This window comes from Astyanax mexicanus, chromosome 1 (assembly GCF_023375975.1).
Source record: "Astyanax mexicanus isolate ESR-SI-001 chromosome 1, AstMex3_surface, whole genome shotgun sequence".
Classification (NCBI taxonomy): domain Eukaryota; kingdom Metazoa; phylum Chordata; class Actinopteri; order Characiformes; family Acestrorhamphidae; genus Astyanax; species Astyanax mexicanus.
In genome coordinates, this window is record NC_064408.1 from 120,058,281 (window position 1) to 120,175,797 (window position 117,517).

Sequence of the window (117,517 nt, forward strand, 5' to 3'; positions counted from 1 at the left end):
CTCCCAAATTCCTAAAAAAAAATATACAATTTGCAGAAAATGAGAAATGGCTGAAATAAGGAAAAAAGATGCAGAGCTTTCAGACCTCAAATAATGCAAAGAAAAAGTTTTCATGCATCTTGGCATCATGTTCTCCTCCACCAGTCTTACACACTGCTTTTGGATAACTTTATGCATGGTGCAAAAATTCAAGGGGAACATGCAGATTTTTCTTCATAGTTTGGATAGCTTTAGTATTAATCTACAATGCATTGATTTATTTTTTTTTATAATCTGGCTTGCAGTGAGACAAAGTTTCCAGCAGGAAGGGAACTCTTTAGGCAGCCATTTTTATTTTTGCCGCTTCCTAATGGGGTTTCAGTTTTTTTTTTTTTTTCTATAGTGTGAATCGATGCTTGCCCCGTGTTCCTGGCCTCAGGCTGCCTGAGGGATTTAGCAGTGATTATGAGGAACCAGGAGAACATAGCGGTATTGATTATGATCCGCTCGGCTCGGACACTCAGAGCAGCTTCAGTGAGGTTGTATCCCCCAGCCTCTTCCTGCTCGTTATTAGTGTAGAGCTAATTATATCATCGCTACACCTGTAAACCGCTAATTTAATAATGTCATTTACTTCTGCGCTTCAACTGATTTCTGCTATGCTGCGTAAACCTCCTCTGGGACGTCTGTAATCAGGGATAAATGGAGGATGACTTTATTTGGCCTGTTTTTTTGACCCGGCCTGACCCGCAGCGCTTCATCTGATGGGCTGTTCATTTCTCTTCACACTGTGTGAATGTAAACACTGGAACATGTGTTTCTGGTCAGGAAGTCCTGTGGTAAAAAAACACTCCTGCAGCAGGGATATATGCATCACTGATAAGACCAGCCAGCCACGGCCAGGGAACATTTACGAGTTGAGAGATTTTGACAGCATGTTATTTGAAGCCTAAGGCCCAATTCCATTTCATCCCTTGGCTCTACCAATTACCCCTACCCCTTATTTTCGAGTGTAACTCTTCCCCTTAGAACAGAGTTACAAGAAGAATTACTGAAATCCTTCCCCTAAGAATTGGGACAACCCTTCAAGCACCGGATACGTCCTCAGGAGCGCTAAAGTTCAGCAACCTAACTGCTGCTGGTTAACTAGTTAACTTTAGAGTTTATTGTATGTCTTCAGAAAGTGGGGAGATGGTGCAGAAATGAATTATTACTGTCCATTTCTTAATTCCTCTGTGTAGGGGAGCTGAAATTAGCTTTGATTAGCTTTTATTTTATTTTATTTTATCTTATTTTTCCATTCCACCTTAAATGCTGCAGCCCCTGCCATCTGTTACACCATTTAAGGTGGAACAGAAAAGTTAGTTAGCTAGTAGAGTTGCCACCTTTTAGAATTTTAAAAAAGGGTCAAAAAATAATTTCTTAGAATTTTTTGTACAGATAGGTATAGTTGTTAAGAGGCAACATATATATATATATATACAGTACAAGCCAAAAGTTTGGACACACCTTTTCTTTTTCAGTGCGTTTTCTTCATTTTCATGACTATTTATATTGTAGATTCTCACTGAAGGCATCAAAACTATGAATGAACACATAAGGAGTTTTATGTACTAAACTAAAAATGAAACCATTTCAGGTGACCACTTCTTGAAGCTCATTGAGAGAATGATGCCAAGAGTGTGTAAAGCAGTAATCAGAGCAAAGGGGGGCTATTTTGAAGAAACTAGAATATAAAACATGTTTTTAGTTATTTCACCTTTTTTGTTAAGCACATAAAACTCCACATGTGTTCATTCATGATGCTGTTTGTTCACTAGTGTTCTCTAACAAACCACTGAGGTCTTCACAGAACAGCTGTTTATATATTTATACTAAGGCTAAATTACACACAGACATCTGAAGGCAATTGATTGTACAGTATTTGATTTAGGGTTTTTTCAGCGTACAGGGGGCTGAATACTTTTCAGATTGGTATTTGATTAAGATTTTGAAAACCATGTTTTTATTTTAGTTCCACTTCACAATTATATGCTTATGTATACTTTGTGTTGGTTTATCACGTAAAATCTCAATAAAACACATTTAAGTATTGAACACAATTAAGGAATACTTTCATTCATGAATACTTTTGGAAACCACTGTAGATCAACACCACGCAGAAACACCATCGTCTTCTCTTAGCGAAAGCTCAAAAATCCAGCCAAAACTCTAATTTGATGAATCTGACCACAGATCAGTTTTCTATTTTGCTTCAGTCCATTTTAAATGAACTTTGGCTCAGAGATGACGGCAGCATTTTTCAATGGGGTTGATAGTATATGGCTTCTTCCTGGTACGATCCATCTTTAATCTGCATTTGTGGATTACTATGGAAGCCCATTCCCGCCAAAAAAATGAAAATAATCCAGCAACTTTTTTTTATTATTATTAAGTAAACGCTTTCTCAATATTTTGACATACTAAGTCATTATTTTGAGATAGTAAGTCATTATTTTGAGATGCTATCTCAATATTTTGAGAAACTAAGACATTATTTTGACATACTAAGTCATTATTTTGAGATACTATCTCAATATCTAGAGATACTAAGTCATTATTTTGAGATACTATCTCAATATTTAGAGATACTAAGTCATTATTTTGAGATGCCATCTCAATATTTTGAGAAACTAAGTCTTTATTTTAACATACTATCTCAATATATTGAGATACTAAGTCATTATTATGAGATACTAAGTCATTATTTTGAGATACTATCTCAAAACTGCTTTAAAATAAAGACTTAGTATGTATAAATATTGAAATAGTGATTTATTTAATAACAAAAAAAATGTGCTGGATTATTTTTTATTTTTTTTAGGTGGGCTTAGAATGGGCTTCCATAGATTACAGCATGATTACTGCCTGTTTTTTAACGCAGTTCCCAAGCATCCACCAGAACACTGACTGTAGGCCTTTTACAGGACTTACTCACAGACATTTCTCCAGATTCTCTGAAACTTTTAATGATATTATTGTCTGATATTGTCTGGTATTTTCATTAATGGATATTTTTTTTAGATTTTCTCAAATTGGTGAAGCTCTGTTCATCTTTTCTTTTAAGAGTCTCCACTTCTCTAAAATGGGTTTAATGGGTTAACTTTTATACCCAGTCATGTGAGTTTGTTTCCCGTTTCCAACTTTTTTAAATGAAATGATTTTTTTAGAATCGAATGTGTTTTGTGTGCTGGTGCACTGTAAACCCAGAAGTTTTTTGAACTCAAAAAAAAAAAAAAAAAGTCTGTTTTACATTTTAAAAAATGATATTTCTAAACAATACCCAGCTAATTTGAGTTAGTTGAACATTTGTGGGCACATATACTGTACTATTGAAACTGAGACCTTTGAGTTGAACCAACTTATAATAACTGAGTTTAGTCTGTTGTCATTGGCAGCTTTCTTTTCCATTGGCTTCTGTCACAATCTATTTGCATACCCAGTTTCTGACACTCACCATCAGTGTGTAGTGATTCACCCCGGGATACCTTATGTAAACTTGCAGAACATATATTTACTATCTTTTCTATGAGTATTTAAAAAAAATGTTGAATGATATAAAAAAAAAAGAAGTTTAAATATAAATCTACAATTTTATTCACTTGACCTTCAAAGTAGAATTAATATGCAAAGCAATTAATATAAATAATTAAAAAATAATATACTATCATATATTTTGTGTTCTGATTAAAATGGCAGAAATTATGCATTAATTATGTAATTCTTACTAAAAACAATGTAGTAAACAGTACTTGAGTAAATAAAATATTTAATAATTAATTAATTAATTTTAAATATATATGTATATGTATTTGTTAAGTTCACTGTACTTTTTTGACTAAGAGTTAAGTCAACTTATTGGGTTTTACACTGTGTGAATAAAATATGGGTCTTAGATTAGATTTTTGCAATGATTAAATCCAGTTAATCTTCTGTTTAAAATAACAGCATATTAAACGCACTGCTGCTGATGTAGTCTAACATGTTTTACTAACATTACACTCTAAAGACAGCAAATCTCAGACTGAGGCGTTCGCTGCACATGCGGTTACGGAGTTAAATTAGGTTCAATGAGTTCACATGAAATTCAGCCAAAGTATCTGGAAATTTGCCAAAGAAAATAAAGTGAGGAGCGAGCTGCCAGTGGATCACATGGTTCTGTTTAAGAATTAGATATTACAACAATATTTCACGTTTAGATGCATTCAAAATTCTGCCTTATCTTTTAAATGGGATTTGTTATTTATTTGTCTTGTATCCCCTGATTTATAAAAAAAAAATATTTATGTAGTGTGACAGCACCCCTGGGGATAGGGGCGTGGCCACCATGACCCAATAGTCCTAAAACACAGAGAGACATAGACACAGGGAGTGAATGAACACAACACACAGCTTTCTTTGGCAAAACAGCCTCCACCAACACCCAAAACAAACTTAAATCATATCAGACAGCCCAGTGGGCCTCTAGTCACTTAATACTTAAAGTTCTTGAGTCTTGAGTTTTTGCCTCAGCCTTTTTCTCAACCTCAGCATCTCTCTAGAGTGAAGGCTGAGGCAGGGTCTTTATGCGGGTCCCAGTTGGCTGCCTAATCAGTCCAATGCATGCCAGCTGGGACAGACCCACGGTTCCCCCACCTCTGCAGGTAACAGTAGGTTTACCATTTTTATAGCTTTCTTTATCCCACAAAATTAAAAAAATACTAAAACGTATTTAATAGTGAAGTGTATTAAAGTGTCTGTAGGAATATGTAAATGACCTTTGTTCTTTAAAAACCAAGCTCTACTGGTTGATTGGGTGGGGCTAAAGTACTGTACTGTTGTAGGCTGATTGGGTGGAGCTACACATTTGTAGAACGGATGGGTGGAGCTAAACTTCTCTAGGATGAATAGGTGGTGCTAAAGCACTGGAAACTGGAGAACACTGCTACAGGAAGAGTCACGTCTAGCTGACCCACATGGCAACAGCTTTAGCCTTTAGCTCTTTAGCTTAACATCAGACTCTGGCTGCATCCAAAAACTTTTGCTACTCCTCTTTTCCTACTTCTCCTCTCCTACCCCGGAAGAAGGTGGAGGAATCGAGGAGAGGAGAGGAGGAGGAGGAATGGAGGGAAGGAGCTGTAATTGGGGAAATGGGACAGCTGATCCCTTTTAGATAGGATGTTGACTACCGATGATCTGAGCCAATCACAACGCTCACTTTCAGCACATGCCGGATACTGCGCAGCCAATCACAGCTTCTGGATAGAGCTCTGCATACAGAAATAAAAACGGGAAATCAAAAAACACAATTCCACATTCTAGAGATCATAACTTTAACAAGCATATTAAGCTTTTCAGTGCAGCCTGATTAGCCATTGATGAAGGCTGCTGTCACGTCTGGTGCTGTTAGCTCCTCTGTCCCTTCCACACCAAGCTCTAACGGAGGTTCTCAGGTTAACAACTACACTACCCAGAATGCACCACCCGCTGACATCACGCACACACCTGATCACGTGACACCTCACCTGCTTCCTCCAGGAAGTCCCGAATACTGATTACTGGCACTATAAAGGTGCACGCCAAACAGACTACCACGCCGCGTATTGTAGGTTATCCTCGTACAAAGCGTTACCGTACTTATCTCTTGTCTCAGTTTACTTTGTGTATGACCTTGCTTTTTGTTTCTCGACGCCGATTCTTGCCTCTGCCTTTGATATTGGATTGTTTTGTGTATGACCTGGACTGTGCTTTCACCACCGCCTCTTGGATTATCTCTGATACTGGATTGCTTGTGTATGAACTCTGGACTGTCTCTCGTTTATGGTATGGTTTTGTCTTCATTGCTCTGTCTACTGGTGATCACCCTTGTTTCTGTATCGACCCTGATTACATCTGTTTATTCCTATAATAAACATCTATTGTTTTTATCAGTATCAGTATCTGCGCTTGTCTGCTATTCTGTTCTGACCATGACAGAATACGCGGCCAAACTAAATCAGATAGCGGATACTGAGGCTATTAAATCTGGTCTAGCCAACCAAGGGAGGCTACTCGGTCAGCACCAGCAAACGCTCGCTGGTGTGACCCAAGCTGTTTCTGAGCTAGCCCGCCAGCAAACCACGCAGCAGCAACAACTAGCTGAGCTGCTAGCTCACCTCAGAGGCGTAACTGAGCCTAGCCCTAGCCCATTAGCTGCCCCCAGTATGCCCAACGCTAACTCTTCTGTGCCTGGATTTTCTGTCTCTAAACCGGAGTTGTTTGATGGGGATCCGGAAAAATGCAGCGGTTACAACCGATAAAGCTAAGATCGGTTTCATTATCTCCCGGCTTTCTGGTAAGGCACTCGAGTGGGCTACAGCTATTTGGGAAGACCTTTCTGGGGCTAGTTATACTGACTTTTTGGCTACTTTCCGCTCTGTTTTTGATCATTCGCGGTATGGACAGTCTAATGGAGAACTTTTGCTGGCTCTTAAGCAAGGTCAGAAGCCGGTGGCTTCCTACGCTTTGGAGTTTCGCACTCTCGCAGCTGGTAGTGGGTGGAATAACGCTGCCTTGATCAACGTGTTTAGATGCGGACTTAATCCAGATGTACAGAGGGAATTAGCCTGCAGAGATGATTCTCTGACCCTGGATCAGCTCATTTCACTGTCGATCCGGTTGGATCAACTCCTCTCGCGCCGACCCAAGACCAGTCCTCGCACTCAAAACACTCCTGTGTCTCTGCCCCGCGCTCTGCCTCGCGCTCCCACACCAGAGAAAGCTGCGCCGCCTGCCCCAGAGCCCATGGACATCCAGAAAACCCGGCTAACTCCAGAGGAGTGACAGCGTCGAATCCGGCTTCGCCTATGCCTTTATTGTGGGGAGGCCGGGCATTTCAAGGCTGAGTGTGGTCTCCTGACCCGACCCGTGAATGCTCCAGCCCTGGGACAGCGCGTGGAGAGCACTAACGTGGTACGTAAGTAAGACACAATCCTTCGTTCTAAATGTTTTTCGCTACCTGTGAATATTGTTTTGCCTGATGGTTTGCTCTCTGTCTCAGCGCTTGTAGATTCCGGGTCGGAAGGGAACTTCATCAGTCTGGACCTGGTTAAGGAGCATAAAGTGCCCACCCGTGAACTTCTACGCCCCCTGTCCATCCATGCTGTTGACGGGAAGACGGTTCGCTCCAAACCGGTCACGCTACAGACATTCCCCATCACCCTGCAAGCCAGCGCTCTTCATTTCGAGGAACTGCCACTTTTCGTGCTTCCCTGCACGGAACATCCAGTTATCCTGGGGATGCCATGGCTGAAAACTCACGATCCCACTGTCTCCTGGCGCGATGGGGATATCACGGTTTGGTCTGCTCACTGTCATGAACACTGTTTAGCTTTAGATAGTTTAGTTATTCATTCTACTTCGGTTGAAAGTCCTGAGGTTTCTGATCCCATTGATATACCCGCTGAATACTCTGATTTTTTAGAGGTGTTTAGCAAAGAGAATGCTACTAAATTGCCTCCGCATCGTTCTTATGACTGTGCCATTGACTTAGTGGAGGGTGCCACCCTACCCAAAGCTGGAGTCTACCCCCTTACGTTAGATGAGGAGAAAGCTATGAATGATTACGTTACCGAAGCATTGGCTCAAGGTTTCATTCGGCCGTCAAAGTCCCCTGTCGGTTCTGGATTCTTTTTTGTGAAGAAAAAGGACGGGGGACTGAGACCTTGTATAGATTATAGAGGGTTAAATGCTATAACAAAGAAATTTGCCTACCCATTGCCTCTCATCCCTAGTGCACTCGAACAATTATGCACAGCCTCTTACTTCACCAAACTCGATCTCCGCAGTGCATATAATCTGATCCGCATTAGGGAGGGGGACGAGTGGAAAACAGCGTTTACCACTACTAATGGCCACTATGAGTACCAGGTTATGAGCTATGGTCTCGCTAACGCCCCCGCCGTTTTTCAGTCATTTATGAATGACGTATTCAGGGACATGATTGGGAAATACGTAACTCTTTTCATAGACGACATTTTGATCTATTCCCCCGATCTCGAATCACACGTTAAGCACGTTCGCTCAGTTCTCCAAAAATTGTTGGAGAACAACCTTTATGCTAAAGCCGAGAAATGCGAGTTCCACCTTCAGAGAGTCGCATTTCTCGGCTATGTTATCAGCTCCCAGGGAGTTCTTATGGATGACTCGAAGGTAGACGCCGTTACTAGTTGGCCTGTTCCTCAATCTATCAAAGACGTCCAGCGTTTTTTAGGGTTCGCAAATTTTTACAGGCGTTTCATACGCAACTTCAGCACCATAGCTGCCCCCCTTACAGCACTGACTAAAAATGCTACCAAGATTCTTAAGTGGTCCCCTGAAGCTGACACAGCTTTCCAAGAGTTAAAAGCCGCTTTTGTATCTGCCCCCATCCTCAAACATCCTAATCCTGACCTACCCTTTGTTGTTGAAGTTGATGCTTCTAATACTGGTATCGGAGCAGTCCTCTCCCAACGTAGCGGTTCACCGCCCAAATTACATCCCGTAGCTTTCTTCTCTAAGAAAATGTCACCAGCGGAGCGTAATTATGGGATAGGGGATAGAGAACTGCTGGCTGTAAAACTAGCGCTAGAGGAGTGGCGTCATTGGCTGGAAGGTGCTGCACATCCATTCACCGTTCTTACAGATCACAAGAACTTAGAGTATCTTCGTACTGCTAAACGTTTGAACCCCCGTCAAGCTCGTTGGTCACTGTTTTTCTCCCGATTCAATTTTTCGATCTCGTTTCGTCCAGGCAACCGAAATACTAAGGCTGATGCCTTATCCCGTGTTTTTAGTTCTTCAGACGACACATGTCACGCTTCCGAACCCGAACACATTCTGCCACCCACTGTTAAAGTAGCAGCTATTAGATGGGAACTTGATGACCTCATTCAGCAGAGTCAAGCTAACACACAACCTCCGGAGGGTTGCCCTCCTCACAAGATTTACGTACCTGAGCAGTTTCGCGATCAGCTCATTGGCTGGGCACATGCTGCCCTTACTTCCGGTCATCCAGGTGTTACACGCACGCTACAACTAATCTCAGCTCGGTATTGGTGGGAAACCATGCGAGCTGACGTTCAAACTTTTGTAGTTTCATGTTCAATTTGCGCACAATGCAAAACACCCAAAACCCTTCCAGCCGGTAAGCTATGTCCTCTGCCAGTTCCTGAACGACCATGGTCACATATTGCTGTAGACTTTGTTACAGATTTACCTGAATCTGAAGGCTATACTACTATCCTTACGATTGTAGACAGATTTTCTAGGGGAGTTAAGTTTATCCCTTTTCCTGCTCTTCCTACTGCTCTTCAGACCGCCCAAGCTATATATACACACATTTTCAGACATTATGGGGTCCCAGAGGACATTTTGTCAGATAGAGGTCCTCAATTTACTTCTCGGGTATGGAAATCGTTTTTTGAACATTTGGGTGTACACGTGAGTCTCACTTCTGGGTTTCACCCCACTAGTAATGGTCAATGTGAGAGAGTAAATCAAGAGTTGGGAAAGTTTCTAAGATTGTACTGTTTCAAGCATGCTTCTGAGTGGGCACAGTATTTGATTTGGGCTGAAATAGCTCAGAATTCCCTGATTAACTCCACGTCTGGTCTCACTCCTTTCCAGTGCATTCTGGGTTACCAGCCTCCGTTAGCTCCGTGGACAGCGTCGTCCACTGAGATCCCTGCTGTCGATGACTGGATGAAGCGGAGCGAGCAGGTGTGGGAGGAGACGCATCAGCAAATCTCGGAGGTTTTACGGAAATATAAGGAGCAGTCCGACAGACACCGTGGTACCACCCCCCAATACCAACCCGGAGACAGGGTGTGGTTGTCGACCCGGGACTTGAGGTTTGAGGGGGCCTGTAGGAAACTGTTGCCTAAGTATATTGGCCCATTTAAGGTGTTGTCTCAGGTTAACGAGGTGACTTATAAGATTGAGTTGCCTGCTCAGTACAGGGTGCATAACTCGTTCCATGTTTCTCTGCTCAAGCCTCTTGTCCCAGGTCCGCTTGCTGAGGGTGTTCCAGATGACGTGCCGCCCGCGGCAGTGGAGGGGGAGGATTCGTCTACCTATGCGGTTCGAGAGGTGTTGGATTCTCGCAGGCGTGGCGGTGTGCTCCAGTACCTCATAGACTGGGAGGGTTACGGCCCTGAGGAGCGTTGCTGGGTTGCCGCCGGTGACGTGCTGGATCCTGCTCTACTGGCCAAGTTTCATGCCCGTCACCCTAGTAAGCCTGCTCCTAGACCCCGTGGGCGTCCCAAGCGCTCACTCTCTTCTTCGGCTCCGGTACGTAGGGGTTCCCAGTCTTGCAACCCCCGCCTGCCCGTCACCTCCGAGGCTACGCCTGGTCCTCCCGCCGGTACTCCCTGCCCGTCGGGTGGACGTCGTCGTGGTCGTCCCCGTTCCGGCTCCGTTCCGACTCCCTTGGGGGGAGGTACTGTCACGTCTGGTGCTGTTAGCTCCTCTGTCCCTTCCACACCAAGCTCTAACGGAGGTTCTCAGGTTAACAACTACACTACCCAGAATGCACCACCCGCTGACATCACGCACACACCTGATCACGTGACACCTCACCTGCTTCCTCCAGGAAGTCCCGAATACTGATTACTGGCACTATAAAGGTGCACGCCAAACAGACTACCAAGCCGCGTATTGTAGGTTATCCTCGTACAAAGCGTTACTTTGTGTATGACCTTGCTTTTTGTTTCTCGACGCCGATTCTTGCCTCTGCCTTTGATATTGGATTGTTTTGTGTATGACCTGGACTGTGCTTTCACCACCGCCTCTTGGATTATCTCTGATACTGGATTGCTTGTGTATGAACTCTGGACTGTCTCTCGTTTATGGTATGGTTTTGTCTTCATTGCTCTGTCTACTGGTGATCACCCTTGTTTCTGTATCGACCCTGATTACATCTGTTTATTCCTATAATAAACATCTATTGTTTTTATCAGTATCAGTATCTGCGCTTGTCTGCTATTCTGTTCTGACCATGACAGCTGCATATGTAAATATTAAATTGTTTTATTGGGTAAAATATGATTTCATTGAAAGTAATAAAACAAATAACAAATATTAATAAATAATAAATAAATATTATATTTTGCATAAATATTGAAGTGAAAAACTATTAGTTTAAACAGCATCAATGGAATATTACTATCACACAGCTAAATATTCAGATATTCCAATAAAATCATGGTCGCATTTCCCCGGCCAGTGAAGCTGGCAGTCCTGTCTGACCTCAGCCTAATATAATTTATACATATATACATATGTACAACAACATGTTACATATAGGATCATTAATATAGTTTTATTGAACATACAGCTTATCTAAACTAAACATTATTTTACTGCTTTACTGGCTTGTTAATTAGATGAGGAACCTAGTTAATTAATACATTTATGACGTATATTTGTGCGCTGCCTTCTCCATTTCCGCGTGCTCTGTGGGCGTGGATGCAGTGATGTCATACGAAAATCCTTAAAGGTCTTCCGTAGGAGTACACTCTAAAAAACAGAGGTACGATATGAGTACTTTTCTGTACTCAAAGGTACATTCTTTATAATTGTACCCTCAATGGTACAATACTGGTCTTTAGAGGGTCAGATTTGTTCCTTTTGAAGTACAAAGTCATTTCTAACAGCAATAAATACAAATTTGTTCAATTTAACCAGCCAAAAGGTACATTCTGTATTCTGTATCACTGTTCTAATAAACAATATATACTTTATTTGCACATTTTTTTATTTGAAAGCCAGACTATTTTAGATCATCAAGTTCTTGACACATATTTAGTTGATGATAATGTTTATAATCTTTATAATCTTTACTGGCACAAACATATGGGTACAAAAAAGGACTTTCACTGAAAGGTACTTTATTGTACCTCAATATAAGGTACAGCCCCAGCGACAAGCTTTGTACTCTTTTAGGTACAAATCTGTACTTTTCTTAGTGTGTAGGATGCTCTTATGTATCCTCAGTTGGAAGCCTCTTCGAGGAGGATTTTAAGCTTCTTCTTTCGTCTCCTACGTTTTTCGGACAGGCGGCAAGATGGCACCATGAAATCAGTTTCTGGGTCACGGAGGAGAGGAGGAGGATCAGTAGGAAAAAGGAGACACTTTTGGGGTTTCTGGACGCAGCTTAAGTCTCAGTTTCAGCAGTAAAAAGAAGAATTAGAGGTCTGACAGGGGAGCGAAATGGTTGGAGCTAAACTGCTGTAGACAGTAAAGATCAGTAGATGGGTCTGGTGTGTAAACGGGCTGAAAAGTGAGGTCAGCGGAGATTACGCAACACAGTTGGCACAGGTCCTTTGTACACTACTATAAAGAGAGGGCACAGAGAGTTCACTGTGTGTATTAGTAACAGATTTTCACAATTTAAGATGCTTGATGAAGAAAGCAGAGGTTTAGTTAATAGTATCTGGGTGGTTTTACACATTTTCTAAATTCTCTTTCTGGATTAGAACTGAAAAAGGCTGTTTTTGTTATAGTGGTTTTAAAACTTCTGTCATAATTGGCTGTTCCATGTAGTAGATCATTGAAAAGAACCACGTGCTGTTAACTTGCAGTTTCTGAGGGCGGTAACTCTGATGATCTTATCCTGTACAACAGAGTAAACTCTTGCTCTTCCTTTCCTGGGGCGGCCCTGATGAGTGCCAGTTTCATCCTAATGTTTTTGATGGTCTATTCTGCGGCGACTGCACTTGAAGAAGTTCTTGAAATATTTCGTATTGATTGATTTTCATTTTTTTTTGTAGTTTCTTTCTTTAATTAGTTAAGTAGTTGTTGCTTCTCATAACCTGGATTAGAACATTACTCAAATATTCACTATTCACTGTATATCTGTAACTCTACCTCTTCACTACTTTACAACTGATGCTCTCAAACACTTTATTAAGAGACAAGAAATTCAAGTAATTAACTCTTGATGAGTTCAGCACAGCTGTTAACTGAAAGCCTGGAATCCAGGTGACTCCACCTCATAAAGCTGACTGAGAAAATCCAGCAGAGATGTGAAAAACTGTCTAATCTGAGCAAGAGGTGTGATGGGTGGTGCTGCACCACTGGCCACCAGCAGGGGAGCTGGACAACAGAGGGGATAAATAAGTGAAGTTGGGTCCAGAAACTCCAATTCCCAGAATTCCCAGCGGTGAACAGTGGCAACCAGCCACCGCCGGTCAAACCACTCATTCTCATTGCACCTTTAAAGAGGGGTGACTGGTTACAGCGGGTGTAAAAAAAAGAAGAAGAAAAGATCTCAAAATAAGCAAAGTGATCTGAAAAGTAAGCCATAAAAAAAATATATTAAAAAAATCAAAAGAAAGCAAAAAGTAAAGGACTGTGCGCTGTGCTTAGTCCGTTTTGAGTTTGATTGTGTTTTAGTTTGGTTTATTTGAAGCTGAAAGCTGTCTTTCATGTTCTACATGTCATTTTGTGGCATTTCCATTTTTGTTCTGTTTTTCGCCTTTTTTGTGCACCTCTTCAGGTCTTTGTTTTCCCACCATTTTCCAATGCACACCGTTTCTGATTCAAACTATAAAAATATACTATAAAAATATATTTATAAATAACTTAAATAATCAAATAAACACATGATTATAAATATACCAGAATATATATATATATATATATATATATATATATATATATATATATATATATATATATATATATATATATATATATATATAATTGAAGATAAATAAGATAAATAAATAAATGCAAAAACAAAACCATTTTGCTGTGCACTTGGACCCAACACCACCCTTTCCCGTAACAAGAGGTGCTACTTTTTGAAGAATGTAAAATATTAAACATATTCTGGTTTGTTTAACACTTTTTGGTTTATTAAATAATTCCATATGTTTTTCTTCATAGTTTGGATGTGTTTGTTATTAATCTACAATACAGAACATTTTAAAATAATGAAAAAAAAATCCCACTGAATTTAAGATTTGTCCATGCTTTGGTACAGCTGTTGATATGAGCCTAAATAGTTATGCAACCCCAGACAGTGCCTGTTAAAAAAAGCACCGTCGCTTCTCTAGAGTTTATTCTGAGTTCAGTCTCTGTCAGGTAGATGGGAAACACACTCTTTGTACTTTTTAATGAGGGAGTTCCAGGAGCTGTGATAATAAAACCCAGCCTGATATCAACAGCACTTCCTCTTCTTGGGTTTAATGCACTTCTAAATCATTCGCCATACCTCACGGCTAGCCTTGCTATCAATGTTTTATTTGTGAAAGTGCTTTAAAAAAGTTAAAATAAAAATAATCCTGATTTTTATATATTTTATACACATTTTATATACACAAAACTTGATATTTAAAACAATAATGAGTGCTTAACAAGAAAAGTGTACAGGAATAGTACAGTACAGTCCACATTCACAGACACTATTGCGTTATAATATCAGTATAAAGTGCCTTTCTGTGTCGCAGCCTGTTCAAACACTGTGTAACAATACAGTTTCTACATGCACTCTGAATGAACATATTGTTACAAATATGGAGGAATGTTAACCTTCACTTACAGTCATTTTTGGTACATTTTATACAGTTTTATTCGATGTGGGGGGTGTTTTTTTTTGCCATTTCTGCAGTCCCGCCTGGTTCATTTAAATGTTTTTAAAATGAAAATGTTTTAAAATAATTTCAATGATTTATTTAGCTATTTTCAGAAATACATTTAGATCAGGGGTGTCCAAACTACGGCCCGCGGGTCATTTGCGGCCCGTTTCCTTTTTTGGAGCGGCCCGCGAGGTATTTTAGAAATAGAATGAAAGTTGGCCCGCTGTTACGCAGGTTTTTATAATGTGAGATTCAAAGTTTGAACGCTAGCTGTCAGAAACGGGCCAAAGAGTCTAAAAGCGGCAAGAGTGAAGTTAAAGCGCAGAAAAACAGAACAAAGAGTCTAAAAGCGGCGAGAGTGGAGTTAAAGCGCAGAAAAACGGGCAGAAGAGTCTAAAAGCAGAGAGAGTGCACAGTTGTAGCACAGAAAAACAGGCCAAAGAGTCTAAAAGTGCCGAGAGTGTTCAGTTGTAGCACAGAAAAACGGGGCAAAGAGTCTAAAAGTTGCCGTAATTAAGGAGTGTAATATTAAGAGACATCATGAAATAAAACATCAATTTGAAAAATCTTAGTTTACACAACACTGTCAAAGATAAAGATAGTAAGTCAAGTAAAACGGTGTGTAAATGAAATAATCAGGAAAATGTATTATTTAAAGTGGTATATTTCATTATATGTTTATTACAGAGTCTGTGGCCTGTGACTTCAAATATATTTCTCCTTCTGGCCCCCAACAAAAAAAGATTGGACACCCCTGATTTAGATGTTTAGATGTTTGTAGAACGGGTTTATTTAATGTTTTAAAGCATTCCATTAATGTTGCTGCAACACATTTTTAGCTTTGCAAATGTTACTTTTAAGGCTGGAAAAATATGATTTCTGTGTAGTCTGAAGTCTTACAAATATTACAAACAATTGAAATAAGTAAAATCAAAACAGCATTAACAGAATTAAAAATCTGTACTTTTTTTTATAAAAGTTATGGGACGACAAAAGTCTGCCAATTTTTTGGATGTTCTTAGAACAGGTTTATTTAATGTTTTTAAATGTTCTGGTAATGTTTCTTATTATAGGTATAATTAAACAGTCAAATAACTTAAAAATCTGTAATTTTTAAACAGTTAAGGGACACCAAAAGTTGAAAGTTCTTGGAAAGTTCAATCTGCCAGCCTTTTTAAACGTTCTTAGAATGTTCTTTCTTTTAAACTTTTGGGAATGTTACTTTTAAGGTTTTTACATAACATCAGAAAATTATTAAGCTGGGGAAATATGATTTCTGTGTAGTCTGAAGTCTTATAAATATTATAAACAGTCGAAAGAATTAAAAATCTGTTTGTTTTTCAAGTTATGGACCAACAAAAATCTGCCATTTTCTTTTCGAATGTTCTTACAATGAGTTTATTTAAGCATTAAGCGTGTTTAGGCATTCAAATTATTAGCTTTGGGAATGTTACTTTTAACATTTAACCTGTTTTTCCATAACATTAGGCTGGAACAATATGGTTTCTGTGTAGTATGAATATTATAAACAGTTGAAACAATTAAAATCAGTCATTTTTTTAAAGTTATGAGACACTAAAAGGCGCAGTATTCTGATAATACCAGTACTCTTAAACAGCTCCGAGTCACAGACAGTATTTCTAAATCTAAAACCAATAACAGTACAAGTTCCTTGTTTAATGTCGCTGTAACAAATTTTTAGCGTTGGGAATATTACTTTTAAGGTTTTTCCATAACTTTATGCTGGGAAAATATGATTTCTGTGTAGTCCAAAGTCTTACAAATATTAAAAACAATTGAAATAATTAAAATCAAAACAGCATTAACAGAAATGTTCTTTTTTATAAAAGTTATGGGACAATAAAAGTCTGCCATTTTTTTGGATGTTCTTAGAACAGGTTTATTTAACGTTTTTAAGCTTTCTGTTAATGTCGTTGATACTTATTATAGAAATAATTTACAGTCAAAACTGTTAATAGAACAGTGTTCTTAGAACGGGTTTATTTAAGCGTTCTGGTAATGTTCCTTTTAAGGTTTTCTGTGTAGTCTGAATCTTATAAATATTTTTAACAGTTGAAATTTTTAAAATCAAAAGAGTTGAAATAATAAAAAATCTGTTTTTTTTTTTACTTTTAAAGGTTTTTAGTAAATGATTAAGCTGGGAAAATATGATTTTTGTGTAGTCTGAAGTCTTAAAAATATTATAAACAGTTTAAATACCGTATTTTTCGGACTATAAGGCGCACCGTATTATAAGACGCACTATCAAAGAACGCCTATTTTCTGGTATTTTTCCATACATAGGGCGCATCGCATTATAAGGCGCGTTAAGTGACACTAGAAAGGGTGCCTATATCAAAGTGAACAGGGGTGGCGCCATGTTTCCCTTCCCCCACGGGATACAAATCTAGCTCTTTCAAAGTCAAACGAGTGCTGGAGATTAATCTACACAGATTCCTCTCCTGAAAACTGTTTATTTGGGTGAGTAACGTGCTTCAGTTTATTTACAGTAAGCTTAGATTTCCAGATTTCCACTAAGGCTTGCTGCACCAGCGTTAGCATAGCTATCCGCTAGCACGCTAGCTAGTCACCTAAACTAGTAAAGTTAACCCAAACTTAAACGACAGCGTTACACTGAGTAATCCTGCGTGTTCTGGTAAGACAGTGAGATATTAGCTAGCGATTCGTCCCCCGTAGCTTGTTTTAACACGGTAAACAAGCAGATTACAGGCTGATAAAACTCACCTCTGAGAGAGTTAGCGCTTAGCATCTAGCTAATGCTAGCCAGGCAAACTAGCACAGACTTACAGGCCGATAACTCAGCTCTGAACGGTGAACGCTTAGCGATTAGCATCTAACTCTAATAATACTGCTCCAGCAGTATTAAAAGTGCTAAATTTAGAAAATACTGATCTCTGAACAGTGAAAAAGCTAGCTAGCTTAGCGGTTAGCATCTAGCTAATGCTATTGCTGCTCCAGCCACGGAGCTGCACGGCTCTGCACGGAGTGTGTGTTTACTTTAGATAATTTAGATAATACTGATCTCTGAACAGTGAATTAGCTAGCTAATGCTATTGCTGCTCCAGCCTCGGAGCTGCACGGCTCTGGACTCTGTATAGCACTGAAACTCTGTATAACGCTGCACGGAGTGTGTGTTTACTGCTCCTTACAACCTGACGAGTAAAATTTAGATAATACTGATCTCAGTGAATAAGCTAGCTAGCTTAGCGGTTAGCATCTAGCTAATGCTATTGCTGCTCAGCCTCGGAGCTGCACGGCTCTGGACTCTGTATAGCACTGAAACTCTCTATAACGCTGCACGGAGTGTGTGTTTACTGCTCCTTACAACCTGACGAGTAAAATCCATACAAAAGGCGCACCGTATTATAAGACGCACTGTCAATTTTTGTGAAAATTAAAAGGTTTTAAGTGCGCCTTATAGTCCGAAAAATACGGTAATTAAAATCGAAACAGATGAAAGAACTAAAATCGCCCATTTTCTTTTTGGATGTTCTTAGAACAGGTTTATTTAACATTTTAAACGTTCTGGTAATGTTCTTGCAACTAATTTTTAGTTTTGGGAATGTTACTTTTAAGGTTTTTCCATAACATTAGCTGGGAAAATATGACTTACAAATTTTATAAATATTTTATAAATAACCAGTATTTATTTATTTTTTTTAGTTAAGGAACACTAAAAGGCACAGTATTCTGATAATACCGGTACTCTTAAACAGCTCCGAGTCACAGACAGTATTTCTAAATCTAAAACCACCTGAGAGAAAACCAACAACAGTGCAAGTGTTCCTTCTTTAAAAGCTTCAAACAGTGGCTAACCATCAGCTTCCTTCCCTTCTTCACAGCACGTGAGCGGAGGACTTTAGCCGAAATGCTACAGTACAGTAAGGCTACAGTGTGCTGTTGTGGTTGTTTATCGCTTGTGTAAGATCAGCTGAAGACGCTAACCCTCCCCCGCTGGAGGCTGGAGTTCATGTGCTGTTAGCTGTTAGCAGAGCTAGCGTTTGAGGTCACAGTGCTGCAGAGAGAGAAGACTCTCTCTCTCAGGGGAATCACACGTCCTCCTCCCTTCCGACGTCGCAGAGATACGCGGGTTCAGCTCTGTTTGCTGGATCTTCTGAAGACACGAGTCGGCGCCAGTCGTTTGTGCCGCTGCGTCTCCTGGGAACAGAAGGAAGAGTCGGAGTTTAAAGGAAATTTCCAGCATTTTTAACCTAAAATCTGCCACAGCGCACAGGTGTTTCCCCACAGACCGCAGGCTTTGAGTTTCCTGCGTTAGATCCCGGGTTCTTTGGGAGGTTCTGCAGGAAATAAAGGCAGTCTGTAGATTTACGACAGCGAGACAGCAGAGCTCCCGCCCTGCGAAAACTCATTTCAGGGATTTCATCATTTCAACACCTCACACTTCACACCGCCTCGCATGTTAGGGAGGTTAAGAACCAGGGATGTGTGTGTGTGTGTGGATATAAACTCATCATTATCAAAAAAAAAAAAAAAAAGTCTCTGGCAGAAATAGTTGCATTAAGAAAGAATTGCAGGATTGCAGTGCTATTCGTGAAGAAGAGTTAAAAAAATAATTTAAAAGTAACAATAAATCATTAAAAATAGAGACTAAAAGTTATATTTATTGAGCTACACCTACAAAAGGCGTGTATAATGCCTATATAAGTGTGAAAAGAGTTTTCTAGACAACAATATTATACACTGAAATATGGTGCCATATCACCCACCCTAATTATCACATCAGGGTTTTACTTTTTTGCTGTTTTTAGCAAAAGAAACATTCACACTGTTCTCATTTCCCATTATATATCTACTAGAGACTATAGAGATTATATCTGTCCAGTTATCCTGGATATATGGAGATATTATGAGAGCATTATTATTAGCATCATGTCATTCTGGATCATTGACTTCTGTTACAAATCTGATAAAATTCTTTTTTTATATATCTCAGTTAGCCATATCATTTCATATTGCATACAATAATAAAATTCTAAATCATTTTTCTAATTCAGTTTTTTTGTCATATCGCCAAAAGTATCGTTATCGTGAAAATACTATGAAATATCGTGATATTACTTTAGAGCCATATCGCCCACCCCTAGTTGTAATGTTACATGTGTCAGTGTTTTAATTTTTAGTTTTGGGAATGTTACTTTTAACGCTTCCATAATGTTAGAAATAGGGGTGTGCCATATCATATCGCACGCGATATATCGCCAACATTTTTGAATATCGTGAACGATATTAAATCTTGAAATATGATCCCTGTACGTTTTATTCTGTGTACATTTTACTCCTGAACATCACTGGATCCTCTGAATCACGAGATCACTTAAGGGTCGTAATGAGAAAAATGCTAACTTTAAGCTAATGCTACAGCGGAGTGAACTGACCTCCCGGCGCAGCTCCAGAGATTAGCAGGGGACTGTTTTCGGCGCAACACCAGAGAACTCCGGCCGTAAATTAGGAGCATTTTACACACAGCTGATCCAAATAATGAACTAACTGCCCTCACTGAGGAGAGCTGAGAGTCTCACAGCATAAAATCACTAAAACAGGTCAGTGACACTCCAGAACCATCTGTAACACGTTTTAACATTTACCCTCTTTATTATGCAGTGAAATAAATGGGTGTTTCTGGTTGGTTGTCGCCTTAGTGAGGGCAGGAAGTTAGTTGATTAGTTGATTATTTGGGTCAGGTGTTGTAACTAGTATAAACTAATGACCGTAATTAAATACTAAACCTGCAGAGAAGAGCTGCTAAACTGAGAGCCATTTTCTCGAATTATCTGCTTTTTAAAGCTCTAACACAGACTACACTGCTCAACATCACACTGCTCAACATTACTGAAAGAGTTTTCACCTGTTTAAATGCTTTAATGATCCTCTGTGAAAAAGCACAATAATCCATAACGCTTTCTAATGGGAGTTCACTGGTGTTGTGCAGAATCCAGTCCGGGGTCATTTCCAGCCGCTGTGCTGTGACGTCAGTTAAGCATTAGCTTAAAATTAGCATTTTTCTGATTACTCCCCTTAAACGATCTCGAAATTCAGAGGATCCAGTGATATTTAGGAGGTAAATGTACACAGAATAAAACGTACAGGGTTCTGAACATATTTATTTACCACAGAATGTGACAGAGGCCAGTTTTTGAAAAGTCCATTCAAATCCCGTATTGACTTGAACCGCTTAGACACGGAACCCCAAAGGAGCCCCAAATATGGGCAAAAACAACATGGCGCAGACTACAAAATGATGACACGACTGCAGTGGTCTATTGTGCAGTAGTGTATTCTTGAACAAAAAGAAAAAAAATCAGTGTTTTGTCATATCGCCAAGAGTATCGTTATCGCAAATATACCATGAAATATCGTGATATTATTTTGGGGCCATATCGCCCACCCCTAGTTAAAAGGAACAATAAATCATTAAAAATTGGAGACTAAAAGTCATATTTGTTGAGCTACACATATAGAAGTCGTGTATAATGCAAGTGTTGAACCAAGTTTTTGGTTAGTTCAGTTTGGAACGCTCAATCTGTCAAGTTTTCTGGACGTTTTTCAAAAGTATTATTTATTTATTTTAACTAATTTATTTTTAATTTATAGTTTTGGGAATGTTACTTTTACAGTGGTAGTGCTTGTTGAGCTGGGAACGTTCAAAATACTTTGTGAAAAATATAATATGTTTCACACAAGAAATTTAATTTGATTTAGACAAAGAACAAAGAAGTTTTGATCATTCGTGTTTTTGAAATAAAGGTTCAATATTTGAACAAAACAATAGTTTTTAACATCTGGAAGGATGTAACACTCTGGAACACACCAGCTTTCTCCTGACCATCTGACACATCTGAGAATAACAGGCTTTGTTTAGGAGACCGTCTCCTTGTTTACAGGGATTTTTGGGTGTTCACTGTTATAAGGTGGTGCTCCGTATCATGTGGATCTTCTTGGCTTTTGTCTTGAGGGTGTGTGCTACTATACCTCCAGTACAGGAAGCCCAGAACTCCAGCCAGCAGCAGCAGAAGCAGGAGACACACAACGGCTACAGCTGTACCTCCATTACTCTTCTCACAGGGCTCTGGAACACACAATCAAACACTTGAGTATTGGGTAAACCATTCAATTAAAGACAAACTGTTCTTCTGTTGAGTTTCTGGTATCAGTTAGCATGTTATATTGGGCTACAGTCAAGAATACTGTATTTTTGGCACTATAAGGTGCATTTAAAATCCTTTAATTTCCCCAAAAATCATCAGAGCTCCTTATAATCTGGTGCTCCTTATGTATGAATTCTATCAGTCAGGTATTAAGGAGCAGTAAAGTCACTCTGCTGAAGTACAGAGTTATACAGGAGTTTAAGTTTAGTTCTCCAGCACTAAGACTGGAGCATTATTAGCATTAGCTGCTAACCGCGCTAAGCGCTAGCTCTTTCACCGCTCAGAGGTGAGTATTATCGGCCTGTAGCCTGCTGCTAACCCCAGCTAGCACTGCTGAAGCAGAAGGCCTGTCACAATAATTACATTATCGACTTATCGTTCAATTAATCGACACAACCTCAATTATTTTAATACTCGTTTAATATCGTCCATTGTACAGTGCACAAATGCACAAATACTGTGACTGTGGGCGTGGCCACCGTGACCCGGTAGTGCGGAAACACAGAGAGACACAGTCACAGGGAGTGAATCAACTCAAAAAGTACCTTTATTAGAAAAATGCCCTCCATCAACACCATAAAACAAACTTAAAGAAACAGTAACGGCCTTGGTAGAGGCTTTAGTAGCTTAACTTTAGTGTCTTAGGTTCGTGTTGCCTCGGCCTTTCTCTTAACATCAACCTATCGCATGAGTGAAGGCTGAGGTAGGGACTTTATGCCGGTCCAACGTGGGCCAGCTGGGACAGACCGGCGCTGCACCTTCCCCCCAGACTGGGGACCCACGGTTTTCCTGCCTTTGCACTTCACAATGTGTGTTATATATAAATATATACATATATATTTTCCTGTGAACAGAAATGGAACGTTTACTGTCTTTAAAAGAATGTAATACCTTTGTTATGATTTTATGTTTTTATTATATTAATGCCATTTAATGGTCTTAAAATGCCAGCAATATCATTTGTCGCAATAATTTCTGGGACAACAAATCGCTTGCAATTTTTTTATCATGACAGGTCCATGCCATAGAGGAGCATTAGCATTAGCTGTAATAGTGCTACACACTAGCTCTTTTGTGGTTCAGAGGACTGTATTATTGGCCTGTAGCCTGCTGCTAATCCCGGCTAGCACTGCTGGAGCAACATTAGCATTATCTGCTAACTCTGCTAGGTGCTAGCTCTTTCAATGTTAAGAGCCTGCCTGTAGTATGCTGCTAACCCAATCTTGCACTGCTGGAGCAGCATTAGCATTAACCGCTAATAGTGCTACATGCTAGCTCTTTCACTGTTCAGAGGTGAGTATACCAGCCTGTAGAATGCTACTAACCCCATCTAGCACTGCTGGGGCAGCATTAGCATTATCTTATAACTGTGTTAAGCACTAGCTCTTTCACTGTTCATAGGCGAGCATATCTGTAGTCTGTGTGTTTACCAAGTTAAAACACGACTGTTGGGTGGCATTAACCGCTAACCATGACTAGCACTAGCAGTTAGCTGCTAATGCTAATGATGTTGCACCCAGCCTTAGTGAAAGTCTGTAAATCTAAGCTGACTGTAAATATGGGGAAGCAGTTAACTCACCCAAATAAACAGTTTTCAGGAGAGAAATCTGTGTAGATTAACATCCAGCACTCGTTTAACTCTAATAGAAAATGTTTTTTTTTTAAAGAATTACAGTTTTGTTTATCTAGCCAAGCTTAGCTTTACAGGTCTCGCCTCTCAGAGGTGAGAGCTGCTGAATTAGAAGGAAAACATGGCAACACCCCTGTTCCTTACTAGTGTCGCATAATGTGCCTTATAATCCAGTGCTCCTTATAGTGCAAAAAATACAGTACACATAAGATATGAGTTATATATACTAAGATTTATATATATATATATATATATATATATATATATATATATATATATATATATATATATATATATAAATAAAGTGCTGTACCTGCAGTGTAGGTGGCGGAGCTGTGGCCCAGCTTGTTGGACACCACACAGGTGAAGTGTCCACAGAGTGGGATAGAGAGATGAAGAGTACTCCCACTGTCCAGCACTTTACCCACAGCCTGGGTCACGGCGGCCTGTTCATGGAACCAGCTGAACGTGGGATCGGTTCCCCACGCCTCGCGGCAGTGCAGCACGGCGTGAGACACGTTCACCATCACCGACACGTGATGAACAGCCTCTGAGACAGACAAGATCAATCAAGTGACAATGGGAACAATGGGAGTCAATAGGAACTCAAAAAGAACTCATTTAACCCTTCCTGAGACCATTGTACTGTACGTATTACTGGATTTAAAGCACTAAAGCAGTGATTTAAGCTCAGAAAAGACCATCTAATTTAGTTTTTCAGGCTTTGCCCACAAAATGACCAATATTTTACGTACTTTAATGAAATTATTAAATATTAGCAGTGTTTAAGTATCGATAAGGCATTAGTTTCTGTTATTAATGATGTAGGTATAACTAGGACCCTGTTTACACCAGTTCACTTTATTTTTCTGATTGGAATTTAACCATGTTTTTACATTTGGTTAAAAAATGTATCGCTGGATAGTCAGAATGTTATCAGATCGCTCTGTTGACCAGAATATGCAAAATTATTGGTGTTTCAGTTGTTGAATGTGATGCGTTCACACTGCTATAACATGTGGCTCAAATATTTCTCAGACCATCTCCCAAACACCTTGTCACTTCATGAATCCTAAAACAAAATTCCAATTCTAAATAAACGTTTCCTTCTCTGACACTCTTAACGGTGGTGTGACTGTCTAACTGCCTGCTTATTACCAGACTTAGGAGCTCAAATCGCATTATTGCAAAACCCCTTCATGATCAGGAGAATATGTCTGAGAATACATGTTAGGAAATCTAAATTAAGTTAACTTAAATCCAGTGTTTTTTTTTTTTTTTTACAGTAAATATACAGTATCGCTGGAAAATGTTTCTCCAGAATCTTGACAGTGACAATAATAGACAATTTCTTAAAATGCATCACGTCATTTATAATCTTTTAGCTGCATTTTTAAAGAAATTAACTGTAAAATACATTTACTGTAAATTCACTTTTAGAAATCGCTGTTGATATGCAGATAAATTACTGTCAAATAGACAGTTTTTTGTAGAGATGGATCACAGGCTCGTGCTACCAGAAAAAAATACAGCTTTGGAAAAAAATAAGATACCACTTAAAAATGATGAGTTTCTTTGATTTTACCAAATTGAAAATCTCTGGATTATAATCAAGAGGAAGATGGATGATCACAAGCCATCAAACCAAACTGAACTGCTTGAATTTTTGCACCAGGCGTGTAAAGCATAAAGTTATCCAAAAGCAGTGTGTAAGACTGGTGGAGGAGAACATGATGCCAAGATGCATGAAAACTGTGATTAAAAACCACCAGGGTTATTCCACCAAATATTGATTTCTGAACTCTTAAAACTTTATGAATATGAACTTGTTTTCTTTGCATTATTTGAGGTCTGAAAACTCTTTTTTTTTTTGTTTTTTCAGCCATTTCTCATTTTCTGCAAATAAATGCTCTAAACTACAATATTTTTATTTTGAATTTGGGATAAATGTTGTCTGTAGTAAAGAATAAAACACCAATGTTCATTTTACTCAAACATAAACCTATAAATAGCAAAATCAGAGAAACTGATTCAGAAACTGAAGTAGTCTCTTGGTTTTTCCAGAGCTTTACATAGTCTGGATCACTTCACTATTCATTCAATAATTAAGTGTATATAAAATAAGGTTTTGAAAAGCACTGAGAGGGGTCTGATTTTCTCGTACCGTACTCGTGGACGGTGCAGGTTGCTGATTTCTGGTTCCCCCGTCTGTCGGAGGCGGTTACGGTGTACTCCCCGCTGTCTGTTCTCTGGTAGTTGCTCAGCTTCATCACGGCTCCGCCTTTTTCTACAGCCACCCGACCACCAGAGCTCTTAGTGGGATATTCAGCCACTACAGTCTTCCCAGAATTCCTCTTGGCCTGATGCTCCCATATCACTTTAGTGATGGAGTCGTCTGGAGAGTCCAGGTCTATCTGGACCTGCAGGATCAGGATCTGGCCGCTGACCACGTAGACGGGCTGCTGGTTCAGGAAACGAACGGAAAGAGAGGAACTCTGCAGAACTGCGAGAAACAGCAGGAGAACAAACACAGTTCATCATTAACACTGCAGCTAAAAGCAGCTAAAAGTTTTCAGTATGTAAAAATTACATTAACACTTTTCATTAAATGTTGACTAACTAACATGAATCAATGCATTAGTTACCATTAATAAGACATGACGTAATACAATATTAACAAAGCTTAGGTAATGTGAGTCAAACACGGAACAACAGCATTAATTAATGTTTAATTAATGTGTACATGGACTAACATTAGAAGTAAAGCATATTGTTAAGATAAACAATAAATCATCACTTCGTTAATAATGTTAACTAATGTTAATTAAACAAGTAAAAACTGCATTAGTTAATCTTCTTGTCATTTGCTTATATGCTGCAGCTCTGCATACATTAATTGTTAAATATTTAATAATTAAATATTAGTTCTAAATATATTTGGCTGTGATAACACTTACGCAGTGGTAGCCAGTTACTTGATTTATTTACTGGTGTCAGTTAACTAATATAATATTATATACTTTATATTTTGACGTCTGTTGGCAATACATCTCTACATGGATTAGAATTATTTCACTTTCACTTTGTATATGTGCTTAGTAATGTTTACCAGATGTTAATAATGCTTAAAAAGGCATTATTGGTTAATCGTGGTTTATATTTATATATATATATATGATGAAATGAAGCATAAGCACCATCCAGACTAACTTAATTTACTTAATAAATATATAGCGATTACAGAACGCATAACTGAAGCACACAAGCAAATGACAAGAAGATGAACTAATGCAGTTGTTACTTGTTTACCTAACATTAGTAAAGTATATGATAATAAAGTATATGATTTATTGTACATCTTAACAAATGATTCACTTGTAATGTGAAAGTAACATTAATTAATTAATTAACATTACCTAAGCATTGTTTATGTTTTACCTATTATTTCTTATTCATAGTAACTAATGCATTAATTCAGGTTAGTCAACACTTAATGTAAAGTGTTACCAAATTAGCAACTGCATGTTACAGTTGACAGTCTTAGAACTTTTAATCTGTCGAGATTTTATTTAACGATTTTAACCATTCTGGGGGCGACATCCCTTGTGTCAATGTTTAATTTTAAGTTTAAAAATGCTATTTTTAAAGTTTTCATAAGGCTTGTAATCATCTAACTGGTAACGTTGACCTCTGAGTGGTCCAGAAGCCTAAATACTGCCACTATGGTCAGGAGACTGGCGGTTCAAATCCTGTTGTTTATTTAGCTTGCCATCAGCTGCTGGAGCCCTGAGAGAGCAGAATTTGTCTAGTTCTCTCTGGGTGGGTACAGTAGATGGCGCTCTTTCCTCTCATCACTTCAAAGGGTGATGTCGATCAGCACAAGGCTGCGTCTGTGAGCTGATGTATCAGAACCGAGTCGCTGCGCTTTCCTCCGAGCGTTAGCGTTGTGATGCTACTCAGTAATGGTGCATCAGCAGCAGTTCAAAAAGAGGCGGAGTCTGACTTCACATGTATCAGAGGAGGCATGTGCTAGTCTTCACCCTCCTGGTGGTTGTATTCAGCTGAAGCATTCAGTTAATGTATTCAAGACGCAGAACTTTCAGACCTCAAATAATGCAATGAAAACAAGTTCATATTCATAAAGTTTTAAAAGTTCAGAAATCAATATTTGGTGGAATAACCCTGGTGTTTTTTAATCACATTTTTTTTCATGCATCTTGGCATCATGTTCTCCTCCACCAGTCTTACACACTGCTTTTGGATAACTTCATGCTTTACACTCCTGGTGCAAAAAATTAAGCAGTTCAGTTTGGTTTGATGGCTTGTGATCATCCATCTTCCTCTTGATTATATTCCAGAGGTTTTTAATTTGGTCAAATCAAAGAAACCCATCATTTTAAGTGATTTTTAAGCCATGCTCCAAAATCTAGTTTGGACAGCCTTTTTTTGGAGAGTAGATACAGTTACTCCAACAAAAACAGGATAAACTCTTTTTTTAATACCCTTAAATTTGGACAAAATGAGGAACAAGCAATGAAATACTGATATACTGACGTACTGTATACAGTATACAGCTATTCCCAGAGTTGTACAGTGTTAGGGAGGCCTAAATGAACTGAATCCAGAGCGTGAGGGAAACAGATGGCTATCTTACAGTTCATTGTTTACACCACAATAAACTGGACTGTGCTAACAGAATGACCTTTCACAGGCTTTCATAATAAATACGACTTAAAGTTAAAAACTCCCTCCACAGCTGAGCATTGCTATGAAAAGTAACAATAGGAAAATAGCTGAGAACTATTCCTATTCTACAGGAATATAATAAAGTTCTTAAATTAGAGCGTATGCTATCTGACTGATCATCTGTAACAATAGTTATTCTATGTGCTGTGTGAAATATGTGTATCACTTTGTTTCATGTGTGTATTTGTTTATATTTTGGTTTCCTGCCCTTCTCTTACTGCCCATGGCATGCCCTTGAGCTGAGTGTTGCCTGTCCACCCCTTTGTTATCTATCCCACGTGTTTCTTGTTTATTGAGTTCTGTGTATTTTTGTCTTATTGTCTTCAGCTCTGCTTGGTCTTTTCTTTGTTCTGACTCTACCTCATGAAGACTCTGAGAAAACTAAACTATTCCAGGTGATTCTACCTCATGAAGACTCTGATAAAACTAAACCATTCCAGGTGATTCTACCTCATGAAGACTCTGATAAAACTAAACCATTCCAGGTGACTCTACCTCATGAAGACTCTGATAAAACTAAACTATTCCAGGTGACTCTACCTCATGAAGACTCTGATAAACTAAACCATTCCAGGTGATTCTACCTCATGAAGACTCTGATAAACTAAACTATTCCAGGTGACTCTACCTCATGAAGACTCTGAGAAAACTAAACTATTCCAGGTGATTCTACCTCATGAAGACTCTGAGAAACTAAACTATTCCAGGTGATTCTACCTCATGAAGACTCTGAGAAACTAAACTATTCCAGGTGACTCTACCTCATGAAGACTCTGATAAAACTAAACTATTCCAGGTGACTCTACCTCATGAAGACTCTGATAAACTAAACTATTCCAGGTGACTCTACCTCATGAAGACTCTGATAAAACTAAACTATTCCAGGTTATTCTACCTCATGAAGACTCTGATAAAACTAAACTATTCCAGGTGACTCTACCTCATGAAGACTCTGATAAAACTAAACTATTCCAGGTGACTCTACCTCATGAAGACTCTGATAAAACTAAACTATTCCAGGTGATTCTACCTTATGAAGACTCTGATAAACTAAACTATTCCAGGTGACTCTACCTCATGAAGACTCTGATAAAACTAAACTATTCCAGGTGATTCTACCTCATGAAGACTCTGATAAACTAAACTATTCCAGGTGACTCTACCTCATGAAGACTCTGATAAAACTAAACTATTCCAGGTGACTCTACCTCATGAAGACTCTGAGAAAACTATGCTCAGAAACATCTTCAGGCCTACTCATATTACAGATCTGTGCTCTACTGTTATGACTCAGATATTGACACATTCTTGAGAGCACAAATCAGCATAAAACTTCCCTTTTTCACACCAGTATGGAAACTGTCTGCTTACATTTCAGTTCCATACAGCACCAAAAAGGCTTCCACTGTAAATTCAGCTAGAACATAGGACCCTTTAAAAACATACCATCTTAAAAATATATACATTATGGCTTTATAAGTAAGGATTAATTAGATTTAATTAGACTTAATTAGATTAGACTTAATTTATCAAGGTTTTATTCTATTTTCTGCAAGTCTATCGATCCATTTGTCATGAAATCTCCACCAATTAAAGGGTGTCTTGTGCTTTAAAAAGGTGTAAATAAATGTATATATAAAAATGCATAAAATTAACTAATTTGTTATGAATAAGCAAGTAATCGACTGATTGATTAGACTAGATTAGATTAGATATTTTAGTCGGTATTTTTCAGACTATAAGGTGCACCGGATAATAAGACCCATTAAGCGACAATAGTAAGGATGCTAAGTAAGCTAAATTGTCATTCTTAAAAAAATATGTATATATTTTAAAGTAAAACAATCTTTGGATGTTAATCTACACAGATTTCTCTCCTGAAAACGGTTTATTTGGGTGAGTAAAGCTCTTCAGTTTATTTACAGTAAGCTTAGATTTACAATATTTTGTCTAAAGATGAGTTTTCAGTGAAGTTTCTCCAGCATTAGGGCTGGGTGAGCAGCATTAGCGGCTAATGCTAATGCTGCTGCACCCAGCCTTAGTGCTGGAGAACCTTCACTGAAACTCCTGTATAACTCTGTACTTCAGCAAAGTGAATTTACTGCTCCTTAATACCTGACTGATAAAATTTATACATAAGAAGCACCAGATTAAAAGGCGCACTGTCAATTTTTGGGAAAATTTAAGTATTTTTAGTGTTCCTTACAGTATTATAAAAGAAGTAAATTAATACCTATGTAAAAACTGATATATGGACATACATATATCAGGATTAGAATATAATGAGAATGACTTTCAGCTGACATCATCTAACAAGAAAACACCTTAAAAAGAAGTTTTTAGATACAGTGTGAATAGAGATAATCTCACTCACCACAGAGCTGAAAAACGAGGCCCAGCCAAAACCACTGTAGTTCCAAAAGTCCCATTTCCACCATCTGCAACAAGAACACAGAAATCCACTACATTATATCAATCATTCACTAAATATATAGCGGGTGACCCTCATTTTCAATGCAGTCAAGCATTTACAACTTAAAGGGATTAAAAAAAAAAAATCAACTATTTAATTAGGTTAAGCAACAAATAAGGAACTTCATAAACAAAACAATTAAATATTATATGGAAAAAGCCTTAGAAAAACAAACCATTAAGTTAACTGGAATAAAAGGATGGGATAAATTAGCAGGCTGACATTTAAAGCACTTAATTAAAGAGCTAAATAATCAGAAAAGTAAAAAAATAGAAGACACACAAAATAAAATAGCCAATAATAACACTAAGATTATAAAGAAAGTAAATGGTAGTGATGAAAAAAAGAATATAAAAAAATAAAATGACAAAATAATAAAATAAATTAAATGTTAAAAAGGTCAAATAGTAAAACTGAAAATAAAAGTAATAAAATGATGAAATAAATAAAACATTACATTAAATTAAACTTAATTAAAAAATAAAATAAAATAAATAAAAATGATTAAATATGTAAAACAAATGAAAAAGTAAAAAAAAGTAAATATAAACAATAAAATGACAAAATAAGTAAAATAATTAAAAAGCTAAAAGGCCAAAACATAAATTAAATAAATGAACGAAATAAATCAAACAAATAAAACGTAAAATGAAACAAATGAACGGACGAAATAATTAAACATAAAATAAATAAAATAAAAAGGCCACAAAATAAATGTAATTAAAAGGTTAAAACGCCAAGAGGTAAAAGGATGAAATAAATAAAAAACAACCTTGAAAATAAAATATATAAATAAAAGAATGAAATAAGTATACTAAAAAATAAAATAAATAAAAGGACAGAATAAATAAAATAAATAAAAAATAAATAAAAGGATTAAATAAAAAGTAAAAAGGCCGAAAGATAAAGCTGAAACAGTAACAGGCTGTTTGAAGGTGGTTAGAATTAGAATGAAAAGTTTAAAAAATAATTTAGTGACTCCAGCTTTAGAGTTTCCTGTAGTGAATTCCAGCTCACTGGAGTCACTAAATTATAAATGTATCTGTAACTGTAGTGATCCAGTAAGAGTGTTCCGCAGCTCCTGCAGTTTCTGAAGCACCTGTTGGAGCACCTGTACCTGCTGTACCTGCTGGAGGTCGGACTGTGGTCAGGATCAGGAATGGGTGGAAGATCTTCAGTCAGTCAGGTTAACATGACCAGAGCAGATCCTCCTCTCTGAGACTCAGCTGCAGTAATCTGAGCTCTGCGGGCGGAGCTGCGCTCTGTTTATCACACTCACCAGATCAGAGTTCACTGTTTCACCATCTGTTTTCACACAAGCCCCGCCTACTGCTCTCTGATTGGATAACAGTGTCCAACAGCTAAGATAGGATTGGATAATAGTTCTGGTTTTTTTTTCCTTTTCCAACCACAATTTTAAATGTATTTTATTAAGATTTTGAGTGATAGACAAACACCTTTTATTTTATTTATTACCTTTTTATTAATTAATCAATGAATTTTATTTGTTTTTCTAATGCTTTTGTCATATAATCCTTTATGTATTTTATGCTTTTATTTGTTTTATTTTATGTTTTATTTATTTTATTTCACCTTTTAGTCTTTTGTTTATCGACATTTTCCAGATAATGAACCTGATAGTAGATTTTCATATTTTTCATCCTTTTTTACAGAGTAAAAATATAACTTTAAAATAAGACTACCTTATAAATGGTTATTTTTTGGGTTATAAATGCTTAAAAAATCATTATTAACCAAATAAAACTTGACATGCATTAATACAGTTACTAGTTTCAGGTATCTGCCGGATACCGTGTTTTTTATTTATTTATTTATTTTCCCATAATTTACTTGTGAATTGAGTAGTTCAGCTCTGGATTCTTCTATTTTTAATATGATATGTTGTTTTTTTGTATTTGCTTTATATTATATAATTTCACCACTATTTTAAGAAAAATCATTTTGATTGGTTGACGTTAGCCGAACATTAAAGCTAGTATTGTCTAGCAGTTTTTGGGTTAATTTGCCGCCGCCTTATTTTACCGTCAGTTTTTAGACCAAACCCGCCTCCTGCGCTCTGATTGGTCATCATTGTCCACACGCCTGAGTTAGCATTGCGCAATGGTTCTGGGTTTTACTGCCATCATGTGTTGCTTTTTATTTATTTAAGTATTTCTACGTTACACAATTTTTTTTAACACCCGTTTTCATACAAATCCCGCCTCCTGCTCTCTGATTGGCCAACAGTACCCCAAAATCTGAACATGGATTGGCTAGAAGCTCTTGTTGCCTTCATTTTTTGAGATGCATCTGTATGTGTTCTTCCATTTTTACACAGTATTTTTTATATACAGACCAATTGAGGCTAAAATGTAATATTTCATCTAATATAATGTTTTCTTTCCTTTTTTTTATGATTTTTTTTTTTTTTACAGTGTATATTTATTTTACTTTACCTAACCCACCTGTTTCAGACACATTCCGTCCCTGCTTTCTGATTGGCTAAAATTACCCTAACATCTTAATTGTATTGGCAAATCTTCTGTCATAGTCTTTATGTGTTGTTTTTTTATTATTCATATATTGTCCATTATTAGTATGCACTGTTTATTATTTACATTTTCTTTTTATTTACAGTACTTACCTCTGATTTTCAGACAAATCCTACCTTCTGCCTTCACAGTGTTATTGAACTGTGAAACAAATATATCTAAATTAAATAATATATTTTAGAAGGTATATCATGATTAATAACAATGTGTGGCTTGGTGGTCAATTACAGTCATTTTGTAAAATTAATTTTAATGATAAACGTCACTATTGTCACCAAATAAGTAAACGTTTAAACAGCCAGTGGTGGAATTAATCAGAAAAACCTGAAAATGATTTACATTTTACATTCTTAGTGACAGTTTCGCACATCTTGGCTGGATTTTCTAAGTCGGTTTTATGAGGTAGAGTCACCTGGAATTCAGGCTAATTTCAGTTAACAGCTGTGCTGAACTCATCAAGAGTTAATTACTTGAATTTCTTGTCTCTTAATAAAGTGTTTGAGAGCATCAGTTAAAGTAAAGTAGTGAAGAGGTAGAGTTACAGGTATACAGTGAATAGAGAATATTTGAGTAATGTTCTAATCCAGATTATGAGAAGCAACAACTACTCAACTAAATAAAGAAAAAAAATTAAGATCAGTCAATGCTAAAAGAGGAATTTCAAGAACTTTGAAAGTATCCTTAAGTGTAGTCATCACATAGACCATAGACCAAAACATTGTAATGATGGAACTGGCACTCATCAGGACGGTCCCAGTAAAAAAGGAAGAGCATGAGTTTCCTCTGTTGTACAGGATTAGTTCATTAGAGTTACTTGGCTCAGAAACCACAAGTTAACAGCTCCCAAGATAAAATGCTTCACTTTTAAGTTGACTTTTAACACGATTCATTATGTGTTCTTTTATAGTCTGGATTACTGGCAATTAATTTACACCTTCATCTGCTTGCTTTTTAATGATGTTTAACAATGGTTGTGTTAAAAGTATTGCTTTTCATTTCATTGTCGATGTACAGTGCCGATAAAAATAAAAAAAAAAAACTATTTTTTTTTTTATTTTATTTAAAACACTGGCATTTACACTAATTATATCATAAGTAGTGCACTGGATTGCCCATCAATGACAAAGTGAAAGTGAAAAAGTCTTTATCCACTACGCAACCTTAACACAAGGGGGCAGCATTTTCTGGAGCAAGAATAAAAATAAATAAATAAAAAAGAAAACAAATGTGAAATAGAACACCAAAAATATTCCAATAACTCCCTTTATCCAAGCAGGTTTCCTGTTTCCCTTTCCGGAGGCAACTGATGCAGACAGATAGTGTGTCCTTGATGCACTCTATGTACTTTCAGTAAAGAGCTTTTCACTTTAAACAGGTTTAAAAAATTACCAAGAATAAGAAGAGCAAAAAATTGCATCTCCACAATGAGAAGAAAAAATCTTTTACAGTTTTAAACGTTAACACGTAAATGCTTGTGATTAATCTGAAAACATTTACAGAGCCTAGTAACACATTAGCACTTTTATTTAGTCTAGTTTAGAAGGTAGACTATTTTTATTAATGCTGATATATGGATTAAATCTCATAAATAACCTTCTATTATTAAGCTCTCCTTTAAACATTTACTCAGCACATTAAAAGATCCTAATATTTAAAAGAAAAAAATGGCTCTACTTTGAGAAACACAAGTATTTTTTATTAAATTTATCATTTTAAATCACAGAACATTGGTAGGATTAATACAATTATTTGTTTAAGTAATTAACTCTACTAATATAAATATATATTCCATTTTGCCAAACGAACACTGTTTTTTATATTAACATTTAAATGCCCATTTTTACACACTGAAGTCTTATGGTAGAGATATGCACTTGCTGTTAACTATGCATGTGTGTGCATTATTGATGTCTGCATTTAAGGTGGAATAGTAAATTAGCTTTATTTAAGATAGAATAGCAAATTAGCTGCATTTGAGATGGAATGGTAAATAAACAACATTTAAGGTGAAATGGTACATTAGTTACATTTGAGATAAAATGGTAAATTAACGACATTTAAGGTGGAATGGTACATTAGCTGCACTTAACGTGAAATCGTAAATTCGCTACATTTAAGGTGGAACATGTAATTGGAACACATCTTCATGTAATTGGTTTACCGAAGGCAATCAAGTGTATATATATATATGAAAGATAAATAGCAGCTACTTACACATAGTTCTGTGGGTTGTGCAGGAAAGGTAAATTAGCTGCATTTAAGGTGGAACGCTTAATTCAAACACTCATCTTCATGTGATTGGTCACTAAAACCAATAAAGTGTGTATGTGAAAGATAGATAGCAGCTACGCACACACAGTGCTGTGTGTTGTGCAGGTGCTACATTGATGTTAGTTGCATTTAAAGTGGAAAGGTAAATTAGCTGCATTTAAGGTGGAATGCTAAATTCAAACACTCCTCTTCATGTGATTGGTTACTAAACCAAATAAAGTGTATATGTGACAAATAGACAGCAGCTACGCACACATAGTGCCATGGTTTCTGCAAGTGCTACCTAAGTGTTAGCTGCATTAAAGGTGGAATGGTAAATTAACAGCATTTAAGGTGGAATGGTAAATTAGCTGCATTTGTGATTGGTTTACTGAAGGCAATAAAGAGCATATATGAAAGTTACATAGCAGCTACTTGCACACTGTGCTGTGGGTTATGCAGGTGCTATCTTAAATGTTAGCTGCATTTAAGGTGGAATGGTAAATTAGCTGCATTTAAGGTAGCACGCTAAATTGGAATAACAGTTTACTTAAGGCAATGAAGTTGTATATATAAAAGATAAATAGCAGCTACTTACACATAGAGCCGTGGGTTGTGCATTAATGGTAAATTAGCTCAATTTAAGGTGGAATGGTAAATAAGCTGCATTTAAGGTGGAACACTAAATTCGAACATATCTTCATGTGATTGGTTTACTGAATGATTAAAGCGTATATACGAAAATTAGCTTTATTAAGGTGGAATGGTAAATTATCAACATTTAAATAGGATTGGTAAATTAGTGACATTTAAAGTGATATGGTAAATAAGCTGCATTTAAGGTGGAATGGTTAATTAGCTGCATTTAAGGTGGAATGGTAAATAAGCTGCATTTAAGGTGGAACACTAAATTCGAACATATCTTCATGTGATTGGTTTACTGAATGATTAAAGCGTATATACGAAAATTAGCTTTATTAAGGTGGAATGGTAAATTATCAACATTTTAATAGGATTGGTAAATTAGTGACATTTAAAGTGATATGGTAAATAAGCTGCATTTAAGGTGGAACGGTTAATTAGCTGCATTTAAGGTGGAATGGTAAATTTGCACTAATTGAATTAGTTACCGCATTTAAGTACAATTGTATTATAAGATTATTCCAGCCATGGACACTGTACATTTATAGTTGTAGGTTTAACATTATAGGAAAAAAGTACATATAAATGTTTTTACTATATAAATTACAAGGGAATGTAAATTCCCCTGTAATTGGCCCCTTGATGTAGAAAGCCCCATGCTAAAAGCATGTCTACCAAACTGACCTCAGAGCAGTAGCCTAGAAACTTGCTGTGCTGTGGAAAGAACTTGAGCAGCACAAACATCCTGCCGGCTTTTCCCTTCAGGAAATGAAAATTTCCTGGTTGGGCTTTGTCTTGTTCTCTGCCTTTGCTGCACAAAAGTGAACCCAAGCCCAGGTGTGGGACTGGACGTTAGTGTAGCAAATCACATTAGTGAGACAAAAGAACCAATATACAACTAAATAAAATAAATCAATATTGTGGCATAATTAACAATACATTCCTCAAACAGAAGCCAAAACTGGTCTAGTGCCTCTACTGGCTGTATTGTGTGTGTGTGTGTGTGCGTACATACATACATACATACATTACATAAATACACACACACACATATACATATACACAGGACTTTTTTGAAAAATAAAAGCATTTAATTCCTAATAAATATCATAATTATGACAAACGTCTACATTCAGAAATGTTACTTTGCCAAATGCTCCCCAGCATGGGCTGCACAACATAATTATTCCGCTCCCTAATGTTCAATATCAAAAATGCAAAAAAATGACAAAGATTTGTATTTAAAAAAATATATATATATATAAAATGCCCATGGCAAAAAAAAACCTAAAAAACTATACACACTCTTCATTTTATTTTTACGTTTATTGTTTTATTTACATGGACTGTGTTCAAAAGGGTGAAAAAACAGCATATATTTATACAGGGTTCATATACTTTTTAACCAAAAAAATTCTATGACTTTTTCATGCCTATTTGTTTTTCCAAAACTTATGCAGGCCTGCCCTAGTGAAAAAAAGTACATTAAAATATACTAAGCATTATTATGCTATAGTGCACTAAAGTGTTCTTGTAGCCACTTTATTATTAATCAGTATATTTAAAAAGTGATAAATTAATTGTATAAAAATAGTACAAAAGTCTTACTTAAATTGTGCCAAGTGTATTTAACTGTACTAAAATGGAACTATTTTAAATATACTTATGTAACCTTTAAACATTTAAACTACTTCCTGTATGTAACCCTATATTTTAAATATGCTTACAGGAAAATTATAATACATTTAATGAGTATTACAACTTTATCACTATTTATTATACACAAGGTATATTAGAAATGTACTAAGAATGAATGTTAAATATATTTGATCTATATTTACATTAGAGTAAAATATGCTTCTTGTTCATGTCTTTTGTAAGTAACACACTTCTAGGATACTTCATTGGGTATAAAATATATTTTAATATACTGTAACAATTTTTAGTGTATTACAAATTTACTTTAAATTATATAAATGTAGTAATTTAATTGACTTTATAAAAAGTTACATTATGCACTGGACTTTAAGTGAACTACTGTAACAGCTGTTTTTAAGTATTTTAGAAGTATTTTGAATATCATTAAACTAAAAAAAGTATTTAATAGTAGTCTATTTTTTTAAAATACACGACATTGTACTTTTTAAAAAGTATGATCCAAGTTAACTTTCAAACATTTGATGAAAACATAATATTAATGTACTTTTTATATATTTTAAATGAGTACATAAATACATATATAGAGAACCTTTCCAGGTTTTTCATGACTGTATCATGCCAGTGTATGTCTCTCTAAATTCACAACAAAAAAGTTAAAATTACACAGGCTTATCATAAAAAAAGTGTTTTTGTTAAAAAAAAAAGTCTAAATATATCAGTTAACATTAGGACATGAATGCTTTTGACCATCATACAAGTATCAAAACATATTATAAACAAACATTAATATAAAGCATTTTACTTTAAAAGAAAGACAATTGATGGAATTACATATACAGGAATGTATGCTGTGTAAAAAGTGTTAATTAGTGCATTCTTTAACCACTAATGAGACAATTTCAGTGTTTAAACTGGAACTATTGAAGCTTCCCATGGATTATTTCAGCATCATGCATTTTGGACTTCCCTTGTCGTGACTCTCTCTGTACGCGGCTCTGGTTGCAGTCATCATATTTTGCATCATATTTTGCAATCATATTTTTCTCCTCTAAACTATCTTTCCATCTCCAGTCTCCCAACAGATCCAACAGTTAGCTTTATCTGTGTAATTAAACATTTTTATTTCCCCTAGAAATAAACTTTAATAAACTTTATTCAGTTATACTAGAGCATCTTAAAAATTACAATATTATTTATTTCAATAATTCATCAGTTCAAAAAGTGAAAACACAGAGGGATCTATTTTAAGCGTTATAAAAACTCAAAAATCAGTGTCTCCGAAAATTTGAATATTATGTAAGTCCAACTGCTACTTTTAGCAGTGTGGGCAGTGTGCCAAATCCTGCTGGAAAATGAAATCCGCATCTCTATAAAAGTTGTCAGTAGCAGAGGTTCAGCATGAAGTGCTGTAAGATTTTGTGGGAAAACAAAACTGCACTGACTTTAGACTTGATAATAAAACACAGTGGATCAACACCAGCAGATGACAGACATGTCTCTCCAAATCATCACTGATTGGTGGAAACTTCACACTAGACCTCGAGCACTTCATGCTTCCCTCTGCTGACAAAGTTTATGGAGACGCTGTTTTCATTTTCCAGCAGGCCTTGGCACACTGCCCACACTGCCAAAAGTACCAATTGTCTTATATAATATTATATTTTTCTAATAATCATCAACAATGAAAAAAATAAATGTTTAAAATAGATCACTCTGTGTGTAACACATCTATATACTATATGAGTTTCCCCAACTGGAACTGAATTACTGATATAAAGTAACCTTTTCAATGATATTCTAATTTTTTGAGATGCTCTAGTATTGTAAGGAGGCTTGGCTACACTCAGGAATGAAGGTAATTGACAGGCAGCTTTGGCTGAAACAGAGTTGTAGTCGAGCTGTCAATCAACAATTAAATAGTTAATCACACTAAGTCTGATATAGTTTGCATAAAATGGCTATCTAATTGTGATCTAATCTATCTGATGTTGGTGTAGCACATTACCTTTATCATCTGGTCCAAATAGTGTTTAAAACATCATTAAATGTTATAAACGGAGTACAGAGAGCTGAGCTCCTGGACTGTATTATGCTGTAATTTGACAGCAATGTAAATAGTTTAGTAATAATGACATACATAACCTGTATTTTTACTGTTAGGATATTAATTCCACTTACTAAACAACCTGGAAATTCAGTGGGAGAATCTTCTTTGCTGCTGATCCTTTAGGCTGCACTGTAAACTCAATGACGGCAGTCTGAGACACTTGGACACAATCCCAATTCACCAATTCATTAGGGGTGTCCCAATTCTTTTTAGGCTGGAGGGGTAGGGCTTATTAGCTGTTCATATGGAAAATTTTCAGATGCACACTTCAAACCGAGGAGTATGAGAATCTACTCTATTAACTCTATATTACCATAGTTTAATGTGTAGTTTCAATGTTTTATGGCCGAATTCTTCATAACAAGCATAAAAAAGACAGCTAGTAATAAAACTGAATAAACATAGATTTACATTCAACATCAGTTTAGGATAAATATATAATTTTACTATGTATAAATAAATGTGCAACACAGTGTTTACAATAAACAAAGTGATTTCAGTGTAATGACCACATTCAATATTTCAAATAGTTTTAAATAAGGAACGTCAGAGACATTAAAGGAGAACTCTGATGTGAAATGGACTTTTGTTGTAGTAAAACATGATAAAAAGTACTTAACACACCTACGTTCTCCCACAGCTTTCTGAGACACTTTTTATCAGTTTCTCCAAACACCCTTCAGACTGGGTGATACAAGGCATAATTTACCCTGATAAATCGCTTTTTCCACCGTTATCCAGCTTAAAGTAGCTCCACACCTCCTTACTAGAATCCAGAGAGCCCTGACATTTAAAACAAGACATTAACTAACTGCTATGCCATGTGGAGTCTATGTATGTATACGTCGGTCATTATCAGTACAGTAATGGCGGCACTCGGAGCTGAAGCTCGCAATATAGGATGTAAAAAGAGGTTTTTAATAAGCTTCTTGTGCACTTTTTAAGTTATTAATTCCTCGTTTTAAATGTCAGGGCTCTCCGGATTCTAGCAAAGAGGTGTGGAGCTACTTTGAGCTGGATAACGGTGGAAAAAGCGGTGGATTTATCGGGGCAAATTATGCCCCATATCACCCAGTCTGAAGGGTATTTTTGGACAAACTGTTAAAATTTCTGGATTTCGGAAAGTGGTAGAACGGAGGTGAGCTATTCATCAAAGATAAGTACTTTTTTATCATGTTTTACTACAACAAACTCCATTTGACACCAGAGTTCTCCTTTAAGAAGACTTCAATAGTTTAAAGCTCAAAGTGAACCTGAACTCTTAACTGAGCCTTCTAAGCTTGTTAACTTGTATACTTGGTCCTATTCAGCATGCTTCATCATATCACATCATAACTGTACACACATTTAAACTAAAGGCAGTCTAAATTCTTGTTTTTCAGATAAATGTAACGACATGCATTTTGCTGTCTTTTGATTATTTGATCCCTTCTAATAAAATAACCATATTTTAACCATTTTTTATATATAACCCTTTTCTCCCTTTTGTGAGTAATCAGTTACTTTCTTTATGACTGTTCAATTAAAGGGATTAATGCAGGCTGGGCAAAGCAATTTTAACCAATAGCATTGGTTTTACCACCAATTAGCATCTTTATCTCCTAAAATTGAGAATAAATGCTGAGTTTTCTCAGAGATTGTGCCCAAAACTATGCTACATTTACACACGTACAGAAAATTATATGGATGTTATAACCTGTTATGATGTGTTATGGTGAAATGCATGCTTACACTTCACTAACTTCACTCTAGAAACAATAGAAGACAAAAAAGAACTGGTGTTGTGTTGAAATTTGACTATCCTTGGTGTGCAGGTGCATCATGCAGCAGAATGCGCACAACAGATTATATGCTTGTGATTCTGGTAGATTAATTAAAGAGCAGTACGGGTACAACAGATTACAGTGCTGGTGATTCTGTATCTACTGTAACTGTACATTAATCCATTATTATAAATAGTAATAAAGGTGCGATGCACCTGCATTGAAAGGGAGTCAGATTCTGGCAGGGAGGCAGAATTCGGTACAACACCTGGAAAGGCAACTTGGTTGGGCTGACAACAAAACATTGCATTACATTACAAACCAATCAGTGTCAAGTAGGGCTTGAACTAACGATTATTTTGACAATCGTTCATCTGTTTTTTTTTTTTAAATCGATTGTTAAATCAGACAAAAATGAAAAAAGGAAAGAACATACATCTTTTTTATCTTAATAGTTACTGATCTTAAATGCACATAAGACGAAATTAAATAAAAATAAATAAATGGATATAAATGTTGCTACATTTAAGGTGGAACGGAAAATGTGCCAATTGCGAATTGAGTAAAATGAGATGCATCTTATTTAACTACTCTAGCAGCTCTTTTAACACTGAGTGAGAGAAATAAAAAATAGAACTTGAGCTTGAATAAACTAAGGCAGCTCGACCTTTAAGGTGGAATTTAAGGTGGAAATGAGGGTAACTTATTTAAATGTAATTTAAATCGTTAAGTTGTTGTAGCCCTTAGGTCAAGTACTGGGAGACTTCGCCTAAATGGGTGATGACGACACTGTAGTGTAAAATCAAAACTAACTCCACTAAAACTTTCCAGTCTAAAACAGAACATGAACTTTGATTCAGACTCTGGTTTGGATGTTGTTGTCTGCAAACAGCCTATGAAATAATGGGTTTGAATACCAATGAACAACTGAACAAACATGGGCACATATACAGCTCTCTTTTTTTCCCCAGAGCTGTATATATATAATGGAAGCCTACAATATTTTCACTTTAACAAACAGTACAAAAATATTTAGTGCAGGAAATTGAATAAATAACAATTTACAAAAAATATAAAGAACTGCCTAAACAAGGAGCTATATAGATAGATCTTCACTTCAGCTATGCTGAAGGTCTTGTCTCCTCTGAAATCACTTTTTCATGCGAGTCCTGGAAGACATTTTCATCAAAAAGTCATTTAAAACATTAAAATGTAATGTGAATCTTTAAAGAATTGATTGACAAATGTTTTGCCTTACCTAAAAAGAACTATCACTAACACTATCGCCAACAATATTCCCTCAATCACTGCAACTGCGATCAATCCACTGCGGCTTGAGCAGGGTTCTGTGACTGCTTTAGAAACAAGCAAACAAAGAAACAAACAGATTAGCAAGATTTTAACTCCACATTATTCCCAGTTCTAAAGATTGTACAGTTTCTTTACAATGCAAAAAAGGAAAAAAAATGGTCAGTCCAACAAAAAATGAGGTTAACATTGAGGTAAAAAATTGCAAAATCCTATATACAGTACCATTTTTTTTTTTTATTCATGTTTTAAAAATGTTTGGCAACACTTTACATTAAGTGTTGACTAACTAACTAACATGAATTAATGCATTAGTTACCATGAACAAGACATAAGTTAATATATTAACACAGCTTAGGTAATGTTAACTAAACACAGAACTACAGCATTAATTATTGTTACTTTCACATTACAAGTGAAACAATTGTTAAGATGAGCAAAAAATCATATACTTTACTATCATATACTTTACTAATGTACTGCAGTCATGCGTACGGTAACTGTTAAATATTTATTAACTAACATTATATACATACCAACTGTATATATATATATATATATATATATATTTATATATATATATATATATATATATATATATATATATATATATATATATATATATATATATATATATATACACACACACACACACACACACATACATACACACACATACACACACATACACATATATGTATACATATGTATGTACGTAAGTGCAGAGGGATACCGTGGGTCCCCAGTCTGGGGGAAACGTGCAGCGCCGGTCTGTCCCAGCTGGCCCATGTTGGACCGGCATAAAGTCCCTACCTCAGCCTTCACTCATGCGATAGGTTGATGTTAAGAGAAAGGCTTAGGCAACACGAACCTAAGACACTAAAGTTAAGCTACTAAAGCCACTATTAAGGCCGTTACTGTTTCTTTAAGTTTGTTTTATATAAAAGTACATTTTGTGTTGATTCACTCCCTGTGACTGTGTCTTTGTGTTTCCGCACTACCGGGTCACGGTGGCCACGCCCACAGTCACAATATTTGTACATTTGTGCACTGTACAATGGACGATATTAAACGAGTATTAAAATAATTGAGGTTGTGTCAATTTATTGAACTTACATGTAGAAATTGTAAATATAAACCACGATTAACCAATAATGCCTTTGTTAAGCATTATTAACATCTGTTAAACATTATTAAGCACTTATGCAGACAGCTGTGTTCAGTAAAATAAATATACCTGTGTAAAGTGATGTAAAGTGAAATTAAAATAATTCTAATCCATGTAGAGATGTATTTACAATAGAAGTAAAAATGTAAAATATATAATATTTTATTAGTTAACGGAAATTAATACATAAAATTAAAAACTGGCTCCTACTGCATAAGTGTTATCACAGCTAAATATATTTAGAACTAATATTCAATTAATACATATTTAACAAATACTGTAAGCATAGCTGCAGCACATAATTTATTTTTATAAGAAAAGCTTTACTTCTAACATTAGTTCAACTGTTAATAATGTATTACCCCATGTGCTGTTGAGGGTAATTAATGCCTTAATTCATGCTAGTTAGTCAACACTTAATGTAAAGTGTTACCAAATGTTCTGCAATGTTGATTAATACTTAAGCCATCCTAACTCTGAAGAAAAACATATGGAATAATTTAAATACACAAAAAAAGTGTTTAAACTACAAAATGCTTTATATTTTACATTCTTTGCACATCTCTTCTCCAATTTATTTTTCCTTATTATGTAAAACTATATACAGTTGCAAGAAAAAGTATGTAAATCCTTTGGGATTATACTTGGATTTCTGCATAAATTGTTCATTAAATGTGTTCTGATCTTCATCTACGTCCCAACAATAGACAAACACGGTCTGATTAAACTAAAACCACACACTAAAATATATATGTTTGCATGGTTTTATTGAACACAACATATTAACATTCACAGTGAGGGTGGTAAAAGTATGTGAACCTTTGGATTTAAAAACTGATTGATCCTCCTTTTGGCAGCAAAAACCTCAACAAAACATTTCCTGTGGTTGAAGATCAGACCTGCAGAACAGTCAGGAGGAACAGGGCAGGGCCGCTTTAACAAACACATGCAATCTTATCACATCCTGGCAGCAATAAGCTCTTAGGAATCACTAAAAAGTCATAAGCCTAGGAATTCACATCATTTCCACCCCTCAATGTGAATGTTAACATGTGTTCAATAAAACCATGAAAACATATATATATATATTTTTTTGTGGTATTAGTTTAAGCAGACTGTGTTTGTCTATTGTTGTGACGTAGATGAAGATCAGAACAAATTTAATGACCAATTTATGCAGAAATCCAAGTAATGTATATGTATAAATAATTTATATGTATAAATAAGTAAGAGCCAGTTTACAACCACAATCCCAATGAAGTTGGAACGTTGAGTAAAACATAAATAAATGACATCAAAGACAAGATATTTAAAGTTAAAACCGATACACCTTCTTGTTTTTTGCAAATATGCACTAATTTTGGCATTTGATGCTGCAACATGTTACAAAAAAGTTGGGACAGGGGCAAAAAAAGACTGGAATATATAAGGAATGCTCAAAACACACCTGTATGGAACATTTCCCACAAGAACAGGTTAATTGGAAACAGGTGAGTGCCATAAAATGGGAATAAAGGGAGCATCCCTCTGGAAAATCAATCAGATCCACAGCCAGTACAACCATATGGAATGTGGGAATGTATGAAAGAAGAGAGTCGTCACTGGTGTACTAGGTAACAGATATTAGACAGATAAACCAAGGAAAACTAAAGCTCTGAGTGCTGAACAAAACTACAGAGGCTTCACCAGAAGATGCGAAACACTAATTAGCATAGCCAGTACAACTGTGTGAAATTTTCTGAAGAAGAAAGTCGTTACTGGTGTACTAGATAACAGATGTTAAACAGAGAAAAACAAATGCAAAAGAGCAGTTGAGTTCTGTAAAAAAAAAAAACCTAAAACAACTGTTAGAGACACCAGGAACAACATCTAGGGGGCAGGAGAGAAGGTTTCACAATCTACTTTTCACAGAAGACTTCATGAACAAAAAGTACAGAGGCTTCAGCAGAAGATGCAAAACACTAATTAGTAAGGTGAGTAGGAAGGCCAGGCTGGAATTTGCCAATAAGTACAGATTGGCTGATCTTATAACTCTTTGGCTAGCACTGCTGGAGCAGCATTAGCATTAGCCGCTAATCGTGCTAAGCCAATGCTAATGCTCCAGCTTTAGTCTCCAGCTGGAGAAATTCAGGAAATCTAAGCTTACTGTAAATAAACCAAAGCGCTTTACTCACCCAAATAAACGGTTTTTAGAAGAGAAATCTGTGTAGGTTAACATCCAGAGCTTATTTGCCTTTAAAAGAAAGTATTTTTTTTATTACAGTTTTGTTTATTTAGCTTAGCTTTACTTAACATTGTTAGCTACCCTCCCACCACCACCCAACAGAGAGCTACGGAATTAGAATTTGCATAAATGCGTCTTATAATCTGATGCACCTTATAGTGCGAAAAATTCTTCGATAACTTCGATATGAACAGTATGAAAGCCACCGCCTGTGATATATGTCACTATGCAGTGATGTAGCCATGCTACTGAAGTTTATTATTTTATGCCGGTCAGCTCCACTTGTTTAAAAACTAAAAGTTAGTTAGAAGTATTTCTATGTTAGACAGCTGTCAGACTGTGTAAATGTGTCCAAAATCCAGCGTCTGTCATTGTATGGGATTGGGTAAGCTCTGGCACAGGAAGTGGAGCCACATTTCAGAACACCACCAGTTCTTTTTATAAAACCCAGTTATTACTCACTTAAATGCAGCCACAAGAGGCGGTGACAGCCTGGCATCGATGTCGTCACCCTGGGCTGAGTGACAGCATTACTAAACAATATAAAAGTAGTTATTAGCCTGTCTGGCTGTAAACAGACCTCCTCTCTCTGTTTTTTTTAACATGGGGATTTTTAGAGGATCCCACCCTTTCTGTTCCCGCCAAAAACCTGTCACCATGTGTGCAGCTCCCACCTCAGTAATCCAGTTGAAAATGTGAAACTCATATATTATATAGATGTATTAAACACACAGAGTGATCTATTTTAAGCGTTTATATCTTTTTTTGTTGATTGATTATGGCTTACAGCCAATGAAAACCAGAATCATTACACAACATTTCTAACTCCTGCTTTTTTTTCTCTTTTACATGTATGGAGATGCCCTGTTCCTGATGTTCCCAGCCTGGCTCTCCACTGCCCGCTGTGTTGTTCTCCGGCTCTGCAACCCTGCACTGATTACCATTAACACACTCAGTATCTGTTTCTGTATTAGCCATAGCTCTATAGTTTGTGCCCATCACATTTTTACATTCATAATTTAGTACCTGTTACATTAGCTAAAGTTCACATTAATTCTCTGTACTGTTTTGTTCTGTTATTCATTTGTTGCTTGTTATTTGATTGTACTGAGCGGGTCAACCCGAGTAGGATGGGTTCCTCGGACTGAGTCTTGGTTCCTTCCAAGGTTTCTTCCTCTTAAAGGGAGTTTTTCCTTGCCACTGTGTCACCATAAAATTGGCATCTCTGTGGTGCTGCTCATAAGAGGCGTGGACCTGTTTTTCTCTGTAAAGCGGCTTTGTGACAACCTTTGTTGTAAAAAGCGCTATATAAATAAAAGAAAAGAAAATAAACCCAAAAATCAGTGTCTCAGAAAATTAAAATATTATATAAGACCAATTGGTACTTTTAGCAGTTCCAAGCTGAAACCCACTGCTGACCAAACAAACATCTTCATGATCCCCAGGGAAATGTTCTGTGGACTGAAGTGACAAAGTATCCCATTGCATCTGGACTAATGAGATAAACATGATCCTTTTTCATTGTGATGGAAAGGTTAAAGATCAGGCTACGTTCACATTACAAGCCACATTGCTCAAATCAGATTTTTTTGCTCAGATCAGATTTTTCCATCTCGTCGGTTCACATTCACTGTAAATGTAAGTGATGTAAGTGTATCTGTGTGTAATGTGAACGAATCTGCCTCACATGGGCACACTGATACCTGTATAAACGTCTCCTTCTTCACAAACAACAAAAGACCTGACATTAGAGAGACGAGAGACTCGTAGCTTTATAAAGGGAAATGGATGATTTGGCAGCTCATATGTGGAGCATCTTTAGCTGGAGTGGAGAAACAGTAAACAGCTGGTCTGAAGTTCATGCTCAGGTCGAGGAGGAGATAAAAGGCCAGGCAATTTGCTTTTGCTGTTGCTTTTGGACCTTGACTTTGGCTTTCAGCCATATCAGACAAAAATGTTAGCATTCCACTATTTTAGGCAAAACATTTTGTGGACTTTAGCATTTAGCCAGAAGCAACAGCATAGCAACCACTCTTCACACACTTCAGACAGAAACAGCTTAGTTCACAAAGTACAGAGACTAAAGCCTGTTGACTGATTTACGTACCTTTGCTATCATAACGACAAGAAAAGTACACTTTGCGCGGCTCAAAATGCACAAAAGGCAAGTACTAATTCTATTCTTAATTAATCATGGGTGTGTTTTGGGCGTAACGTCAAATAAACTAATCAGCGTGTCACTTAACGCCTTTAATGCCCTTCAAGAGTCAGGTGAGCTCTGACTTTGGAGGATTGCTATTTTAATGGCGCAGCTACCTGTACGTGTCCAACACTTCTTAGCAGAGGAAACTGACCTGTTTGTTCAATATATATGTCTCATTTTTGTTTTTGGTTGACAATATAATTACTACAGGGGTGAGCATTATCAGCCTGTATCCTGCTGCTAATCTTGGCTAGCACTGCTGGAGCAGCATTAGCATGAAACGTTTTAACTTTCAACGTTATTGTCGCACTTTTCCAACTTAATGATTGTTCACAAACTTTTCCTTTCTGGTTTACCTTGAACTTGTATGTCCTTTATTGTTAAATGTTCGTCATTACTTGTAAGTAAGCTTTGGATAAAAGTATCCACTAAATGGAATGCACTGTAAAATAAAGGGATTGGCCTCTTTTAAAGGTGACTGTATAATAGAATGTCATTATTTGAACCCATCAGTAGACCTATAGAACAAAGAGAGCATTGTTCTCAGAACAGTACCTGTGTTTATCTGCACTGTGCTGCTTCCCTGGCTGCTGTCGACGACGCAGGTGTAATTATTGTCCAGGGTATTTACCAGGTGGATCCTGCTGCCGTCTGATGAAAGATGAGACGTTTGGTTCGTCACTTTGTTGCCATTCACCCACCACGAAAACACTGGGCTGTCCCACATAGGCCCCTCAGGTATTATGCTGCACTGCATGGAAACGGAGGCCTTTGGAGGGTTCGCTGTTTATGTAACACAAAGAGAGTACACTGTTATTAAAGAGAGTGCTTCAGTGTTTTTCTACTGCATCTATACTAAGAATGCAAAATAATGCATTTTTCTGTATATACAAAGCCTCAAAACAGAAATTTAGAGATATTATATCTTTAGACATTCTGAGCCCAAGATATTTAATGTTTATAAATGTTATACACTGCCTGGCGAGTGTATTTAGAGATATTATATCTTTAGACATTATGAGCCCAAGATATTTAATGTTTATAATGTTATACACTGCCTGTTTTTTTTTTTTGGCCAGGTTGTGCATAACATACATTAATTCCTGCATTTTAGACCTGCAGAACATTACAATAAAAGTTACACTAGGGCATTACTGTGCTATTAATGAGGTAAATAACAACAACAAAAGCATTTTAACCAATCCATGCACACTATTTCAGCAATCAATATGCGAGCAGTTAATCTTGAACCATTCAGCTTTATGTAGGGTGTGTCGGTGTGTCTTTGCTATCAAAACAACGGGAAAAGTACACCTTGCACAGCTGGAAAAGCACAAAAGACATGCACTAATTCTCTTAATTAATCATGGGTTTGGTTAATTTTGGGTGTAACGTGAAATAAACCAATCAGTGTGTCACTTGTTCATCATTTGCTTTATGAGCCAGGTGCACTCACACACTCGTCTGAATTGTGGTTGCAACAAAAAAAAAACTTTTTTTTTTTTTTTTTAAGAATTATAGTTTTGTTAACTTAATTCAGCTTAGCTTAGCTTTACTGGTCTCACTAACCCAGCAGTGAGATCTGCTGAATTAGAAGGAAAACATGGTGACACCCCGGTTCCTTATTAGTGTCACATAACACGTCTTATAATCTGGTACACGTTATATTGCAAAGAATACGGTAAATGCAGCCAAAAGGTGGAGACAGCAGGGCATTGGCGGTGCCACCCTGGGCTGAGACACAGCGTTCCCAAACAATATAAAAGTAGTTTATTACCCAGTCTGGCTGACTGTACTTCCTCTCTCCGTTTCCTCTCCCTACCTCTGTCTCTTCCCGCCAAAAACAGTCACTGTTTGTGCCGCTCCCTTCTGTTACCACCCAGAGTCTGACACATTTCAATTTTTTTCTTTTAAATATACAGTGTGTAGATTATTTTAGGCACATTATGAACAATATTTGTCAATACCCTTTCACTTGGATAAAGATACTTAAATTTATTATTGAGAAGCACACTATTTTTAATGAACAAAAATATTTAGTCATTTATGATTTGCCATAAACCGCAAAGTAAAAAGTATAGAGCCCCTATAAACGTACACACACAAATAAAACACAATTTTACAGATTTTTACACTTAAAAACCTTTCCCTACATTCACAATTATTTTTCTGCCATTTGTCTTTACATACATCTCTGAAAAAATATAAGAGACCCCTTATAAATGGTGAGTTTCTCCGATTTTACCAACTTGAAAACCTCTGGAATATAATCAAGAGAAAGATGGACGATCACAAGCCATCAAACCAAACTGAACTGCTTGAATTTTTGCACCAGGAGTGTAAAGCATAAAGTTATCCAAAAGCAGTGTGTAAGACTGGTGGAGGAGAACATGGGTTATTCCACCAAATATTGATTTCTGAACTCTTAAAACTTTAAGAATATGAACGTATTTTCTTTGCATTATTTGAGGTCTGAAAGCTGTGCATCTTTTTTGTTATTTCAGCCATTTCTCATTTTCTGTAAATAAATGCTCTAAATGACAATATTTTCATTTGGAATTTGGGAGAAATGTTGTCTGTAGTTTATAGAATTAAATAGCAATGTTCATTTTACTCAAACATAAACCTATAAATAGCAAAATCAGAGAAACTAATTCAGAACCTGAAGTGGTCTTTTACAGCTCTATTTTAAATATTATATCAAATAAAACATCATATTTTAGCGACTCTTAATATACCTCAGTTTTGGCCCATATTTTAAATATATCCTAAATATATATATAAAGCTTGATTGCAGTTGTTGCCACCAAGAGTGACACAATCAAGATAGATTAAAACGTAAACACTTTTTCCTCACTTTTTTTGCCTTTACTAAATAAATACATCATTTTAAAGATGTGCTTTTTATATTTATAGGGCTGAACGATTAATTGCATTTGCGATTATCTCGCGATATTTTAAAATGAGATTCTCTAACCGCACAGGCTGCGATTTGACTGGTCACGTGACTTGGGAGCGAGCCGAGCCGAGGACGAGCGGAGCAAACCCGAGCAGGAGGCAGGGAGGTGGAGAAGTGAATTCAACACAGCGCACTTTAGGGCGTTTTCACACCAGCACTGTTTGGTCTGGTTAAATCGAACTCTGGTCCGTTTGTAACTTTAGTGCAGATCGATTGAGCAGGTGTAAAAACAGTAATCGCACTCGGGTGCGGATCAAAAGAACCGGACCGAGACCAGCTAGAGGAGGTGGATAACGTTAATTACCACAGCTGTGAACAAACACTGTCTCCATGCTCGCGCCGTCTGCGCTGTATTCACCGCTCACAGCCGCGTGACTCTGTTTATTATGTATAAATCTGCGCTGCATGCAGAAACACAAAATCTTCTCGCTGTATTTACTTTTTTCGTATATTTATATTTAACGTACTCCCGTGTCAGACAGCTCTGACCAATCAGAGGACACAGGCTGCTCGCGTGGTTTATTGATGCGCATTTTGGTGCGTTTACATTTATGCCTGTGTGAAACCAGACCGAACAGAGCGAGAAAACGCTCCAAGTAAACAAACTCATCAACTGATTCAGACCAGAGAAACCAACTACAGGTGTGAAAACGCCCAAAAAAAAAAAACATCACAAAGCCTCGTATGGTATTTGCAAGGCTAAAATGCCAACGACCACTGCTGCATCTTCAAATACAGAAAATAACGAGTTGGTTAAAGCAGATTCTTATATATTTATTTTTCTATTTAAAAAAAAAAAACAAATGGTGAAAAGGAAAAGCATAGATTTGTTTGCTTTATTGTTATCTGTGCTTTAGATAAATCTGACATTGTTTATTATTAAACAAATTGATTTATTGCTTCTGTTTGTTGAAAAATACTTGAGGAGACATTAAAAAATCGCATTTTAAATCGCAATCGCAATTTATAGATAAAAAATTGCAATTAGATTATTTTCCAAAATCGTTCAGCCCTATATATTTACTTAAGTTATCTTTGTCTGATAATATAATGTATATATAATATACATTGAATATGTGATAATGTAATATAGGAGGTTAAAACTATCGCTGACCGCCAAAAGGCTCATGCACAAAACACAGTTCATGTCCTATTTACGTGATTGGCTGCTTTGCAAATATTCTAAACGAGTTTATAACTTTCCTATTGATTATTTAGCTGTTTTACCGTATGATAATTGTGCATGGTAATCATTGCATGATTTCTATCATTTAATATGGACATTTGAAGTATTTTTCTCTTGTCCTGCACTTGCTTAACTGATTTACCATCCTTATTCGTGCAGGAAACTGAAAACCACTCCCAAACCACAATATGTTTTGAATATTTTAAATGTAGACCACTAATTTGCACTGTGCATTACAACAGAACCCTGACACGCACCACAAAAGTCTAGTAAACAAAACTGATGTACAGATGTTTTTTAGTATATCTTACAAATAAATCATTAATAAAGAGTTTAATGGGTTTTTAAAACTCCCCTTTTTCTCATTTACAAACCTCGCCAGACATTCCAGAAAGAACAGGATGAAGCACAGCTTTTTTTCATGTTACAAAAACATATCAGCTGGCTGCTCTGGTAATCTGAGGTAATGCCTTTTCTGTGTCTACAAAACTTTTTGTTTCACATTCCTTAAACCTCCAGACATGCCCAGAATTCAGGCCATGTCTGGAGGTTTAAGGAATGTGAAATACTTGTTTAAAGGCTTACATCACATAGCAACAAGACTTTGACTTGGCCACTTCAAACCATTTCCAACTAAATATTTTCAGACATTGTTCACTTATTTTTGAGTGCAACCCTTCCCCTTGAAACAGAGTTATAGGAAGTTATAGTAATAGAGTTTTAGGTACCATATTTTTCACACTGTAAGGTGCACTGGATTATAAGGCACATTATGCGGCACTAGTAAGGAACAGGGGTATCGCCATGTTTCCCTTTCTAATTCAGCAGGTCAGCAAGTAAACAAAACTTTTAAAGTCGAACGAGCACTGGATGTTAATCTACACAGATTTCTCTTATTTGGGTGAGTAAAGCGCTTCCTTTTATTTAGAGTAAGCTTAGATTTCCAGATTTCCACTAAGGCTTGGTGCAGCAGCATTAGCATTAGTGGACAACCGCTAGCAGTTTGTCCCCCCCGTAGCTCGTAGCTCATTTAAGTGAAAAGGCTACAGGCCAATATACTCGCCCCTGAATGGCGAAAGAGCTAGCGCTTAGCGACTTTTCCACTTTAAAACATTTCCATCATAATAAGATTTAAGTCCAATCCTATTTCTAAATTGTACCTCTACCGCTTGTTTTCGAGTATAACCCTTATAGAGCTACAGTTACCGTATTTTTCTTATTATAAGGCACACTATCAATAAACGTCCATTTTCAGTTCTTTTTTCATACATAAGGTGCACCGGATTATAAGGCACCTTATGCTGCACTAGTAAGGAACAGGGGTGTCACCCTGTTTCCCTTCTAACTCAGCAGGTCTCACCGCTGGAGGCGCCTAAGTAAACAAAACTGTAATACTTAAACACATTTTCTTTTAAAGTCAAACGAGCACTGGATGTTAATCTACACAGATTTCTTTCCTGAAAACTGTTTATTTGGGTGAGTAAAGCACTTCCTTTTATTTACAGTAAACTTAGATTTCCAGATTTCCACTAAGGCTTGGTGCAGCAGCATGGATAACCGCTAGCAGTTTGTAACACGTAGCTTATTTTACCTTGGTAAATGCAAAGTCTACAGAACTATTCACTCACCTCTGAATGGCGAAAGAGCTCACGCTAAGTACGGTTAACTGCTAATGCTAATGTTGCTCCAGCAGTGCTAGCCAGGGTTAGCAGTAGGCTACAAACCGATAATACTTAACTCCGAATGGTGAAAAAGCTAGTGCTTAGCGCAGTTAGCAGCCAATCTAATACTGCTTCAACAGCGCTAGCTGGGGTTAGCAGTGGTGGTTGCTATGGTGTGGCTAAGCAGTTGCTAGGTGGTTGCTAAGGTGTTGCTAAGGCGTTGCAATGGTGTCAGTGGTGGTTGCTAAGGTGTTGATAAGTGGTTGCTAAGGCATTGCTATGGTGTCTGTGGTGGTTGCTATGATCATTGCTATGATGTTGCTAGGCACTTGCAATGGTTGCTAAGGCATTATGGTATCTGTGTTGGTTAGTATGGTGTTTCTAAGTAATTACTAGCAATAATGTCTGTGGTGGTTGCTTTGATTTTACTAAGCAGTTGCTAAGGTGTTGCTATAATGTCCGTGGTGGTTGCTGTGATGTTGCTAAGCAAAGCAGTTGCTTGGTGGTTGCTAATGTGAGTCACTACAGGGTGGGCTTTCATTTATTTTAGCAACACCAACACATAGTTCCTTCCTTGCATTCATCACTTAATCAGCCAGCAGTTCTAATGCAGGACAATGCCCCCTGTCACACAGCGAAATTGGTAAAGCAAAAAAAAAAAAAAAAGAAACAATGTAATGGCCAGCCCAGAGTCCTGCTCTAAACTTAAGAGAAAACCTATAAAAAAAAATAATAAGTTTTTGCCACGAAACTCACAACAGTCAGACAGTTGTGGAAAAGACTGGAAAAAGAATGCATAAAAAAAAAATTAAATCACACCAGACTAGTGATGTCCTGTTTTCACAGATGTGCCAAAATAATTTAAAGTCCTGTAAACATCCTACTAATCAGTGACCCCAGTATCTGTACTTACAGAGTGCGATTTAATTTCCTTTTGCCCTTTAGTTTGTTTTATTAGCGTCTTTGTTCTTGTTTTCCTCTCTTTTTTTTCTTTCCTCTTTGTTAGTTTTGCTTGTCCTCAATTAAACTCCCCACACAACTGCAAGCACACCACAACCCCCACAGGAGTAGCGGTTTAGTTCTCCAGCACCGAGACGGGAGAAGCATTAGCTGCTATCCACGCTAAGTGCTAGCTCTTTTACCGTTTAGAGGTGAGTATTATTGACCTGTAGCCTGCTGCTAACCCTGCTAAATCACTAAGCACTAGCTTTTTAGCAGTTCAGAAATGAGTGTATATCGAACAGCAGTCTGTGTTTTTACCGTGTTAAAACAAGCTATGTGGCACAAACCGCTAGCTAATATCACCCTGGCTTACCGTAACACTCAGGGTTTCCTAATATAGTGGTAGCACTAGCTGTTAGCTGATAGTGCTAAGGCTGCTGCACCCAGCCTTAGTGGAGATCTGGAAATCTAAGCTTACTGTTAATAAAAGGAAAGAGCTTTACTCACCCAAATAATCAGTTTTCAAGAGAGAAATCTGTGTAGATTAACATCCAGCACTCTGTTTACTTAACTTAGACATGCTGAATAAGAAGGGAAACAAATCCCAAATTATATTATCAACATTTACATTTAATATTTTTACATTATAATCGTTACGGCTTTTAGAAAAGTGTGTTTTTTTATTGATTTTATTCATTTGGTGATCATTCTGGCTATGTTGCAGGTAGTGGCATGATTTTTTGCAGGAAATCTGCTTTTTCATAATAAAAAAAAAAAAATCTAATGACTTTGCAAGTTTTGCAAGTTTATTTATATATTTTTATATTTATATATTTTCATACTCTCTGGATACATTTTTCACCCTCTGCCCCAAATCCCAATCAGTCTACTATTTATTAAATGAAAAATAATATATTTTTTGTGTTTGTGAATGAATAACTAATAATTCATGTAATTAAACTGTCATTTAAAGTGTTAAAATCCTGGAAATTATTAAATATTTGATCAGGGCTGAAGTTGATCAGGTGATTTTTGAGAAAAAAAAGCAAATAAAATATTGACATATAAAGATTTTATTGCTGATTTTGTGCGTGTATATTTTTGCCACAAAGGTGTCCAGAATGTGCAAATTTTTTAAACCTGGCACTACATAAAAAATTATAAATTCAATCAAAACTATTTTGTTGCTAATCTTTGCCACATCCAAGACTCTAATTACCATTGACTGTGGGTTATTTGGGGTGGTTTAAGGCGGGTCTGTAAATGCCCCAATTACAGGCCTAAAAGACACAAATTACAAGGCAGTAAGGTTTACTTAATTGTGCTGCTACAGGGAGTTTTACTGGGTGGTCTCTACTGTGCTTGAGCTCGGTTAGTCGCAATAGAGGATTACAGCACCTCCAGTGTTTAACTTGAAGCTGCTTTAAAAGAAAATGATTAAAATCGAAATTTTAATTAATTTCAATCATTATGGACACTTCAAAATGTACTCATAAGCATTGTTTGTTGGTGTGTAGTGCTGACCCATATGGGCCTCAAATAATGTCACCATTATATATATATATATATATATATATATATATATATATATATATATATATAAATTGTTGTATTAGATTTACCAGTCTAAGCATTTCTGTGTAAATGCTGACGTTCCCAGACTATCAGGAAACATTCACGGGTCAAAAAAAGGTCAAACTCATTTCAGCAGGGTTAAATATCTGCTTTTGAGTTTTATATCTGGTTACTGATTATGTGACTCTTTTGTTCTTGAACACCTCCTCGCCTATGCTAAAACTATATTAGCACATCTCAAAAAACTTGAATAATCATTGGAAAAAAAAAGTTACTTTATTTCAGTTATTCAGTTAAAAATGTGAAACTCATATTATATAGATGTATTTTATTTTATAGAAGTCTAAAATCTTGTCCGTTTACAACCAAATAAGGAATGTATCTAAATTTTACAATAGTTTTTGTAGTAATATGAATTATTTATAGCTATATAATTTGAAACTGACATCAGGGGTGTCATTTATTAACACCTTGATTTTCTTTATTTCAATAATCCAGTTTAAAATGTGAAACTGGTTTATTATATAGATGTATTGAAACACAGAGTGATCTATTTTAAACGTTTTAAAATTAGTGTTTTAGAAAATTTTAATATTATATGAAGACCAATTGGTACTTTTGGCAGTGTGCCAAGTCCTGCTGGAAAATGAAATCCACATCTTCATAAAAGTTGAACGAGTGGAGAGATACACAGTCCAAGCTGCTTGAGGTCTAGTGTGAAGTTTCCACCAATCAAATCTTACAGCATTTCATGTTTCCACACTTAGTGTGGTTTGCGACAAATGCTAATGCTGCTCCAGCAGTGCTAGCAGGGCTTAGCAGCAGGCTACAGTCTGATATACTTGCCGTCTCTGAGCGGTGAAAGAGCTAGCGCTAGCACAGTTAGCAGGTAATGATAATAATGCTGGAGAACTTCACTGAAACTTCTGAATAACGTTGTACAGATATTAAGTGCGCCTTATAGTGCGAAAATAAGGTATATCAGTGTGGTAATACAGTTTTTATCATCACGATTGGATGAAATATTTTAGCCAGATGCCGCCGGTCACCACCTGTATATTACCCAATGTAATCATTATCTTAATAATCATTATCACTATAAAACATTTTTGACTGACATCATTACAATTCACAGGACATGAGGGCATTTGGCAACCATCCAAAACTCCTCTCAGGTTCTGAGTCAACAGGTTTTTCCAGCTTTTTCTATTAATAAAACAAGGATCTGTGTGATGCTGAGGCGTGGTGTGATGGGTTATGCAGTCAAACGCTGCTGTTACTGTTCAACAGAGCATTTGTTTTATGGTTAATCTATTCAGATATGTGGTCAATTATTGAAAGACGCACAGGAAGCTTCTAGATAAACACGGTTCAGTTCTGCTGAAATGGAAATCACCTGCTTTGCATCACTTACTGCTCTTTCGCACCTCCACAGACGCGGACGTCTGGTCCCCGAGGCGGTCTGTAACTGTAACGATGTAGGATCCGTATCGTTCCACTTTGGCGACCTGGAGATGCACATTATCAGGGTCCGGGGATTTATTCGTATCGAGCCTGAACTCTCCCTCGCCGTTCCTGACATCCCACGTAACCAAGAGTAAGGTTTCCGCTGGACTTTTCGTAACCTGGGCCTGGAGAGCCAGCTTTCTGCCGTAGCTCACGTAGATCGGGCTCTTGTAGGGCAAATTCACCGATATTCCCCAACACGTCCACAGCACTGCGGAGAACGTGGACACAAAATGTAATGAAAATACAGTACACTGACCAGCCACTTTATAAAAAAAATTCAAGCACTTTTCAAGCACTTTCAACACCCATTTTCAAGTTTTTCCAGCACCTTTTAGCTGTAGTAAATGAATGATAACGATGATATTTCAGGAATAATCAATACAGTCATACCTGTCAAGTTTTGAATTTTAAAATAAAGGAAAATTTCCGCCGCCCGCTTCGAGCCGTCCCACTAGCCCAACTAAGGTTTAGTATTCCTTACACTTTAAGACAGGTTTACAAGAAATCTAAAATAACCACCTGTGAATCACTAACACATTACAATTAGATATTTAGAATATAATAGGCCTACCTTTGTTGGCACTGAAATGTTGTGAACATCCCTACATATGTAATTCCTATAATACAGCCTAAATAAAAACATTTTTCTAGATATTTACATGAAATCTTTACTTTAACTTTTTTTTTTTAAATGTATTTAATTTATTTAAAATTCTGCAAAATGACTGTTGGTGAGCAAAAAATAGTATTATGAGCTTTTACATATAGACATAGAGCAGATATATTCCATCAGTGAATCCATTCCTTAATAAAGTATGCAAAACAGTATGTCAATAATGGATTCCATGTAGCTATGTAATAATGTAAATAATGCACTTGTTTCTAAATTATTTTACCTTTTAGAACATACTGAAACTTACATTTTTTTAAAGAAATACTAATAAATATTAGTCCTAAGGGTTGTTACGTGCATATGCACGTAGAAAGTGTTTTTCTGTCTTTCTCCCCGTTTCTCTCTCGCTCTTTCCCTGTCTCTGATTGGCTGATTAGGTCTGGTGGGAGGACCCAGTAGGAGGAGCGTCGTCTTGCCGCCCAATAGATCTTCCCTGCTGGATCTACACCCGCCAATGACCTGCATGTTCTGACCGGATGGGGCGGTCCTTTTCAAATATAACGCAGCTCAGTCGCGTCAGTCGGGAGATGAGAGATGAGAGGAAAGACCTGTGTTTGCGAGAGCTGTGACTATTTAAGCTGTTTCTGTCTGTTTCTGTGTTTCCTGTGAATAGTTGTGAGTAGTGAATGTTTGGCTGAAAGTGGAGTATGTAGTTTGTTTCTGTGAGAGTGAGGTGTTTGTCTGAGTGTCCTCCCCCCTCCCTCACCACTCCACTCTGTTGCATTTTGGCGGACAGATAAGTTGGGCCCTTCACATTATTCATCACGTAGGTAACACAATGTCTAGACACACCAGGTAAGGGGCGGGTGGCACTATTGTATTTTTGGTTTAGTTTAGTTTTTGGGTTAGGTAGTTTAGCACTTGTATTATTTTCTTTCCTTTGGCACCGTCCACAGTCCACCTTAGGCATTTTAGTTTGAAGAAACAGCTTATTGCTTATTGATTATTATTATTAATATTATTATTAATATTTTTGTATCTTTCATTTGCTATTTGTTTCATTGTACACTTTCGCAATTTTGCAAAAACAACCAGAAAAATCCCTGGTTTCTCTTTTCAACTAAATCTCTGCTTCCAGTCCCTTTATTCCATCAATTTTTATTTTTGTTTACTTCCTAATTTACCCTAGACCACAACACTTTTAATTGGGAACGTAACAGGGTCTACACAATTAATCTTAAATTAATACTTCTTTCTTTGATCAGTCCAGTACTGATCATTTCATTCACACAGCGCCTGTTTCGTAATTTTTTTTTTATGTTAATAGAAAACGGGAGTTGAGAGCATTTAAACATACATATACTCAAAATTATTGATTTGCTTTTTGTCACATTGAGATGGCATTATCTTTATGTAAACACAATCAGAATTGTGTTTGGTAATAGCAAAAGAAGAAGAAATTAAAGCAAAAGTTTTAGGGTTTTAGGGTGGTTTTGACAATTTGGGGGTAGAGTCAGGATAATCTCCCTCAGCGAATGCTACTGGCTCATATCTCCAGGCTTTGTGACTGACCACCTACTACCAGCAGCCTTCAGAAACAAAGACAGCAGGAGAGTTAGCTAGCTATGCTAAAAGCTAGAGTTTGGATTTATGTCATAGTCAGATAGTTATTTGTTGTAAAGTAAATGCAGTTATGATTTCAGGCACTTTTCAAGCACTTTCTCCAAAATTCCAACACTTTCCAGACCTGGAAAACAGAATGTTAAACTTTCAAGCATTTTCCAGGATTTCAAGCACCCGTATGAACCTTGCTTTCAGTAGACTATGGTTCTGTATCTGTTTCTCTGCATACCTTATGATTATTATGCTGTAGTACGTTAGTATTATGCTTTTGAGGCACGGTGGCTTAGTGGTTAGAAAATTCGCCTCCCAGCACTGGGGTCTTGGGTTCAACTCACTATCTGGGTGGAGTTTCCATGTTCCCCCTCTATCTCAAATCTCCCTATGGGGACTTTGAACACAGGAAAACATGGAGATCAGGTAAAATGGATATTCTAAATTGCCCAGAAAATTGATCTGCCAAAATGACATGCCTTACAGTAACTTAAAGTTAAAATTATAGCCAGATGCAGCCAATCAGGGCTGGTGCTAGCCATTTGGGTGCCCAAAGCTCAAATTCTCTTCAAGGATTAAATGGTTTTATTTGATAACAGTTTGATATGCTGGTTTTATAGGACTTGTTAGAAATTCGGCCTTCAGGAACCAGGTGTCCGATTCAGGAGTCAGGAGACGGCTTCAGAGTTGACTTGAGTTTATTCACGTGCAGACAGAAAATCTACACGGGCACAGCTTAGTCAGTCGATCAGAAGCAATCTAACTAAAGATATTTTGAGGGGACATTATATACATTGGATCCTGCTTTGAACACTGCAGGGTGGTCACTTTAATGGGGGTTTCAAACGATGAGGGTCCCTGCAGAGACAAATGGTCAGATAACAATCTGGGTCCCTGCAGAGATGAATGGTCAGAGATAGTGGAAGATTGACATCTCAAGTTTTGTAGAAGACATGATGGAGCCACAATTGGGGGAATAGGAGAGGGTGAAAGAGTTAAAGTATAATAGGAGAGGGTGAAAGAGTTAAAGTATAATTTGTTATGGGCAGAATTCTATCAGACTCCAATTTCTAGTTTTTGCAAAACCAATTGGGAATTTTTCATAAGTTTGACCCATTACTCCAAAATGCTACAGTAATACCACTTAATACTTATGCTAATAATAATAAAAAGTGTTATCAAATAGTGTAATTTGATAAACAATACACAACCGACAATTTTCCTTGGTTCGACTTTCCATTACTCCACATTGCTACAGTAATGATCACTTGAAACAATTGTTCTTCAATGATTTTCTTATTTTACAGAAGTCTAAATTCTTGTCTATTTACAACCAAATAGGAAATGTATCTAAATTTGCCATCCCAGTACTCCAAATTCCTACAGTAATATAATTTTCTGTGGAAAGTGTTTTTCCAAGACCTGACAGGGGTGTCATTTATTAACACCTTAATTTTCTTTATTTCAGTAATTCAGTTGAAAATGTGAAACTCATTATATAGATGCGTTAGTCCTGGACAATATGGGCAAAATTTATATCACGATATATTCCTTAATTTCGGTAGATAAGATATAATTTCGATATCGATATAAATACTTTGAAGGCCTCAGAAAACTGCAAAGAATCCCTGCAATGGAAATATGTTAGTACTACTGTCTGAAAATTTAATTTAAGTCTTTGAAACCTCCTTTCACAAAAACTTTATAATACTTAAGAAATAAAAAATTGTCAAAATAAATCAATGCTCAATATTATTTGCATTATCTGACCTAGCCTAGCCTAGCCTAGCCTATCTGGCTAAGTGCCTGTGTGATAACGTCATCACGCACAGACATAGCCCAGCTACGGAGACTGTTCAGCTCTGGGGCGAGCTGACGCCAGTAAAAAATGTCTGTCCGTGTAAATAACACATATCGATACACCACAAAAATGATATCACCGTTATTGAAACATTTCTTATCGCGATAAATACCGATATCGAATTATTGTCCAGGCCTAAGATGCGTTACACACAGAGTGATCTATTTTATTGTTGATTATGGCTTACATCCTACAAATCAGAGTCAATATCAATAAGAATATTATATAAGAACAACTGGTACTTTAGGCAGTGTGGGCAGTGTGCCAAGTCCTGCTGGAAAATGAAATCTGCATCTCCATAAAAACATGAAGTGCTGTAAAATTTTGCGGGAAAACTCTGCACTGACTTTGGACTTGATGTGACACAGTGGACCAACACCAGCTGATGATCAGTGATGGTTTGGAGAGACATGTCATCTGCTGGTGTTGATCCACTGTGTTTATTATCAAGTCTAAAGTCAGTGCAGTTTTGTTTTCCCACAAAATCTTACAGCACTTCATGCTTCCCTCTGCTACTGACAACTTTTATGGAGATGCTTAAGGAGATTTCATTTTCCAGGAGGACTTGACACACTGCCTAAAAGTACCGATTGGTCTTATATAATATTATAATTTTCTGAGACACTGATTTTTAAGTTTTTATTGTCTATATGACAAGCATAAAAAATAAATAAACACTAAAAATAGATCCCTCTGTGTGTAATACATCTATATAATATATACGTTTCACATTTTGAACTAAATTACTAAAATAAATTTTCAATGATTTTCAATTTTTTTATTTTTTATTTTGGTTTAACACTTTTAAGTTACTACATGATTTCTTATGTGTTCCTTTATAGTCATCACTTACAATGTTGGCAAAATTAGGGTGCATTTTATTTTTATTATATATATATATATATATATATATACACAATTCTAAAAACAAAAGCATACAATGATTTTATTTAAAGTGGCCTTATAAAACACAGCAATAACAGACTTACTTTCTGACCCATAGAGCAGTAACCACAGCAACCTGGGCAATCTGCTGTGCTGCCGGAGACAGGAGAAGAAGAACATTTCCACTCTGGGAAAAAAATGGAAATTGTCATTAGCGAAATGGGAAACAGCTCTAATCATCAGCATGTACGTGGAAGGGAGGTTAATTTCAGAGCATAGCCATACACTGGTCAAGCATAATTTTATGACTACCTCTCTGTTTCTACAGACTTTTTAATCAACTCCACTGATCATAGGACACTGTGCAGTTCTATATTTACAGTAGACTGTACTGTATTATTAGCCTCCTCTTAACCGGTTCTTCAATACTCACCACAAGAGAAATGAAAGATCAGACTCAGGCCCCGTCTACACAAACCAGGCTATTTTTAAAAAAAGGAGGTTTTGTCTCTGTTTTTAAAAATATTTTTGTCCACACAAGCAGCGTTTTCAGAAATATCCCCGTCTACATGGAAATGTCATGCCACTCAAAAACGCTGAAATGAACAGAAATTCTCTAGACATTCAGAGGTTTTCTCGTCACTCCTCAGCAACAACTACTACATTTTTTAAAAAATGGTCCAGACCTGGACCAGAATCTCTGTTCGCGGTAAGGTTTATTAGCTCCAGAGAGGAGGATCAGAAAAAGCAGCACGCATTTATACTATACATTTGTACTATAGATTTATACGAGTTTATACTGATTACTAAACACCTGATCCAACTAATCAACTAACAACTAGCTTATCTACTAACTATCTGCCCTCGCTGAGGCGAGCTGAGTGATACAGCAGGAAAACGGCGAAAAAGTCCCCTCCCGATCTCTAAGCTAATGCTAAACAAAACGCAGATATGCGGAGAATTGTCCCGATACGATATTTGGATCGTATTGGCCGCCGATATTTGCAAAAATACGTATCGGTATCGGATCGGCAGGCACGAGAAAATGCCGATCCAGACTCCCGATCCATTTTTTTTTGAAAGTCCGGGTTTTTCAGCGCACCCATTTAGATAATCCATTCCAGTTTTTGCTGTGTTTTCGCCAGTGAGAGTAAAATCCGGTCCGCATTTTCCATCACAGCTTCAGCACACGAGCTGGAAGCTCCACCAGCAGCCTGGTTATCTTGCTACTTTAAATAGATACTGGAGGAGCGCTGACCAGCAGATAACCCCAGGGAGACTGATACCTCAGTGGGCCTCCGCTTGGGCGTAAGAGTAGGGTTGCAACGGTATGAGATTTTCACGGTATGATAACCGTCTCAGAAAATACCGCGGTATCACGGTTATCACGGTATCACAGTTTGTTACATATATTATTAAACTGACCCTTAAAGAAATTACAACAAAGGTTTTTTTGTTCAATTAACTATTTATTGTAGAAACCTGGAACAATTATAATTTTAATGTCTCCTTAAAAAAAATAAGCTGTACACCATCAGGTGAAGGAAACCATTTTTTTCCACTACTCTTAAGGGCATTAAGAGTGTATATAAAAAAAATATATATAAATATATATAATATATATACACACATACACACACGTTACATGTCCTCTAAGAAGTAAAGATCCTGTATTTAAAATATTCAGTACAATTATTTAAGTTTAAATTATTTAATATCTGATAAACTGAGCCTGGGTCAGTGTCTGATCAACAACTGTTGTAAACGTCCGTTTTACTGCCAAGTTGGTATATAACCAGATACTGCAGAAAGAGGGGATTTATTTCTGACATGATCCTCACAATAGAGATTTCTATTTTAAGGCTTTCACACCGAGTCTGGTTTTAACATATGAAAAACAGGCACGTCAGAATTTGAAAATTAACGCATGTAAATGAATGGCGTCTTTCACATCCAGTCCGGCCAGGACCTTTACACGGACACGTGAATCCATCGTAGCACGCACTTCACGCCTGTACCCACGTGCCCAAATTTCGGATAACTCAGCGCTTTTGCGGGCGCTTACTGCATGGGTTGTGCACGACTACAAAGAGGTTTTATTTAGGTTCAGATTAAAATTCTAAACTAAACACATACTTTGCGCTGCACGGCGGGGTGGTGTTCTCGGAGATGGGAGAACAGGTTTGACGTATGTCCACCTTTAGCTGTGACTTTACGCCCACATTGATTATAAATCGGATAACCATCCTCGGGTACGCTCGGCGGGTCTCTGAAATAGTCCCACACTGCTGATTTTAGTTTAGCCTTTTTTTAGGCGGACGGAGATTTGTTTAGTCTGATGCACTTTCTGTTGTTCTCACCGCTGTGTGCTGAGCAGCTGAAGCGGAGCAGAGTTGCGCATGCGCGGGTGAGTTTCTCCGCTGGCTTGCGTTTTACCGGTAATAAGCAAACACACACGGTATGATAACCGTGCATTTTAATACCATGGTATACCGTGAAACCGGTTACCGCTGCAACCCTACGTAAGAGCAATCCTTTTCACTACTGGAGAGAGAATCAGGCTCGACTACCCACCCTGGCAGCATTACGTTCTGTCACTACTAGCCCACCGCGCTCCACAAAACCAGCAAGCTGATTGGCTGTTTCTCCTGAGAGAAAATTTATTTGGGGCTTTCATTTGGCGCCCCCTATAGGCTGCATACCCACTTTTAAGTTGTATGTCTGGCTGCATTTTGGCTCCAGTGGAAACAATAAACAGTAAAAGAGTGACCAACAAAACAAACCATATGTGAATACTGTAAGTAAATCCTACACACGTATGTTTCATAGGCAGTTGCACTAAACCCTTAGTTCTGTACTGTATTAAAAACAATTCTATCTCTGTGACTGGTTGTGGTTTGCACTTATTGTTTGCGCTATATAAGACCTAGATAAGTTTTATTCTTATTCTTATTTATATTTCTTATAAAATCAATGTGTGAGAGAAACCAGTCTGTTAAATTTGCGTTATATGATTTTGTCAAATAAAACTAATTTTTAAGGCATTTTTCATTTTTGAAGTTTTCTTTAAAATTTTATTTTTAAATCTCGTCTCGTTCTCGTGAACCCAGTATCGTGTCTCTTCTCGTCTCGTGATATCAGTGTCTCGTCACACCCCTATTGATTACTGTGGAGATAATTGGTACAAATGTCTAGACTCTAATGTCTGCAAATAAGTAAAGAGAAGCAGAGTGAGTTAGGTGGAGGTGGAGTGAAGCAGAGTGAGGTAGGTGGAGGTAGAGTGAAGCAGAGTGAGGTAGGAGGAGGTAGAGTGAAGCAGAGTGAGGTAGGAGGAGGTAGAGTGAAGCAGAGTGAGTTAGGTGTACGTAAGGTGAAGCAGAGTGAGGTAGGAGGAGGTAGAGTGAAGCAGAGTTAGGTGTAGGTAGAGTGAAGCAGAGTGAGTTAGGTGGAGGTGGAGTGAAGCAGAGTGAGGTAGGTGGAGGTGGAGTGAAGCAGAGTGAGGTAGGAGGAGGTAGAGTGAAGCAGAGTGAGGTAGGTGGAGGTAGAGTGAAGCAGAGTGAGTTAGGTGTAGGTAAGGTGAAGCAGAGTGAGTTAGGTGAAGGTAAAGAGAAGCAGAGTGAGTTAAGAGGAGGTAGAATGAAGCAGAGTGAGTTAAGAGGAGGTAGAGTGAAGCAGAGTGAGTTAGGAGGAGGTAGAGTGAAGCAGAGTGAGGTAGGTGGAGGTTGAGTGAAGCAGAGTGAGTTAGGTGGAGGTAAGGTGAAGCAGAGTGAGTTAGGTGGAGATAGAGTGAAGCAGAGTGAGGTAGGTGGAGTGAAGCAGAGTGAGGTAGGTGGAGGTAGAGTGAAGCAGAGTGAGGTAGGTGGAGGTAGAGTGAAGCAGAGTGAGGTAGGTGGAGGTAAGGTGAAGCAGAGTGAGTTAGGTGAAGGTAAAGAGAAGCAGAGTGAGTTAAGAGGAGGTAGAGTGAAGCAGAGTGAGTTAGGTGGAGGTAGAGTGAAGCAGAGTGAGGTAGGAGGAGGTAGAGTGAAGCAGAGTGAGTTAGGTGTAGGTAAGGTGAAGCAGAGTGAGTTAGGTGTAGGTAAGGTGAAGCAGAGTGAGTTAGGAGGAGGTAGAGTGAAGCAGAGTGAGGTAGGTGGAGGTAGAGGGAAGCAGAGTGAGGTAGGTGGAGGTAGAGTGAAGCAGAGTGAGGTAGGAGGAGGTAGAGTGAAGCAGAGTGAGGTAGGAGGAGGTAGAGTGAAGCAGAGTGAGGTAGGAGGAGGTAGAGTGAAGCAGAGTGAGTTAGGTGGAGGTGGAGTGAAGCAGAGTGAGGTAGGAGAAGGTAGAGTGAAGCAGAGTGAGGTAGGAGGAGGTAGAGTTAAGCAGAGTGAGGTAGGTGGAGGTAGAGTGAAGCAGAGTGAGGTAGGTGGAGGTAGAGTGAAGCAGAGTGAGGTAGGTGGAGGTAGAGTGAAGCAGAGTGAGGTAGGAGGAGGTAGAGTGAAGCAGAGTGAGGTAGGAGGAGGTAGAGTGAAGCAGAGTGAGTTAGGTGGAGGTGGAGTGAAGCAGAGTGAGGTAGGAGAAGGTAGAGTGAAGCAGAGTGAGGTAGGAGGAGGTAGAGTTAAGCAGAGTGAGGTAGGTGGAGGTAGAGTGAAGCAGAGTGAGTTAGGTGTAGGTAAGGTGAAGCAGAGTGAGTTAGGTGGAGGTAAAGAGAAGCAGAGTGAGTTAGGAGGAGGTAGAGTGAAGCAGAGTGAGTTAGGAGGAGGTAGAGTGAAGCAGAGTGAGTTAGGAGGAGGTAGAGTGAAGCAGAGTGAGTTAGGTGTAGGTAAGGTGAAGCAGAGTGAGTTAGGTGTAGGTAAGGTGAAGCAGAGTGAGTTAGGTGTAGGTGGAGTGAAGCAGAGTGAGTTAGGTGGAGGTGGAGTGAAGCAGAGTGAGGTAGGTGGAGGTGGAGTGAAGCAGACTGAGGTAGGTAGAGGTAGAGTGAAGCAGAGTGAGGTAGGAGGAGGTAGAGTGAGGCAGAGTGAGGTAGGAGGAGGTAGAGTGAAGCAGAGTGAGTTAGGTGGAGGTGGAGTGAAGCAGAGTGAGGTAGGTGGAGGTAGAGTGAAGCTGAGTGAGGTAGGAGGAGGTAGAGTGAAGCAGAGTGAGTTAGGTGGAGGTGGAGTGAAGCAGAGTGAGGTAGGTGGAGGTAGAGTTAAGCAGAGTGAGTTAGGTGGAAGTAAGGTGAAGCAAAGTGAGGTAGAAGGATGTAAGGGGAAGCAGAGTAAGGATTAAAATTGATTTTACCAAATTGAAAACCTGTGGAATATAATCAAGAGGAAGATGGATGATCACAAGCCATCAAACCAAACTGAACTGCTTTAATTGTTGCACCAGTGGCATAAAGTCATCCAAAAGCAGTGTGTAAGACTGGTGGAGGAGAACATGCCAAGATGCATGATCTCCTGTTTTTTTCTCCTGGCTGACCCACATGGCAATAGCTTTAGCTTTTAGATCTTTAGCTTACCATGATTGGACTAAGTCTCAGTTTCAGCAGTAAAGAGAAGAATTAGAGCTCTGACAGGTGAAGTGATTACTGGTAATAAAGTCATTGATAACATAATAAAATAAAAAAGCAGATTGCCTGGGTCATATAACACTGCTACTGGATTTCTAAACAATAGAAGAGGTCTAAAACTAAGATCGGTAGTGTATGTTAACACTACTTCCTAAAAGAGCTTAGGGGAAAAAAAAAACAGGTTTCAAGCAATTTATAAATCCAGCAACAGCTATCAGCACATTAGATGTGGGAATTGATATTAAAACAGATCTAAAACCTCCAGAAAAAAACAAATAAACGACCTTAATCCAGATTCTGAGATCTGACAAGGGCATTAAACAAAGCACTTGTTAAACAAAGCAATACAGTAATGTTTAAGTAGTTTTACTTAGTTAAATAATTGCTTTGTTATCACAGTACATTATCTGTGGGAATTTCCCTATAAATCAACACCAGAGAACTTGACTACTGGTCTTGTTTTGTTTACTAAGATATATGATACACTACTCCACCCAAACCAGATCTAACCTGAAACAGGGCATAAAATACAACTGTTTTGTAAGCATTTTAAACGCTCAAACATCTCAATCCATTGTGTAACTTGTTAAAACTTGAACAAAATGTCTAGAAGATACTAATAAATCAATTTTGTCAAAGGTAATCAAGTAATTGAAGATTTGCCGCTGAACAAAGTCATTTTTAGGCATTTTGTACAGCAAAATATCTACATAAAGTCAATTTTCAACCTGTTTTAAATGTAAAATTACTGCTACAATTGTTTAACATGTTTTTTATGCAAAAAGTGGTGAGCACCACATACTAAGTGGTGAACACCAGATAATGGTAGCTAGCAAGCTATAGTTTAAACTGACAGATGTTCAGCAAGCAGTAATGTTAGCTAGGTTAGCTAATGTTAACTACTTTATTTTTAGTGGGGAATATTTTAGCTAACGTTAGCAAGGTAAGCTAATGTTAACTAATTACTTTATTTCAGTGGGGAATGTTTTAGCTAGTATTAGCTAATGTACATACTAAGTGGTGAGCACCACATACTAAGTGAGGAGCACCAGATAATGGTAGCCAGCAAGCTATAGTTTAAACTGACTGAGGTTAGCTAACGTTAACTACTTTATTTCAGTGTGAAACATTTTAGCTAGCATTTGCTAATTTAGCTAATGTTAACTACTTTATTTCAGTGGGGAATGTTTTAGCTAATGTTAGCTAGGTTAGCTAATGTTAACTACTATATTTTAGTGTGAAATGTTTTAGCTAATATTAGCTAGGTTAGCTAATGTTAACTACTTATTTCAGTGGGGAATTATTCAGCTAACGTTAGCTAATGTTAATTACTTTATTTCAGTGGGGAATATTTTAGCTAATGTTAACAATATTCCATTGGGGAATATTTTAGCTAATGTTAGCTAACCTAGCTAACATTAGCTAAAATATTCCCCAATGGAATATTGTTAACCTAGCTAACACGTTAGCTAGGTTAGCTAATGTTAATTACTTTATTTCAGTGGGGAATGTTTAAGCTAATGTTAGCTAATGTTAACAATATTTCATTGGGGAATATTTTAGCTAATGTTAACTACTTTATTTTAGTGTGAAATGTTTTAGCTAATATTAGCTAGGTTAGCTACTGTTTACTTTATTTTAGTGGGAAATATTTCAGCTAACGTTAGCTAGGTTAGCTAATGTTAACTACTTTATTTTAGTGGGAAATGTTTTAGCTAACGTTAGCTAGGTTAGCTAATGTTAATTACTTTATTTCAGTGGGGAATGTTTAAGCTAATGTTAGCTAATGTTAACAATATTTCATTGGGGAATATTTTAGCTAATGTTAACTACTTTATTTTAGTGTGAAATGTTTTAGCTAATATTAGCTAGGTTAGCTAATGTTTACTTTATTTCCGTGGGGAATATTTTAGCTAACGTTAGCTAGGTTAGCTAATGTTAACTACTTTATTTTAGTGGGGAATGTGTTAGCTAATGTTAGCTAGGTTAGCTAATGTTTACTTTATTTCCGTGGGGAATATTTTAGCTAACGTTAGCTAGGTTAGCTAATGTTAACTACTTTATTTTAGTGGGGAATGTGTTAGCTAATGTTAGCTAGGTTAGCTAATGTTAACTACTTTATTTCAGTGGGGAATATTTCAGCTAACGTTAGCTAGGTTAGCTAATGTTAACTACTTTATTTTAGTGGGGAATGTGTTAGCTAATGTTAGCTAGGTTAGCTAATGTTTACTTTATTTCCGTGGGGAATATTTTAGCTAACGTTAGCTAGGTTAGCTAATGTTAACTACTTTATTTCAGTTGGGAATGTTTTAGTTGATGTTATATAACACCACATTTACAGTCTATACTGGACTGGAAGAAAGCAGACAGAAAAGCAGGTGCAGATAAAGTGGGTAAAAAGAGCCATTTTTATAATTTTTTTGTACAGACAAACATTTCCATTAAACTGTTTTAACTTAAATTACTGCTTTCCCAAAACAATAGCCTTGATACTGTCTCTTTAACTGACACAGAAACACTCCAGAAAATACTAATACATCTATATCGGTGAAGTTAAAAAAAAGTTAATTGGACTTGTTTGAGGGTATAATGCCAAGCTAACAGTCATTACTGGACTGGCAGAAAGAAGCCAAAAGAGCAGGTGGTTAATAAAAGCCGTTTCTATGCATTTTACACACCAAAACAACCACATATACTGTATTTAACCTGTTTTAAAATGTTAAAATACTGATACTTTACCGTTAACTGAGACAGAAAGGTGCGGAAAACCTTTGTAAAATACTAATAAATCGATTTTGAGAGTCGAACACTAAGGTAAACAGTTAACGTTATTCCAGTCTGAAAATGTTTGAGGATTTAACGCCAAAAATTACTAGTCTAGAAGAAAGACAATGCGAGCAGACGGTTAATAAGAGACATTGCTAGGAATTTTATACAGTAAAACATCCCCATATACTGTATTTAACCTGTTTTAATGTCAAATACTGCCTTCTCGGTACGTTACCGCTGATACTTTCCCTTTAACTGACACAGAAACATGCACAAACCGTTTAAAAAAATACTCATAAATCGATATTGTCCAAATTAATCTCTGTTTGAGGATATAACGCCAAGCTAACAGTCATAACTAGACTGGAAGAAAGAAGCCAGGTGGTTAATAAAAGTCATTTCTATGCATTTTACACAGCAAAACAACCACATATACCGTATTTAACCTGTTTAAAATGTTAAAATACTGATACATTCCCTTTAGCCGAGACAGAAACTTGCCGAAAACCTTTGTAAAATACTAATAAATCGATTTTGAGAGTCGAACACAAAGGTAAACAGTTACTCCAATCCTAGTGACTAGTCTAGAAGAAAGACCAGGAGAACATATGGGTAATAAGAGACATTTCTAGGAATTTTATACAGTAAAACATCTACATATACTGTTTTTACTGCTTTCTCAGTACGTTACGACTGATACTTTCCCTTTAACTGAAACAGAAAGGTGCACAAAACGTCCAGAAAACGCTGATACATCCATTTCGGCGAAGTTAATCCAGATTCTAAACTTGTTTGAGGATATAACGCAAAGTTTAAAGTCTGCTAATTGTCTTCAGACATCAGGAAGCAGCACTTCAAAGCAGGTACAGGTAAGATAAGGGCTGTACAGACCTGTTTGTAGCTCCTCAGCTGAGCAGTGAAGAGAAATCCCTGAGCGCGCGCTGTGTTTCTGACGCCCTTCTGTCGTAATTACAGAGAAACGCTGCCGGTATGCTGGATTAGATAGCCGCACCTGTCTCGCGCTGTAATCAGGTAAATAGGTATTTAGCCCCGCCCAGCAGAGAGTCCGTCTGTGCAAAGAGGACAACAGTTTTTTGTTGTAGCTGACATGCTGCTTCTTTCAACATCAATGCTGTAATACAGACGTTTTTTTTTTTTTTATCCTGCTGTTGTTGGAGTAACTGTGTGTCTGTCTCTACCCTGCAGGAAAGCCTTTCTTAGCCAATCAGCTTTTGAGACACCAGTGCTGTGAGGATTTGATTGCATTTAGCAATAAAAGCATTAATGACTGCATCATCATGTTGGCCAGGGTGGATGGGGGTAGCAGTAAAAAGTTTGGACACACCTTCTTATTTAATATTTTCCTTTTTTCCCTACATGATTAAATGAAGGAACACACAAGGAATCATGTAGTGACTTAAAAGTGTTAAACAAACCAAAATACTCTGTGAAGAAGCATTTAGGTGATCTTATCTGGGGAGCTTGAGTTAACTTGATAAAATTATCCAGTGGAACAGTGGTGGCTTGTGTTGTCATACATTTCCCTTGGTAAGTTTCTTGGCTAAAGGCTCCAAGTCATGTCCTTATACAGCTCCTGCCCAAATCCACAGTCATCCTCAATAGTTTTCTCAGAGTCTTCATGAGGTAGAGTAACCTGGAATAGTTTAGTTTTCTCAGAGTCTTCATGAGGTAGAATCACCTGGAATAGTTTAGTTTTATCAGAGTCTTCATGAGGTAGAGTCACCTGGAATAGTTTAGTTTTATCAGAGTCTTCATGAGGTAGAGTCACCTGGAATAGTTTAGTTTTCTCAGAGTCTTCATGAGGTAGAATCACCTGGAATAGTTTAGTTTTATCAGAGTCTTCATGAGGTAGAATCACCTGGAATAGTTTAGTTTTATCAGAGTCTTCATGAGGTAGAGTCACCTGGAATAGTTTAGTTTTATCAGAGTCTTTCTGAGTTAGTCACCTGGAATAGTTTAGTTTTCTCAGAGTCTTCATGAGGTAGAATCACCTGGAATAGTTTAGTTTTCTCAGAGTCTTCATGAGGTAGAGTCACCTGCAATAGTTTAGTTGATCAGAGTCTTCATGAGGTAGAATCACCTGGAATAGTTTAGTTTTATCAGAGTCTTCATGAGGTAGAGTCACCTGGAATAGTTTAGCTTTATCAGAGTCTTCATGAGGTAGCGTCACCTGGAATAGTTTAGTTTTATCAGAGTCTTCATGAGGTAGAGTCACCTGGAATAGTTTAGTTTTATCAGAGTCTTTCTGAGTTAGAGTCACCTGGAATAGTAGTTTTATTAGAAGTTTAATTTGTTTTTAGTTTAATTTTCTCCATATGTGACCCTTAATTGTTGTCATTTCTTCAATATTAATCTACAATGTAGAAAAGACAAAATGAGGAAAAACCCCGAATGAGAAGGTGAGTAACAAGTAGCATGTTAGCTGTGTTACTGCAGTTGTTTCTGGAACAGTATTTCATTGGTTATCGTGACAGGCCTACTGGTTACTAAAGAATTTTAAATGCAGCAGGTGATGACGGCCTGTTTAACCCTGATAACAATAAGTAGCTGATAACACTGGCTATGTTTGATGACATCAGTTTTGCTGTGATGCACGTGGTTGGCTTCTCAACTATTGTTTTTTTAAACACCAGGTTTCAATAATATCCTAATTTTTTTCCATGTTGGTTTTTCAACTGCTTATACACCAGTAAAGCATAAAATTGTGAACAACCTTTTACTTTTCCCCCCTGTGAACAAATAGCATTGCAGTCTTTCTCATAACAAATAGCATTGCGATACCCACACTGTAAAAAATAAAACCGTAAAAAAAACGGTCAAATTACTGGCAGCAGCGGCTGCCAAACAAAAACCCTAAAATTAAAGTAAAATACTTTCATTCATATGAAGTGCAAAACCAGTAGATTCACATGCATTTTCACTAAAGGTTTCACATACATACACCAGTATTTTACAATTAAATTTCTTCAATAAAGTGATTTTGATGAACGTTCTGCAGGGAAAAAACTGTTATTTTACAGTTTTTCAGAGCATATTTACAATTAAATTTCTTCAATAAAGTGATTTCAATCAATGTTCTGCAGGGAAAAACTGTTATTTTACCTTTTTTTAACTAACTTTATTGTCTTTCAAGTTGTGAGCTTTATGATTCACAAATTAATGTGTATTTGACTCATTCAGTGACAAACTCTATGATCTTTTCAGAATTTCTTTATTAACAGGCTCTCTGCTCATTTAAAGCAATAAAAAGTACTCAGAGAGTAAAGCCACTTATATTAGCACAGTCTAAAACCCAGCCAGGTGGATAAAACTGCTATCCACTAAACTGAACATCTAATTAACATAGCCACGCCCCACAGACAGTTGTTTTTTTTAGGTATATTTTCTTTTACATAAAAGAAAGAAAAAAACGTTTTATTTCTATGGTTATTTTCTGTATTTTTTTTTTAACAATGAATAAAAAAACAATAAATAAATAAACCTTACAATTATGAAGAAAACCACTGAGTTGTTGGGAAAGAAATAAACCTTTAAATAATAACACACACATATAATTACATATAATAATAAGTAATTTTACATTCATATCTATATAACTTAAGAACATGGAAAAATACCATAAAAATAATATAGCAATATAGCCCTAAAAATAAGAGTTTTAACCGTAATCTCTCATTATCTGTCATAATATGTAAAATTAGAACAGGGGCTTGTAATTAACAGAAAATGTCTGTAATTTGACAGAATTAGACTGTAGTAAAAGAAAATGGATAAATAGTGTAAACATTTAGAGTTGTTTTCTGTGAAAACAGGATTTTTTTAGTAAAAATGCCACCATTCCCACATCCACAAATAGCTCAGCAATCTCCCCATCAACAAATAGCTCTGCAAACTCCACCCGTTAACTAATAGCACCAAATAGTGCTGCGATCCCTCCATCAACAAATATTATCACAATCTCCCCTCATCACCAATGAGTGCTGTGATCCCTCCATCAACAAAAAGCATTGCAATCTCCCCTCATCACCAATGAGTGCTGTGATCCCTCCATCAACAAATAGCATCACAATCTCCCCTCATCATCAAATAGTGCCGCAATCTCTCTATCAACAAATAGCATCACAGTCTGCCCTCATAACCAAATAGTGCCACAATCTTTCCATCAACAAATAGCATCGCAATCTCCACTCATCATCAAATAGTGCCACGATCCCTCCATCAACAAATAGCATTGCAATCTCCTCTCATCACTGAATAGTGGCACAATCTCTCCATCAAAAAATAGCATCGCAATCTCCTCTCATCACCGAATAGTGGCACAATCCCTCCATCAACAAATAGCATCGCAATCTCCCCTCATCACCAAATAGTGCCGCAATCCCTCCATCAACAAATAGCATCGCAATCTCCTCTCATCACCAAATAGTGCCGCGATCACTCCATCAACAAATATTATCGCAATCTCCCCTCATCACAAAATAGTGCCGCAATCTCTCTATCAACAAATAGCATCGCAATCTCCTCTCATCACCGAATAGTGGCACAATCCCTCCATCAACAAATAGCATCGCAATCTCCCCTCATCACCAAATAGTGCCGCAATCCCTCCATCAACAAATAGCATCGCAATCCCCCCTTATCACCAAATAGTGCCGCGATCCCTCCATCAACAAATATTATCGAAATCTCCCCTCATCACAAAATAGTGCCGCAATCTCTCTATCAACAAATAGCATCGCAATCTCCTCTCATCACCGAATATTATCGCAATCTCCCCTCATCACAAAATAGTGCCGCAATCTCTCCATCAACAAATAGCATCGCAATCCCCCCTTATCACCAAATAGTGCCACCAAATAGTCCCTCCATCAACAAATATTATCGAAATCTCCCCTCATCACAAAATAGTGCCGCAATCTCTCTATCAACAAATAGCATCGCAATCTCCTCTCATCACCGAATAGTGGCACAATCCCTCTATCAACAAATAGCATCGCAATCTCCTCTCATCACCGAATAGTGGCACAATCCCTCCATCAACAAATAGCATCGCAATCTCCCCTCATCACCAAATAGTGCCGCAATCCCTCCATCAACAAATAGCATCGCAATCTCCTCTCATCACCGAATAGTGGCACAATCTCTCCATCAACAAATAGCATCGCAATCTCCACTCATCACCAAATAGTGCCGCGATCCCTCCATCAACAAATAGCATCGCAATCTCCTCTCATCACCGAATAGTGGCACAATCTCTCCATCAACAAATAGCATCGCAATCTCCACTCATCACCAAATAGTGCCACAATTTTTACATCAACAAATAACATTGCAATCTCTGCTCATCACCAAATAGTGCCACAATTTTTACATCAACAAATAACATTGCAATCTCCCCTCATAACCAAATAGTGCCACAATCTTTCCATCAACAAATAGCATCGCAATCTCCCCTCATCACCAAATAGTGCCACAATCTTTCCATCAACAAATAGCATGGCAATCTCCACTCATCACCAAATAGTGCCACAATCTTTCCATCAACAAATAGCATGGCAATCTCCCCTCATAACCAAATAGTGCCACAATCTTTCCATCAACAAATAGCATCGCAATCTCCACTCATCATCAAATAGTGCCGCGACCCCTCCATCAACAAATAGCATCGCAATCTCCCCTCATCACCGAATAGCGCCACGACCCCTCCATCAACAAATAGCATCGCAATCTGCCCTCATCACCGAATAGCGCCACGACCCCTCCATCAACAAATAGCATCGCAATATCCCCTCATCACCAAATAGTGGCACAATCTCCCCATTAACAAATAGTGCCACAATCCTCTCATCAACAAATAGTGCCATGATCTACCCCATCCATAAATAGCGCCGCAATCCTCCCATCACCAAATAGTGCTGCGATCTCTCACTCAGCAAATTGGGCCACAATCCTCCCATCACCAAATAGTGTTGCAATCTCTTAGTCAGCACATTGGGTCGCAATCTCCTCATTAACAAATAGCGCCACAATCCCCCATCAACAATTAGCATTGTTACATCAACAAATAGCACCTACATTTCCAAGAAAATTAGTTTATGCAGTGTGGCATTTCTGCATCTGTGATTAGATTACCCAAAAGGCATTTAAAGCCTTGTGTGAATGGGGCCATAAGCTGGTAAGCCCTTAAGATCTTAAACCCTTTATCCCTTCTGTTCATCCTCAAAGTGTTCTTTTTCACAGACAATCATGATAAGAGGTGAAGCAGTTATGTTCAAACTCTCCAAAAATGCTGTTAATTTTGTATTTACTGTTTAACAAGAAAAAATGGTAGGAAATACATTCTGTGCTGCCACTAAACAGTTAAAATTTAAACAGATTACAGTAGAATCACTAGTTCATTCCTTAGCCAAGGTAGGCTGTATGTTTCGAGTGCTAGGTCATAGTTTGCTTTTCTGAGGTGAAGGATTCTTGGTTTATAGTCGAGATATGCAGCCTAAGTTCAGAGTTATTTCAAGGTCTGATGTATCGTTTCCAGACCTTCAGTTCCCACAGTTCTGCCAGAACAACTTATAAAACATATTCACAGCAAGAACTGGAGAGATGTGGTTTTAGAATTAACAGTTGAGAGAGTAATTTGAACTAATTGGGTTAACCCAAATAAACAAATATACTACCACAAAAAACTCCACAGAGATTGAATTAAACTCCCCCACTTATTTTACTTCTTTGGTTGAAGACAACAAGATGTCGGCACCATCCTGTTACCCAATTATAGACAAAAAAACATAGTACAGAATCTACTCAATAAATTCGAAGCAATAATAGGCACTTAGTTTGTTGCAAAAAATATTTTTAGTACAGTTACACTTACAAACTACCCTATCTTACCATTAGTGTGTCAGTTATAGCTTATGCAATGGATGTTATAACCCACCGTGTTGTGGAATATAAGAGCAAGTACAAATACAAATACTGTTAAATGTGCAAGAAAAAGTATGTGAACCCTTTGGGATTGCTGGTATTTCTCCACAAATTGTTCATTAAATGTGTTCTGATCTTCATCTCAAGTCACAACAATAGATAAACACAGTCTGATTAAACTAATACCATGCAAAAAAATGAAATGTTTGCATGGTTTTACTGAAAAAAACATGTTAACATTCACAGTGGGGGGGGGGGGAAAGTAGGCAAATATTTGGATTTAATAACTGGTTGATCCTCCTTTGGCAGCAAAAACCTCAACCAATCAACAGTCTGGAGGAATTTTGGATCATTCCTCTTCACAGTTCAATATTCTTCGGATATCTGATGTGAATCGCTCTTCTTGTGAGTCAGCGTAGCTTAGAACAGTATCTTGGGTATTTCCATTTCCTAAGTAAAGTTTATTCCAAGAATACGTGGGTGCGCTCTCCTGAGAGGGGGTGCTGTTCCTGGCGGGGGTGCTGAACTCGGCACAACACTGGCTTTACATGAAAGATCAGTGATGAGAGCAGTGAATCACAACAATAAAAACAATATACTGCAATAAAAACGGGTTTTGGATAATGTCTTGTTCTTCTAACAGACTGGGAGGGTTTGGGTTATGTAAGGTTTATATTAACTGCTGATAAAAATCTCTATGATACAAAAAAAGTTCATTATTTTTAATGAATGGACATCATCGTAAAAATTGCTTTCAGTAGAGAAATTTAAAAACACAGGACCCAACTCTACTGATGTAACAAAATGGGAGCAGAAGGTGAAGCAGAGCAGACGGGAGGCGGACTTATAAGCGGGTAAGACAGACTTTAATGAATAACAAATAAACAAACAGGGAAATAACGAATAAATATAAGTAAATGTACATAAACAAACAAACAGGGAGTAACGTGAAACAGAAAATAACTAAACAGAGCTAGGGAATATATACAAGGGATAAATACGTAAATATATACAGGTAATAAACAAGGAAACAGACAGGAAATAAACGTGAAAACAACAAACTAGAAATAAACAAGAGCGTATAACTACAAATAACCAAGAGATGAGGAAAAACTATAACGTGACGAGACAGACAACACGGGAAGGTGCAAAGACCGACGGATAAACATAGACAAAAGGGTACTATAAATAGTAACATGAAACTCTGAATACCTGGGGAAGGGGCGGGGCTACAAATTAGACATACGTGACGGGAAACTACTGGAGAAACACACTAGGAAACGGGGAAAACACAGGAAAACATAGCGAGGGCGTGACGACTGAGTTTTTTTTTTTTTTTTAAGATAAAATGTAAGTATACAACAGAATTGGCATGTCAATACATAATAATAATAATAATAATAATAAGAATAACAACAACAACAAAATTTGTTGTTATTTTAACCCTTGTGTGGTGTTCGGGTCTGTGGGACCCGTTTAAATTTTTCATCAAATGATACTAAAAAAAATATTTTTTCTAACTCAAACTCATTGGCATTGGCTCATTTTTTGTGAAAAACATATATCAAAACACATTTTCGATAAACACCCCCCCCCCCCCCCCACCCACACATTTATATTACATACAGTATGTTTGGCCAAGGGCTAATAAACATTGCTTCATTTGTAAATTTGAAACTAAACAAATTTTCTACTCATATCTTGAGTTTAATTCATTTTCTTTTACATTTTATTAAAAAACTAATAAAAAAAAGAGTAGCACTTTTTAAAAGAAATGTAACATAAGAAAGGTAAAGGGCAAATATTAACCATGTAAGCTGTTTATATTGCTTGCAATTTAGGTGAAGCGAGCATGTGTAAAACATTTTAATGTAGAATTGCTTAAATTTGCTGAATTAAATACAAATAACAAAGTAAACGAGTAACAAAAATATGAACACCACACAAGGGTTAAGCATTGTTTTTGTGATATATGTGTATAATTCAGACATTGCTCACATCATTTTTTAATAGAAGTAAATAATAGTAAAAGTAATATGGAGTAACATGTTTTCTCCATATTATCTTATCAGCCCTGTCCTTCTGCTCATCAGAATTATTACACAACCCTTCTAACTCCTGCTTTTTGTTTCTCTTTCTTTCCTTTCTGTTTTCTCTATCTATCTCTTTTACATGTATGGAGATGCCCTGTTCCTGATGTTCCCAGCCTGGCTCTCCACTGCCCGCTGTGTTGTTCTCCGGCTCTGCAGCTCTGCACTGATTACCATTAACACACTCAGTATCTGTTTCTGTATTAGCCATAGCTCTATAGTTTGTGCCTATCACATTTTTTATTAATGAATTAGTACCTGTTACATTAGCTATAACTCTTTACTTCTAATTCTCTGTACTGTTTTGTTCTGTTATTTGTTTGTTGTTTGTTATTTGTTTGTACTGAGCGGGTCAACCCGAGTAGGATGGGTTCCTCGGACTGAGTCTTGGTTCCTTCCAAGGTTTCTTCCTCTTAAAGGGAGTTTTTCCTTGCCATACCTGTCAAGATTTAGATTTAAAAATAAGGGATAATTTCCTCTGTCCGCTTAAAGCCGTCCCACCAGCCCAACGAAGGTTCAGTATCCCTTACATTTTAAGACAGGTTTACAAAAAATCTAAAATAACCACATGTGAACCACTTACACACTACAATTAGATTATCAGAATCTGGAATGTTGTGGACATTCCTACATATGTCATTCTTACAGCCAAATTAAAAAAACATTTTCTATATATTAAAAAAAAAAGTTAAGAAAGTTAGCTAGGGGTTCTGCCTATACCTTTTCGGTATTTTTTTATATATGTATATATATATATGTATATATATATATATATATACACACACATATATATATATATATATACTTACACACATGCATACATATATACATATATACACATATATGTTTATTACAAAATGTAGTGACACAGAACAACACAGAATTAAGATGAAAAAATCATCAATTATTTGAAAGTTCACAAGTATTTGACACTCAAAATGTTGTGAACCTGAAACTTAACTTTTTAATTAAAAGTAAAGTATTGCACAACTGTGCTATCTTACTTGTTGAAGTTTATTGCAATTATTAATTGCATTAAGTCCTTTTCACTCAAAATATGCATTTTGTAGTTGTTTTTATAGCCAAAAAAAAAGCTGTTTGTCACGGGAGACCCAGCCAGGGAGACGAGGAAAGCGGACGCAAGTGCAGGTAAGGGCGAAACGAATAATTTAATAAATAAATATAAATAAACAAAGAAACGAGAAACAAGTAAACACTTAAACATAAAACAGGGAGATATATATACGGAACTGGGGAATAAACTAAATAACTGAAAATAGATAAACATATAACCAAAAACCAAAACAAACAAGATAAACTAAAGAACATAAACTAAACCAACTAGGGATAATAATCAGAAACAAACTAAACAGGGCAGGGAAATATATACAAGAAATTAACTAAGAAATAAACAAGGAAATAAACTAAATATATGAACAAGACAAAAACACAGGGAACGAGGAGAATAACAAGAGTAACGAGGAGCAACAAAACAACAGAGGAAGGTGCAAAGACCGACAAAGGACAAGAGACAAAGGAAGGCTTTATAGCACACAAGGGACGTGGAAACACCTGGGGCTAGGGGGCGGAGCTACAAATTGACACAGGTGGAAAAGTGCTGAGACAGAACACAGGGGCACAGGTCACGTGGGACACACAGAGAGACATGAGACAAGGTCAGGACGTGACACTGTTTCTCCATGTATTTTATCAAAGTAATAATTAATAAACCATGTAATGAACTCAAATCATCAATATTTTTATGCTTTTAACTCATAAACACTCTCGTCTAACCATTTTTGGAAATATATCTTAGGTGTGAATATATTTAAAGTCTATACGTTCAAATACAAGTTAAAAAAAATGATGGTAAAAATGGTAAAATTTTGACCAAAACATGCTCAGTTCCAGGAAAATATAACAATTCTGCTTCCTTTTACATTTTAAATGATTATATTTTTGAGCAGCCGTATGTCTTCTGGAGTAAAAGAGATCAGGGCATGTGTCTGTCTGATATAATTACTGTGTTATAAGACCTGAAAAATAGGAACTGACAAAAACGGAGACAAAAAAACACACCAAAAGAGGCTTTGAGTTCAAGCTTCTTATGGTTGAACAGTGTAGGGGGTGAGGATAGCTATGTTTCATTGTGTGAGCTGCATAGCTGAAGAAGTTCTATTAAAGGCTATTATTTATCTGACCTCACATCACACCATTCACACTGATAAAAAAACAACTCGTCAGCAGAGTTGTTGTTGAGGAATCAGGAGGAGTGTGTGAGGAACAGATTAGTTTACATTAGTTTCTCTACAGGGTGGAACTTCAGATATGCTTAAAAACACAGTATCACAAAAAAAAAAAAAAACCACACAACTGATGAGTTGTTTCAGCTGTCCTGGGGCCTCATGTACTAAGACTTGCGTGGACTTCCTACTAAAATGTTCCGTACGCTCAGACCTGAAAAGTTCCGTACGCACAAAAAAATCCGGATTTATCAAACTGTGCGTAGGCAGAATTCCACGTACTTTCTCTTAGTACATCACAATCAACCTGAAATCAAGCGCAAATGCACGAAAGCATCACACTTGCCGCGACTCCTGCCTCAATTACGCAGAGTATAATGTTATATTATTATTATTATTATTATTATTATTATTATTATTATTATTATTATTATTAATAATAATAATAATAATAATAATAATATTATATACGCATAGCGTATAATTACCCATGTTTTAAGTTTTATTATTCTAAGATAAATGCTTTCATTTAAATGCTTTAAATGAGTTGCCTACCAAAAAGACACACGTCACGCACTCAGCTTGTTTTCTTATGCTCTTGGAAATCTAAAACTGCTTATAAGCCAGTCATCATCATGGGCCAAAAAAACATAATGGTCACGGAAAATGCGCGCTCAATGAATTCGGCCATTAGCAGTATTTTCCAGTAATGCCAACGCTGCATCTCCAACAACTCCAGCGCAAACCTGATCTAGGCTAAGTGGAAACACGTTAAACGATTATTTCTGTAAGACAATGAAACTGTCTGATTAATTTACTTTATTTTACCCAATAATGCTTACTACAATGTGTGCATAAATATATCTTAATATATCTTAGGATATCTTAATAGTTGTAATTTCAATGCATCGCCTCTAAGTGTCGCCAAATGACAAAAACACAATACATACGCACAAAAAAAAAGGCGTACGCCCGAAACGAAAGTGCCGTGGGGGAACGCACTTTCTCACGTTCAAGTCAAATTTAGTACATCAGACCGTGAGCGTGAAATATGGCGTACGCAATGTTTTTGTGCGTACGCACCTTTAGTACATGAGGCCCCTGGAGTTTAGCAGATATCCTGCCCTCCAGCAACAAAGCTGCCCATTTCCTCTGTAAAATGAGAGATGGAGCAGTATTCGGTTATCTCAAGTGCTGAAGAAAAACATTTTATGAAGATCAGTATTTATTGCACATTCTAGCACATTCTGCTGGATAAAAAGTACTGGTTTCAAAACTACTGAAAGTATAAAAGTAAAAGTAACGACTCTGGAGACAAGAGTGCGACCAAAAGTGTGGAAAAGAATCTTCATTCATTGTTATGTCTTCATTAAGATAACATGTATAAAAACAGCGTGCAAAGTCTCTGTTCAGTAAAGTGACTCACACACATACAGAGGTGCATTCGAACTCTTGTTTCTTTTACTGGGTAACTCACATGAACTAAGACATTGCTAATGCCACCTACAGGATGACTGATGTAACAACAGCTCTAAGTTTAACAACTACATAACATTTCCTCCCACCTTACTGAAAAAGTACACATAAATGTTTCTTGATTAATTTACAGAACTAAACTAGAGGTCGGGAGTAGACTGTCCCTGGCCTCAAGCCAAATCAGGGGATTATTCTGCCCCTTTGCAGAAATGGCCCACTAGGATAACTACATACAGTCCATAGTTCTTTTCCTTTCAGTTTCTGTTCAGTTGTTCTATATGCAACACAAGTTAAAGTAAAAGTTCTACAGATTCAGGCGGTCAGGTGGTTTAGTAACTCGAACAGGGTAGCGCCTGGTTCTCTCTTTTGAAGAAATGGCATCCTGTGTATTCTGACCATTAGGTGGCATATCTCTGGACGTATGGTGGCTGTTTTCAGCTGCTGTAGACAAACTTGTCTCAGCAGACATGTGGACAGTTGAAGGTCCAGCGGACAGACTTCAAGATACAACTGTGTCTGATTCTGCAGATTGTCCTGGAGCAATCTGTCTCTGGTGAGGCAGAAGTTGATCAGCATGACGTCGCCAGGATTCTGTTGCACCTACATCCACTGTGTACGAAACTGGTCCACTTTGGGTTGTAACGACTCCTTTTGCCCATTTCTCTCCCCCTCTGTAATCCCGAGCCAACACAACATCACCAACTGCAAAATGTCTCAATTTGAAACGAGAGGCTCTACGGAGGATCTGTGACTCCGGTGTGCGTCTCACAGCAGACTGAACACTTGGTTTCACAGCGTACAGACGAGTGCGCAGTCGTCTGCCCAGAAAAAGCATGGCTGGAGACTCTTTAGTCGTTGAGTGTGGTGCGTTATGGTAGGTCAGGAGAAAGGCATCCAATCTCTGTTGGAGAGGGGTTGAGGAGTGTTTTGAGGACTTCAACGCCTGTTTCAAAGTTTGTACAAACCTCTCAGCTTGCCCGTTAGTGGCTGGATGGTACGGAGCTGAGCGAATGTGCTTGACATGGTTAGCTTTTAGGAATGTGGCAAATTCCTGTGCCGTGAACTGAGGTCCATTATCGCTGACAAGGACTTCAGGAATTCCATAGCGGCTGAAAAGATTCCGCAAAACACGAATAGTCCTGTCTGTGGTTGTGGACTCCATAATCTGCACTTCTGGCCACTTCGAATGAGCATCAACCACAACCATGTACATGTGACCCTCAGTTGGTCCTGCAAAATCCACATGTATACGTTCCCATGGTTTGCTTGGCCAGACCCATGGGTGGAGAGGGGCTTGGCATGGCATTTTCAGGATCTGCTGATGTAGCGGATGAGAATATAAATAATATTTTATTATTTCATTCCACATAAAATCCTTCTCTAATTATCTTTGTTATCCTTTTGAGTATTTTTCTGTATTTCTGGGTATTATTTATTTTGTATTTGTGATTTTTGTTCCTTTTGGGGGTGATTTCAAGCTGTAATATTGATTTTAAGCTGAACTGCAGAGCAGACTTTTATTTTGAAATCGCGCGAGTTTTCAGTGTCAGCGCGGGCTTCTCTCTCCTCAGTTCGCTCTAAAATACTGCTGAGGAGAGGTGGGTGTTTACTGTGCTCCTGATGAAATACTGTTTTAAAACTGTTCAAGCACTTATAGTGCACTAAATCTGTACTCTTACTTGTGTTTTAGTACTAAGAGTAAGTTATCTCTGGTTGTGTGGGTAGTTCGTTTGTGTAGAGAGTTTTTCTATATAAGTACAGCAGATTTAGTGGAGTTAAGGGAGATACTGCTACCAGTTAAGCTAATATGGTGTGCTTTTCTTCTCACAGTTGCATGTGTGTGTGTGTGAGAAGGACCAGAATTCACTCTATGCTGTGTTGTATGCTACTCTCATGCACAGGTACTGCCACAGGTTAATTGGTTAATTGTTTAATTAATTTAGCTAATTGTTTAATTGCATCAGCTGTTTATTTTTATTGGAATTTGTTTTGTTATAATGAAATTAATGTTCAGAAGAGAAAAAATATACGTAATTTATGGGAGTCTCTCTATATATATGTGCATGGGGTAATGTGTTATGGTAATGTATAATATTGTATTTTATTTCATAGCTATAGATATATTCTTAATGTTTATTTTCATAACATAGTACTCTATATTTGTGATACAATATTTTATGATGTCTATTTTATTGTGTGTTTTATCAACTTGATGTAGAGGAAAAAAAAGTGTACTCAGTTCGCGCTAAAATACTGCTGAGGAGAGTTGCATGTGTGTGTGTGTGAGAAGGACCAGAATTCACTCTATGCTGTGTTGTATGCTACTCTCATGCACAGGAAATAGAGAGAATAAAACTCCCGTTGTATGGCAGAGTGTGTCCCGTGTTTCCATCATCGCATTCACAACGCAGAGGGTGGCCAAGCCTACTAGGAGAGAGAGAGAGAGGGACACACACACACACAGTCAAACACGACCCGGCTACAATGGTGCCGTGACCCGGATCCTGGTGCTTGAGGTCAGTCTACAGTGGATCTTCGCACAGTGGATCAGCATCTGCGTGGTCGCCGGGAGTTTGCTTGCTGCTCTTCGTCCATCTTCTTAAAGACTGTGACAGCTAGGTTTCTTACAGACATTACACATTACACTTAAGGACAATTAAGTAATTCTAAAAAAAAAAAAAAAAAAAAAAAAAACAATAATACGTTTTTTTGTTGTTTTTTTCCATGCTTGTATTCTTCTATCCTTGATTTATTTCAAGCAATAGGTGTTGATATTGTGTAAGTGAAGTATTCAAGATGACATTTGATTTGGGGAAAGACAAAGGTTATCCCATAAGCAAAGACATGTCAGATTCTGGGTTTGGAAGGGGTAGATTTTTTAGTGAGGTGCAGTTCACACCACTTTCAAAAGTAGGACATGTAGAGGTACCCTCACCTGCATTTTGCTCTACTCGGGTGCTCAACAAATCTACTGACCAAGTACCCAGTCAGTCGCTTTCAGCTATTCCGGATCTGAACGATCCAGCTTTACATGATCTTATAACACACATTGCACATCAGGTAGGCCAGACACTGATGTCAGGTCAGCAAAAAGAGAGTCAAGAAGAGAAGGTAAATAAGACCGCAACAGTACGGGGTTTAGAAACAAACCAGTCCCTCACAGACCCACCTTCGATCAACTTGTCAGGTGTTAGACTAGTTTTACAGTCTGATGTAAAAGAGCCCCCAGTCTTCCGTGGTGATGAGTCAGACAGGCTTACTGTACATGAGTGGGAAGAGGTCATGGAAACTTATTTGAGGAAACGGGGGGTAGTGCTTGCTGAACAGTGCACAGAGATCCTTTCTAAATTAATGGGCAGAGCTAAAGACATAGTTAAGATCACCCTTCGCAGTAATCCTACTCTAAAACCCGCTGATGACCCAAAAGTTATTTTTGATGTGTTAAAGCAACACTATGGTGAAGTCAAATACTCATGTATGCCTTTAGCTGATTTTTATGGTACAGTACCAGTGCCAGGAGAGAATCCTTTTGAATACTGGGTTCGTCTGAATAAGGCTGTTGATGCAGCAGAAGAAGGCTTGAGAAGGCTAGGCAGACGAATCGAGGACTCGTGTCATGAAGTGGCCATGATGTTCGTCAAGTATTGCCCTGATCCTGCTCTCGCTGCTGTTTTCAAGTTCAAGGCACCAGACAAGTGGACGGCTAGCGAGATACAAGAACATCTTGACCGTTATCAGTCTGAGGTCAGACAGCAGGTACCAGTTAAACTCAAACGGCCCAGTTACATGAGACATGCTGCAGCCCAAGCCGAGAGACTTGAACCAGCTGTGGTAACTGCCAACAATCACCCAGCAGAAACTTCTGAACAGACTGACAGTGCTGTTGCGCCTGTTCCTCATGTCGACGATAACTGCATGAAAGCTCTTGTGAGTCTCTTGGACCGTGCGCTTTCACAGAACAACCAGATTGCAAGCAGGTCATTCCCTCTAGCCCATTCATCAGCCCAACGGTGTAGAGTATGTAAATCTGATGACCATTCCACTCTTGTTCATTGCAGACGACAGCGACTGTGTTTGAATTGCTTTCAGCAGGGGCACATCAAGAAACACTGCCCAAATTTTACGTCCAATCGACCTACTCAACATTCCTCTCCAGATTCTCAGCCTTTAAACTAGTTAGCTCACATTCAAGAGGGAAAAGTGTGAGCAGAAGTGAACAATCCCTCAGAAGTGATGACCTTGAGCAGTGTTACATGACAGCGTGCACCCAAGCATCAGCAGATTCTAAAGTCATAGTGCAGAATACACAGAGAATTGAGCCATTTGATGAGCTGTTCTATGCACCAGTTAACGTGAATAACAGATTCCAATTACGGGGAATGATTGACTCAGGATCCATGGCATGTACTCTTAGTGAGGAGGCAGAGGCAAGAATGCTGGATGAAAATGCGTTGTCCGAGCCGAAATCACTGACCCATGAGATAGTTCTGGTTGGATGTGGAGGTAAACTGACCAAGCCGAAGTGCATGTATGAAGTTGAGCTAAAAGTCTATGGACAGAGTTGCATGGTCCCTGTTCTTGTTGTGCCAGGTCAAAAGGATGAACTCATACTGGGCACCAATGTCATAAAATTCCTCATGCATCAAATGAAAGTCAGCGACGACTATTGGCGTCTCATTTCCAGTGGTGGTTTGCAGTCTTCTGTCGAGTGTGAGCAATTCTTGGACTTGATGGCAAACACATGCAGATGGAGAGGAGATGAGCTACCAAGAAAGGTGGGAACCGGGAAACTCCAGCAATCAGTTACTCTTCTGGCAAAGCAAGAATACCTGCTTTGGGGAAAACTACCAAGGGATGTTCCTATGTCCCCAGGAAGCACAGTTGTTGTGGAGCCCACATCTACTAAGACCATGCCTCGACACATAATGGTTGGACGTGTTGTTACGCCACTGTGGGGTGATGGGTGGATCCCCATGAGGGTAACTAATGTTTCTGACCAACCTGTTACTTTGAAAAGAAATAGCAAACTGGCAGATGTGTCGCCTTGTATAGCTGTGGAGGACTTTGACCTTTTTCAAGGAGTCAGTCATGTTGAAGCCACTTCATTGGGGCAACAGCCATCACACATTAATCCTGCTGACCTCAAACGACGTTTGGAAGATGTTGGGCTTGCCGATATCGATATCGATTCTTGTTCCACTGACATGGTGTCTAAGGAGAGACTTGTCCGGCTGCTTGAGAAGTATAATGATGTCTTTTCCAAACACTCATTGGACTGTGGGGAAGCGAAAGGATTTGTTCACCGAATCCGTCTCATGGATGAGCGACCTTTCCGACTCCCTTACCGTCGTGTACCCCCTGCTCATTATCAGAAGCTACGCCAAGTCCTATCAGAAATGGAAGAACAAGGGATTATTCGAAAATCTGTGAGTGAATATGCCTCTCCCTTGGTTCTGGTATGGAAAAAAGATGGCAGCTTAAGAATTTGTACAGATTTTAGGTGGTTAAACGCCAGGACCATCAAAGATGCGCATCCACTTCCGCATCAAGCTGACTGTTTAGCAGCGCTCGGAGGGAATGCTTTCTTCAGTACCATGGACTTGACGTCAGGCTTTTACAACATCCCCATGGCTGAAGAAGACAAAAAGTACACAGCATTTACGACCCCTCTAGGCCTACACGAATATAACAGAATGCCGCAGGGCCTCTCTAACAGTCCAGCTTCATTTATGCGCATGATGCTTAGCATTTTTGGTGACCTCAACTTTAGTAGCTTATTATGCTACCTTGATGATTTGCTTGTGTATGCTCCAAGTGAGGAGGAATCTCTGAAAAGGCTGGAGGTTGTGTTGCAGCGTCTGCGATTACACAATCTGAAACTGAGCCCGAAGAAGTGCCATTTGATGCAGGCTTCAGTGCGGTTTCTTGGCCATTACATAGACGCCAACGGAGTTTCGTTAGACCCAGCCAAGGTCGATGTCATCACTAAGATGTCTAGAGCTGATTTGATGGAGGAAGACGGATGCACTCCTTCAGTGAAAAGGATCAAGTCATTTCTTGGGATGGTATTCTATTACCAACATTTTATCCCTAATTGTTCTGCAATGGCTAAACCACTTTTCGCACTCACTGCAGGACAGAAAAGGCGGGGCAAGGCTAAAGCAAACCTGAAAGCAGGGACGTTTCGCAGATTGCAGCCTACTGACTGGACCCCTGAATGTGATACTGCTCTGTCCAACCTGAAAGAGAGCCTTCTGCAGAGTGTTGTTCTTGCACATCCAGATTTTTCACGCCCATTGATTCTGTCGATCGATGCTTCTTTGGACGGTCTTGGAGCCGTACTTTCCCAGGTACCAGCTGGTGAAGAAAAAGCTCGCCCCATTGCCTTTGCAAGCAAGTCATTGACCAAGTCCCAGAAACGCTATCCAGCTCACCGACTCGAGTTTCTAGCACTCAAGTGGAGTGTTTGTGAGAAGTTTAGTCACTGGTTAAAGGGTCATACGTTTACAGTGTGGACTGATAACAATCCCCTGACTTATATAATGACCAAGCCCAAACTAGATGCTTGCGAACAGCGATGGGTGTCCAAACTGGCCCCATACACCTTTGATCTGAAACACATTCCTGGCAGCAAGAATACTGTAGCTGATGCTCTGAGCAGAGACCCTTTCACAGAAACAGTCAGTCGCAGGCTCATCTCTGAACCCTACAACCGCTTACTTGCAGAGGCAGAAGGAGTGAGTGAAGATGGGATTCGAGACACCTTCCACCTTAAGGTACAGAATCATCGACTCCTCACTATGCATACGTCTTCGAATTTTCCATGTGACAGTGATACTATCAAAGCTTGCTTGGATACACATGAGCAATGGGAAATGACAGCGGAGCTAAGAGCATCACAAGCCATCCAGTCTCTCCAAAGCTTCACAAGTTCTGGGTACGATGAGTTCTTTGGTCTTACCTTAGAAGAGCTCCGAGGTAGTCAAGAGTCCGATCCCAGTATTTTAAAAATCATGCAGTTTGTCAGCCAGAAGAGACAGCCTTCAAGGCGAGAAAAGAAGGACCTGAGTGCTACGGCCTTGGTACTACTCAAGCAGTTGGAAAAACTGCGAGTTCAAGATGGTGTACTCTACAGAGTCACAAAAGATCCCCTTAGCAGACAGAAAAGACGGCAGTTCATTGTGCCTGTAGGTCTCAGGGAAAAGGCCCTGAACGGAATACATGACCTCGCCGGTCATCAGGGACAAACCAGGACGTTACACCTGGCACGTCAACGATTTTTCTGGCCTAAGATGGAACATGATGTCAGAGCATATGTGAAACATTGCCAGCGATGTATCTTGGCTAAAACACCAGAGCCTACTGCTCGAGCCCCATTAGAGAGTATTAAAACATCTGCTCCTATGGAATTAGTCTGTTTAGATTTCTGGAGTGCTGAAGATCATAAACAACGTTCAGTTGATGTACTCGTTGTAACAGACCACTTCACTAAGCTAGCACATTCTTTTGTATGTCCCAATCAAACCGCTAAGCAAGTTGCTAAGAAATTGTGGGATCACGTATTTTGCGTTTACGGGTTCCCAGTACGAATTCATACAGACCAGGGTGCTAATTTTGAAAGTGCTCTTTTAGCTGAACTTTTGAAACTGTCCGGAGTCTCTAAGTCCCGTACCACCACGTACCATCCCATGGGGAATGGAGGGACCGAAAGGTTCAACCGTACATTAGGTACCATGTTGAGAGAATCCCCCTTCAAGAAAAACACAAGTGGCCTGAACAGGTCCAGACTCTAACATTTGCATACAATGCGACAGTACACGAGACAACAGGGTATGCCCCGTTCCAGCTAATGTTTGGCCGCATCCCGAGACTTCCCGTCGATGTTATGTTCAAGCAAGTGTTGCATGATCCTGTGGTCGTTGACCATGACAGCTATGCAAAGTCACTCATGTCGTACCTTCACGAAGCGGCTAGTATCGCACAGAAGCACACTGCCAAAGAGCAACAGAAGCAGGCTGAAGGTTACAACAGAAGGGTCAAAGGAATGCATCTTAACCTAGGAGACAGAGTGCTTATCGCAAACAAGGGAGAACGTGGAAAACGGAAACTTGCTGACAAGTGGGATCCAAAAGTCTACACAGTGAAAGACAGGAATCTTCAGACTAATGTGTATAAGCTCGTGGATGATGCTGGAAATCGTAGAGTTGTTCATCGCAATCTGGTCTTGGACATCAGCTTTCTGCCTGTGAAATCAGTCGACGAAGCAGTGGATGACGACCAGTCCAGTACTGAACATCCTGAGGATGAGTCCTGTTCCTTAAACCCCTTTGAAACTTCTGGGCATGACAACTCACATGAGCCCTGGATATCTGATGATTCTACTGATGCACGGAGTCTCATGTCCTCTGATGACATGGTAACAGAAGTTGATGATCTGAATCAAGAGAATGACAAACCCAGTGTTCAAGAGCATATAGAGAATGAAATAGACAGCAGTAACTCACATAGCACTTGTGCAAATTCTTCTGATCGAGATTCAGATTTATTAGATGTACCAGATACAGGCATTTCAGATACTGCTAATTTACCAATAAACATTGGTACTAACATGCCACCAAATACCAGTGACACACAAAACATTGTCAGATCTCGTACAGGTAGGGTTGTAAAAAGAGTCAGTCGTCTGATCGAATCTATGGTTCAAAAAAAAAAAGCTTTTAGTGTCGAGAGTTTTGCTATGACGGCCAATAAGAAATCTCAGTCCCTTTTAAATGTTTACTAAAACTGTTTATTTTGTAGGGATTAAGCACTAACTGTTTATTTAGTTTCATTGTAATCCTGAGTTTCAAAGACATAAGTAGGGCCAGGTTCACATATGATGTACAAGGCATCATATAGTTCCAGGAAAGGTCTAAGGCCTGATCAACCTTGGGTTAATCTTGACCTGTTTAGCAGGTAGCTCATACAGCTGAATTATTGAAGAATAAGATTTTTCATTGGCCTGTGCCAGCTATGACAAGTTTCAGATGAGTAAAGAAATACGTTCTTAGAGCCATCTGATCAGGATTTTAGTGAAATTCTAGGGGAGGTGAATGTAGCGGATGAGAATATAAATAATATTTTATTATTTCATTCCACATAAAATCCTTCTCTAATTATCTTTGTTATCCTTTTGAGTATTTTTCTGTATTTCTGGGTATTATTTATTTTGTATTTGTGATTTTTGTTCCTTTTGGGGGTGATTTCAAGCTGTAATATTGATTTTAAGCTGAACTGCAGAGCAGACTTTTATTTTGAAATCGCGCGAGTTTTCAGTGTCAGCGCGGGCTTCTCTCTCCTCAGTTCGCTCTAAAATACTGCTGAGGAGAGGTGGGTGTTTACTGTGCTCCTGATGAAATACTGTTTTAAAACTGTTCAAGCACTTATAGTGCACTAAATCTGTACTCTTACTTGTGTTTTAGTACTAAGAGTAAGTTATCTCTGGTTGTGTGGGTAGTTCGTTTGTGTAGAGAGTTTTTCTATATAAGTACAGCAGATTTAGTGGAGTTAAGGGAGATACTGCTACCAGTTAAGCTAATATGGTGTGCTTTTCTTCTCACAGTTGCATGTGTGTGTGTGTGAGAAGGACCAGAATTCACTCTATGCTGTGTTGTATGCTACTCTCATGCACAGGTACTGCCACAGGTTAATTGGTTAATTGTTTAATTAATTTAGCTAATTGTTTAATTGCATCAGCTGTTTATTTTTATTGGAATTTGTTTTGTTATAATGAAATTAATGTTCAGAAGAGAAAAAATATACGTAATTTATGGGAGTCTCTCTATATATATGTGCATGGGGTAATGTGTTATGGTAATGTATAATATTGTATTTTATTTCATAGCTATAGATATATTCTTAATGTTTATTTTCATAACATAGTACTCTATATTTGTGATACAATATTTTATGATGTCTATTTTATTGTGTGTTTTATCAACTTGATGTAGAGGAAAAAAAAGTGTACTCAGTTCGCGCTAAAATACTGCTGAGGAGAGTTGCATGTGTGTGTGTGTGAGAAGGACCAGAATTCACTCTATGCTGTGTTGTATGCTACTCTCATGCACAGGAAATAGAGAGAATAAAACTCCCGTTGTATGGCAGAGTGTGTCCCGTGTTTCCATCATCGCATTCACAACGCAGAGGGTGGCCAAGCCTACTAGGAGAGAGAGAGAGAGGGACACACACACACACAGTCAAACACGACCCGGCTACACTGACAAGATAGACAGCTCCTTGCTTGTTGTTCGATGTCGCTATCAAGACCAGGCCACCAAACATAGCTTCGAGCTATGGCTTTCATTCTCACCACACCAGGGTGGCCACTGTGCAGTTCTTCAAGGATCCTTTGTCTTAATGTAGCTGGAACAATGACTCTTATGCCCCACATTAGGCATCCTTGCTGCACTGACAACTCATTGCGCCTGGAAATGAATGGTGAAAACTCACTGGTACTGGCACTGCTCAATCCTCTAGTTCCTTGAGTGACCATTGTCAAGACTGCAGATAAGATTGGGTCTGCCTGCGTTTCGCAACGGATTTCAGAAGCACTGACTGGTAATGTTTCCATTTGCTTCAGATAGAATACATCAACAGTGTCTTTTCTGTTCCACCTGCAAAGGTAATCTTGAGAGGCCATCAGCATTGGCATGATGAGCTGCTTTCTTGTACTCAATTGTGTAGTTGTGTGCAGACAAAAGTAGAGCCCACCTTTGCATGCGTGCTGCTGCCATGGAAGGCACGCCTTTCTGTGCTCCAAAGATGGTGGTCAAGGGGCGATGGTCTGTGAGAAGTGTAAACCTTCGCCCATAGAGATATTGGTGGAATTTACGCACACCAAAAATGATCGCCAAGGCCTCGCGCTCAATTTGTGCGTAATTCTGTTCTGCTTTGCTAAGAGTCCGTGACGCAAATGCTACTGGCTTCTCCTCTCCACTAGGTAGCACATGGGAGATTACTACCCCTACACCATAGGGTGAAGCGTCACATGCCAGTCGAATGCTGTTTTGGGGATCATAATGTGTCAATACATACAAGCTGTTCCTTTGCCCACCTAAAAGCAGATTCACATTCCACAGACTAATGCCAACGTGTCTCCTTGCACAATAGGGCATTCAGAGGATTCAGAATGGTTGCAAGATTCGGTATGAAGCGCCCATAATAATTTATCAGACCCAGGAATGATCTCAACTGGGTGAGACTGATGGGAGCCGGTGCTTCGACAATTGCTCGCATTTTCTCTGGAGATTTGTGCAATCCTGCAGAATCAATTATATGACCCAGGTACTCCAAAGAGTCTTTGAAAAATTCACATTTGTCCTTCTCAAATCGCAAGCCAAACTCCTCCAGACGTCCAAGCACTGCATCAAGATGTTGTAGGTGTTCAGTGTCAGTACAGCCAGTCACTAATATGTCATCCAGATAACAGTGTACGTTGGGTAGCCCTTGCAAGATCTGGTCCATGGCCCTTTGAAAAATGGCTGGAGCCGAGGCAATCCCAAAAGGAAGACGATTATAACAGAAGAGACCTTTCTGTGTGTTGATTGTGAGGAGTTTTCGCGAGCTCTCGTTGACTTGCATTTGCAGGTAGGCATTGGATAGATCCAATTTGCTAAAACGTTGTCCTCCTGCCAAGGATGCAAAAAGATCCTCAATACGTGGAATTGGATATTGCTCAACTTGGAGGAAAGGGTTTATTGTCACTTTGAAATCGCAGCAAGTGCGCACTGCTCCATTCTTTTTTACCACTGGAACTATTGGAGTTGCCCATTCGCTATATTGTACAGGTGACAGGACTCCAATTTCAGTAAGACGGGTCAATTCAGCTTCAACCTTTGGGCGTAGAGCATATGGGACCACTCTCGGCTGGAAAAACTTTGGTTTGTGCTCAGGCTTTAGTGACACGTTTGCTTCAATGCCTTTCATCACTCCTAGCTCTTTAGAGAACACTGCAGCATGTTTCCGCAACACATCATCCAGCGTACCCATTCGAACTGCCCGTATCTTTTTCCAGTTCAATTTGATTTGACGCAACCACTCTCTGCCAAACAACGGTGGATATTCGCCCTGGACAACATACAGAGGAAGCACAGCAGTTTGTTTGTTCATTTTCACTTGAACATTGACGACCCCTAGTGGACACAATGCTTCACCAGTGTATGTCCTCAACACTATGTCAGTTGGCTGTAGGGGTAAATGGTTCAGTTTCGCTTCATACGTGGCTACTGACATCAGTGAGACTGCTGCCCCTGTGTCTAGCTATTTCGACCGCTTTTTGAAATGTGAGCGAAGCCTCTGTGAGCAGTCGTTTTTGCATAGCTTCACTCTGCAATCCTCAAACAAATCTGTCTCGGAGCGCATCTTCCAACTGTTCCCCAAACTCACAATGCTCAGAAAGTTTTTTAAGCACTGCTACATACTGACAAACGGACTCACCCATCTCTTGATTCCGTTTGTGGAAGCGAAATCTTTCTGCGATGGCTTAGGCTTAGGAGAAAAATGCTGCTGTAATACAGTTTTTATTTCGTTGAAGCTCTTGTCTCCAGGCTTCTCCGGTGCGACAAGGCTACGAAGTAGGCCATATGTCTTACAACCAATTACACTCAGTAGAACAGGCACTTTCTTTCCACTCTCAATGCTATTTGCCTCCACAAAATGCTCAAATCTTTCAATGTAGGTTGTCCATTGCTCCATATTCTCATCAAAAACCTCAATGTGGCCAATGGTAGCAGCCATGTTACTTGCTTTCTTCCCAAAACTCTCTCAAAACAAAAACTAGAGCCAACTTACACACTCTGCTGGGTCCAAAAGCAATTCAAACACCTCGTCGCCAAATATGTTATGTCTTCATTAAGATAACGTATAAAAACAGCGTGCAAAGTCTCTGTTCAGTAAAGTGACTCACACACATACAGAGGTGCATTCGAACTCTTGTTTCTTTTACTGGGTAACTCACATGAACTAACACATTGCTAATGCCACCTACAGGATGACTGATGTAACAACAGCTATAAGTTTAACAACTACATAACATTCATTTAGATAATAGTTTAGATACTAGGGTTTAAAATACTTCTATAGAAGTTGAAGCATCAACTTAAGCTTTTTTATTCTTTAAGTAAAAAAGTACTGCTTTCAAAACTACTTAAAGTATAAAAGTAAAAGTATTTTCATTCATTACTCTGTAGGTAGAAGTATAGTATAGATACTAGGGTTTAAAATACTGCTGTAGAAGTTAAAGAATTTTTACTTTTTAAGTAAAAATGTTTTTTTTTAAAAAGTACTGTATTCAAATCTACTTAAAGTATAAAAGTAAAAGTAACGACTCTGGAGACAATAGTGTGAACAAAGGTGTGGAAAGTATCTCCATTAATTACTCTGTAGGAAGAAGTATATTATAGATACTAGGGTTTAAAATAAGACTTCTGTAGAAGTTAAAGTATCAACTCAATTTTTACTCTTTAAGTAAAGGTGTTTCAAAACTACTTAAAAAATAAAAGTAAAAGTAACGATTCTGGAGACAAGCGTGTGAACAAAGGTATGTAAAAAGTATCTCCATTCATTACTCTGTAGGTAGAAGCACTATAGATACTAGGGTTTAAAATAATACTTCTGTAGAAGTTAAAGTATCAACTCAAGCTTTTTACTCTTTAAGTAAAAGCTTAAAAGGTCTCAGTTATTAGCAATCTTGTGCTGCTTCTCAAAATCCACATACTCATAATATTGTATCACCTGTTTCTACTAGAGGACACATGCTTTTATCTTTCTTGCAATCATATTCTTACCCCATACATAATTCTGCAGCCTCTTACAGTTTTTTTCTGTCGCTATTTCGTGGCTAGCTGGCGACTGTAAACCAGAAGTGATGTCACGACGTCACAATGTCAGACTCGGTTCTGATACATCAGCTCACAGACGCAGCCTTGTGCTGATCCACACCACCCTAGAAGTGATGAGGGGAAAGAGCGCCATCTACTGTACCCACCCAGAGAGAGCAAGACCAATAGGCTGTATGCATGCCCTCTTCCGCATTACGAGTCAGCCAGCTTCATCACTTATGATGAATTCATCACAATTATGAAGGTAAGATTCGGCCGTGTAATGTTAGCCCTTGGTTAAACAGTTTGTTTACTAGCTAGTGCTAGCGTAGTGATATTGCTAATGTAATGTGTCCAGACAAACCACGTCTCCCTGAAGCTGCGGGAGTCTCCCGCATTTCGGTAGTGGCTCACTTTTTTTTCCTCTAATCGTGTGTGGGAAGGAAAGAGAGAAAACAGAGAGGGTTCTGATTGGCCTGTTCTCTGCAAAGAGTCTGTGAGACAGCCAATCCGTTTTTAGTGTGGGCGGGCAGTGTTTTTCCCCCCTCCCGGACGGGATTTGTTCAGTGAGTGAGAGAAAGCAGATCATGGCGGAGGCAATATTAATAATTATTGTAATATGATATGAAATGTTTTTGATGTTTTTGATGCAATTTTTTGTGATATTGTAACTGTCAATTTTTGTCAAATAAAAGCTTTTTTCCAAAAAAAAAAAAAAAGGAAAGCAGAGGCAGGGCCTTCCAAAAAGAAGAAAAGATAAAACTCATTTCACCTCTGAACACTCTAAATGTAATTAAAAATTACATTAATTAATATTAGGTTAATATAAGGTTTCTGTGAATTTATATCAAAGCTTTAAATCTAATACTGCAAAGTGCTACTGTAAGTACATAATTGGTACTAAATTTTATCATAAATATTAGTTTAAACTCTATACAAGTACACTGTTTCACAGAAACTAGATTGCCTTCTGAGTTTTGTTACTATCACACATGTTCAGCGTGAATGAGTTTCAGTGAGTAAAGTGAGAATAACAATGTTTTGGCTTCAATTTTTCAAATTTCATACTGATAAACTGTAATAAGATGGTCCATACGGGTATTTGTTTTTCAGAACTTCTCACTCTACTCATGTATTCTGTATAAAACGGGTTCATATTTAGAAAGTAATGTTTTCATCTTTAACCCTTGTGTGGTGTTCATATTTTTGTTACTCGTTTACTTTGTTACTTGTATTTAATTCAGCAAAATTAAGCAATTGTACATTAAAATGCTTTACACATGCTCGCTTCACCTAAATTGCAAGCAATATAAACAGCTTACATGGTTAATATTTGCCCTTTACCTTTCTTATGTTACATTTCTTTCAAAAAGTGCTACTCTTTTTTTATTAGTTTTTTAATAAAATGTAAAAGAAAATGAATTAAACTCAAGATATGAGTAGGAAATTTGTTTAGTTTCAAATTTACAAATGAAGCAATGTTTATTAGCCCTTGGCCAAACATACTGTATGTTATATAAATGTGTGTGTGTGTGTGTGTGTGTGGGGGGGGGGGTGTACAGTGTGTGTTTCTCGAAAATGTGTTTTGATATGTGTTTTTCACAAAAAATGTGCCAATGCCAATGAGTTTACACAGCTGCACTCTGACTGAGTGCTGACTGAACAGAAGTGGCATAAACCAAGGACAATGGTGACTAATGTTCTTCACGTGGGACTCTGATTTTATATATCTCTAATTGTTTGTTTACTGAAATTTATTTTTTGTGTACATCCACGCCCCCACAAAAAGAAAGAAAAAGAAACTTGCACACACCAAAGGATAACGAAACTTTACTTTCATATTAATTAATTTTCCTTTTTTGTTTATTAAATTTAGAGTGTTCAGAGGTGAAAAGAGTTTTTTCTTCTTTTTGGAAGGCCCTGCCTCTGCTTTCCTTTTTTTTTTTTGGAAAAAAAGCCTTTATTTGACAAAAAATTGACAGTTACAATATCACAAAAAATTGCACCACATCAAAAACATTTCAAATCATATTACAATAATTATTAATATTGCCTCCGCCATGATCTGCTTTCTCTCACTCACTGAACAAATCCCGTCTGGGAGGGGGGAAAACACTGCCCGCCCACACTAAAAACGGATTGGCTGTCTCACAGACTCTTTGCAGAGAACAGGCCAATCAGAACCCTCTCTGTTTTCTCTCTCTCCTTCCCACACGCGATTAGAGAAAAAAAGTCTGTGGCCTGTGTGCGGGTTTGGGGCGCTCGTTCTGAATTGCGGGAGATTATATGTGACTCGCGGGCATCAGGGAGCCGCTACCGAAACGTGGGAGACTCCCGCAGCTTCAGGGAGACTTGGTTTGTCTGCATATATATTCAGGAGAAATCTGGAACTAAACTTTGTTCTGTAGCTTGGCTCAGGATATAACCTACTTACCTAAAAATGACCTAAAATTCTTGTTACCTTTTACTGTATTTATATTGCTTTGCATATGTTTAAATCATATGTGGTGTTTTTTTTTTATGCACGCACGCACATACACACACACTAGTACATCTCAAAAAAAAAAAAAATATTACGAAGTTGAAAAATCACTTTTTCAGTAATTCAGTTCAAAATGTGAAACTCATATATTATATAGATCTGTTACACACAGAGAGATTTTTTTATTGTTGTTTATTATGGCTCACGGCCAATGAAAACCCAAAAATTAGTATCTCAGAAAATTACAACATTATATAAGACTATTTTTTGTACTGTGGGCAGTGTGCCAAGTCCTGCTGGAAAATGAAATCCTCATGTCTATAAAAGTTGTCAGCAGCAGAGGGAAGCATGAAGTGCTGTAAGATTTTGTGGGAAAACAGAACTGCACTGATTTTAGACTTGATAATAAAACACAGTGGATCAACACCAGCAGATGACAGACATGACTCTCCAAACCATCACTGATTGGTGGAAACTTCACACTAGATCTCGAGCAGTTTGGACTGTGTGTCTCTCCACTCTTCCTCCAGACTCTGATCCCTTGATTTACAAATGAAATGTAAAATTTACTGATGATCAGTGATGGTTTGGATAAAGAGACATGTCATCTGCTGGTGTTGATCCACTGTGTTTTATTATCAAGTCTAAAGTCAGTGCAGTTTTATTTTCCCGCAAAATCTTACAGCACTTCATGCTTCCCTCTGCTACTGACAACTTTTATGGAGATGCGGATTTCATTTTCCAGCAGGACTTGGCACACTGCCCACACCGCCAAAAATACAAATTAGTCTTATATAATTTTGTAATTTTCTGATACACTGATTTTTGGGTTTTAGCGGCTGTAAGCCATAATCATCAACAATAAAATAAATAAATACTTGAAATGGATCACTCTGTGTGTAATACATCTACATTATGAACCGAATTACTGAAATAAAGTAATTTTTCAAAGATATTCTAATTTTTTTGAGATGACGCTGTGGAACAAAGCTTAGTTCTAGATTTCTTCTGGATGCCCCTCAGCCAGCATGTGTATATGTTCAGTTCCGTCAGCAGCTCACCTGAATTAACATCAGTAAGATTTGATTTACCAAATCAGGTGTTGATATGATAAGAACAAACTACTCAACTAACACTAAACTTGGATGAGGGGAGATTAAGAGGTGTTTTAAGGAACACAGTGATGTAAAAGCTGCACTGCTTTTTGTAAAAAACACTTACTGCCCAATTAAGAAGCTTTTTCTTTCATTTAAAAATTCCACAGGTGCCTAAAACATTTGCATAGGCTTTACACAGATTTTTCATTTTTTTCTAGCGCTACTCGTCATGGTCTTGCATTTGGGCTTATACTTTAGCACTAATATATATATATATATATATATATATATATATATATATATATATATATATTTGCTTTGTCTTATTCACAGGAGCAGATTGTACACTCAGGGTGGTTAAAGTCTACGGTGACCTTCCTATTGATGTGGCTCCAATGATTACAACTAGTAATGTGCCTCTGGTTGTTATCTAAGTGTGTTATCTTATCACATGCCAGTAAAGAGAGTGCCAAAAACCTGTCCCCACACAGATGCCCCTTCTCCCCCCCCCCCCAACTGCCACTTTCTGATTATAGGCTGGGACCCTCTACTTGTTCCTTTGTCTACACTGAACATCAGCAGCTCCACATGATGTCCCTGGAAACATCTTTAAGAGACAGCACACAAAATCGAAAACTCCACTAAAAAGCAGAGTTCCTGTGTTGAGTGGCACAAACTAAGACAGTATCGTCTCACCTCCTCCACATTTAGAGAAGTCTGTCACACCAGAGGACAGAGCTCTGCTCAGAATTTGGCAAAAAGGTTTTTGAGACCTAGCCATCAGACTGCGGACATGAGAAGATGGCTTGAGCTGGAGCCTGTAGCAGTAGAGGAGTACTGCAGAGTAAGGGAGGTTAACCACTATCCCTGTGGTTTTCTGATCCACCCTGATGCATCATGGATGGGATCATCACCAGATGGGATTGCGTATGATCCAAAGGAGCAGCCAGAGTTTGGGCTTATTGAAATAAATGTGGACTGCCCATATATATATATATATATATATATACATGCAGATTTATGCTATTTACATTACATCCTCTGTGGTAAGAAACTAAACATTTCCACCTTCAAAAAAAGCCCAGCAGATGTTGAGCCTTGCTTTTTTTTGTCCAAGCCTTTACAAGAGGCCCGTTTTTATAGTTTGTCAGCAGACATGCTACAGTATAGAGCTGATTAATGTTGCCAAAAAGCCGGAGAGGAATCCCTGTGTCAAAAAATTTGTGTTCCTTTACTCGATGTATAAGGCGCTCTACGTGCACCCTAAGGCGGGCAATGGCCTGGGTCTCCCTGACCTCACCAGGCATAAAGGCATAAAGTTATCCAAAAGCAGTGTGTAAGACTGGTGGAGGAGAACATGATGCCAAGATGCATGAAAAAAAACTGTGATTAAAAACCACCAGGGTTATTCCACCAAATATTGATTTCTGGACTCTTAAAACTTTATGAATATGAACTTGTTTTTTTGTGTTGTTTGAGGTCTGAAAGCTCTGTGTCTTTTTTTTGTTTGTTTTCTTCAGCTTAACTTCTCATTTTCTGCAAATAAATGCTCTAAATGACGATATTTTTATTTGGAATCTGTGAGAAATGTGTTCTGTAGTTTATAGAAACAACTGAAGTGGTCTCTTCATTTTTTTTGTTCTAGAGCTGTATTTCATTGAATTAAGAGCTAATACGAGCTATGCCTTATATTACAATATACAGTCCCAGTCAAAAGCTTCAATTTAATGTGTTTTCTTTCTATTGTTATGATGTTTTACATTGTAAATTTAATTTTAAAGACTATATTAAAGGCGTACAGGAACACATGCTGCATTATTCTGTAAACAGAAAGCTTTAAACAATCCAGAATTTGTTTCATACTTCAGATTCTTGTAGTGTAGATCTCCAGGACCAGAGTTCAGTACTCAAAGGCTATAATTTGTAGGCTATTTGTTTAGGCTCCTCCCTCCTGGCCTGCTCATTCCTCAGTCTAGCTGAGTCTGCTGATCTTCAGCTCGTGACTGTATTAATACCGTCAGCAATCCCAGAAGAAACAGGGGGTGGAACAATACGCTGCTTTAAATCCAGCTGACACGCTAAAACATGGGTCAAAATTCAATAATAAAATACCCTCTCTTTAAAGCAGGGGTCCTCAACCTTCTGCACCTCACGGCCCACCTGTTCCTGACAAGAAACAGTGGCGGCTCACAAGAAAAAGACAGAACGAACCTTTGTTAATTCATTTATTTATATATTTTTATGCCGTTTATCTGCAGCAGGCACATTCATTACTCTGGCCACTCATTACTCTGTAGGCAGAGGTTTAAAATACTTCTGCAGAAGTATCTAAAGTTGAAGTATTAACTCAAGCTTTTTACTCTTTAAGTAAAAGTATAAATGCGCAAAAGGCATGTGCTAATTCTCTTAATAAATCATGGGTGTAGTTAATCAGCGTGTCACTTGTTCATCATTGCCTTTAAAGTCAGGTGAGCTCTAACTTTGGCGAATTGCTATTTTAACAACGCAGCATCCTGGACCAACGTGTCCAAAAAGTAAAAATGTTTTTTAAAAAACTCAGTTTTAATGCTCTACTTACTCAAAAAATGTTGGGTTTAAATTGGGCTCTGGCTCATAATGACAGTTTATCTGGTGGGGCGGGGTGGACTTTACTGTTGACGTCTGTCTAGGTTGTATTCACTCAGTGAAGCACCTGTGGTTTCTGTGCCAAGATAGCATATCTGTGCCATAGAAGGCATATTTTCTGGTGTATTCCTAATATGAAACAGTGTCTGCTCACAAGAAAAAGACAGAAAAACCTTTGTTAATTCATTTATTTATATATATATATATATATGTTTTATGCCGTTTATCTGCAGCAGGCACATTCATTACTCTGGCCACTCATTACTCTGTAGGCAGAGGTTTAAAATACTCCTGTAGAAGTATCTAAAGTTTAAGTATTAACTCAAGCTTTTTACTCATTAAGTAAAAGTGTAATTTTTTTTTTTTTTAATTTTACCTTTATTTCACCAGGCTAGTCAGTAAGAACAAGTTCTTATTTACAATAACGGCCTGGCAAGCAGCAGAAAACACTTGAGGAACAACATAAAAGCAACTAACAATATAATAAACAGAAACAAACTAAAAAAAAAAAATGTTAAAAACAGTCAATTAATCGCAAAGCATGTGCATGTATCAGTAAAAAGCTCTTAAACACATTATTTTTAAATTGTGAAATGGAGATAAAAGCCTCTAATTTTAGAGTATTTTGTAATGTGTTCCAGTCTTATGCAACTGAAATGATAATCTGCCAAAAGTAGAGTTTGTTTTGGAATTGTAGTGGTTGGATCAGGTTCTGTAGATAAGGCGGTGATTGGCCAAGGAGAGTTTTGTAGATAAGTGTGAGCCAGTGTATACTGCGACGAGTGCGTAAAGAAGGCCAACTGACCAGAGTATAAAGGGAGCAGTGATGGGTTCTTGTTACGTATGAGGAGGGTGGCCGTAAGCGCAGATAAATATCAAAAATATTTATTAAACAAACAGGATAAATAAAGACAAAACTGAAAACAAACACGGGTAATGCAAAAACACAGAAAAACAAGACTAGGATATATTATTAAACTTAAAAAAAGACCAAAAACCAACCTGACACATACACAGCAAGGTAGCACACAAATATGGACCAAAACTGCTAAAAATAAACAAATAAATAAAAACGTAAGTAAATTACTCAATAAAAGTAATATGGTGATTAAAATGGTAAAGAATAATTATAATTAATATAAAATAAATACATATACATAAAAATAAATATCTTAGATTCTTAGTTATGGGTTTAATTTCTATTTTGATTCGTTTGTTTATTTATTTGCATAACTATTTATTTCTGCATTCATTTATTTCCTGATTTCTTTATTTCTCTATTTCTTTATTTCCTGATTTATTTATTTCTGTTTTTCCTTTTCCTCATATGATAATGAAGGTGCTGTCCAGCAATGATGTCACGGTGTCTTAGCATTCCTATTGGTTGATCGGTGTCAGATAACCTAGATTGATTGTGCATGTCTTACTCCTTTGGCGGTAACTTTGGTAAGGTAGAAGAATATTATAAAACACGCCCCTTCTTTATCATATAAGGACAAGGAAATGCAGAAACAAATAAATTGGGAAATAAATTAACGCAGAAATAAATAAATAAATAATAATAAAAAAAATAAACAATGTTAATAAAGAAACCCATAAATAACAAATATTTAAGATATTTATTTTTATAGATATGTATTTATTTTTATATTAATTATAATTATTCTTTACCATTTTAATCACCATATTACCTTTATTGAGTGATTTACTTACGTCTTTATTTATTTATTTATTTATTTTTAATTTTGGCAGTTTTGGTCCTCCATACACAAAAGACTCCGCACTGAACACTGAAACAGAGGGGCTTGTATGCACAAGGAGGGAACAGGAAACTGGAAACACCTGAGGATCAATCAAGAGGGGGCGGGCTTACAAATAATTGATGACAGGGCGGGGCTAGGGCGGAGACAGAACCAAAACACAACAGTAGCACATGGCTGGGAAACACCTGACAGGTAAGCAGAGGGGAGGAGCACAGAAAACCAAAAGGAGGAAAAACACAGGACAGACACAGGCTAAGGTGTGGCAGTTCTAGAGTGAGCATTTGTAATAAAACGAAGAGCAGAGTGATACTACGGTGGCCGAGAAAGCCCAACGCAGTGCAAATTGAAAAGCGCTGCAAAAGCACAAAACACATCCATCAAAATTACAACACCGGCGCAGCAAATAGAAAAACGCGCTGCAAATACAACCACAACACAAAGGAATTTTCCCGGGGGACCTTAAAAGATACTGTACCAGCTAAGCTGCGTCTTCAGTAACGTCTCGGACTTCACTATGTGTACAAAGGACAATAAGTGGCAAACAAGGCGTTTTGTGAAGCAGAACTTTTAATAATATGCACACAACCGTGGTAATCACAGGTAATAAACATTACTTACTTTTCAGAAGCTTGTTTGCCACTTATTGTCCTTTGTATACAGCTGGTACAGCATCTTTTAAGGTCCCCCGGGAAAATTCCGTTGTGTTGTGACTCACTTCCGTTGTGTTGTGGTTCTATTTGCAGCGCGTTTTTCTATTTGCAGCGCGTTTTTCTTTTTGCAGTGCGTTTTTCTTTTTGCAGCGCGTTTTTCTTTTTGCAGCGCGTTTTTCTATTTGCTGCGCCTGTGTTGTAATTTTGATGGATGTGTTTTGTGCTTTTGCAGCGCTTTTCAATTTGCACTGCGTTGGGCTTTCTCGGCCACCGTATGATACAGAACTTTTACTCGCCAGTCTGTAAACTGTGTCGCCATAAATCAAACAGGGGCAGCAGAGTCATCTGAACCAGAGAAAGCTTGGCAGCCCGGGTAAATGATGAGCGGTTTCTGTAAAGAAAGCCATGTTTTGCTCTGACTTTTCCTTTTTAAGCAGTAAAAGTACTGCTTTCAAAACTATTTAAAGTATAAAAGTAAAAGTAATGTAAGGGGAGAAAATATATTCCTATAGTGCACTCCTCCCCTCCCCTCCTCCCCGAAACACATTTTACTAAAAGCCATAATGACTATTCTATTCCATTGTTCTGATATCGCCTGTGCTTTTCCTGTTTAAAAATAATAATCAGGGGTGGTGAAAAGCCCCGCCATGCAGTATGTTTCATAAATTTATTTTCCTCTTGAGCAACATTTTTCCTGGAACATGAAATTGTGAGAGGAGCCAAAAAGTGCAACCTGTGCTAGAACAATCACCAGACACTGAATAACTGCATGACTCAGTGTAACTTTGGCCCAATCCTATTTTATTTCTTATTCAAGTAAGAACCCGATACAGATACAGCTATAGCAGTACAGCGCTAAAGTTCAGCAAGCATTAATTTTATCATTTCTAAGCTTTAATTTTAGCTGTCCAGAGCCAAAATCTATGACCGTTTTGCACATCTCTGTTGGATTTTCTCTGTCAGTTTTATGAGGTAGATTCTCGTGGAATTCAGGCTAATTTCAGTTAACAGCTGTGCTGAACTCATCAAGAGTTAATTACTTGAATTTCTTGTCTCTTAATAAAGTGTTTGAGAGCATCAGTTAAAGTAAAGTAGTGAAGAGGTAGAGTTACAGGTATACAGTGAATAGTGAATATTTGAGTAATGTTCTAATCCAGATTATGAGAAGCTACACCTACTCAACTAAATAAAGATAAAATACATTAAGATGAAATTAAATTCAGTCGATCTGAAACATTTCAAAAACTTGTGCAGTCACCACAAAGACCATCAAAAAGGTTATGATGGAACTGGCACTCATCAGGTTCGTCTCAGTGAAGGAAAACCAAGAGTTACCAGCCTCAAAAACTGTAAATAAGAAAGTATTTTGTTGTTTTGAAAGATTATTTTGCATTATGCATTTTTTATTTCTCTTTGCTATTTGGGCTAATTGGCACTTGATTAGTGTGAAAACAAAGAATTATCCTTTTACATGATGTCCACATATGTGGACTTCAGTTTTATATTTCGATAGAACACAATTATTGAGGACCAAAACTGCTAAAATTAAAAATAAATAAATAAATAAAAATGTAAGTAAATCAGTCAATAAAAGTAATATGGTGATTAAAACTGTTAAAAATAATTAGAATTAATATAAAAATAATAAATAAAACACGCCCCTTCATTATCATATAAGGACAAAGAAATACAGAAATAAATAAATTGGGATATAAATAAATGCAGAAATAAATAAATAATAAAAAAATAAACAATGTTTATAAAGAAACCCATAAATAACAAATAATTAAGATATTTATTTGTATAGATATGTTTTTATTTTTATATTAATTATAATTATTCCTTACCGTTTTAATTACTATATTACTTTTATTGAGTGATTTACTTACGTTTTATATATATATACATATATATATATATTTTTAAATAACTTATTATACTTTAACAAAAAATATAAAAATAGCACAAAAGTCTTACTTAAATTGTGCTAAAATTGTTACTTAACTGTACTAAAATGGAATATTTTAAATATACTGTACTTAAGTAACATTTAAACATTTTAATTACTTCATGTACGTAACCCCATATTTTAAATATAGTTACAGTAAGTGTATATATATATATATATATATATTTAGTACATTATTATTACAACTGTATCACTATTTATTATACACCAGGTATATTAGTAGAAATTGATGTAGAATTGATGTTAAATATATGTGATCTATATTTACATTAGAGTACAAATATATATGCTTCTTCTATATATGTTCCTGTCTTTTGTAAGTAGCACATTTCTACTATAGTTTGTTGGGTATAAAAATATATTTTAATATACTGTATAATATAATATACATTTTTTTTAAATTAGTAGTAGTAATTTAATTTACTTTCTAAAAAGTTACATGATATGTTGCATTTTAAGTGAACTACTGTAACATTTGTTTTTTTTTAACACACTTTGCTAAAATGTACAAAAGTATATTTGGAAATAAGTATTTTAGAAATATATTGAATTACATTAAACTAAAAGTGTACTTTACAGTAGTCTATTATTTTAAATACACTATATTGTACTTTTTAATCATTATTGATCAAACTTTACTTTTAAACATCTGATGAAAGCATAATATTAATGTATTTTTAATATATTTTAAGTAAAAGCATATATCTGTTAGTATATTTACAGCACACTTAGACATTTCTCAATATGTTTTAAGTACAATTAAGTATATATTTTTTTCACCATGGCAGCCAATAAATGCTGTGCTCATTTCTCTTTATGAATCATCGACCAAAGGAAAATCCCGGTGTTTTCCATTCTGAGGTCAAAAAAAGGGCGGTCACTTTCTTGTTAAATGATGTCTGAGCATTTTTTACATTATTCAAAGTCATACAAACAAACATAGCATTACTATGCCTACAGTCTGCTGTCTGCTATAAATAGAATACTGTAAAATATTCAGTAAATGATACCTGAGGCAACTTGTCAGACTGGTTTGAAGATGGGTGTGGTTAATAGTTTAGTGTCTACTGTAGGTTCTGTAGGAATGTTGTGTTCAGGGTGATGAGCAGTGTTAGTTTTCCATCACAATGCAAAACGGCGTTTCTTTCAACAGTGTCTTTCTTTAATAAGACCCAACTCTTGGTACAAGCAGTCGTCATCTCACGCCTGGACTACTGCAATGCCCTGCTAACTGGCCTCCCAGCCTGTAGGGGTAAAACCACTCAAATGATCCAGAATGCAGCAGCATGTCTGGTCTTCAACCAGCCAAAACCAAGGGCACATGTCACCCCGCTGCTCATTGAGCTCCACTGGCTACCAGTTGATGCTCGCATCAAATTTAAAACTCTTACAATCGCCTACAAGGTGATGACAGAACAGGCTCCTTCCTACCTGCACTCACTCCTGAAGGCTTACACTACCTCCCGGCCGCTGCGCTCCTCCAATGAACGTCGCCTCGCTTTACCAAACAAACATTCACACAAAGCAATCCAGACTGTTCTCATACAGAGTTCCCCAATGGTGGAACAAACTACCTTCTACTACCAGATCAGGAGAATCTCTCGCTATCTTTAATACACTCCTGAAGACAGAGCTCTTCAAAGAGCACTTACTCTCCTAACACCTCTAACATCTAACTCTTCCATAAAAGCCAGATCTTGACCTGATCCACCTGAGTTCTGGATCTCTGCAGCTCCTCCAGAGTGACCATGGGCCTCTTGGCTACTTTTCTGATCAGTGATCTCCTTGCTTAATCTGTCAGTTTGGGTGGACAGTCATGTCTTTAACTCTTGAATTTAGCTCCTTGCAGCTCCTCTTCTTTGGAATAGCTAACAAGCTATGTAGTGTTCGCACATACTCTCTAAATAGCTGTAAATAATATTAAATAGCGCTTTGCAATTAGGCAAAAAAAATCAGCTTTGTTCTCATCTGAACACAGAAACTTCTTCCACGTTTGCTGTGTTCCTACATGGCTTGTGGCTACAAACGGCAAACGGCATTTCTTTCAACAATGTCTTTCTTTTAACAATGGTTATGTTCTTGACACTCTTCCGTAAAAGCAAGATTTGTGGAGCGCATGACTTATGATAGTTATCCTGTGGACAGATTGTCCTGATCCACCTGAGCTGTGGATCTCTGCAGCTCCTCCAGAGTGACCATGGGCCTCATGGCTACTTCTCTAAGCACCTCCTCTTCTTCAGAATAGCTAACTAGCTATGGGGTGTCTGCACATACTCTCCAAATAGGTGTAAATAATGCTAAATAGCCTGTTGCACTGTTAGGTTAGCCTATGTATCTACTGTGGCTTGTAAATGTATTCATAACCCTTAATCCTTTTCACATTTTGACTGGGAAGGAGAGTCACCTTCCAACAAGACTATGTGCTCTATTGTAGTGATCTATAGCACACCGGTCAGTTGAGCATCACGCAGCTGCATTTAGTCTTTGGTTTTAGGAGGGCACTAAAAAATAAAAAATATATCTTAATTAATTATAGGTGTGTTTTATGTGTAGCATGAAAAAAGCCAGTTTTCCTTCTCTTTAAGAGCCAGATGTGCTCTGAATTTGGCGCGTTTGTATCTTAGCAGTGCTTTTGCATGTTTCAACAGAAGATACTGACCTGCACATTCACTAATAGCTCATTTAAGGGAACAGCAATTTTATTTTATGCTTTATTATACCTCAGTTAGTTCTGACCCTGCAATGTGATTGGCTGAGAGGTACTTTATGAGTGACATTATCAGCCGGTAATGCACTGTAACCCAAGCACTCCATGTATTACTCCGCCACATCAAGTCAAGTCAAGTCAAGTCAAGAGGCTTTTATTGTCAGTACATCTGAGTACAGGTACACAGTGTTATGAAATTTCGTTCCTCCGGAACCATGGTGCAACATGGAACAACAAGCAATAGACAACATAAAGTGCAGGAGTGACGACAGTGCAACATGAAAATATAACACTAAGTAGCAATAAATACAATAAATACAAAAGACGAGACAATTTAAGAGACAGGACAGTGCAGTACTGATACGGTATATTAAAGTGCATAGTGAGGATAAGGTGCAGAGATGTGTAACATACTTTAACATATAGAACATATATAATCACAGCAGTTACTGAGGTAGAGAGTTTATGGTTATTGAGAGTGGCAGCAAATATTGCTGATAGGAATAAAGACATGTCAGTCTCTGTGTGCTGAATGGGTGAAGTTCAGTCTTTGTGTGTAAGGGGGTGGGGGGTACAGTTCAGTTTTTTTGTGAGTGTGGTGGGTGGGGAGGGGGGTCAGTTCTGTCTATGTGTGTTGAGGAGTCTGACTGCCTGGTGCATGAAGCTGTTGCAGAGTCTAGTAGTGGAGGCTCGGATGCTCCTGTATCTTCTGCCGGACGGCATCAGAGCGAAGAGTCCGTGTGAGGGATGGGTGGGGTCGTCCACAATGCTGGTGGCTTTGCGGATGCAGTGTGTGGTGTAGATCTCAGTGATGGAGGAGTAGAGATACTCCGATGATCTTCTCAGCCGTCCACACTATCCGCTGTAGGGTCTTGCGATCTGAGGTGTTGCAGTTCCCAAACCAGACATACAGGTAACCTAGCAATGGTGCAGCGCTCACAAACCAAATACAAACCAAATGCGATGTCATTGTTTATACACCACTGGGAGCTGCTGGATCCCATAGAGGCACAGTGCAGAAACGCCCAGTGATTTAAAAATACACATTATTACACACATTATCAGCAGTTAAACGAGCAGGGATCTCTGAGCCGTGGATCTCTGCAGCTCTTCCAGAGTGACCATGGGCCTCTTGGATGCTTTTCTGACTCCAGTGCTCTCCTTGCTGGATCTGTCAGTTCGGGTGGACCATGGCTTTGTCTTGGTAGGTGTGTAGGAACAGTTGTAGAATAATTTTTCATTTATTTTTGGATGACGAATTGTAAAACCATGCTCCTTTTGTTGCTCAAAGCTTAAGCTGTTTTTTTATAATCTAACCCTGCTTTTAACTTCTTCTCCACAACGTTATCTATGATCTGAAACCTGCAACTTTAAAGAGAGGTGTGAAGATGGGAGTGGTATTAATAGTTCCGTGTCTGGTTTCTAGTCGAGCCTTTATGTGTTTAACAAACCAGTACAGGTACATTTTTTCTTATTGTCCTTTTGCAAAACCAGATCATCGCTACACCCAGAGAGCCAACTCCCCCAGGTCTTATCAGATACAATAGCGTCATGGAAAAGTGTACTGCAGGTATTGAGAGGGGCATTGCTCTATCAGATTACAGACTACAGATTCACTTTGTTATCTGACTACTGCTGAAATCAAATTAGCTGCCCTTAATATAAAGAAAAAGTTAGTGGAATACGTATATGTACAGGGGTTGGACAATGAAACTTAAACACCTGTCATCATTTTAGTGTGGGAGGTTTCATCATGGCTAAATTGGAGCAGCCTGGTGGCCAATCTTCATTATTTGGTTCAATTAGCAGAGTAAGAGCACAGTTTTACTCTAAATATTGCAATGCACACAACATTATGGGTGTTTTTTTGGGTTCAAAAGAGGACAAATTGTTGGTGCACGTCTTGCTGGAGCATCTGTGACCAAGACAGCAAGTCTTTGTGATGCATCAAGAGCCACGGTATCCAGGGTAATGTCAGCATACCACCAAGAAGGACCAACCACATCCAGCAGGATTAACTGTGGACGCTGTAAGAGGAAGCTGTCTGAAAGGAATGTTCGGGTGCTAACCAGGATTGTATCCAAAAAAACATAAATAAATTTAAATGTATTAAGAACTGCCTCCTTGCAGCATGATGCTGCCACCACCATGTTTCACAGTGAGGATGGTGTGGGCAGGGTGATGAGCAGTGTTACTTTTCTGCAACACGTAGCCTTTTGCATTTAGGCAAAAAAAAACAAACAGACATGACCCCAACATGGCTTGTGGCTACACATTGCAAATGGCAATGCTTTTTTTGAGACACTCTTTCATAAAGACCAGATTTGTGGGTTGCACAACTTCACAAGATTCTCCCACCTGAGTTCTGGATCTCTGCAGCTCCTCCAGAGTGACCATGGGCCTCTTGACTGCTTCTCTGACCAGTGCTCTCCTGTCTTGATCTGTCAGATTGGGAGGATCATGGTCTCTCATAGTTGAGGTCTACCTATGACGTCAATTACAGGCCTTTCTTAACTTTTTAAGTGGGAGAACTTGCACAATTGGTGACTGACTAAATACTTTTTCTCCCACTGTAGATAACGCTCCCACGCTAATAACGAACTCTAAGGCGGACAGGATTATTATAGTTCAACAATCACAGATAACTGAAACTGACCTCTCCTGCTGTAAGGTTCCCAGCAGTTTCAGTTTATTGGCTGAGAACACAACATATGCTTCATTTCAGACACACCCATAAACCCATTTTCCCTTTTACTTCTGCTCGCAAATTCATTCCTTCAATGCTTTGAGCTGTCTCCAATATCCTCCCTCTAACTACAGCGAATATATGAAGCACATTGATTGAATTACCATCTGGGTGGGTCTCTTGGATTTCGTTTTCAGCATTATGTCATATTTCCAGGCATGAATGTTTCCTCCTCTATCAAACTTATGTATGGAGTCTTCTTAGTAATAAGAAACCTCCCTAAATCAATTTTTAGTTTACTACATAATTTTGTAACACGTTATTTTAAGAAACACAAATTATGCACTTATTAATGTCTTATTATTTGCTTAATAAAGCCTTAATTAGACATTTGTAAATTATTTATTCACCACTTATTAGGCTTTATTCTGTGTTATTAAGTGTTATTGGTGCTTAATTAGGGGTCTGTTATGTGGAAATTATTAATAATGGCTGTATAAACAGTTATGTTACATCTAACAGAAAATAAAACAGCTTGAATTTAATAGAGAATAAATGTGCTAAAATGTGTTTTCTGTTATTTCATTTGGACAATTGCATTTTTGACATTAAACTTCTGTACATGGGAAGCCAAACACACACAGTTATTTTTAGTGTCTAATTCCTGATGAACAGAAGCTCACTTTAGAATATGGTACAGTTCTTGGTTTATTAGTGACTTATAAAGCTCTTATTAGCTAAATTGTGGAAAAAATTTACTTATTAAACATTTATTCAGTTATTTTTAGTCTGTAATTAATGATGAACAGAAGCTCACTTTAGAATTTGGTAGAGTTCTTGGTCTATTAATGATTTATTAACCCCTTATTAACTTAAATAAACTCCAGCACAGTTAAACTCACATAGATCAAACTGCTGACAATTAAATTATACACTAATAATGTGTAGAATTAGCTAATAGTTAATGCTTAATAATCTAATCTGCTTAACATAACTGCTTATTGTGCACTATAAGAACTAATTGTCATGTCTTAGCCCTGTCTCATGTCTCTGTGTGTGTCCCACGTGACCTGTGCCCCTGTGTTCTGTTTCAGTACTTTTCCATGTGTTTCTCATTTGTAGCTCCGCCCCTGCCCCAGGTGTTTCCAATTCTAGTGTGTTTCCTGTTTGTTAAATAGCCCTCGTCTACCACTTTGTCTCCGTCGGTCTTTGCACTAACCCCTGTTGTTTGTCTCTCCGTGTCTCTTTGTTATTTCAAGCCTTAGCCCTAGCCCTAGTTCCTTGTTTACATCTTCTTGTTTCTTGTTCCCTTTAGTTCCCTGCGTAGTTTATTTATCCCTGTCTAGTTTAGCCTCTTGTTAGTTTTCCTTGTATATATCCCTGCCTTGTTTAGTATTGTATTTATTCAGTCCCTCGTTTGTTTCTTTGTTTATTTACTCCCAGTTTATTTTGCTATTTATTATCTCTTGTTGGTTTAGTTGATGTTCTCTGGTTTCTCTCGTTTGTTTTGGTTTTTGGTTATTTGTTTATCTAGTTTAATTTATTTAGTTCACTCCCTTGATCCTTGTATATATCTCCCTGTTTTATGTTTAAGTGTTTACTTGTTTCTCGTTTCCTGGTGTATTTATATTTATTTATTAAATTATTATTTATTGATTTCACCCTACCTGCACTTGTGTCCGCCTCCTCGTCTCCCTGCCTGGGTCACCCGTGACACTAATACAGCCATTATAACACTTAAAACACAGAATAAAGCCTAATAAATAGTGAATAAATCATTTACAAATGTCTAATTAAGGCTTTATTAAGCAAATAATAAATAAGACATTAATAAGCGCCTAATTTGTGTTCCTTAAAATTAAGTGTTACCCATAATTTGAACAGACAAGCTGTCCCTTACACTGTGCCAAAATTTCTTAATGAACGGACCAATAGAAATTCTTCAAAATGACCTGAAATAATCTCTTTTTACATTGACTTCCATTGAAGGTTTACAAGGTTTTTTTCTCTCTCCTGTAAAGTTGCTGTTTTTCATTGGACAGCGACGATATAGAGGAATGGTTAACCTTGACTTTTAATAACTTTTTCCACATTTTATACAGCTTTCTCAAATGTCAAAAGTTTGGACACACCTACATAGTAAATGAATAGTGAAGTGATCCAGATTATGAAGAAACACATAAGAGGAATCATGTAGTAACTTAAAAAGTGCTAAACAAACCAAAAAAATACTCTGTGAAGAAGCGTTTATGTGCTCTTATCTGGGGTTAAACTGGGTTAAACTTGTGGTTTCTGAGGCTGGAAACTCTGATAAACTTATCCTGTGCAACAGGCACGTGCAGAGGGAGGGGCGGAGGGGGCTGGAGCACCTGCCAGTTTGGCTCTTTCTGCCCTAGCTGCCCCAAAGTGCCCCTTAATTAAGTGTATAAATGAATAAGTAAGCAAAAAACTACCACTTATCATGGCATTATTACATATGTTGTAAAGTAACATATGACATTGCAAAGACTGTTTTTAAAAATGTCTTTATTTTAAAATGTGTCTAATTCTTGTTCGTCTCACTGCCTCGCAGTTCTGTTAGCAAAAAAAAAACAAACCCTGCTTGCATGGCATACATTAATACTAGAGACCACAACTAGACATTTTAAAATGATTGAAAAATTATGTAATACGACCTTTTTTGTTGATTCTCATAATCTGGATTAGAACATTACTCAAATATTCACTATTCACTGTATACCTGTAACTCTACCTCTTCACTACTTTACTTTAACTGATGCTCTCAAACACTTTATTAAGAGACTAGAAATTCAAGTAATTAACTCTTGATGAGTTCAGCACAGCTGTTAACTGAAATTAGCCTGAATTCCAGGAGACTCTACCTCATTAATCTGACTGAGAAAATCCATCAGAGAGGTGCGGAACTGTCTAATCTAAACAAGAGGTGCTACTATCAAGAAACTAAAATATAAAACATATTCTGGTTTGTATATTCAATAATTCACTTTATTTTCACTTTATATTTTTTATTTTCACTTCATACAATTGACTTACCCTCAGTTTGCCCAGGTGTCTATATACAGATGTATGCAGGTGATACCGTCATACCATCTATCTATCTATCTATCTATCTATCTATCTATCTATCTATCTATCTATCTATCTATCTATCTATCTATCTATCTATCTATCTATCTATCTATCTATCTATGTGATAGGTGAATTCTGCTGCATTTACAGTAATGTTAAATCATGTACACTGTCCCTGTTAAATAAACTATTAAATAAATAAATACAATTCCATGTGTTTTTTTTCATAGTATG

The 117,517-nt window shown here is 37.6% G+C and overlaps 4 protein-coding genes and 1 long non-coding RNA gene across 8 annotated transcripts; 1 reads left to right on the forward strand and 4 right to left on the reverse strand.

Moving 5' to 3' along the window:
* Window positions 1-14,309: 14,309 nt before the first annotated feature.
* Window positions 14,310-31,917, reverse strand: si:dkeyp-97a10.2 (uncharacterized). 2 transcript variants are annotated; one of them, XM_022686855.2, is made up of 6 exons: window positions 31,760-31,917; window positions 30,535-30,598; window positions 25,579-25,917; window positions 23,728-23,964; window positions 21,609-21,705; window positions 14,310-18,776 (listed from the first exon to the last, which is right to left on the reverse strand). In XM_022686855.2, exons 2-6 carry the CDS (start codon window positions 30,596-30,598, stop codon window positions 18,668-18,670), a joined length of 846 nt encoding a protein of 281 aa, XP_022542576.1. In that variant the 5' UTR covers window positions 31,760-31,917; the 3' UTR covers window positions 14,310-18,667. The 2 variants fall into 2 exon arrangements, with proteins under 2 accessions (XP_022542576.1, XP_049323630.1); XM_049467673.1 differs by having other exon boundaries at window positions 31,751-31,917.
* Window positions 31,918-35,759: 3,842 nt separating this feature from the next.
* LOC125784418 (uncharacterized) lies at window positions 35,760-36,640 on the forward strand. Its single transcript, XR_007427216.1, has 2 exons — window positions 35,760-36,305; window positions 36,530-36,640. It is a non-coding gene; the product is annotated as an uncharacterized LOC125784418 (long non-coding RNA).
* A 744-nt stretch (window positions 36,641-37,384) lies between these two features.
* Window positions 37,385-72,770, reverse strand: LOC111197455 (uncharacterized). 3 transcript variants are annotated; one of them, XM_049467719.1, is made up of 6 exons: window positions 72,499-72,770; window positions 63,419-63,501; window positions 58,247-58,549; window positions 49,065-49,292; window positions 42,865-42,952; window positions 37,385-42,775 (listed from the first exon to the last, which is right to left on the reverse strand). In XM_049467719.1, exons 2-6 carry the CDS (start codon window positions 63,492-63,494, stop codon window positions 42,757-42,759), a joined length of 714 nt encoding a protein of 237 aa, XP_049323676.1. In that variant the 5' UTR covers window positions 63,495-63,501; window positions 72,499-72,770; the 3' UTR covers window positions 37,385-42,756. The 3 variants fall into 3 exon arrangements, with proteins under 3 accessions (XP_049323676.1, XP_049323673.1, XP_022542573.2); XM_049467716.1 differs by having other exon boundaries at window positions 42,865-42,958; XM_022686852.2 differs by having other exon boundaries at window positions 42,865-42,961; window positions 72,499-72,768.
* Window positions 72,771-84,857: 12,087 nt separating this feature from the next.
* On the reverse strand, window positions 84,858-85,674 carry LOC111194383 (uncharacterized protein K02A2.6-like). The gene has a single exon (XM_049477754.1). It carries the CDS (start codon window positions 85,662-85,664, stop codon window positions 84,858-84,860), a length of 807 nt encoding a protein of 268 aa, XP_049333711.1. The 5' UTR covers window positions 85,665-85,674.
* A 9,534-nt stretch (window positions 85,675-95,208) lies between these two features.
* Window positions 95,209-96,385, reverse strand: LOC125801315 (uncharacterized protein K02A2.6-like). Its single transcript, XM_049477867.1, has one exon. It carries the CDS (start codon window positions 96,383-96,385, stop codon window positions 95,477-95,479), a length of 909 nt encoding a protein of 302 aa, XP_049333824.1. The 3' UTR covers window positions 95,209-95,476.
* Between the last annotated feature and the right edge of the window lie 21,132 nt (window positions 96,386-117,517).

Coding starts and splice junctions, on each gene's coding strand:
- si:dkeyp-97a10.2 (XM_022686855.2), bottom strand. CDS start 30,598: ATGGTGGAAATGGGACTTTTGGAACTACAGTGGTTTTGGCTGGGCCTC. Junction 23,965..25,578: donor CTGCACCGTCCACGAGTACG/GTACGAGAAAAT, acceptor TGTCTGTCTCAG/AGGCTGTTCATCACGTGTCG. Junction 18,777..21,608: donor CTGGGCTTCCTGTACTGGAG/GTATAGTAGCAC, acceptor TTCTGTTCCCAG/GAGACGCAGCGGCACAAACG.
- LOC111197455 (XM_022686852.2), bottom strand. CDS start 63,494: ATGTTCTTCTTCTCCTGTCTCCGGCAGCACAGCAGATTGCCCAGGTTG. Junction 49,293..58,246: donor TGTGGAGGTGCGAAAGAGCA/GTAAGTGATGCA, acceptor TTACATAAACAG/CGAACCCTCCAAAGGCCTCC. Junction 42,962..49,064: donor CACAGTGCAGATAAACACAG/GTACTGTTCTGA, acceptor TTGTTTCTAAAG/CAGTCACAGAACCCTGCTCA.
- LOC111194383 (XM_049477754.1), bottom strand. CDS start 85,664: ATGCCATGCCAAGCCCCTCTCCACCCATGGGTCTGGCCAAGCAAACCA.
- LOC125801315 (XM_049477867.1), bottom strand. CDS start 96,385: ATGGGTACGCTGGATGATGTGTTGCGGAAACATGCTGCAGTGTTCTCT.